At 37.9% G+C, this 144,179-nt stretch overlaps 2 protein-coding genes and 1 long non-coding RNA gene across 9 annotated transcripts; 1 reads left to right on the top strand and 2 right to left on the bottom strand.

Moving 5' to 3' along the window:
- Positions 1-25,155: 25,155 nt before the first annotated feature.
- On the bottom strand, positions 25,156-81,995 carry LOC149774582 (mitochondrial S-adenosylmethionine carrier protein-like). 7 transcript variants are annotated; one of them, XM_089945111.1, is made up of 10 exons: positions 80,862-81,995; positions 77,275-77,362; positions 74,582-74,738; positions 68,560-68,669; positions 54,001-54,105; positions 49,323-49,415; positions 38,881-38,950; positions 34,944-35,008; positions 33,211-33,284; positions 25,156-27,850 (listed from the first exon to the last, which is right to left on the bottom strand). In XM_089945111.1, the coding sequence occupies exons 2-10, from the start codon at positions 77,305-77,307 to the stop codon at positions 27,727-27,729; spliced, it is 831 nt and encodes a 276-aa protein (XP_089801237.1). In that variant the 5' UTR covers positions 77,308-77,362; positions 80,862-81,995; the 3' UTR covers positions 25,156-27,726. The 7 variants fall into 7 exon arrangements, with proteins under 7 accessions (XP_089801237.1, XP_089801232.1, XP_089801233.1 ...); XM_089945106.1 differs by lacking the exon at positions 80,862-81,995 and adding an exon at positions 80,694-80,823; XM_089945107.1 differs by lacking the exon at positions 80,862-81,995 and adding an exon at positions 80,742-80,801.
- On the bottom strand, positions 43,349-49,257 carry LOC149774583 (uncharacterized). Its single transcript, XR_016416801.1, has 2 exons — positions 47,601-49,257; positions 43,349-43,481 (listed from the first exon to the last, which is right to left on the bottom strand). It is a non-coding gene; the product is annotated as an uncharacterized LOC149774583 (long non-coding RNA).
- A 45,931-nt stretch (positions 81,996-127,926) lies between the features above and the next one.
- On the top strand, positions 127,927-128,250 carry LOC149774581 (uncharacterized). The gene has a single exon (XM_089945025.1). It carries the CDS (start codon positions 127,927-127,929, stop codon positions 128,248-128,250), a length of 324 nt encoding a protein of 107 aa, XP_089801151.1.
- The last annotated feature ends 15,929 nt before the right edge of the window (positions 128,251-144,179 follow it).

Below are 144,179 nucleotides of genomic sequence, written 5' to 3'. Positions count from 1 at the left end.
CCCATTTATTCGTTCATATATAAACATGAATTGCGTCTGCAATATTAACCTACACTTCTTTTTTCTCAGCTAAAGATACAATTAATCTTTCTTGCCAGGTACAGACACTCAATATACAGTCTACAAGAACAATGTATAATAGCTTTGAGGAAAAAATAAAAAGAAAATAAATAAACCCTAGAAACTGCAAATAATACAATTAAAGTTAATACGAGTGCAAAAACTGCTTAAAATATATCCTTTTGCAGATTTTCGACACGAAAAGACACACATTAATCCATGTATTGTAAATTGAAATTGAAATTTTATTAGCAAAAGTCGTTTTTGTAAGGCAATGGCCAGATGTTTATATTGTACTAAGAAATTGGCAGGTCGCGAGCCTTTTAGAGAAACGCAGTGGCTAAATAGAGTTATCATTCAACGTCGAGTTATCTCCCCGTAGAAAAAGTAAGTCATTTGGTTGGTTGGTTTTTTAGAGACTTACAAGAGATTATTGGTTATACCATACCGAGGAAATTTGATCCGAGTGTCGTACAAATTGGCACAAATGTGCAACAGGAGTCATACCATTATTCAGCATCAAATATAAATGATAAAGTTCGCACTCTTCGCTATTCAACATTTATTTTAAAATTATTTTGATTGAAGGAATAAATGAATGTATACACTATTGATATATAGTAAATGATGTGAGAAAGTAATGCTTGAGATATTAACAAACATAGAAAATAAATAATCCATCTAAGTCCTAGCTAGATCATAATTAAGAATATATGCTAAGTATATGTTAATTGCATTTATTTCTGATTAGCTGAATTGATAATAACGATCTTTTAATTTTTGTATCAAAGTTATTTCCTATTAACAACTCCAATTACTGACTGGCTATTCTCACCGAACCAGGAATCCTCAAGGACGTACATTCATGAACACAGTTACAAATTTTGATTTGTTCATTTCATCCTCTGTTGGCTGGCTTATGCAAAGATAATTTTTACTACGAGCTGTATTTATCAAACCTATGTCAGAAAATAGGTAAAAGTAATCACGTTTGTTCTATGCAACCCTGCAGATGGGAAGAAGTCATTTTTCTTGTGATTTTAAATTCCATTTACACCAATGTATGCGATAACATAATTATTTGAAATATAATTTGTAGTTTCAATAATTTTTACTGTCTTTTCCCCCATTTCGTTTCTTAAACTTTGAGCAACATCGCGAACACGGAGATATAAGCTGTATTTCCATGGGTATTTATCGCTAGTAAGAATATGTGTTAAAATGCAAGTTAATTTTTTTTTATTGAAATACAAAGTTCTAAGTGATTTCCTTATTTAACAGATTTACGTTACCATCTTAAGTCTTTGGAATTATTTTGCATCTAAATGCCTGTCAAATATGATCAAATTTTGTTGAGCGACCTTTTGTTATTTTTGTTGTTACCGTGTGGGCTTAACGATATTTATCAACGTAAGATAGACTATAAAGTTGGATCCGACATGTATATATAGTACAGACAGCAATGCACCATGAATCATTAAACGCCACAGTCCAGACATTTGATAATATGTATTGACAGTACACAGAGACAAAAGTTGTCAACTCGATCAAAATTTGTTTTTAATGTGCCAACAGTCTTGATGTATCACAATGATATCTTCCAAAATGTCCCTGAGTGAATTAACAATAGTTCGAATGAATTCGCTATAAATCAATGAGCACCTTGAAATTCCAGTGAATAATTTAAATGAATAAATCCTCTCAAATTAAAACTAAATACAAAAATAAGACTGATTTCATTTTGAACGTTAAAATAGGAATGAGAAACTTCAGGTGTAAACAACATTATGTACCTCTCCACTTGATGTATTTACCATTTTATAAATGCACTTTGTTATCTGAATGGAAAATTACTCCAAAATGTAATCAAAATTTGTTTCTGGAACCTTCTAAGCCCATACTCAAATTTGCATCTAGAACTCAAACTGAAGTAAACATGTTTACAATTAATACCTACCTTATCACATAATATACAACAATAGTCAGGCAATAGTTATGTAATGTGATGCTTAGAAAATAAATGACAATAGCCAGGTAGCCCCTTAGAATCAATAATCATGAACACAAAATTACACACACAATGCAAATTAAATATACATAACAATGTTATTATTGTCACTTTTCTACCAGCTATAAAAAGTTATAAAATTTCAGCTCCATATCATGGAGCTGAAATATGATTAAAATAATGAAACAACTGCGCAGTATAGATTGCTGTTGAGAAGTAGAAATAATACAAAACACTGTAGACAATACAGTTTTGAGTCGGTGAGCTGAACCAATCCAATTACTGAGAATGTGTTTTCTGGCCCACATCAATAACGATAAAAGTGACCAAATAAAAAAGTATCAGTTAAGTTCATATATATTCTAAGAATTGAATAAAAGGTGCATAGATAGTATATAGGCATTAAATCCAACATGTTTCCTTTAAAATATGTTCCATTTCCTCGTTAACAATATCAATTACCTTAAATGAAATTCTTTTTAAAGTTTGTAAATTAGGGAAGTCGTCATTACTGTATGTATGGACATGACATTAAAAGAATGGATCTTTGTAAATAAATAATGGAAGCCGTCCTTAAAGTATGTTTTCTTTCAACAAGTGAGCAAATAAATGATATTACATGTTACAAGTTTGCAGTATATGCATCTTAAATGTCTATTTGGTATTATCGCTATTGAAATAAGTATTTTCATTAATGAAAGAACAATGCGAACACCTGGAACTAATATATTTAGCTGATGAACCATGACGTTAAAATATTGAAGAACTTTAACCCATTTAGCTTTGAGGGTAAGACAGAAGCTCCCTTAGACAAAAGCCCCAGGACAGACCCCCCCCCACCGGATATGGATAGGACAGAAGCCCCAGGACAGACCCCCCCCCCCGCCGACATGGACAGGACAGAAGCCCCATAGGACAAAAACTACAATGGAGTACGACGAAAGCTCCCTGATCTTTGATATTTACAGTAGTTTCATTTTTATAGAACTGTTTTTGTATTTGACCGAGATTTTATTTATTTATTTATTGTAACCATATTTGCCATGTTAAACAATGGTCTCCCTTGTACCCTTTAGTAAATTTGTAGTGTAATTTATTGTTTATCTTGTGTAATGACTACAAAACAGTTTAATAAATGTATTTATATATATTTGTACATAGAATACAGGAATATTTTCATAAATATCAAACAAAATAATCAAATTTATATAACTCGTCTGTGAATCTCACACTCAGCTACAAATCTACACAGAATAATCCAACATGCATAATATATCTAAACACATTGGTCTGATCACTTTATTACTTAATTAAGACCACAAAATCCTAAAAAATATACACCGAATTATCCAACATGCATAACATATCTAAACACATTGGTCTGATCATTTTATTGCCTAATTAGGACCACAAAATCCTGCAACGTAACACTTGCAATTGCACAGTGTATGATATGATCGTGTCGCAATGAAATTAGTATTCCTACACAAACGAGTGGAAAACTCACTTCAGATTGGATAACGGCAATTGTCAACAGCTTTTTAAACATGCCTTAGGGTAGAATTATATTAATAGAAGTATCAAGTATGTAATAAAAGATTCTATTTTAACAATTATATTACGTTAAAAAAATTATAAATATTATTTATTTTAATCGAATACTCACAGTGATTATGTGTTAAAAATGATGTGACTCATAGTAAATAATCAAAACAATGAAAACCAAAATACAGTTATTTATTTCAAGAAGTGTAAATGGGATGGGGTAATTTTGTCCTCCACCTGAATGGCTTTTGTCCTATCCCTGTCAGGGGGCTTATGTCCGCTCCGGTGGCCTAGTGGTTAGAGTGTCCGCCTCGGATGCGGGTAGTCGAGGGTTAGAAACCCGGCCGAGTCATGCCAAAGACTTATAACAATGGTACTAATAGCTGCCTCTCTAGGCGCTCAGCAATAAGAGGTTAGTGTAAGGGCTGGTCGGCTTGTGGTCAGGATAATGTGACTGGGTGGGACATGATGCCACATGTTTGCGGCATGATGCCCCAGTGCTAGACATCACTATAAACTGCCATTCTGCAAATATCGTAGCGATATGATTGAAAAATTGTTAAAGCTACGTTAAAAATCCACATCACACACACACACACACACACACACACACACACACACACATCCCTGTTGGATTTTGTCCGTTCCCCACCAAAGAACATGTATACAATCTGGATCTATGTACGAAGAGTATAGAAAAAGATTAAAAAGATTAAATCTACTTTTGGATAATGCCTCCGAAGGACGGGGTCCCTGCTATTTGCTCTGCGTATAATTTTTACCGAAACAGTGTAGACCCCGATGTTGATTACATTTCTTAAATGCGCATGATAGTTACATTAATATAGATGGAAGTGGAAAGAAAGAAACAAAAAGAACAACACTTGCCATTTTGATTTCTGGTTTGGAGTAGTCCGCTACTAAAATTAAAATGAAAATTATGAGAAATATAAAGAACTGTAGAATAAATACTATTTTTTATTGGCAATTTTGTATAAAATGCTCATTTTGGAGACATACTTTGAAGATATTATTGATTTGTACTTATTTAAAATCTCTCTTTCGCTTTCAGTGCAGCTGATAATTTGTGTGTTGAAAGGTTGCGTCTTAGACGGACAAGAAAATAAATGGGGATAGTCACGCACGAAATAGACACACGCACATACACGCTTTAATGCAAACTTTGATGCACAGAGGAGTTCCATGCTAGACAGGGTAAAAGTCATCAATGCATACGAATTGTGATTGATAGAATGAGGAAGTTTGGTTATTTGTTTGCAATACTATTTTAATTTGCCATCATATAAGTAACAATAACTATCTTAAAATAAAAAATTGGAGACAAAGGTATCAATAAATTAGTAGTAATGATGCCAAATTGTGCAATTATACAGTGCTTTAGTGTGTATGTCTATTATTTTAAAGATAATATCACATTTGAACTAAGCTTGTGTATAAGCAATGTTTTGCTAATGAGACTGCCTATGACACAAGCCTGACATATCATGTTATGTAAAGTCGTTACCATGCTTGAAGAAGAACTAGGTTTTCACGTGGTTTCTGTCTCAGTGACCCGCACTAGAATTGTATTGTTACATCAGAGCGAGAAAAAAATCCTCTAATATGATGTAAAAACTCTGGAGACAAAGATATGTCGAGTGTCTAGACTGCTATCAAAAACAGTTCATGTGACACTCAAGAAGGTTCTAGAAGTCAGACACCAACCGCTTTTCATTTGTATGAAATGGAAAGCTTTCATGTCAAATTCTGCCGAGTGAAGAAACCAAGTTTAAGTTTTCTTTTATGTTAGTAACAAATCCATAATTTTTTAAAAGAAAAAAAATGAGTAGGCTTTTTATGCCAGTGTACTTCCTGTAAAATTTAGTCAAATTCTTTTGATTGTTTCTTGCGGAAAATCGTTTTTTTCTTCCTTTTTTTCTCTAAGAGTGGTCGATTTGATGGCGACTGGACATCTTTGGTATATAAACCTTTAATGTCCGTTACGCCAGGATACGTTGTGTCAAATTTAGTAAAGCAATATGAGGCTGTTTCTTTAAGAAGGACTGGTTTTAAGATTCTATATTAGGTAAAGACAGGCAAAATTTACAGCGGATCGTCAGTATTTGAAGAAAAAAAATTAGTCCTTAAGGCCAGGCAGCTTTGTATTAAATTTAGTGAAACACTTTGCGTAGCTTATAAGGTCATTTAAATTGTTTGATATTATTGGTAACTGCTATCATCATTTATATATATTTGAAAGGTCTATCTAAGATCAGATGCTTTCTGTCAAATTCGGTCTAATTAGGAAGCCAGTCGCAAGCCAAGGGCAACCATCCGCTTCGCAGCTCTGTTATCGCGATTGCCTTCATAAAATGTCCTCGTGTTCTATCATTAGGCATAAAAGACCCATTATCAACAAGACAATGTAACAATCTCCACAAATTCATTTACAACCTTGATGTAAATCATAGAATTTTCGCAAAGCATATAATTATATAAATACTTGCCATTCAGACCACTTCGGTTATTGACTAGCACTTTACAATGTATAAATCTGGAATTTTATGTTTTGACTTTTCATTTGCAAATTCTCAATTACACAGTCAATCCAGTCGTAGAAACAGTCCATGAGGTCCAAATAGATTGCGCTTACAAAAAAATATTTGGCGAACAAAACGTATGATTTTTCTGCAAATTACTACGCCGATATATATCTGAAGCATATTTCTGACTCGCGGAAATAGTGAGATGCTCATTAAGGTTCACGCAATGAACGTGCCCGTTTTAGCGATCGATAAGTAGCTGGTTTTGGAAGAAAAACTTTGTTTCACTGAATTAAATTGCGTGAAAGGTCATTATCGGTCACTATTGCAATAAAATTTAATCACGCTCGCAATGATTGGGTAAGGAGGTTAAAGAATGTTCATGAATAATGAATAACTAGAAAATCTCGACACAACAAGCCACGGGAGAAGAAGGAGCTTAATGGATTGTCGTTTGTCGCTTGAGACGATGTGGAGAGCCCTGTTCGAGAAACAATTGTTTAATGGTTTCTATATTTTATTAAGTGTGGTCATCTTTGATCGTGGACTGATATTATTGTATTAAATTGATAATCGTCTGTCAGACTGCCTTTTGTTAAATTTGATCAAATTCTGCTGAGTGATTTTTCTTCAGAAGTCGTCTATAAATTTGATACTCTCATTAACGGCGGCCATCGCTTACGTAGGATAGGCATTTGTTGTAAATTTTTTAAAGCCCTCTTTGTCATGATTCTTTATATAAAATTTAGTTACATACTGTCCAGCGGAAGTCTTTTAAAGGTTGTTCTATTTTTAGTTATGGAAACCACATTTGACAGTGGGTCGACATCATTTGTGTCTGTTTAAAAGTCGTTTATTTCAAAATGTATTCTGCCAAGCTTGTTTGAAATTGGTCAAAGTGGATTGTAAGAGGAAAATGAAGAAGCATAAGCTGACAGACGCACCACACACGACTCACACACGATGACGGACGCACCACACACGACTCACACAAGATGACGGACGCAAAACACACTAATCACACAAAATGACGGATGCAAAACACAAATTCATGCACGATGTAAGTCCTTCCAATCAGCAAAAACATGAAAATGTTGTGTTTTGTGGGTTGAACGCCATTTTTCAGCACACGAGGCCAGTATATCTGGTCCAGGAAGAACCCCGAAAACCCCGGGGAGAACCACCGACCCACAGGAGCTACTGGTACGCTTTCTCACATACCGACATTGGTCAAGCTCGAAACTCGAACCCACGAGATAAGTTAGTGATCGGTAAAGTTAAACTCCTTAGACCACTTAGCCAACCGGGAACACAAAAGACGTGAAGGAAAAACACCAATAGTCCCTCAACCTTTTTATTAACCTGTGTGTATACCATGTTCAGTTAGGAGAAAAGTCCTTCCTAATAAAAAAATTTCAGTTGGAGTGAAAAGGAAGAAATGGTAGGTTAATGACATTATTACAATTTGTTTGCTGAAAAAATGGATTTGTAATCATTTAAAACCACTTAAACATGTCTTAATTTAAAGTGTGTTATTAATTGAAAGTCTAAGAGATGACAATCATTAAAACAATTACAACCCTCGAGTTTATTAAAAGAAACATAGTTATTTTGATTTGGCCTTATGACAGTATTGTGTTAATGTAGCTTTCTCTTTTGTAATTCAAATTTTCTTGTAAACATATGAAGAAAAAGTGCATATATGTTTCACAAGTGTTCTGCACATCAATCTGGACATCTAATATATACACCCCAACTATAACCTCCGTATCCGTGCACTTGTAGGTCACAATAAGTGTAAAGAACTAGCTTTTTCATCGACTCCGTTAACCAAAAGGAATATAAATGGCTACATATTCAAGTAACATAAAGACATTTTCGAAATAATACATTTCTTCAATTGTTACGACTCGATGGTCTTAAACTAAGTAACAGAAAAGATCAAATACCAACAATTTTAGTCAAATTCAACAAATAATTTAGTTTCCTAAAATACAAAGTGAAAAAATAAAAGAACTTACAGTATAGTGAACTATATCATCAACAGTCAAAACAGTTATGCCACAAGTCCTAAAGTATAGAGTATTCTCAATGAATTCCAGTGTGTTTACGAATGAATTCCAATCTCGAATGTGTTGATTCACAACAGCATGTGATAGTGTTGACAAGCTAATAGTCTTCATGGATCACAATAGTATAATCCAAAATGTCTCTAAATGAGTTCATAATGATCCCGAAATAGCGATTTGGTAAGACAATAGTACTGAACACTTTGTAATTCCAATGAATAATTTAAATAATCAATTCTTTTAAATTAAAACTGAATAAAACTAAAAGAATAATTTAACTTCAGATATTAAGATATGAATAATTAATTCTGATATAAACAACTTTAATATAAAATCCTAAGACACATCAAGATGACCAGGATGAGGGTCAAATGTTCACTTGCAGAACATTCTGACTTGTAAACAGGATAAAATCTTTATCTAATTTTTATATATAATAAACCAAGATTAACATCAGGTAGACCAGGAATTCCTGAGGTGAAAACCAATGTCCTGAACTCAATCCAAGTAAACATGGCAACCTACAAATAATAATTATCTTAAAATACAGTCTACAAACATAAAAAAGTAAATACATAGGTCAATTATCCAATAAACTCATACACACAGTCATTTACATAGGCCAACTATACAATACAAATTAAATATACTAACAGTATTAATATGTGGTGATACCTCTATGTTTTCTTTTCTCTCTCTCTCTCTCTCTCTCTCTCTCTCTCTCTCTCTCTCTCTCTCTCTCTCTCTCTATATATATATATATATATATATATATATATATATATATATATATATATATATATATGTCTAAAATCTAAAATACAGACGTTGATCTGTCTGTATATGCATTTAGTTGATTGTCAGTTTAAATGAATCCAGAATTATTTGTTGCAATATCGGAGTAAAAAAGAAATATTATGCCTTTTATGTTGGCGATGAGATCTGCCCTATCTTCATTTAAAACCACTTAAACGGTTCAATGACAATTCTAGAGAAACAAAACATGTCCATGCCACCTTTCATAAAGAGGAGTATTGGTAACATCTTTTAGACGGCCAGTCTCATGCCATATTGGTAAGACAATAGTACTGAACACTTTGTAATTCCAATGAATAATTTAAATAATCAATGCCATATTGGAGCTCAGAAAGGCACAGTTTCATTCAGGTCCAGCTATATTTTACTATAATATTATTGTTCTAAGAAGAAGTAGTTGATATATAACCATTTTAAGTGTGGTCGCCAAGGCAGCCCAATATGGATGCTGGACCAGAATAATTTTAATACAAAACAACTGTTATACATTATAAATATATTGCAAGAATAAAGTCGGATGTTAGTTTGTATTTTATGCTTTCCTTTTTTATATAAATATCTTTGTAGCCATCCTTTGGGGACACTTTACTGTTACGGGTTATTCAATTATATAGACATTATGTTTATTCAGAATCAAGTAAGAAAACGTTCATTGAAAACTAATGTTAAATAAGAATAGCAATACCACGATTGTCAGGATGGTCGCCTTGTCCATCATGTTAGAGGTGTGAGCAGCACCATTGGTATGTAGACCGGACTAGAAAGTGTAATAAGACTTGAAGAGACACCCTATATGACAATCTGTTCAGAAGAAGTAGCTATTAAAAACTGAGTTCAATAAAAAAAACCTTTAGGTGAAATGTTGCAGAAACTATCCGTTCAGAAGAAGAACATACTTTTTTAAGATAGCCATATATTTGAAGTCTAATCAGCGCCACTTTGTTTCGGGACCAACTCTATACGAAAAGATGTCTACCTGTTTAGGAGAATTATTATATAACAAAATTTGTAAAGATCCTCACAATGGTGGAAACTTTAAAGGTCGAATCGTAACCATTTTAATTAAGGAACAACTGTACACCATAAGAAATCTTTTAGCGTAAAGCCCATATCGCTGCTTGTTTCGACTTTAAGGTAGTTATGATCAGATTGTACAAGGCAGCCGCCATGCCGGCTCGACTGTTCGTCAGGTAGGAACCATTTTCATTAGCCACAGTCAGACTAGATTATAAATTTGTCAGTGCTTTTTTATAAAAAAATATCTATGTTGCTAAATCGGACGTCCATGCTTTTGGTCAGATTGACACCATTGTCATTTTGTACCCATTAGCCATAACAAATCTTAAAGTGAAAATTCCATGGTTTAAGAACAATAGCAATTGCAAATGTTTCAATCCGGACACCTTGGCGGCCAAAAAAGACTTCACTGTTCAGTTAGGTTTTACTAGACCTCATGAAAAGTATTTTATTGTAAACCCCATACGAATTCAACCATATTTTCAGGAGGAGAGTAAAGAGAGCATGATGTTTACGATGATACCTGTAGAACCTAAATTGGATGTCCGACATGCACCATATTTATGTAGGACCAAATAGACATCATAAGAACTCTTTCGCTGACAACCCCGTTTCGACGCAAGCTGGAAGGGAGGGGGCATATTTTATGTCATTTCGGCATCACTTTTGGTCAAAACAAACTAGACATCGTAAGTTATTTTGGTGAAAAATGTCCATATGACCATTAGTGCAGGAAGATTAGCAATAGCAAACTTTCAAAGATCGCCTCCTTACCATATATCTGTGTGTATTCCTTCAATACATGAACTTTTAAAAGTGCCGTAGCTCAGCGATTAGACGCATGTGTGACATTCAGTGGATTGCGGATCTGAACCTGCCGAGTCAACGCGGCTCGTTGGTCACACGTCTGAATGAAATAAACTTCACCCATTACATTGGCGCCAAATAGTCTCGGAAAGGAACAACAAGTTGGAATATTTACAACTTTGGTAGAGAACCTTCCCCCTTGTTGTACGTACTCTGATTTTCTTTACTCAGAGATTGGTACCAATGCCTCTTAAATCTTCTCATCCCGTTGCGATTGTCTATGTCAAGAAGAAAAAAGAAACGATTCCCTTTATTGTCTTTAATACCACTAGAGTCGTAGAACGATTTCTTCGGGTACTTCACCTAAAGCATACTTATAAAACAGTTACCTCACGATTATCTTCTTGATTTACAGCTTCTCTTGTCTATTTTCCTGAGGACGACACAAGTAAGAATCACGAATCAGTCTTTATATACACTGGTACCACGTGACCTATCCCGCTACCCGATGAGTCTATTCGCATGCGAACCATCCCATTCTCAATACGGGGATAACCCACAATGGCTGGTTTAAAGTGCAGAGAAAACTTGATACACTACCCACGCCTCTGATAAATCCGTCTCGTATTTACAAAACCCAAAAACATAGCGAAACAACTTTTTTAATAATGGGAATAAATTGACATATCATTATCAATCTGAAAATCTTACCACAACACGATGCACTGATTCACAATGATTCAACACTTGATAGAGCAACCCTATTTACAACACTCTTGCAAGAACACAAACGAGAACATAATCATCTATCTAATATGGAACACACCGTTATAGGCGAGGTCGCGAAAATAACGCCTCTTTAAATTGACAATCCGTTTCATCGTCGTTAATTTCGTCCGCCACCGTATCGCCACATGGTTCAGACAAGTCTACAGTTCTGACGTACTGTGCATCGTCTGTGACACGTGGCAGATTCGATTCTCTAGTCAATAGGTGAGTACGGCAAAGGCGCATGCGGTCACAATGTACAATGCGTGGGACGTCTGTTTCCGCCCGATTTTAACTTGTACGTTACCTAATTCATTTAATCTAAAACCTAGTACGGTTCATGCCGGTGAGTCGAAAACTTGAGAGACAAACCAATCTTTCAGTGAGGAAAGAACACATATACTGTATCTCCTACTTTGACTCTTTCCTAAAACAAATGACTGTCACGATATCACTTTTGCTGATACATGAAACCTTTGATATCTTTCCTGGCTAGAGTAAGAGCATCTTCCATTCTCTATCAACTCTCATGCCCAACTACACTCAAGTGTAAGCTTCATACCAGTCAGGATTTGATACATTTGTCCAAAGGAGTATGTCTCATCATCATCATGTTTGGCGTGAAGTAGGTCCTTTTATGCTCAACATAATGGTATGTCATCATTACGTAGGTATGCACTTATCCCAGTATCGCTGGTGTGCGCTTACATAAGCATTTTTTTTCTAAAGTTTTGTTGAACCTCTGGACAATTGCATTTAATTGGAGATGAAAAAGAATTATTTTGGTCTTGTGGATATCAAGCGGTTTGTAGACGTCGGTAACAGGCGGTTTTCAATTGTAGCCTTTGGTCTGACTGAATTTCAAACGGTATGCCGAACTGAACAATAAACTCTTCAATCATGACTCTACTTACTGTCGGAGAAGCAATAGTATGTACTGAAAATGCTTCTGTGGCTATGTCCGTTTCTAAAAATAATCTCAAATGACAATAATATACTTGTTTTTATCATCGGTTTCAGGAAGAGGTCTACACCTAAGCTCTCAGTGGTAAAAGCTGAAGAATTTACTTACATCGTGGCTCTTTTACACTTTGGAGATCGTTTTCAACCTTGCACAAGTCTCGCAACTAGTTACATAACGTCTTACATCACTCTATAGACCAGGCAAATCACAGCTCCCTCGAACGTTGCTTAATGTTTTTCGAAAACACAACTGACCACCAAATTTTTCGTCGTGGCAGCAAATAAAAATATCTCTTCTCTCTGTGTATGGTATCACCGCCTGTAGCTTAGTGTCCAAATCTTCTCATCTTCTTTAGAGAGCTCCATCTTTGATGAGAAGTCTTTCACATTGTCTTCATAGAATTTTGACGACATATTCCATGCCAGGTATTTCCGAGTAGGTGGGCTTGTCTCCGTTTTTCACTCACCTTCTGACCAAACCAATACTTTTATCCTGTTTTAGAGATTCTCGTATGTCTGATTAACTTCGTCGCTGTTTTCATTCTCTTTCTGACAAAAGTGGCGAAGGGCATTTAGCCTTTTTAGACTAGATTCATACCAACACTGCCTACAAGGACGCCTACACAAAGCATCGGTATCTTCATGCGTTTCCCTGACCGATGTTCGATGTCACATTCGTAGGAGGATAGCGTTTCAATCCATTTGGCAACTTGACCGTCATGATCTTTGGATGAAATGCTGTGTCCAGTCGTATTCAAACACTTCTAACCATATAGATAGTGCCCGAAATATTTTAAAAAATGCTTCGCTGCTGCCAACTCTTCCCTTGCCACAAAGTATCATCGGCTGGCATTGCAATGCACTTTCTTCTGTCCCTCAGAGGTTTGCTATAACACAACACCAGTCGCCGTGTCAAGCATGAAAGGATTTGAGACAGTATAGGTACGCGAAATATTGCGAAGCCGCTTGAAAGACACTTAACACTCTGGCGTCCAAACAAACTTATTCCACTTCTTAATCAGCTTGTTGAGAGGTCGTCTTGTCCATATATTTTGGTATTATACGCCTGTAGTAGCTATGCAAACCCTGGAAGAATCTAATATTTGACTTGGCTATTTTTTTACGGAGCTAATCTTCTTTGGGCAAATCGAGATAGTATTCGCTGACATTACCGAGAAATTCAACTTGCGTGCCAAATAAACAACATTTCTGAGACTTGAGCATCAGCAATGCCTTTGACCATCTTTTTAACGCTTTATGTAAATCTCGTTCCTATTACAAAAATGTCATCCTGATATATGAGGCAAATACGCCACTGCGATCTAACCAGAACCCGTTTCCATAAGCCGTTCGAACATTGCTGGTGCATTGCACGATCTGCCGATCTGCTTCATCAACTTCTATCTGCCGATAATCTAGTATTGAAAACCAACCGGCACCTGCTAATTATCAAGAGATGAGTATATATTTTCGGAAGAGCATATGCAATTGTCATTATGATATCACTTTGCGACTGTCAGCATTGAACCTTAATGTTTTGTCCTTCTTTCTGACAAGGACGACTCCTGAAGACCATGGTTTACAAGAGGGTACCACAACACCCTTGTAGATCATGTAAAAATCTTGCTCGTCCAACTCTTTGTTTGCAAGTACTGTAAAACGAAGTCGTGGATGTTTGATGGGCTTAACATCTTCTGTGGTTATGGTATGTTTCACTTTAGCCACATGCCCAAAATCCTGGCTCGATGATACAGATACCCCCGGTGTGCTTACATAGCAACTGTTTTACTTTCGCTGCTTGCTCAGGCCATAGCTTAGATTTTTTTGATCAGTAAAGTTCGAGCAGACAGTCCATTAGCTTGTCTCTCTGAAGATTGCTTTCTGCTTTTGGACAGGAGACAATCTCAGCCTGGCAAAATTCGCCCACTAATGTTTCTGAATATATCATTTTGCGGTTCACTAGACGGATTCAATATCCACAAACAAACAGTATGTCCTTCTTTTACTAATGGTCTGGCTACCAATGTTTGGCCTTTCTTCAAAACCGATTTAGACGGATTCAACAGCCTCTCAAACTCGAAAGATTTTTTTCCCTTCAGTAACACAGCATATTGCAGGTGTGACAATCTCACCTCTGGGCGGCAAGTTTACCGGTGCTGCCAAAGCTATTCGGTAATCCCCAACGTTCCTTCGAATGAGACGGGCAGCGACTTGCCTCCAAAATTAAATATGCCTTTGCCAACAATAATTGACGCGCAATTGTTCTTCACAAAGTCCAAAATTATAATCACGGCGACATCAATCTTTGCCACCACTGCTTTACTGTGATACGCGTTGCGAAATGAAAGTGAAAGTTGTTGTCCTAAAATCGTCAACACCGTAACTCCTGCAGAAATTATATCCTACTTAGGTTTTGACGAGTGGATGCCTGTTTTGAAAAGGAATTTACCAATAGAATTTCTCCGATACCAGTGTGACCGTCGCTCCTGTATGAAACAAAAGCTTGGTATTGAGACCTTGTATGGTGGCTGTTACATACATTCCTTCCTCGGTACCTATAGATTGGACTCTAACCAAATACTGCCGGTCGTGTCTTTTTCTCAGTGTCGGTTTCGATTAATGTCACGGCGCTATCCCTATCGTGTGCGCAATCTTCACGCAGAGCCCGCTGTAGCTTGACCCTTGATATGTTTTATACCATCTTTTCAGGTTGATTTAATTACGGACAATGTTTCTTAATGTGTCCCCTCCGACCATTTTTGAAACATTTGATGCCAGTCAAGGATTTAGAGATAGAATGTTAAAAGAATGCGAGTTAATGTTAATAATTGAGAGTTAATGCGCTCATACGACTTTTTTCAGGATACTTGTATCGTCATGGAGCTCTCCAATAATCTGTTCAGCGGAACCAGCATATGCTCCATCGCCACTGATTCTGATATTTCCTTCCGTTCTTTTTCATCGGCTCTTAACTGACGATAGTAACTAAGTTCACCCTTGTGATGTTTTTGTGCCCGATCATAGGTGTGAAATTACACGGCTTGGTGTATGGCATAACTTAAACATGTTGGCCGCGTCCGGTGAATGCGAAGTCGTATATCCGAATCTACCAGTACGACAATACCATTTTCTTTGGCCAGAACTTCAGTTAAAACACCTGTCGCTGTTGGATAGGCCAAGTTCACAAATCTCCTAATATTTTGGGAATTGTTTCGCCAGATCTTTGTCTTCTTTCTTTCAGCTGAGCTCTATACAATGCCGTTCGATTGAGCGGTGAACATCGTGCTCAAGCGCCCATGTAAGACAGTCATAATTCTCACCAGTACCATGCTTCAGGTTTCCGAGGAAGCCGCTCGCTTGTCCGCGAAGAGAAACGGCGAGATACATGCCATTTTGCTCACTACTCCAACCATTAAAATGGGCACATGCCTCGAAATGGAACTTATAATCTAGCCAGGAACCATATCCATCAAATCTTGCTGGTTTGATACGACATAACTTCATCTGATTTGTCTGATTTTATATGTGGTAGACACGTGCGCTCGCAAACATGACTCATGACTTTTATCATATATACTACGAAGTCCACTTTCTCCACTAAGATTTCTTGAAAAGAATTCAATAATGGGCCCATTCTGTTTAATTTAATTTCAATAAGATCCTATTACTTTAAAAATTGCAAAATGTACAAAAGTATTTTGATGCAATATCAATTACCAGAAAAGACGCAGATGGTTAGTTGTGCTCAGTAAGGTTATATCAAGGCCATATGCACACGCGTGCAGAACACATGATGTATCTTATGAGCATACATTATAGATACTGTACATACTGGTATACTCATGACATACTGCATTATACATACATACCTGTATATTTATGACATAATGAATTATACATACATACCTGTATATTTATGACATAATGAATTATACATACATACCTATATATTCACGAGATATTGTATTAACATACATACTTGTATACTCATAACCTACTGCATTATATACATACATACTTGCGTAGTTATGACATACTGCATTACACATCCATACCTGTATACTCATAACATACTTCATTATACATACACTTTAATATTTATTAAATGCTGCATTATATATATATATATATATATATATATATATATATATATATATATATATATATATATATATATACATGCATACATACATACATGCATACTGTATTTTACATACATACTGCAAACATGCTTCGGGGCCCCGAGTGGGCGAGTGGTCTAAAACGCTCACCGTTACGGATCACTGCCATCTCACCTCTGCCTGCGTGGGTTCGAGTCCAAGGCTAGGCTAGCGTGGGTACGTGGGAAAGCCTGCCAGTAGCTTCTCGTGGGTCGGTGGTTCTTCCCTGGGTTCTCCCTCCACCAGTTATACTGGCCGCCATGTATAGCCTATCTTGTGCTGAAAAATGGCGTTAAACCCTAGAACAACAACAACAAAAAAGCAAACATGCTTCTACGTAAATTCAAGAATTGTTCATTTAATATCAAAATTAAAATATTCAAATCTTATTGCTGCACTATGTATTCTCCTCTGTGGACAAACTTTAGTGAATGTATGAAAAGAAAACTAGTTATTGGTTATAATAATAATCTTCGTTTTCTATTAGGTCTTCCTAGATGGAACAGTGCCTCCAGCATGTTTGTAAATTATAATGTACTCAGTACTGATGAAGCAATTAGAAAATATGTATTATCAATGATGACAAGAATATCTAGTAGTAAGAATTGTATATTGAAATCTCTTTGGAACATTGATATTCATTAAAGTTCTCATATTGTTAGCAGATGGAACTAATTTCTTCTTAAATGTGCCATTTAATTTCATTCTTAACAATGCAGGACGCAGTTAATTGTGTAGATGTATCTGCATACTTGTATGTATGATATATATGTTCTTTTATGTTTACAATGTTTTTACTTTATATCTATATTTTAATTTAGAAGTATGGATTATGTAGTCTGAAATAAAGAATTCTTGTCTCATTCTTCTCTTATCTCATAGTTATGACATACTGCAACATACATGAACATCTGTATACTCATGACGAACTGCATTATACATACACACTTGTATAACCACAATATACTGCAAAATACATACATACTAATATCATGGATGTTGATCAAGCAAGGAGTATCATGTCACGTTTCATCTATACTTTGAAAACATCTCATGAATGTATGTATGTATGTATGTACGTATGTATGTATGTATTTAGTAGGGGATCTCTGTAAATGAATTCATAACATTACACTTCGACAAGAAATACTGAGGATGATTCCTCAAAGATTAATTCACACGAAGGTTTATTAGGTCTGATTTCTCTTATTACAGTTGCCTACATGTAATGTGTAATTAGGAAATGTCAGGCTTATTGACGAATACCCCTCCCTCCAATAAACCCTGTGATTATGTGGTATCATACAATGCATATGTGCATGAATTCGTCGTGCATGATGCACTTTAAACCGTGTAGTGTGATTCAAGCGGTGATGAAGATCTGTACAACGGACTTCACCAATATATTACAACAATAACAACAACAACAACAACAATAAAAATATGAATAGTGTTTAGACCCACAGGACACTGGCCCATCATACATCACCATACTTCAAGAGGTGCAACCAGGTTTTTCATTGTGTAACAAAAGAAACCATATCCACTGGAAATGTTATGTATGCAATTAAAAATTAGTCTTTTGTTCTAATTTGATGAAGAGCAAATATACATTACACAGCAATCACACAACACAAATGAAAGAGAACCCTAAAATCTACGTTTGGAGTCTATGTAACAGATGACGATGATAACACAGTTTTTCCAGTCTTTGAGGTCTTTATAGTAAACAAAGCTAAATTAGCTATTGGAAGTTTTCTAGTATAGTTTTGTATTTAAAATTTTTTCCTGATGTTTGATTTTTATATAAGAATGAGGGTAAGTACCTTCACATAATTTTCTATATAGCGGGCGGACAAACAGCAAAAAATGAAATTCATTTTCGCAAATTATTATTACAAATTTGACAATCATTCTTCATAACAAACAAGCCTCTAGTACCTCAGCTTTGCCATGTGTCAGTTTAGTCAGTGCTAGGAGGACCTCCTCTTCAGAGATTAATATTGTTGTATTATCATGAACTATTTGAATAATTCCATTTTCCCGTAATAGGCCAACAGAGCAGGAAAAAATATAGAATTCTGAAGAATTTTTTTTTAACAACAAGCTGCAGATGGGATGATACTGATTTGTGCATGAAATTTTTTAGAATGCGCCATAAAGTTGTACATTTGTAAACTATAATCCAGATATTAAAAATACTTTTTGTTCCAATTCATAATGCTTTTGATACGTGATTCTAATGTGCCTTGCATTCTGAACTGTCTTTGATATAGCGCTGCAGGTTTTGCCTACATGGCAATACATGGCTGTCGAATCAAGACCGAGTGTGGGATACCCTGGTCAAACCAAGACCGACTATAATGATGAGTTGGATGATATTAATGATAACAAACTCTGAGTATCGCCATTTACACTGAGATTAGCCAATGACCATACAAACCAGCCCAAAGTGTCTGTCTGGTGTCGACCCAAGATAAACTCTGAGGTTAGTAGTTATACCACGCTGTCGAACCAAGACTGACTTCGAGATTTAGCGGCTAACCAATCGCTATCGAACCAAGACCGGCGATGAGGTTAGTAGTTATACAACCGAGACCAACTTTTGAGGCTTAGTGGCTATACAAGATTTTGCTTTATATTGATGTTTTCATTGGCGTTACTGCATCAGTGTAAATGGCGATACTCAATGAGTTTGTTATCATTAATATCATCCAAAATCTCATTTCATTTCGAGTTAATAGTTCCTTTATTTCATATGTAGTTACCCACTACTTTACCTCCTGGGTCGCGTACAGCTTTGTTTTAACCAGCACAGGTGATCAAGGGAAATACAATGGGCAGACGCATATATTCCCATCTATCATTTATGTCAGAGGATTATATAATTAAAATATATACATCAGCTATACAGGTGACAAAAAGTTAAGTCACAAATGTCGTTCGATTGCAAATGCTTGCCTTAGGTGATCAACTAACCAAGCGATATTTTATTAGATACTTGTTTCTCTAGATTTATTGAAATGCTGGAAGAGGAATTCACGAGCTAATACTTATATACATCATGAATTTCTCTAAATTTTTGTGATTTAGTTCTTACCTTATGAAAGTTTTTCTTATAACGGTTAATATGAAACTGGTCAATAATTTCTACAAAGCCCCGTATATAAAACTTTTTAAAACATTTACTAGAATCAGACGTATTATCTAATGAGTTTTCTATTTTATCCAGGTATATTTCATATATGCTAAATAACTTGACAATAAATGTGAAAAATTTTCATCATCCACATTTCGTAGGTATCAATCGGAGTCCTAGCTTTTGGCAAAAAGAACAGCAGCCTTTCTAACCTAATCAAAATACATTAAGTATTAACTGTCTATTTTTAACGTGTCATATTTCTTAAAAGCTTCATTTTCCTTGTTTTATATCTTTTTAAACATAAGGTAGACGTTGTCTCGGGGCTTTCTCACTCCGAATGGAAAATGTTCAACTCTACGTGCTTTAAGTGGTCTGTAAGCTCCAGCTATATTATCCGGGTCCCTGTCGATGACTTCACAAGCTTCTTTTTTAGACTCTCGATAGCGTCAACGCTTTCTCTTTGATCTTGTATGTGGAAAATGCAACCACCGTGGGTCTTGAATTTTCTTTTGAACTGAATCTATCAGCTCTTTTAACTTCTCCAATCCAAGAACATCCCTCATATAAAATTGACTGGATTTATCTGTATCCTTCCATTTCTCTTTCCCCGATACTCAGGCACACATAGAACACAAATTATCGTTATTTGAATCGGATTTCTGTTGTTATAGTTTTCTATATATAGCTTTTTTGTCTTCATCATGCAGTCATATTTACCATTCGTTGACTTTTTCAGCCAGACTCTCAACCTTGTTGCACAGAACCGTATTCTGTGTTTGTAGCTGATATTAGGAACATTAAAAACAAAAACAAAAAAAAAATCATTCATCAGGTTTCTTCACTTAATTTCGTGTTTTTTTTCCAACATAAAAGTTCTCATATTTAAATCCATTCTTTCGGTCGTCTAGGTAAAGGTGTCATGATTCATATATACTCCTTTTGTCATATCATGTACTGTGCAGGGTCAGTTTCATCATTCATATCTGCTCTTTTTGTCATATCATGTACTGTGCAGGGTCAGTTTCATCATTCGTATATACTCTTTTTGTCACATCATGTATTGTGCAGGCTCAGTTTCATCATTCATATCTACTCTTTTTGTCATATCATGTACTGTGCAGGGTCAGTTTCATCATTCATATATACTCTTTTTCTCATATCATGTACCTTGCAGGGTCAGTTTCATCATTCATATATGCTCTTTTTGTCATATCATGTACCGTGCAGGGTCCGTTTCATCATTCATATGTACTCTTTTTGTCATATCATGTACCGTGTAGGGTCCATTTCATCATTTATATGTGCTCTTTTTGTCATATCATGTACCGTGCAGGGTCAGTTTCATCATTCATATATACTCTTTTTCTCATATCATGTACCGTGCAAGGTCAGTTTCATCATTCATACATACTCTTTTTGTCATATCATGTACCGTGCAGGGTCAGTTTCATCATTCATATATACTCTTTCTCATATCATGTACCGTGCAGGGTCAGTTTCATCATATACACCTTCCATTAAATTGCAAAAGGAATACAGACGAAGACATATATTATCATTGCTATTTTCACACTTAAGAATGATAAAATAGAAACCTTCACATCCACCTGTGATGGATAGAAAATTTAACCTGAAGGCAGACACTTGCATCAGACACAAAACTCTGCCAGGTGTCTCACACGAAATTCGAAATGGAGATTGTGGATTATTTTTCTCATACTGTTAATGAAATACGTGTTGACGACATACTATAGAGTTGTGAATACGGATGCAAGTTTAAAACAGCAAAATGACCAATGAAAATGTGTTCAACTTAAACAAAAGTTTTATACAGTGACATGCAGAGTAAACTTTAAATAATGCTGAAACACATATTAGTGAAAGGAAAAATAATAGAGAGGACTTACGTTACTGTAAATACACCATCCACAACATGTGTGTGTGTGTGTGATTTGGACTTTTAACGTAGCTTTAACAACTTTTCAGTCATATCGCTACCATGTCTGTAGTGTGACAGTTTATAGTGATGTCTAGCACTGGGGCATCATGCCGCAGACATGTAGCACGATGTCCCACCCAGTCACATTACCCTGACACAAGGTGGACCAGTCCTAACACTAACCTCTTAATGCTGAGCGCCAAGCGAGGCAGCTGTTAGTACCTTTTTGTAAGTCTTTGATATGACTCGGCCGGGGATCGAACCCACGACCTCCCGCATCCGAGGTGCTCTCTAACCACTAGGCCACCGGAGTGGTTGCCCAATATGTACCGAATATATTTTGTGCAATCATACAGGTAACAAAAGTACATCATAAACAATATGTACTGAATATATTTTGTGCAGTCATACAGGTAACAAAAACAGTGTCCACATTTATCCCCATGATTAAATGAGACACACACAATATAACGAAACAGTGATCAATTCAACTTTGATCTAAAGTTGAGCTTTCTTGCGTTAAAAATAAAGAGAAGATGAATTTGTTTAAAATAATTACGAGATTGGCCTTTCCAACCCAAAACGTTACTACAGTATCTGTGCCTGTACATAGGTCAGTCTCTGCAAGATTTTAAGCACATGTTTTGGAATGAAAATGCATTGAAAATAGTTATTATCTTGATTACTGAGAAAGAATTTTCAAATGATGGTGGAATTAAGGTCGTTTTGACTACTTGACACGCATAGTGTCACAGTAGAAGGACATATGATGAAATATGACAGTCGTGCGATGAAAGAGATATTCTATTCTGTACTGTAAAACACACATAGGACATGTGACTGAAAGAAACAGTATTTTAAATGGGAATCACGTTTTGCATACATTATAAGGAAGTAATAAAATCTCATTAGTTGCCATCAGGGCAAGTTTTAATGTAGTTCCAAATTCCTCCTAACACCTACAGCAGATTGACGACAGAAGAGACGTACAAAAAGATTAAAGTTGTTGTTGGGTTTAACGCCATTTTGCAGCACACGATAGGCTATACATGGCGGCCAGTATTAATGGTGGAGGAAGAACCCGGGAAAATCCCGGAAAGAACCACCGACCCACGAGAAGCTACTGGCAAAACTTTCTTACATACCCACATTGGCCGAATCGGTAAGCGCTTTAGACCTCTCGACCACTCGGGGTCCCCTCAAATTGATTGAAGTAGTTCCAAATGAACATAGAAACAGGAAACTGACGTAGTAACTTATGGTTGTATTTGTGAATTGCATGTATGTATGACTGGTACAACACATTGCTACTATACTTCAGAGAGGCATTGAGCGGGATACCAATCTATTGTTCATATTACTGTATGTATCCATACAAAATCCATCACAGACCCAGATCGTTTGTTGAATAATCTGCTATCAGGTCAGGGTTGTTGATCTCGAGAAAATATTCAAGACTTTGATCTAAAAGTGCGTCACGCAGTGATAGATCTGGGTCTATAATGTTTGAAGCAAGGTAAGTGTCAGACATGGATAAACACAGGGATACAAAGTCTTATTCCATACTCTGATTTTGTCCCATAGTCTTAGCATGCAAGGTAATGGAAAAATATCTTTCTGTACATGTTGTCATCAAGCATTTTATGTCCTCGACATGCATTATTACATGATAATGATCCATCATTATCAATTATTGTGTCATCTAACATGCTTGATATATTCAAAGTACTTTTATCCCAAAAAATTCTTTTCCATCAAATATGAAGCCCTCACTTCAGAAGTATTATGCGAGAAAGATTGCCAGTAGCTTCTCGTGGGTTGGTAGTTCTTTCTGGGTTTTCACGGATTATATACTGGCCGCCATGCATACCCTTTCTTGTGCTGAAAAATGGCATTAAACCCTGTAAAAACAACAACAATCAGAAAGATGATATTGTCCAGCAAGCTGAAACAATTCAAACTTGTTCACGGGCTCTAACCATTCATGGGTAGGATTTAAAACAAAATTCATCAATTCTGATGACATTGTGAAAGCATGTTGGTTCCACATGAGATTTCTTAAATATTTAAAATGAAAATACCACGAACTCAAAATATAAATTCTCAAACAAAGTTAATTTAAATTTCAAAAACACTGAATTTTTCTTAAATATTTTAGAAAAATCCATGTCACAGATGACCCTCCAATTTTCAGTTATGACTCCATAGTCTTAAACTAACAGTAAGAGCAAAAACGAACAGAATTTTTTAAATTAAACAAATATTTTTTTCCGCTAGAATACAAAGTGAAAATTAAAAAGACCTCACAGTAATGCAAACTAAATCCCATATAGTTCTAAAAATTCTATCACAAGTCAAAAATTATAAATTATTCCCAATGAATTCCTGCAGTGTTCTGAGTGAATTCCAATTTTGAATGCACTGATAAGCCAACAGCCTGGAAGATGCTAATGTTCCAACAGTCTTCACGTATCATGATATAATCCGAAAATTCTTAAATGAATGATTTATTATCCCAAAATAGTAATTTAGTCCAAAAATTATTATTGAGCACTTGGTAATTCAAGTGAATAATTTAGAAAAATAAATCCTCTCAAATATTAACTGCAACACAACTTAATTGATTTCACTAATACCGATATTAAGATACGGGATGAGCATTTTTAATATAATCAACCTTAATATAAAAAATCCTAAAGCACAATTTGAGGACTAGGATGAGGGTAAACTTAAAGGAAATTTCCATCAAACTGTAAACAAATTAGTTTCTAGAAAATTCAAAGGTCAGAATCAAGGCTGTATCTAGAACTCAAACCTAAAAAACATTTTCACCCTGCACGACATCAGACATGTAAACCCAATCTTAACAAAAGAGTGATTACACAACAACCTCATCACACAACATTCTTAATAATTCCTTTATTTTTTAATCTTAAATTTGTTGTTGTTACTAACAAAATAGTGAATATTACACAAAACTTCAGTCAGCAAATCATAAAGGAACATTGTCCCTTTATAGATTGATTTGAGTCTAATTAGATCAGACACTGTTATGTACATAATGTACATGCAATACATATTATTGCCAAACTATAGCTTCTGACAGCTGCTGAGAAAGAATTGAAGAAAAGAGGATGAAAGAGGAGAAAGAATGGTGCATATATGTGAAGGTGCATAGGAAATTTGTGAGGTTTTAGTTATTGAGAAGAAAAAAAAAGAACTTTTAGAAGTGAAATAATTCAAATACATGAAGAAATGTTAGCATTACTGCAATAAGTTGATTTCAAGAAGAATTTTAGGAATAAATTTAACCTGACATTTCTTAGAAAATGTTTCTTTTAATAATTCACTGTATTTTGATATGGTATTATACAAGGCATCCCATAAATTAAGTTGCAGATGAAACATATTTTCTAACTAATTGCTTAATTTAGATTCAACTGGAACAAACACTGTGCTAGTTTTTCACAAACTTCGCAATATAACAGAAACAATTACAAGAAAGTACTACAGTTTTTTGAAGAACAACTTTGTGCACAATAACTATTTCTGTAGAATCCTGTACATTAATTAACATGTCATTATTAACTAAAGCTTCTCATACCCTGTATTTACCACCATATCAAGTAAATATAAAATTTTCAAGAATTTGATCTTTTGTGTATCATACACCAGCCTTCTCATTACCTTTTGAGGCAGCGGGCTCAAAGTTAAAAATTCAATGCAAAGTCAGTACAACAATATTAAGAAAGGTTAAGTACTGTAAAAGTAGAAATCTCAGCTGTAAAAGAAGGCAGTAATTTTGCCTATAACTGATTGATGATGAGAAGGATGAAACACTTCTAATTTAAGAAATGATAGGCTTTTATTTTTCATAACCAACAATGATAGATTTAATGGAAGTAGATTGATTGTACTTTTGGATAAACATTTTTTCAACCTCACAGTAGAAAATTTTCATTTCATCAAAGGATCTTTGTATATGTTAAGCTTTTAAGATTAAAGTATTTTATTTCCACTCATTGGTCAAACTGGGTGTTCTTGTGTGCAATGTCTATGAAATGTGTTGAGTTTTTTCCACTCATAGATCAAACTGGGTGTTCTTGTGTGTAATATCTATGAACTTTGTTGAGTTTTTTCCACACATAGGTTAATCTGGGTGTTCTTGTGTGTAATGTATATGAATGGTGTTGAGTTGTTTCCACTCATAGGTCAAACTGGGTGTTCTTGTGTGTAATTTCTATGAACTGTGTTGAGTTTTTTCCAGTCCTAGGTCAAACTGGGTGTTCATGGGTGTAATGTCTATGAACTGTGTTGAGTTTTTTCCACTCATAGGTCAAACTGGGTGTTCTTGGGTGCAATGTCTATGAACTGTGTTGAGTTTTTTCCACTCATAGGTCAAACTATGTGTTCTTGTGTGTAATGTCTATGAACCGTGATGTATTTAACACTGGTACTGATGTTGCTACTATTAAGTGAGGTCTATTTCTCACTACCTTCTTCCTCTTCATGGTCATCCTAAAAGTGACTCGTGTTTGTGTTATATCAAGATACCATATTGAGACAGTGTCATAATAATGTATATAGACACAAATGGATAACTCTCATACTGCATATAAGGCTTGTACAAAAGTGTATGCATTACTAAATATAAACACAAAAGGATATCTCATACTGCATATAAACACAAAAGGTATGTCAAACTGCATATAACACAAAAAGATATCTCATACTACATATAAACATAAAAGAATATCTCATACTACATATAAACATAAAAGGGTATGTCATATTGCATATCATTTTATAAAAAAAATTCATACAGATTACAAACACATAAGTGTATGTCTTACTGCATAAAACAACAAAAGGGTGTTTCTTACTGCATATAAACACAAAGTGTATGTCATACCGGATATAAACACAAAAGTATATCTCTTACTGCATATAAACATAAAACAGAATGTCATACTGCATATAAACATAAACATAATATATTTCATACGCATATAAACACAAAGAGTATGTGATAATGCATATAAACACAAAAAGCATATGTCATACTGTATATAAACACAATGGATTTTTAATAAATTGAAATCAGATTATAAATGGTTCTCATTAGCCAAGAATTAAAATGATGTGAAATCACATCATAATTTGTTCTCATTAGCCAAGATCTAAAATTATGTGAAATAACACAGCAATGATAAATCAAATTAAACTGAATTTTATGAGATCCATGAGCATTCTCATTTTAAGAGAGAAAAAACAGAATGCTGTGGGGCTTTATAAGTGGAACAACTGAATACTGTCAGGATTTATAAGAGGGGCAACCGAATACTCTCAGGATTTATGGGGGGGGTGGGGCAAAAGAATGTTGTCAGGTTTTGTAAAAGGGGCAACATAATACTGTGGGGCTTTTCAATGAGGGGCAACATAATACTGTGGGACTTTTTAATGAGGGCAACAGAATACTGTGGGGCTTTTTAATGAGGGGCAAAAGAATACTTGGGGCTTTTCAATGAGAGACCATAACATACTAGTGGGAGGTAATCATTTACAACCATCTGTATGTACTTTATAAGATAAAAGAGTCTTGATTTTATCTAATAATTTATAACCATCTATATGTACTTATGAGATAAAACAGCCTTGACTTTAATCATTTATAACCATCCAAATATACTTCATGAAATAAATAGTCTATACTTAATCTAATCATTTATAAACCATCTGAATATACTTCATGAGATAAAATAGCCTTTACTTTATCTAATCATTGATAACCATCTGTGGGTACTTTATGAGATAAAAGAGCCTTGAATTTAATCATTTATAACCATCCGAATATACTTCATGAGATAAAATAGTCTTTACTTTATCTAATCATTGATAACCATCTGTGGGTACTTTATGAGATAAAACCGCCTTGACTTTATCATACAACCCCAGGAATATGGCTCCACCCACAGATATCCAGGCCATCCGTGGCAGAACACCTGCAAATAAGCTGAAAAATAACAGCATTGTAAATATTATGTGTTATGTTAAGCATGAAGTGTGCAAGACACATGAAATGTACACATACACAAGACACAATAAATATATACATACACAATAAATCTACACATACACAAGACACAAAAAATGCACACATACATAAAACATAAAAAATGCACACATACACAAGACACAAAAAATCTACACATACACAAGACACAAAAAAATGCACACATACACACGACACAAAAAATGCACACATACACAAGACACAATAAATCTATGCATACATAAGACACAAAAAATGCAAACATAAACAAGACAATAAATCTACACATACACATACACAATAAATCTACACATACACAAGACACAAAAATGCACACATACACAAGACACAAAAATGCACACATACACAAGACACAAAAATTGCACACATACACAAGACACAAGAAATACAAATAAAATTCTCATAGACACTTACACATACAGAGCTCCTTTTTCAGACCTGCCAACCCTGACGAGTCCGTCTAAGTAAGGGGGTTGACTTTTTTCCTTAAGTTTGACGAATTTTCAGTAAGGTGTAACAAAATACCATAAACTGTTATTGTAAAGCTGGAAAATGTAATTAAAAGTTTGGTATTTGGAACGTGCAGCGATGATAAACATTATGTCCAACTGAAAAGTTTGTCAAGTATGCCTAGACTTTATTTACCACTAGTACAGTTGCACAAATTTTTGTTCCAAACCCTATGGAGCTCACTGACTTGTTGCTATCTCTCAGCTTGATGTAATTCTTGTTTCCATTTCACATGACGACAGCAATCGTATTTCCCGCCATGAGAGTCATACTCAAATTGGCACGTGATGTCCGTTAAACATAATTGTGTCCCTTCCAGCTTATATTCATAAGAATCTAAATATTTATTTTTAAATTTCTGTGTTGACTCTTAACACTTTTCAAGAGGCTTAATTTCCCTTTTGTCTTAAATATGCATCACCTGCTGGATGCCATTTAAAAAAAACAGTTTGATCATGCAGACTCTTCACATGAACAAATATGCGCAGTTTAAATCGTCTAATGTGATGCTGTAAAGTAAGTCTGGTTCCTTGATCAATTTCACTACTTCTAATATGAAACCCGAATCCAAATCAAACACAGATGAACAAATTTTCCAGATTTTGCGGCAATGATCATTTTTTATGTAGGTTTTGCTTGTATGCTGTAAATTCGTATTTTAAGGGTAAATTTCCTAAGACTTACGGAAAAATCGTTAAGAGTTGGCAGGTCTGACAGTGTTTGAAATATTTGAGATTGGAGGGAAACAAGTCAGTTGACCATTATATTAAGATGTACAACAGTTTTTATTATTTCACATTATGATGTTCTGCAACATTTTCTTAAATAGTAGGTTCATTTGCACCAAAAATGAACTGATAAAGCTCTTTAAAGGAGATTTTAGTAGAATTTTAAATCATTATAATTTGATACTCACAAATGAAGTGTTAAATATAATTTGTAAGCTCTTCATGGAAGCCTTTTAAAAAATCATCATTCTATCAATATGAAATAGTCCTAGGGTCTTGCAGGATATGGACAACTTTGGGATAAATTGAAGTAACCTGTTCTTTTTTAATTCCACATGACAGCAGCAGTTATCTCTCTGAATGTGTGTAATACTCAGATCAAAACAAGATGACGTCCAATAAATGTAATTGTTACCTTTCCTGTTCTTTTGTGTGTGTGTGTGTCTGTGTCTGTGTGATTTGGATTTTTAAAGTAGCTTTAAAAAAATCTGAAACAGCCAAAGTGTAAAGTTTAGCACATCTGTATTAAGTGAAGGGTCTCAGTGACTCTGACCTTGATCTTTGAACCCAACATGCAGTAGGTTATTTCCTTACTTTTATGAATTTATGATTTATGGTGCAGAAAAACATTAACTTTATTTGAGCCATTGTGACCTTTACCTTAAAGCTATTCAACATCTTTATTACATTCAATATCAGCAAGCCATCTTTAAACTTTGGAACCAATATGTCACGTGTAATTAAAATTATTTTGTAGAAGCCTTCTGTATTGTTTGTGTGATTGGCCATGACCTTCAAACTTCTGACTCATAAATCGATAGATTTCTTACTTAACAATATGAAGAAGCCATCAACGTGGGATGGTCAAGGTATTATCATACACGTCAACTCTCATGCTGGGAGAAAAAAACTACAGAGTTTCGGGGTTGTTCCATGCCTACCTCCTGATTTCATAATATCTCCCAATTTTTGCAGAGAACTCCGGATTATTAGATTATGTATGTTGATTTTTATTTCTAATTAAACAAATCCTACATGAATAGATATCTTGTGTAATCTACAAAAGAGCCATGTTCTGTTTTATCACCTGTAAATATTGTTGTGAAGAAATAACTACCACTCTACAAAGTTTTTTTTTCTACAGTAAACATAATGTTAAGTTCATGCATTAATCACATGCTGGTGGGAAATATGCACAGAGGGCACATGCTGGTGGGAAATATGCACAAAGGGCACATGCTGGTGGGAAATATGCACAGAGGGCACATGCTGGTGGAAAATATGCACAGAGGGCACATGCTGGTGGAAAATAAGGCATCTCACAGGGAGAAATGGCATGTCCTATGAGAATTTAATGCATATTGGACAAAGAAGAATGGTTAATATTTATGAAGCTTAAAAATGCAGCGAAAAACCTCCTGATTTTAGGTCCCTTTCTCCCAACTTTTTTTATTCAATCTCCGTTCATGGTTTTTGAAAAGTTGACAGGCATGGTTTATAGTGTTTAGAATGAAACCTGACATGTGGAAACCATTATTATCTTAAAACAATAGTTATCAGGGAACATAGACTAGAACTAAAGCTATACTGCAGAGAAACCACATTTCTTCTTTTCCATCAACCTTTGATCTTTAGACCACATATATGCCATCTTGACTTCCAATACAACTCATCCACAAAGTTTGCTCATGGTACCTGACCTAAAACCTATAGTTTGTGTACAAAATATTGTCTTCATTCCATCAGTGAAATTAACATTTGACCTTTTCACCAAAACAATGACATGCTACTTTCTAACCTGAATGTGCAAGCCATCCACAAAGTTTAGTAACGGTACAAGGTTGGGAAGTACAGTTATTGCACAGAAGCCAGTTTTCTTCCATTGACCTTTGACCAGTTGATTGTACAATGAGAATCAATAGGCTTTTTCCTTAATCTGTGTGAAAGCCATCCATAAAATATGTTTAAACTTGAAATCTAGAACTAAATGTATTGTCCAGAAACCAAAATAAACAGATGGATCAATTGAATGACAGTCCCCATTGCAGTATATGCTGTCCCCAGATATGGCTGTATAAAAAGTAGATATGCAATTCAAACCATACAGGAACTTTATTTATTATCTTGTGAGGCAGATTGCAAATCTCAACAGGGACATCCTAGTGAAGATTAATACCTGACTGACAGTCTACTACCAGTACATGCAAAGCTGCTCAAATGTTTGGCATCCAAACAGACATTTAATTCAGTAATATGCTGCCAACCATGAGTCAAAACTAAAATAGCAAATCAAATGTTTCCACATAATACAGTGTATAATAGGCTCATCCACAATATCTGACAGGCTCATCCACAATATCTGACAGGCTCATCCACAATACAGACCTGCCAACTCTGATGAGAATGTCTCAGACAACTGATTTTTTTACCTTAAATTTGACCATTGTCAGTAAGGTGTAACAAAATATCATATACTGCTAACTGTAGGACTGGAAAACATATTTAAAAGTTCTGAACTCGAAACATGCAGTGAGAGTAAACATTATGTTCAACTGGAACGTTTGTAAAGAACATGTAGACCTTAATTACCATTTGAACAGTTGCACCAACTTCAGTTCCAGACCTTATGCAGCTCAACAGATTGTTGCTATCTCTCAACTTGACATAACTCTTGGAGTTTTTTTTTCATTTCACATGATGAAGACAATCATATCTCCCCCATAAAACATACTCAAACTGGCATGTGATGTCCAAAAAACGTAACTATGCCCCTTCCTGCTTTTATTCACAAGAATCTGAATGCTCCTTTTTATCCGTCTGTTCTGATTATTAACACCTTTTAAGAGGCTTATTTTCTCTTTCATCTTCAACATGCATTGCTTGCTGGATGTCAGTTTTAATAAATTCTATGATCAATAGTTTGATCATGCAGATGCTTTGCATGAAAAATATGTGCAGTTTAAATCATCTGTGGTACTGCTGTAAAATTAGTCTGGTTCCCTGACAAACTCCACTAATTCTAATATAAAAATCCAATCCAAATCGAACACGGATGAACCAATTATCTCGATTTTCAGCACAAGAATTTTTCGATAGTTACTGCTTTTTATTCCACAAGCCCATATTTTAAGGGTCATTTTAGTAAGACTTACAGCAAAATCGTAAGGGTTGGCAGGTCTGACAATGTATGAGAGGCTCATCCACAATATCTAACAGACTCATCCACAATGTCTGATAGACTCATATAATAATATTGTAAATCTGATTTTCAAACATATTCCCAGAGAGTCTTGAATGTTCCCACAGAATCTGATTGTTCCCACAGAATCTAAATGTTCCCATAGAATCTGAATGCTCCACAAAATCAAAGTTTCCACAGAATCTGAATGCTCCCACAAAATCCATATGTTCCCACAGAATCTGAATATTCCCACATAATCTGAATTTTTCCAAGAAATCCAAATGTTCCCACAGAATCTTAACTCTCACAAAATCCATATGTTCCCACAGAATCTGAATGTTGACCATAATTGCCAGGAAAAAAAGGTATATTTACACTTATGTCTCAACAACTGTGACAGGCACAAAATACCCATCGTAGCTTATTGAGATATCAAATGCTTCTGAGATGGAATATTTAGCAAAAAATGAAAACATTTGGTTAGCTTATCAGTTGGTTGGACCACAACTCTCTTACATAACAATGGAAACTAAAACTTGACATTAATCTATATGTGAGCCTAAGTTGGTCTAATTCAACCAAAAGTTCTAAACGTAATATGCTGAAAAAGACTAAAGTTTCCCCTGGTAAGGTGTATGAAAATTAATCTTTAAATACCAAAATGAACAAAAATTACAATGTATTTACATATAGACTGACAGATAAGTGTTGTCATTCTTGATGCCAGCCACTCCATAGAAAATGATCGCAAATAAACATCTGAACCATGTTTCCATACATATTACAACAAAACTGAATACCATCATCTAAAAGACATCTTTTGTTTACAAACTATATTTTTTTCTTTTTAAGCAACTATGATTTCTTTTTAAAAAACTTACCCCTGAATTCCCTGCTGTCGAAATACATCCCTGAGAGCAAATATAATATTCCCTGATGAAAGTGGGCTTCCAGCCTAGAAAGGAAAAATCCATTTGTGTAGTTTATGAAGTCTTATGAAGATCTGATTATACAAATGGCAGAAGTGGCTGTTAAATAAAACTTCTGCAAAACTGACATGGCTGCAGATGCTGCCTCCAATACCAATGCAGCCTGGGACATAACACACTATTTCCTGTACTTTTAAAATTAAGTTTCAGGCTTCTCTAGGCTCCTGAAGATAGACTACAAGATGCTTGTCCTGACAGACTGGTACATCTGGAACACTTAGTCAAAATATTTGGAATTTTCATCTGAAAACATTTATCAGTCAATTCGTCTTCATAAAAGATTTATGCAAAAAGTAATTTAAGTGTGGCAAGAACATAGTCATTTTTTCAATCAGATTTATTAAGTACTGCAAATTAAAATAAGGTTGAGAATATTTGTCATGGAGCTCACTAATACATATTTTTTGTTTCCATCTTGTCTGGTGGAAAGTTGGTTCTTGTTTCCATCTGGTCTGGTGGAAAGTTGGTTCTTGTTTACAATTTGATTTGGTCGAAAGTTGGTAAACATTTTGTAAACATATGTCTTCATAAATAATAGATGAAATATCAGCTTATCAGACACATTCTTCAATAAAAGCAGATTGTTTTGAAAAGGAGAGAAGTTGCAAATATAAAGTGGATGATAAAATTTGTTTATGCTCTGTCATATTTATATTATTTAATTGTTTAAAAAGAAAGTATGCAATTTCATTTCTACAGCCATTACAGTTAAAAGAAATAAAAATTCAGCAAAGTTTTCTACAGGATAATTTCATTGTTGTGCTAGCCATGTATTAATTTGGGTCTTAAGGCTTCTCAAAAATATTTGCAAGGGGAAGTAACCTTATGTACTATGTGGACTGCATTAAAATGAAGTAAATGACTATGCAGTTATTTAACTGTGATTCCGTATCACCAGTAATGTTTTGTTTTAAAAATGTGACAATATCTAAAATGTTTTTTTCTTCTGCCTAACTAAAATATTCATGAAACCTTGCTTTAAGAGAAACAGCCAGGTAACTTGGGTCAGCATTGCAACAGAGGTGTCCTTTATTATAACCAAATTATCTATAGATGCGTTTGCCTTTACTAATTTATGACAAAGACTGAAAGAGGTTTGTGAGGATGGGCTTTAGACTGCCAAAAGTAATCAACACCAAAAGTAATCAATATCTTCAGAGCACTTATGACTGCCAAAAGTAATCAACATCTTTGGAGGGTTTTAGATTGCCAAAAGTAATCAATATCTTCTGACTGCTACTGATTGCCAAAAGTAAGTAATATCTTTGGAGTGTATTTCATTGCCAAAATTAATCAATATCTCTGTGGGTCAGTAGCTGTTCATTATAAGGACTCTAGCTTTCCACATGCACTATTTGGAGATACAGTTTTTATGAAAAATGCATATTTTTGGAGGCATAAATATAAGGGAATTTATCCAAATAAATATTACATTAGGAATCTTGAGTAGAATCTGGCATTTTCCTGGTAGAGAACCATAACATAAATGCAAAGCCTCCATGTTTATTTCACCTATTCATTTCCAAGAAACAATGGTGACCCTGTTTTTCTGTTCTATCAAAGATGATCAATTCTTGTTCTGTCTAGCTTACAAATAAACAAATCCTTCAAATCAACATACAGACCTCTGCTAACATGATCCTAGTCTTAGCAACATCCAGTGGTGTGGTCAAACCCGCAGCAAAACACCCTATAATACACAATAAAAGGTATTATAATAAAAGATATTATAACAAATGACAGATCACTTTCAAGCTGTCCTAAAAAAAGAATCACAGTCAGTAAAACCTGTTCATGAAAAGCCATGGTGGATTGAGGAGTTCTTTACCAGCACAATTTTTTTTCAGAACAAGAATAGATATCAAGAATAGATGGAGTTAGGTACAAACCTCTGAATAAGTTATCTCTCAAAACTTATCGAATGTACAGAATACATAATGAACTTTAATCGTTTTCATGGAACAAGACTTTCCCATTACGCTGCCTGAAAAAATGGCATGCAAAACCTAACCAAGCTGCACCAGATGGATACATAAGAAAAAGAGTAACACAATATACCACTGCCATCGTCATGGTGGGGCAAACAAAAATAAATATATAGTTGTCTATTGACAATTTTCCACACATATCTATAATGTATTCTGCTGATCATTTTCCACATATGTCTACATAACTACCACTAGTTAGCAACACAACTGCAAAATGACCCCTCTATAACTGGCTTTCACTAAAAACTGGCCACATATTTTAGTTCCAAAAGGTGATTCAAATTGTAAGCGAACTTCATTATACCAGTCCCATATAAAAAATGGCCAAAACACTTTGCCCCCCACAGTGTACTGTACAGGAAAGTGTATTTGCATTATGCCAGGGCTGGTGAAAAAGCTTTAGAAAAAAGACAATATCTTTTATTAAAAAAGCAACTCAGTGTCAATACAAATCGCCCATCTATAACTGAAAATGTGACAATTTATGCCACCAAATTTTTAAGATAATGACATCGCAGGCTAAGAACTCTTCCATTCAAAGGTATGTTATACCCAGGGAAGGCAGTGTTTAAAAAAGTATATACCAAGGCGTTTTGATTATTCAAAGTGTCAATATGAAAATGATATAAAATTTTGAATTGATGCAATCTTCATGATATAATTTTGCATGAGACAATATTTTCCTGAGACAACTCCACATTAAGATGCATTTTCTGGGTCCCAAGGATATTTTACTGGAAAGGTCTCACTGGATAATTTCGTATTTTGACACCTCTCTAATTTTTAATGTAGAAGGCATGGACCTAATTGTCATAACATTTATAAATTCACACAGAAACTAAATCTGTAATATGGTTTGGATTAACTTTTGAGTTAGGTTTGAAAATGGGTTGGCTTGTTTGGTGACTGCCTGTTACAGTTAGACTAGCATTGGAGATCAAATGCGTAACGTGGGCTGCAAATGAACAGCCAACTTGGCACATGTAATTATATTTCTGCTACAGAGATAAATATCTAAAAATCTAGATGGTTGAGGGGTGATGAAAAGTATGCTAATTTGTTATAGTACTAGTGAACTTTATTCATGCATAAGACACATACTGATTCTTTTAGCTGCCTTGTCACATGAAAATATTCAAAATAGCTCTTTGTTGTCAAAAATGAATGTAAAAAAGGGGTTGGTGGCAGTGTTGATTGAATGTAAAAGCCACCAGCTATAAAAGGAATTAACCTGATTGCAGCAGTCAAAATCTCACATGCATGCTTTTACAAAAATCATTAGTTTGCTTTTATTTGCATCTTCAGTCTAAAATTTTTATCATTTTTCTGCAATAGGTCATTGTCAGATGAAAATTCACCAGATAAACTGTCCAGTGAGACCAAACGGTCCTCAATGATGTCATTTTTTGTACTTCCTATAAGTAGATCTGATCGACAATGGACAATTAGTCTGTTTTTGAAGTGAAAGGATACTATAAAATTTATGCAAAATTATGAAACTCCTTCTACACAAATAAAATCTGACCTGGATGCTGTTTATAAACCTATAGCACTTCACTATATCTAGAATCAGTACACGGATGAAATGTTTTAATGATGGCAGAGAGACTGTTAATGATGATTTAAAAAAGGTAGAACATGGATAACTCTTTTAAAAGAAATGGTAGATTCATTGAAAGTATTCCAGGGACGGACCTGTCAATACATGTAGTAACATACATGCCAGAAAGTGTCAAACGTGCTTCAAGAACTGTGGTCCAGTTTTAAGCACTAACTCAATGGAAACAAATGATGAACTTTGACCTAGTTTTGAAAACAATGTTCTTAGAGCAAAATCTATATTCTGCACATAATTAAACAAGCAAATAAATTCTCATTCTTAGATAAATGTATTTAGCTGTTCAATAAAGAAGCTAAACTGCATTATTAGTAAATTATCACTGAATATTTTTCCTTTCAGACCTCAACAATTCACTCCTATTTAAAAGCTACAGAACAAGTCACATGGGTTACGTATGCACATTTACTCATTTTAAATTAAATATAAATGGTTCTTTTAAGATTTAACACTAACTTTCTTTAACCAAAGTCTTTTTAAGCCTGATTACTGAATGATATGCACCTTAACTGTCACCAAGAAACTTTCAGATGAAAATTATCAATCGCTATGCACTTTTACAATGGTGGCCATGTACTAAACTTGGGTCAAAATAAGAGCGCATAGAGTGTCATCGTCACAATCGAGGGTAGTCCAAATTTGTTTATTAATATGCATAGCTTTCATTGTGACATCACAGTGTGCGACATTCAATCCAGATTGTACTGGATCACACCATTAGGCTCATTTTGTCCAATAATGTCTATGTACTTTAACATTGATTTTGCTGCATGCACCTCTCAGGGTGTTTAAATAATGACTTTCAAAGGAATACGGATGTATATGAAGCCATGCCACTCATTACTGAACTAGCCGATGCTGAATGCCCCTTTTGACTTGTACCATAGCTGTATAAATTTATTATTTTAAATTATTATCAACTCATTGTTACATGCTAAATTGCTATTTTTACATTTTTCTTTAAATTACAAAAAAATTCATTACAATTACTACTTCTTTTATTTTGTTATTTTTAACATCCTGTTTATTTAAAAGTATGCATACTGTATTGTAAATTCAGTTTTTTAAAATCAGTTTTGAATATTTTCTGCAAGGGGAAGAACTCTGCAAACCTCAAACCATTGATTTAAAATACTCTTCATCATAGGCTATTTCCCTTGCTTTCTAAATACAACTGGCAAGTAATTGCATGCACTGTTTTTTTTGTGTGTGAATACATGGTTTCAGCATGAAATTACCAGAAATGAAGCTCTGGACATCCTATAAATGTTATACAAAGTAGGCCAACATACCAAATCTCATAAAATCTATTTTAAAAAAGCTACAAGAGTGGTCACATGCTCAGCCAATCAGATCCAATTCATCAAATTTCAAAGTTTCATGAAATATGGGCAAATGGTTCTGGAGATATTAAGTAAACAAATGTGTGAAGGATTGATGGACAAGCTGACTCCAGAATAAACCCTCCAAACTTTGTCTAAAAATAAATATTAAAATGAGGGGTTTACCCCTTTCTCTCAGTCTGAATCTGGCAGTTGTCAAGAAAACTTGCTCCATATCCTGATCTTATTGACTGTTAGACATTGAAACTACCTGACACAACTTAATATCAACCTGTCAATGTTAAATAGCTATAATGGAAGGCTAATTAACTTGCTATTAAGGATGCCAATAGGTTTGTTTCTTATCACACCTTAATGTATATAAGTAATGTTCAATCTACTTAACCAATCACAATTAATATAGAGCATAACCTCCTTAACCATTAATAACGACCTACTGGTTTGTAACTTTCGTCTTTGTGCAGGATGACTCATCTCTCAAACTGTAGTATAAGAAGTGTCAGAAGTACAGAAGCAAATAGAAATATGCCACAAAACCTCACCAACTAAATACACAAGAACAAGTACAGAATTACCCATATATATAAAAAATGTCATATAGGAAGACTTTTACCTGATATGGCTCCACACACAGAAGACTGCCAGGGCTTGACAGGTGTTTTCTGATACCTGTACCATAACACCTGCCCAAAAATAAAAATAAATAAACCAAGAAATTAAGCTGCTTGAAGACAGCCAAGTGTACTGCACATATTTATTCAGACAACACAGTTTCTTATTTGTGCATGCTGATCCATAAGATCAGAATGACAATGAAGATAAATCATGTGGTTGATGTAGGAAGCAGTAACTGGTTTTGATACGGTGATTTTCAGTATTTATGCTCATATCCAGTTTGATGACTGTAAAAAGGTTCAAAATAAACCCTGATGATCGAACCTGTACCGTCACTGATGTGCAAAAGGTGGGTCTCAATGACCTACTTTTTATAACAAGGTGTAGCACTCATCAAGATATATATATATATATATATATATATATATATATATATATATATATATATATATACACACACACACATAAACACATACATACATACATACATATATATATCTGCCATTGGATTTGTTTTGTTTAAGCTCGCAATAATTCAAATAAATGAGAAATCCATTATAATGGGTAAAATTTGTGTGTGTGTTTATGGATTTTTAACATAGCTTTAGCAATTTGAGTCATATCGCTACAATGTCTGAAGTGTGGCAGTTTATAGTGATGTCTAGCAATGGGGCATAATGCTGCAGACATTTGGCATCATGTCCCACCCAGTCACAAGATCCTGACACCAGGTCAATCAGTGATATCACAAACATCTTAATGCTGAAAACCAAGCGAGGCACCTGCTAGTACCATTTTTATAAGTCTTTGGTATGACTTAACTGGGGTTCAAACCTGCAATCTGAGACCTCCTGTAAAATTTACAATAATTTAACTGTCATGTATAAATGCTTGCTTCCTATGTGTACATGACAGTCAAATGACAAATCCATGGATGCTGCAATTAAGTCATATGACCAAGCAACCATAATTCTGAAAGGAACACCCAAGTCAATGCCAAGTCTGATTAGCTGCTTAATTTGATGGAAAAGCCAGATCTTGTCATGAAATTCAAAATGGTGACAGGATGTAGTGTTGTGTTTTTGTACAGTATGTTGAATGTACAAACAATAGTTTCTATGAAACTTACCTAACATTAATAGTGTACATGGTCAATGGAGTATGAAAAATTAGTCAACATTATTTACTTTTGGTACGGTAGTCAAGTACTAGTCAGGATCTTTTACCAGATCTGTTTTCCTGATTGTTCAGCAATAGCATCCAAAAACACTGACCTAAAAGGTTTACATGGTCAAGGGAGCAAAATGAGTTTGTCAGTGACCAACATTGGTATGGGGAAATAGTACTTTACATTATACATGCAGATATCTATTTCCATGACTGTACAAGCAGCAGTGTCAAAGAAACTTACCAAAATGTAAAAAAAGTACAGAATCCCAGGAAAATTAACAGTAGGTTATTTTGCCCTACTTTAATATGGTGGTGTACTAATCCTCTGACTTCATGCACAAATCAACTTTCAAGACTGAAGAAGAAACAATGAGATAATGACTTAAACATGTGAACATTTGCTAAGCTGATGTCAACTACATCACCAGGGGTATAGTACTAAGCTCTCCTGCACTGCAAATTTGCAAGCTAAAGATGAGTTCTTTTGGACTCCCTTGAATCTTTGTTACATGTGACAAGATTTTTAGGCTGTGCTTGATTCAATATATTTGAGGAAAACTCAAATAAATAAACTGCTGAAAGTACAAAGACCACAAGACAATACCCTTCAGTGTTATCCTTTTAAGAGTTTACTCTGATGTTGTTGTTGTTGTAATGTTTAATGCCATTTTTCAGCACAAGATAGGATATACATGGCAGCCCATATTAATGGTAGAGGAAGAACCTGGGAAAACCCTGCAAAGAACCACAGACCCAGAAGAAGTTACTGGCAAGCTTTCTCACATACCAACATTGGCTAAATGTGAGACTCAAACCCACTAAGACAGGTGAGATGGCAGTGATCCAGAATGGTGAGTGCTTTAGACCACTCAGCCACTTGGGGCAACAGTTTCTTTTGTACAAACCTAATTAGTTAAACAAAAATAGATCTAAAAAGAAATGTTAGTCATAACTTACACTTTTCATTGAAATGGCTTGAGGGGTTATGTCCTCTTTCCCAGGTTTAACTGGAAGAAAGAGGCATCTTTGAGCTACACAACTGTATCAGTCCACTTCAGGTAAAAGTACCAGGTGATGTTTGAAAGTCTCTTCAGTTGTGTTGATACATGAGAGAGGTCATATGATGCCCACTAACAGCAAACAATTAATGGCAATGAAACAATGCCAAGCCATCTAATGGAAACTGAAGGTAGGCTGGGTCAAAAAAGAAGGTGTGATGTGATGTGATTTTGATTTTTAATGTAGCTTTAACAATTTTTCAGTCATACTGCTACAATGTCTGCAATGCGGCAGTTTATAGTGATGTCTAGCACTGGGGCATCATGCCGCAGACATGTAGCATGATGTCCCACCCAGTCACATTATCCTGACACCGGGTCGACCAGTCCTAACACTAACCTTTTAATGCTGAGGCAAGCGAGGCAGCTGTTAGTACCATTTTTGTAAGTCTTTGGTATGACTCGGCCGGGGATCGAACCCACGACCTCCCGCATCCGAGGCAGCAAAAAAGAAGGCATGTAATTCACTGACTCTGCAAGCCAAAGCAACCAACACCATCAGAAAACAGGTTTTGTCTGAAAGGTTGTGAGATCCTGACTAAAAGTTTGAAATTGTTTGAATTCAGCTAAGTCAGAACCCAGGAAAGATTCCACTTAGGAAAACTATGTGAGTGATTTAGGCCTTATTTAGTATAGCTGGACAACAAGTCAAAGAGATCTTTGTTATGACCAAGGTCCTTCCTAAAATGATGAAGGGATGTGCCCTTAATAGTAATCTCCTACAACAGGCATTAAAAAGTAAGCTACTTGTGAGATAGAACCATTCAAAGGGTTGATATTTTTGACTTTTGCATCTGTCCTGGAAACATGCCACTTCCAATCAGGGCCAATTTAAGTACATATACATGTAGCATATAAACAACTATACAGACACGTACTACTAGGATAATAAATATCAGAGTGAATTGTTTTGGGGAACATGTTTGTCGACAATGGGATATAGATCAAACATGGACTACCATTTTTTATATATACATTTTAGTTGTGTTTTCTAATGGGATTTGGCTGATATGTGAATTTTCTTACATATAATCGAATACTCGAAATCATGGATTTTTCATATTCATGTATATCATTTAACACATTGTGGAGTGTACTACACAAATGATAATTGTCAATATACAAGTGTATCTAAGGCTAGTTGTCCTCATTTAATCAAAATTTCCATTTTTTTTTCTTCTCTGTGTTAATCCTATTCACTGACGACAGGTCATCTCTTTAAAATGTCACTTGTACGCAAAATTTCAATTTATTTTCTGGCCCCCCCCCCCCTTATTTAAACATTTGTTTATGTCGAGAACATTACATTGGTTCTGAGGATGCTGAAATAAATGTACAGTACTGTATTATGAAAATGGTGACTTTTTTCTTCAATTAGCAACGAAATATTGAGGTTGGTGATTTTGTGGTGACAACTTTTATGAAGCTAGCGCCAACCCTGGACAAGGTCACCATATACTGATCTACATTATATGCAATATTTCTATGAATTTATGCATGGCTCTGTATGCCTTATTATTTATAGCTGGGAAGGGGACTACATAATACTTAAAAACAGCATTCAATTTAACATCTTTATTTCAAAATATATTACCAAAATGATTTATTACATCAGTGTTAACATGTTGTGTCCCAATCTTTAACAGGATAAAGACAATAAATTGTCCAAACTTGACTTAAGAAATCCAAGTCTGTCAAGAATGTGCATGACCATGTGTAATCTGAGATCCAGTAAAGTTAACCAAAAAACTTGGAACTCAATATATTGTTTGTGACAACTCCATCTGAAACAAAGTTAACACAATCAGTGTTGACCCTAACCCTTGTATCTACATCCACATTTGTCATCTTACAGATCACAAATACATGGACATGTACCTAGATCTTACAGATCACAAATACACGGACATGTACCTAGATGTTACAGATCACAAATACAAGGACATGTACCTAGATCTTACAGATCACAAATACAAGAACATGTACTTAAATCATAACAACAGTCTCATGGCAGCAAATGTGATTTTAAAAAATTGAATGCTCAGGATATATGACATGTTGGGACTTCAGTTACATGTATGGCATTAACATGTATGACAATGACCAATGCTCAATCTGAAATTCCATAAACATCAATAAATGCCATCCATAAATGGCAATCTTTCAATTCTGAACATGTTCTCTGGTAATTTAAACTGCTAAAACGAAGTTAACAGAAATAACAATAGAAGCAATAAATCTTTCTTCTTTCAACATTTTATATGTTGCCAATTTTAAGGGATTCATTTCTAAATTCAAAGCAAGATATTTTAAAATATTTCAGGAACTCTCTTTGTGCATCGTAATGCCTTGGGCACACAGAGGTAGATACCTGTAAAATAAGAAAAGAACTGATAAGCACTATTAAAAATCGGAACTACCGGTATATGAGATAATCCCTAACATAAACAAACTTAAATCCTGAACATTATCAGTCAGTGTTACCAGTGTTGTAACTAGGTTTCATGTTGTGACACCAAAATGTGACCCCACATTTCAGCAGAAATCTAAAAAAACCAATAAAATATCACCTAGGCTATGACAGAAGGAGCAGCTATAACTTTAAACTTTTAAAATGCTGAAACTATTAGATTATTTACTAATTTAGTATTAGGGCATTCAAATAAACTGCCTCGCCCATGTTGGCATTGATTGGATGGGTGGGGTAAAGGTCTTTTAACTTAAGCTCAAGTAAAATATATATATATATATATATATACACACACACACACACACACACAAAGTGGAGCCTTGTTAATCCGTACACATTCATTCCCAATGAATATGTCTGGATTAACGAGTTTTCTGGATAATTGAACCTTGCACATTTTTATTTTACGATGTCATCATACCGTGTACATGTATATGCTAGCTGTAAATGTACTGTATATTCAATAATGATTGAAATAAATTAATGATTACATCTACTGATTTGTGTTTATTTTACATTATTATAACATGTGCTTCTACATACATGTACAGTTAATATAAGTTTAGACAATTAACATAACGAACACATCACACTATGTACATGTATGTACTGTACATAAATTTATTATGTCAATTTCCTGAAGAAATCTGTAACCTTTGTTTGCCTGGACTCTTTGGCAGATCTATCTGCAATGATTATTGATAGTAGCCATAGATTCTCGAGGGCTTCACTATTGTTTTATGTCATTACTGGTGAATGAATATTGCTGATGTCTGCTCAAAATATGAAATTAATGCTGCTATGCTAATAAGATGCAGTAATTTTTATAAGTTGTATTTTACAGCTGTTATAGCTGCTAATGAGCTGATAACTGATGTCCCTATTTTATTCTGAAATGAAGCCCTATACTGTCCACAGCTTAAATCAATCAACTGTATATGTACAGCCATCAATAAACATTGATTGTTACATACAATTGGTAAACAAAAAAGACTTAATGACACAATTTATTTACCATATGTTATGTCAAAAAGCATGGACAATTTGATTCCAGTGTGTTTATTTAATTATTAACACCTCCATCGGCGACTAGCTAAAACAGACATTGTTTATACAATCACTGGTTGCAATATGGTCACACTACTTAAGTTTTTCCAAACACATGATCACATGATCAATTGATAACTTTAATATACCACTAGAATTTGACCAATCAAAGATTGATACATTGACACACCTCCAAATTTGCGTAGGTGAATTTGTATTATCCGACTGACTGTATTTTCATATACAATTTTTCGAATTTTCTTCTTTTTGAATAGACTACTTCCGGATTATCGATACAAGTTTTAAAGTAATTTTACACTTTGGTCCCCGATTTCGATTTCCGGATCTGGAACGTGGATTTCTTGATTAATGGAGCAAATTAAAGTTTATGAATTCTGTTCCCATTGAATTATGTCCGGATAACAAGGTTTCCTGATAAACGGAGTCCGGATTAACGAGGATCCACTGTATATATATATATATATATATGTGTGTGTGTCTGTGTGTGTATGTGTGTACCAGAGATAAGTCAAATTAAAAAAATTACATAATAAAATTGTGTAAAAATAATTTAAATTTCATGCAGTCATTCCAATCTTTCAATTAAAAGAAAAAAACACAAAAGACTAAAACTATTTTGTCTTATCATCATTGCTAGCCTAATGAGAGTTATTATTCCAGGTGATAATAAGGGGCTGTCCATTCAGTACATATGCAAACAGTCATTCTGCCCACCCCCCCATTGCAGGGTTTAGTTATTTCTACCCCCTCCCCAGAGCATGCATATGAATTTGCTTATTACCCCCCCCCTTCAAAACCGCTCTGGTGGCCTAGGGGTTAGAGCATCTGCCTCGGATGCAGGAGGTTGTGGGTTCGATCCCTGGTTGAGTCATACCAAAGATCTGGAAAAGGACACCGGGGCTCATCTTACTTATCAGTTATACATGTGCTATAAAAAGGGAGGTCACTTCTCTCCCTTTTCACTGACCTGTATGGCCATGATCACACCTGCTTAATATGCAAGTACAGTATGCTGAATGGTTGACTGCCCTCTCATTGACCAATCGAAAATGATGTACTGCACAAATTTACAACTTCTTTCCTTGATGCTTTTCATTTTTAAAATTGGTAAGGGAGTACAAACAAATTGGAAGGTGTGAAAATACTAAAGGTTGTTTGTTGTTGTCTATGTCAAATGGGTTTTATTGTAGCTTAATAAAGTTATGGTCATTAGATGTGTATGTATTACTTGGTCTTATCCCCACCCCTATACATGAATATTCAAACTTCAACCCCCCTCATAAACATACAAAACTGACAGTTCCTAACAAAACAAAGTTTAATGCAAAGTCAACATAAGATTCAAGCTGAAACTAACACATGTGAATTCAAAAAGACTCTTAGTGCATTCATTATGTAAATGATTCAAGTGAATAAAAAAAAGGCATGGAATGCAAATCAGCGATTATGTTATATGCTATGTATATTCTGGAGATGACGAACTGTCCAAAAGTTTAGCAACTCGACATGCACATAGACAAAATCTAAACATAAAGTCAACAATGTTTAATTTAACCTGCTACTATGGTATCATTGTACTTAAATTTTGTGGAGAAAATGAGATGTCAGGATACTAAGCAGAAAGTTGCAATAATCATCTAATTGTTAACGAGCCACAACAAAATACATTGTTACTAAATACCTGCATGGTTATGAACACCACTAACAAAAATAACTGTTACCTGTTAAGAATCTGAAGCATCAGTGAAAAAACCCCAACATGATCTGACTTATACAAAATTACTTTTTAATTTGGTAAGCATAGTATCATTTCTATGCAGAAACAACTGGAAGATTGGGTGAACAATGATCTGTTATTCACTAAATCATTGGTTTCAAGACAAATTTCTTAATTTTGTTCTATAACTTTAACTTCCTTTCCATATACTGACATTTATTACAACAGTTCCATTATTTCTTTTAAACTATCAGTTACATTAATGAAAATTAATCAAACTAGTTCATTTAAAGTGTCACATAAGATATTTCCTACACGCATACAATGGTAATGTGTCACATAAGATATTTCATACACACATACAATGGTAATGTGTCACATAAGATACTTCATACACACATACAATGGTAATGTGTCACATAAGATACTTCATACACACATACAATGGTAATGTGTCACATAAGATATTTCATACACACATACAATGGTAATGTGTCACATAAGATACTTCATACACACATACAATGGTAATGTGTCACATAAGATACTTCATACACACATACAATGGTAATGTGTCACATAAGATATTTCATACACACATACAATGGTAATGTGTCACATAAGATACTTCATACACACATACAATGGTAATGTGTCACATAAGATACTTCATACACACATACAATGGTAATGTGTCACATAAGATACTTCATACACACATACAATGGTAATGCCAATGTTATAACGCTCTGCACTGCTTCCAATCCAACTTTAAAGCGTCATCAATCCCATTTTTCCTCTGATAACCGTTAAATAGTCAAACTTTGTGAAGCTGTATTCCAAAACATTGGAATTATCTACTGGAACTGGACTTGGAATGATTGCATGATGGAATTAAAATCTCAAATAGAGACTCCATTACACACAAGCATTTGTTTATTGTAGGCCAAAAAACAACAAGAAAAAAGAGAGAAAAAAAACAAACTATTGGTAAACACTCCTTCATCCAATTAACACAAGGTAACTAACGCAAAATCTTCCCCACCCCCCTTGTCGATTACGTGCATATTGGTCATCTTGAATTAATTAGATGAAGAGAAGTTCATGTTGTAATGGTTTTTGACCTAAAGAAACAAGTGTCTATTACAACAATGTTTGTAATGATTGAATAAACGGATTTTCACTAGTCTTTTACCACCTTTTGATTACCTTGCTGAAAAAATAACAGAACTTACCTCTAAGGTGTTCAGTTATTTCTCTAGCCTGTGGTTTCTCAACCAAATACCGATTTCTTCCACGGTCAAAAACATGTCTCACTGCCATTACTGTCACAATCTGGTTACATTCTCTTCTTTCTGCAGCACACATTGTATCAGATCCAAATTATGCAACCCAAGTCTCACGAGATTAAAATTAATGTGGCCGCAGAATTTATACTTTCATTTTGCAAGGAGATTTATTAAAAAATCTGCTAGTTTTCATTATGGTTAAGAAAATAAGACAGATTTTCACTTTGTTTATGATTAGTTAAACTATAAGTGCAGCGTCACATGGTAGGCTTTCCCCGACCTATTTATAGCTGACCAATGAGAATGTATTATAGCTATATAAACATGGCTTACATAATATAATTTACGAAATGTACCTGGTTGAATGGCTGCATACTTCTTAAATTTAAGATCAGATAAATTACGATTTTGATGAAAGGATATCTAAAGTAGAATCATTTGATTATGTTTAGCTTGCACTTTTAGACAGACCTCCAGAGCCAATTATTTCAACCACCTATAGAAACGATTTTAATAAATAAACAACCAGGGACAGAGGAAATTTTGAAACTAAACTACTCTGGCACATGTTTTTAAAAGTGCCTTTCCCAGGTCTCATGTATATTTTAATGGAACAGCCATTAAGATCTGAGTATCTATGTATGAATTTTTTAATAAATACTTTTGTAAATAATTAAAGTGTTTCAGTCACATTTATTATCGTGTTCAGACATTTTCAGAATACTGCAATTTAATGTTAAAGAAATTATTTTTAGTTGACTGGGAGTTCCTGTTGATTTTCTGCATAAAATTAGTTATCTTTGAATTGGAGGAACAGTTGATTTTCTGCATAAAATTATTTTTCAATGAATGGGAGGAACAGTTGATTTTCTGCATGACCAGCTGATTTCCATGTCAGCTGGCCCTGCTGGTCAATGAAAACTATGTGTGTTAAGTTGAATGCTGGCCCTGCTGGCTAATAAAAACTAAGTGTGTTAAGTTGAATGCTGGCCCTGCTGGCTAATAAAAACTAAGTGTGTTAAGTTGAATGCTGGCCCTGCTGGCTAATAAAAACTAAATGTGTTAAGTTGAATGCTGGCCCTGCTGGCTAATAAAAACTAAGTGTGTTAAGTTGAATGCTGGCCCTGCTGGCTAATAAAAACTATGTGTGTTAAGTTGAATGCTGGCCCTGCTGGCTAATAAAAACTAAGTGTGTTAAGTTTAATGCTGATGAGTGATGGGACCTTAGTTTATAACATCATCTGTGCGCATTTATTCTGATCAGATTTAACTTCATGGAATTCACTCATTTAATAATTTTCCATACACCGAGTAGTGGCATTAGATCAAAAAATATTAATTAAATATTATCAATTTACCCTAAAGCATACATTATTATCTCACTTTTGATTTTCACACATAGCAACATCATTTCATCATGCTACATACAACACCTGAGGGAACCAAAGATAATTCAAGTCTTATAATAAAACTTGTTTCAAGCATTTTTTCAACCAAAACATCAGCAGATTTGTTATTCTGATAAACTATACCAATAGCTATGCTCATTTCATTCAAGGAAACTGTGGAATAAAATGTTTTGCTTACAAAAGCTAAAACTCCTAAAAATTATTCAAATTATATCATTCATTAACCTTTATTAAATAAGTATAGAGGTAACACACCTACCTTGAGAAACTCCCATACAGGCATCTGTATAAAAGAGAATGGAATCTCTCGCATCACTGTGCTAAAGTAACCTCTGAACAACCCAATGAAGCCCTGAAACAGAAAGCACATCTCTTCTGGATAACATGAACAACCCACTGAAGCCCTGAAACAGAAAGCACATCTCTTCTTGATAACATGAACAACCCACTGAAGCCCTGAAACAGAAAGCACATCGCTTCTTGATAATATGAACAACCCACTGAATCCCTGTGTATCCACCAGGGGTGTAAAACTGGGAGTAAAAAGAAGACCTTGGTGTCAGAACTGGGGGTCAAATAAAAAATGTGGGGGTCAAAAAATGTACTGACAAATTTTCATCTGACCCGTACTTTTCAGCATGAAATAGGATATTGCAACTTGCACAACATATTCTCTCTCTCTCACTCTAAACATACAAATAAACCAACATGCACAATTAACAAACGAATGCATTGTCCATTCAAAGAATAATTTTATTAGTTCATTTTTCCTTTAGTTTAAAGTCGTACTTTTAACAGTCTCCTTATAATCTTTTTGAAGCAATATTATAGACCAACACATTACATATAAGCCAATACAAAAAGCCAAATAAATCTTTTTAACCAAATGGCAGTTAATTTACTGCCTGTCATAAAATGTGTACTATCATCGGTTTCATTGTACTTCATCCTAGAACACATTTATCCAAAAATCAAGGAGGCTAATGATTCATCTTCTTTTTAATAACTTACACTTGAACTTTAAGATCTTTCTTTTATTGCAGCAAAGTTTAAAAAAAAAACAAAAAAAAATCTGCAATGACCCCCTGACTTTGTAATCCAAATAACGCATTGTCTCGGCAAGTTTACTGATTTCTTTGTTGTGAAAGAATGTCTTGGGTTACAATGTGTTATCCAGATATCTTGTAGCAAACGAGGGCAGATTTTTAAAAAATTCTTAAACCCTGTCACAAAAGGATTATTCACTTTTGCAGTCTTCGCAATCAAGCAATCAGAAGTCACACCAGTAATCCTAATGGATGTGCGACATTACAGTCAAGGGAATTATTTCCTCCATTTGTCATTAAGGTTATACCCACAGTTACTCTTTTGTGTTCTGCTTCTTTAACTTTCATTGCTAAAGATTATAAGTGCAAGACATTTTAATCTGGAGATCACTTTCTAGTGCAACAACATAGCTGCCAACCTTCCAGGCTCACAATTAGTGAAAATAGGGATAAAAAGTCGTGAATTTGGACATGAATTAGTGAAAAATACCATGACAATAACTCCATCCACTCTGATTGTCAATACTACACTATATCAAGATCGCAATATAAAACTAAAACACTACATATATGCAGAAATATTTATTTATCAAGACATGATACTGTGGCAGACTTGAACTTCCTCAACTGATTGATCGTAAATTTGTTTTCTAAACAGTTCAGACTTCTTGCCTGCTGGTTGATCTTGATGACTAAAATTGCTGACAAATTTTCTGCAGCTAAGGAGGCCCTAAAGTCTGTCTTATTTTTCCTCACTAGAGAAAATACTCTTTCGCTGTCACTGTTGCTGTGAGGAATGCACAAATGCTGCAGCACTTTTGGTTCTTCCATAGGAAAATTTGGAAGCGATTTTCGAGTTCGGGAACATTTGTCAGAACAAATGTTTAGCATGGTCTCCTGCTGATAAAGGTAGATTGTGTTCGACAAGAAAACTCACAAATAATGCTTCAGTGTTGGTAGCTTGCAGGTCTTCCGCCGATGGCTTGAATTATTCCAGAGCTGAAATCTGCGAATTCTTAATTTTCCCAACTTCTACGTGTTTTTTTGCAACCGATGTGCTTCCTCACATCATCTCTGCGATGACACACTTAGTGAAATTAGGGGAAGTTACTCAGTCATAACACTGCCTATGCTAGTCTGGTTCAATTTTCTCCAGCGTGCTTTCCTGACGCACAAATGTGCGTAAAGGGAAACAATGAAGCCCCTAAACAGAAAGCACATCACTTCTTGATAATATGAACAACCCAATGAAGCCCCTAAACCGAAAGCACATTGCTTTCTGACAATATGAAAATAAATGCATTTAGTATTATGACTAAAACTAGATCTTTGCCAGTTCCATAAAGCATTTATCACCAAACAATTCTAAATTTTAAATGTAACACTTAATTATTAAAATGTGATATATTTCCAATGAAAATCCTTTAACTCTTAATATGTAAAAGATGACAAAATCCCACATTTGCTGCTCACAGAAAAACTTGGATGTGACAACCACCTTTCTCTGATCCTGATGTAAAACTGGATGACTAAATTGGTGAAAATTATACCAATCTTTTAAGCACAGATGTACTTTATATCTAATATTATTCTGAAATGATTTTTTTGCTAAACATCAAAATAAGGACATATCTGCATTTTCTGATTCTGAATCACAGAAATCTCAATCTTGTCAGGGATGGTCTTGTTGCACAGACTTTTCATCAGTCAATTACTCCAATGTTTCCATGGATGGTCTTGTTGCACAGACTTTTCATCAGTCAATTACTCCAATGTTTCCATGGATGGTCTTGTTGCACAGACTTTTCATCAGTCAATTACTCCAATGTTTCCATGGATGGTCTTGTTGCACAGACTTTTCATCAGTCAATTACTCCAATGTTTCCATGGATGGTCTTAATGCATAGACTTTTCAGCTGCCAATTACTCTAAATGTTTTCAATCCTCTCCACAGTTGAGGAGCACAATATGTGCAAAGAAATTATGGTCATATGTGTATGGTACAAACTTACCCCTCCACCACTGCATGTCAGTGTGGAGCAAACATGGTGGGGTTTAACTGTTCTACCATAATGGTGGGGTTTAACTGTTCTACCATAATGGTGGGGTTTAACTGTTCTACCATAATGGTGGGGTTTAACTGTTCTACCATAATGGTGGGGTTTAAATGTTCTACCATAATGGTGGGGTTTAACTGTTCTACCATAATGGTGGGGTTTAAATGTTCTACCATAATGGTGGGGTTTAACTGTTCTACCATAATGGGGGGTTTAACTGTTCTACCATAATGGGTGGGAAATGAAAAAAGCTGGACTGTATATGGACTATCTGGGTTATATTATTTCTGGCCATGAAAGGACTGGCTGGGACATTTCTTACAAAAAGCTATTTTGCAAGCAAAACCCATAATATCAGCAAAAAGCAAATCAGCCTATGTTTACAATCCCTTTTGTAGGCACATAACACTAAAACACAAGCACGCAAATCATTATTTTGCTATCGGGACTTAAAATTACTGTGATATCTGACCTTCAGACCTTAGAGTCTTTTGGCTTTCTTTTATTACCTGAAGTACAACCAGCAGCAATGTTTTATCAAGGTAACTGCTGTAGAATAAACATTACTCCACAAAACCCATTTTTCTGATCATGACCTTTGATCTTGACCCCTTCCATACCTAAAGTGCAAGGGCCCCACCAACTCTGGTCACGGTCATGTCTCAAAGTGAAGTTCAATTTTATTTCAGTCACAGTGACCTCGTCTATTGACATTATAACACCAGAACTGATAGGGTTCTTCCATACTCTGAATGCAAGCCATCCATAAAGTATGGCAAATGTTGATGGTGGATGACCGGTGTTACTGTGTGCGAATGAAAAATTGGTAACAGATGGATGGACATGTGGATGACATCAAACCATAATACACTCCGTCTCATATCAGGCATAACACACATACAAAATCCCACTAATTTCATCCTGTTTTATTAAGAAATATGGATCATCCGTTACTATTGAAAATTTGTCATGGAATCATGATTACAGTAACTTCAGTTATTTTCACTTGATGAATTACAAAACATCCTCTTCAAGGTTTATGTTCCTCACTGAGTACTGTATATACTCATATGACGAGTCCAACAGCAAACTGCATAGACCCAGATCTGCTGTCGCACAAAGTGATGGCAGATCGTGGTCGGTGCAGTTTTTTAGGAGTAATCGATAGAACAAACAACATAACCCTGATGTGCAGGCACACTGTGCAATGGCAAATCAGGATATTTGTTTCTTGCATATAATGAGTACATATGGTATTTATTTTAAGCTAGGCAGTGAATTACTTGATTTTCTAATTAAAATAATATTGATATTTGACTGTAGTGAAAAAATAACAATATTTTTCACTACAGAAACTACTTTCATTCACTCACTGTTATCACCAATTAGAATGTAAAAAAATGGCATCTCGTCAATTTCACTTTGGTTTAACTTTCTTAATATTTTCTTGTGCGCTAATAAAAAAAAACAATTATACATTGATGAATTACTTGTGGTTGTTTTCTTATTAATAATCCCTGTCTGTTATCCTTGAACCTTGTAGTTTGTTATTCTGGAAATATCAGTTAATTATGTGGAACTAATTTTGTACGCAGGTTTCATCTCGTGGGTGAAAAACTCGATGAAACATATCCATTATTCACTCTTTTCAAGCAAATATCCTCTATACATTTCTCATTTTAATTAGGGTCCATCAGTTTCTTTACCCTATTAATTATCAAATGGTGATGTAATAATCATTAAACTACACATATCTGATTACTTCAATACAAATATTATCATCAAATAAGTACACAATTTTGACAGCTCAAGGACCACAGTCATGAGTTCTGACCTCTCTAGCCAGTGTGCTTCGTAACAATGTGAGTGAAGAAAGCTCTGGAGTAGACTGGGCTCTCTGTTTTATCACTTCAACTGGGACTCTAATTATACAGGCAACCTGCAATAGAACACAAACTAAAAGCCAGAGTATCCTTAAAACTCCACTAGAAATGTATACATGAAACACAAATGTTCCACTATAGTATATAACAAACTTATGTAAGCTGATGACAAGACAATTTATGGATGGACAATACTAACACAATATGCCACACCAATGTGTCCAGCAAACTTATGTGGGCAGATGGGTGACAATTTAGAGCTGGCTAATGCTAATAATGTATGCCACATCACAATTTCCAACAAACTTGCATAGACAGATGTGTGATAATGTACAGATACACAATGCTATCACCATATGCCACACTATAGTGTCCAACAAACTTATTTGGACAGATGTGTGATAATGTACAGACTGACAATGCTAACACTATATGCCACACCACAACACAAACTTTTGTAGACAGATGGATGGCAAATGTATGGATGCACAATGCTAATATAATATGTCTCATCATAGTATCCAACAAACTTACATGGACAGGTGAAGGACAAAATCTAGATGAAAAATGCTAACACTATTTGCCACAACCACACTGTCCAAAAACCTTAAGTAGTCTGATAGACAACACTGTAAGGATGGACAGTGCTAACACAATATCTTCATCATGATGTCCAACAAATTTATGTGGATAGCCAAATGACAACATATGGATGGACAATGATAACACATGGATAATAATGTGGATAATACTAATATAATATGCCTTACTGCAGTGTCTAACGAATTTCTGTGGACAGACCAAGGATGGTATATGGGTGGACAATGCTACACTATATGCTACAACCAGTGTCCAACAAACTTATGTGGACTGACCAAGGATGGTATATGGATGGACACTGCTACACTATATGCTATAACCAGTGTCCAGACCAAAGATGGTATATGGATGGACAGTGCTAACACTATATGCTACAATGACAGTGTCCAACAAATTTATGTAGACAGATCAAGGATGGTATATGGATGGAAAATGCTAATGATATATGCTAAAACCAGTGTCCAAAAAACTTATGTGGACAGACCAAGGATGGTATATGGATGGACAGTGCTAACACTATAAGCTACAACCACAGTGTCCAACAAATTTGTGTGGACAGATGGATGATAATATACTGGTGGACAATACTAAAATTATGTGGCACAACCACATTTATGATGGTGGTATAAAAATAAAATATTGGCTTTACTGTCGTTACAACTTAAACTTGGGTAATCAAAGGCAATAGTAGATGGGTAGAATACTCTGTAAAACAAAAAGGCACTAGTAGATGGGTAGAATACTCTGTAAAACAAAAAGGCACTAGTAGATGGGTAGAATACTCTGTAAAACAAAAAGGCACTAGTAGATGGGTAGAATACTCTGTAAAACAAAAAGGCACTAGTAGATGGGTAGAATACTCTGTAAAACAAAAAGGCACTAGTAGATGGGTAGAATACTCTGTAAAACGAAAAGGCACTAGTAGATGGGTAGAATACTCTGTAAAATGAAAAGGCACTTGTAAATGGGTAGAATACTCTGTAAAATGAAAAGGCACTAGCAGATGGGTAGAAAACTATGTAAAACGAAAAGGCACTAGTAGATGGGTAGAATACTCTGTAAAACAAAAAGGCACTAGTAGATGGGTAGAATACTCTGTAAAACGAAAATGAGACACTCAAGGTTTAAACTTTTTATACCTGTACTTCAAATCAATCATGCAAGAAGTTTTAACAAACTTTACCACATACTGAAAGAGACTACAAAATTTGGCAAGGGATGGTATTCATGGTGGTAAAAGCTGCCAATACTTGAAAAGACAACCGTTAAGTCTTGCATTTGTCACAGGAACCAAACACTTGACCACAGTCAATGGTACAAGTAAGTACATCAAAACCTGTCCTGGTGGACACTCAAAACTTGTGGACATTGTCAAATACAGGAAAGTAACATAGTCCCAAATATTTTCTATATATTCTAATTATTATAAGATTGAAAACACTTGCCAGTTAAGCAATGAGAACAAAATTCAGTCCCAAATATGAAAACAATGTTGCATTGCATAACACCTATAAACAATGGACATCCCACACAAAGTAGATGAATTGGATTTTTCATCTAGTAATTCAAGCATTCAGTGCAAAATTTAAGTTCAGATAGGCTCATAAAAACAAGTAAAGTTGTATGTGTTAATAACGCTTAATCATTTCAATGCATTCCTTCAGGCAAGTAAAGCCTGCTGGCCATGTACTGCCCACTGAGTAATGATGATCAGTATTCCTGTTGATGCTATAAAGTCACATGGAAACAGTTTGTGCTAACTTACAGAAAAACACAGAGCTTCCTCCATCTTAAAAAGTACTGTCATTTATTTCCTTGTGAAATTTTAAGAGAAATTCCTTATACAAAGGAAACTCAGTTTATTGCAGAAATATGATTATTAATTACTGATGGTGGGACTGTATCTGAAATACATGCCTGTTCATTTAGAGTTATCTTAAGCCTCAGATCTCTGCTTGGGAATTATATTTTTGACAAATAATAAACATAATAATGAACTCTAAAGGTTCAACAGAGTATGCATTTATCACATCACTACTGGGTCCATGCTATCACATCATTACTGGGTCCATGCTATCAAATCATTACTGGGTCCATGCTATCACAACATTACTGGGTCCATACTATCACATCATTACTGGGCCCATGCTATCACATCATTACCGGGTCCATGCTATCACATCATTACTGGGTCCATGCTATCACATCATTACTGGGTCCATGCTATCACATCATTACTGGGTCCATGCTATCACATCATTACTGGGTCCATGCTATCACTCATTACTGGGTCCATGCTATAACATCATTACTGGGTCCATACTATCACAACATTACTGGGTCCATGCTATCATATCATTACTGGGTTCATGCTATCACATCATTACTGGGTCCATGCTATCACATCATTACTGGGTCCATGCTATTACATCATTACTGGGCCCATGCTATCACATCATTACCGGGTCCATGCTATCACATCATTACGGGTCCATGCTATCACATCATTACGGTGTCCATGCTATCACATCATTACTGGGTCCATGCTATCACATCATTACTGGGTCCATGCTATCACATCATTACTGGGTCCAAGCTATCACATCATTACTGGGTCCAAGCTATCACTCATTACTGGGTCAATGCTATCACATCATTACTGGGTCCATACTATCACAACATTACTGGGTCCATGCTATCACATCATTACTGGGTCCATGCTATCACATCATTACTGGGTCCATGCTATCACTCATTACTGGGTCAATGCTATCACATCATTACTGGGTCCATACTATCACATCATTACTGGGTCCACGCTATCACATCATTACTGGGTCCAAGCTATCACATCATTACTGGGTCCATGCTATCACATCATTACTGGGTCAATGCTATCACATCATTACTGGGTCCATACTATCACAACATTACTGGGTTCATGCTATCACATCATTACTGGGTCCATGCTATCACAACATTACTGGGTCCATGCTATCACATCATTACTGGGCCCATGCTATCACATCATTACCGGGTCCATGCTTATCACATCATTATGGGTCCATGCTATCACATCATTACTGGGTCCATGCTATCACATCATTACTGGGTCCAAGCTATCACATCATTACTGGGTCCAAGCTATCACTCATTACTGGGTCAATGCTATCACATCATTACTGGGTCCATACTATCACAACATTACTGGGTCCATGCTATCACATCATTACTGGGTCCATGCTATCACATCATTACTGGGTCCATGCTATCACTCATTACTGGGTCAATGCTATCACATCATTACTGGGTCCATACTATCACATCATTACTGGGTCCATGCTATCACATCATTACTGGGTCCAAGCTATCACATCATTACTGGGTCCATGCTATCACTCATTACTGGGTCAATGCTATCACATCATTACTGGGTCCATACTATCACAACATTACTGGGTCCATGCTATCACATCATTACTGGGTCCATGCTATCACATCATTACTGGGTCCATACTATCACAACATTACTGGGTCCATGCTATCACATCATTACTGGGTCCAAGCTATCACATCATTACTGGGTCCATGCTATCACTCATTACTGGGTCAATGCTATCACATCATTACTGGGTCCATACTATCACAACATTACTGGGTCCATGCTATCACATCATTACTGGGTCCAAGCTATCACATCATTACTGGGTCCATGCTATCACTCATAACTGGGTCAATGCTATCACATCATTACTTGGTCCATACTATCACAACATTACTGGGTCCATGCTATCACATCATTACTGGGTCCATGCTATCACATCATTACTGGGTCCATGCTATCACTCATTACTGGGTCCATACTATCACAACATTACTGGGTCCATGCTATCACATCATTACTGGGTTCATGCTATCACATCATTACTGGGTCCATGCTATCACATCATTACTGGGTCCATGCTATCACATCATTACTGGGTCCATGCTATCACTCATTACTGGGCCCATGCTATCACATCATTACCGGGTCCATGCTATCACACCATTACCGGGTCCATGCTATCACATCATTACTGGGTCCATGCTATCACATCATTACTGGGTCCATGCTATCACATCATTACTGGGTCCATGCTATCACTCATTACTGGGTCCATGCTATCACTCATTACTGGGTCAATGCTATCACATCATTACTGGGTCCAAGCTATCACATCATTACTGGGTCCATGCTATCACTCATTACTGGGTCAATGCTATCACATCATTACTGGGTCCATGCTATCACATCATTACTGGGTCCATGCTATCACATCATTACTGGGTCCATGCTATCACATCATTACTGGGTCCATACTATCACATCATTACTGGGTCCATGCTATCACATCATTACTGGGTCCATGCTGGACTGAATATTTTGAAGGATGTGGGGTAAAATAGGGAGAAGTGAGTGAGAAAAGGGAGTAAGCAATCACATAATACGTGTAACTGTTTACATAGAATTTAAACAACAAAATCAGTAATAACTGATTACCTTACTATTTTCCCCAAACATCATTTATCAAATTAAGCTTGTTTCTGTTTATGTATATTTTCAGTTAAATGGTACAGGAAGGGGCATATGACATAAAGCACAAGTTCTCATTCAAGACAGGGCACAGATTATTAAGTACTATTAATCATACAGCCTCCTGGACTTAATATTCTTCCACATTATAAGAGTTCTTTCATAGCCTAAAATTAATTTTAATTCTGATTGGATTGGAAAACCACATTCACAAGCTGCATTTGAAATAGGCATCCTTGTGCAACATTTTAGTAACCTTGTCATGTTGGGAAGTATCACCATGTACAGTGTATCTATTATTTGTAATCTACACAATTTTATCAAGCTATGTACAGTGTATATAGCATTTGTAATCTACACAATTTTATCAGGCTATGTATAGTGTATATATCATTTGTAATATACACAATTTTATCAAGCTATGTTCTGATTGGTTGCCTAGAACAGGATTCACAACAGCTACAATCAAAACCATGACTTACAAAACTGACACTTAATTCCTCTACCTCAACATTTTTCTATATTACTACAAACTGTTTTTCTGATTAACAATATTTTCATGTTCATGAACTTTGATTTTTCTTCTATGAAATGCACATTATGAAACTTGTCATTCAGATTGCTGATTATATTATCAAATTGCACAGCCATCAAAGTTGGAACCACATCTTTTTGTTTATCATTCATTTTCAAAAACAATGACCAGTATTTTGGTGTCTACTGCCTCAGTCTAGTACTGGCTATCCTGGGAAAAATTGCTGAAGCCAGTACAAGAAAAAAATGTCTCACAGTATTCATGTACCAAGAAACTGCACACCTGTTTTAAATCATGAAACTGTCTCACAGTATTCATGTACCAAGAAAATGCACACCTGTCTTAAATCATTAAACTGTCTCACAGTATTCATGTACCAACAAACTGCACACCTGTTTTAAATCACTAAACTGTCTCACAGTATTCATGTACCAACAAACTGCATACCTGTTTTAAATCATGAAACTGTCTCACAGTATTCATGTGCCAACAAACTGCACACCTGTTTTAAATCATTAAACTGTATCACAGTATTCATGTATCAACAAACTGCACACCTGTTTTAAATCATTAAGCTGTCTCACAGTATTCATGTACCAACAAACTGCACACCTGTTTTAAATCACTAAACTGTCTCACAGTATTCATGTACCAACAAACTGCACACCTGTTTTAAACCATGAAACTGTCTCACAGTATTGATGTACCAACAAACTGCACACCTGTTTTAAATCATGAAACTGTCTCACAGTATTGATGTACCAACAAACTGCACACTTGTTTTAAATCATGAAACTGTCTCAGTATTCATGTGCCAACAAACTGCACACCTGTTTTAAATCACTAAACTGTCTCACAGTATTCATGTACCAACAAACTGCATACCTGTTTTAAATCACTAAACTGTCTCACAGTATTCATGCACCAACAAACTTCACACCTGTTTTAAATCATGAAACTGTCTCACAGTATTCATGTACCAACAAACTGCACACCTGTTTTAAATCATGAAACTGTATCACAGTATTCATGTACCAACAAACTGCACACCTGTTTTAAATCATGAAACTGTCTCAGTATTCATGTATCAACAAACTTCACACCTGTTTTAAATCATTAAGCTGTCTCACAGTATTCATGTACCAACAAACTGCACACCTGTTTTAAATCATGAAACTGTCTCACAGTATTCATGTACCAACAAACTGCACACCTGTTTTAAATCACGAAACTGTCTCAGTATGAAAGTAATCAGGAAACTGACTTTTTCTATCTTATTCAACACTACAACAGTTACTGTAGTAATATCCCTGCTGACTTTGATCTGGGGCACATATTGTTGCATACAATTTACCCATACATTATATATGTACTGTATAAAATAAAAATAAAAACACAAGAGGACACTTCTCCCAGTCTCAGACTACACTTTGCACATAGTAATAGCTTTGGCACCAATGTTTAACTCAGAGATTCATCCTTTTAGGAAAACATCAAATATGACCCCCACTATAACACCTTAAAGAATGCCAGCCTGCCTTTCAATGTTACCGCTGAATACAGCCATGATCACACCTGCATAAGATGCAAGTGCTACTGAGCATGACACGCTATTTGCAAATTTTTTTTCAGAATATTTTTGGGTTCTATTGGATATTAAGCAGGAACAATCATAGCCATGTTGAAGCTATAACATCAATGTTGATTCTTAAACAAGATACAATAGAAGAAGCATAAGTGAATCAACACAAATATAAAGAAGCAGAAAGATGGGTAATTAAATTTTCAATTGTTTTGTCCACCAGCAATTAGCCAGTCACATGCAACCAATTAGTGATTGATTAGCACAAGAAGGAGTCAGCTTATGTCCTTCAGTGCTTCAGGTAGTTAAAACACTGCCTGAAGCCATCAAAGATATGACACCTCTCCTTCTGGTTGTGATTCCTTCAGTGCTTCAGGTAGTTAAAACACTGCCCGAAGCCATCAAAGATATGACACCTCTCCTTCTGGTTGTGATCAACTAATTGCAGGTTGTCAAAATAATACAACTGAAGCACCTGTTTTGCAAATTCTGGCTTTTGCATTGAATAATATATAATTAGTTATTTCATTTGTATGCCATTTGTACTATTATTTCCTCTTGTTCAAAACAGATTATTAATCACAAGATTGTTCCCCAAGGAACCAGCTTGATTTGGATTATGCAGCTTTCTAATTTTAGATCAACCTAAGTCATGTGCTATGTCAGCAATGCTCAAGTTGAAGATTTTCACTTGTGCCAAGCCACCAAAACTAAACTGTTTATGCAGTGCATGTAAACACCTGTAACTAATTACTTTATATGTGAACTCTGAACCATGATTGCTATTCTATATTAATTAATTTGGTGACTGAGAGTGATAAGAATGGAATAGGATTTTGTATTAATTAATTTGGTGACTGAGAGTGATAAGAATGGAATAGGATTCTGTATTAATTAATTTGGTGACTGAGAGTGATAAGAATGGAATAGAATTACACTACTGTCATAGTGTGGACATGCCTCATTAGCAGCTATCAATGCAGCTTTTGTATCGATTGGAAACACATTTACTTCAATTTCTTTTTCTAATGTATGGTTTACAAGATAACTTCTCTAGTAACTTTATGGTAACAGATAAACAATGTTGGATGTTTATTAGCATTTGTATCAGTACAATTTAGACATGTACTGACTATTCCTATCCTTGCTGGAACAAGGTACTGGTTGGTCTAAATTGCTCACCTTTTCCAATCATTACCATCCCACCTCTGTGTCTTGGGCATGGCCAGAGTAATCACGTGAGAAAGCTTGCTGGTAGCTTCCTGTGGGTCAGTAGTTCTGACCAGGCTTTTCCCTGGTTCATCCTACCTGGTTCATCCTACCAAATATAATAGCCACCAGATATAGCTATAATGGAGTTAAGCCCAACATAATTACAGCTGCATCAGTTGGTAAATGTAGGAAAGATTTCCAACGGTTAGAACATAACTATGTGATCATACCCAATTGCATTTATTTCTGTATAAACTGTATGGAGAACTACTTTACTAACTTCTATAAATAGGACAGTGCTGAGCAAATCCCATAGCCCGATGTCCCAGACTAGTAATTTTTGAAGTAGGACAAGTAAAATTTTCCAAGTCACTAGTCCGGGACAAGTGCTTTGTAAAAAAGGTCAGGCTAGTCCTTATTTTCGAAACTGTATCACTATATCTATCTTTATTTGGTTAATCATGCCCTCCGGGTGTACTGAATACTTGATTCTAACCCTCTTTGTGTATACATACATTTACATCTGTTACCGCTTGACTGCATATTAAGCGACCAAATTATCGGCAAATCAAAACATGTGAAACAAAAGAAAGCCAGTATGATCAATTAGCAGTGTTATAAGCGGTTTTGTTGCAATGAGTTTACTCAATCTAGATCATAACAAGCAGCTCACTATGATTTTAATCCAGCGAGTCAGTGTAATTAATTTAATGAAAGGTACTTTACCGACATCAGTGTTGGTTTCCTTTATGAACTGATTAAATGACAGTAATAATTCTTTAATTTATAATTGATTATACAGATGATTAACTTCCACATGCGATATTGTGTTTGAAGCGAAACAATTACGCTAATTAATGAGCTGTTTCAGTTCATATTTAAGAGAAAATTGATGTTCTGACCACTTTATAAGTAGTTGTCAAGCAAGCTGATAGTTACTCTGTGGATAAAATGAGTTTGCTAAATTATTTTCGCAAGGAAGGTAATAACAGCAATTCGGTGAAGGTAAATTTGTTTGAAAATGGAGGGATAAAACATAAGAAGGATACTGAGTGCCGTAGCTATTTCTGAGTGTGAACGAGGATTTAGTTCAATGAACTTAATCAAGACTTCTTTAAGGAATTCCTTAAACCAAAAGAGTTTAAAAATGCTAATGAACATTTCTGCAAATGGACCAGAGCTTGAGGACTTTAACCCAGACACAGCTATCAACTGCTGGCTTAGTGCTGGTGAAGGTGGCAGACATATACATGGACATTTTTTCAAATCCATCAGCTAAAACATATATACATGAACCTGAAGAAGCCAAATGTATAACAACCAATGTTTTTGAAAAATTAAATTCTTTTAAGAAATAATTATGTTGTATTTTTTTCTTTCTTCTTCTTCTTTTATTGGATTAAGTACATACGTCTTATCAAATCTCAGCAAGTGATTACCATTTTGGTACCAGTGAAAAGTAAGGTGGGACTAGTGAAGAGAAAGGTGGGACTAGTGAAGAGTAAGGTGGGACTAGTGAAAATAAGGTGGGACTAGTGAAGAGTAAGATGGGACCAGTGAAGAGTAAGGTGGGACTAGTGAAGAGTAAGGTGGGACTAGTGAAGAGTAAGGTGGGACTAGTGAAGAGTAAGGTGGTACCAGTGAAAAGTAAGGTGGGACTAGTGAAGAGTCAGGTGGGACTAGTGAAGAGAAAGGTGGGACTAGTGAATTTTCTGAAACCACTTGTCCTGGACTAGTGGCTATAAAAAAAATTTGCTCAGCCCTGTAGGGTCATATGCAAAGTAATCAAAGCAAGCACTGAACTGTAAGACAATGCATGCCTTTAAAATAAAATAGAAATGGTGGGTTAATATAATATTTAGAAAACTGAATAATCTGATTTGACAGAATCAAATAACACATCTCTGTAGTTTTTCTGAATATAAATAATTCTTTCTTTTACTACATTTTGAAGGAAAAAAATGCTGGGAAACTCAAAATCTGCCAAGAACATTGGGGCTACAGCACTTTCACTGCCTATTATTACAAATGAATTTTAAACTATAGGTAAAAGGATATAAGGATTGGGAGAAGGGGGAGGTTGAATGACTAACATTATAACAATTGGACTCACAGTCCTACAATGTAAGATGCCAACCCTGCTAGTGACAATGAGAGGGTGGGTGGGAGATAGATCCTGCTACTCCCAAAGCGTAACTGTCAGGGTCAATGTCTTGAACTGTCTGACCCCCATCATTGTAACCATTACTGATAGTCTTAATTTCATTTGTAAGTAGTCCATGTAGATAGCCTAAACTGTAAATTAACATCAAAATAGTTTTAAAGAAATGAAAATCAGTTATGTGTCTGGACAATATCAATATGGCTAAGTCAAAAGGAATGCATGAAAGCATCAAATCCAAGAGTGATTTGTATGTCAAACAAAACAATAAATCCTTTGCCTTGAATATTAAACTTCTACTCAGATCACATATGCCAATTTTTAGAAAATATTTAGACCATGATATGCAATGTTCAAAATCTCAGATCGCCCGCCACTGGTAAAATTTATTTAATGCTTAGATATTATGTTACAGATGGAAAATCCCCTGTTCTATAAATAGCTACTAAAACTGATAGGAAATATCCTTAAAAAATAAAAGAATAAATGAAATTATAAAAAACTGCAATTATAAGAGTTTAATATTATCATTTCATGAGTTTATCATGGTAAAAACTGTCAGTTGCTGCCTCACACAGCCTACATAATGCCCTTCAGGTATTATTCACTGTATTATTCGGCAGCTGACAGTTTATACCACAGTAAACTCTGGAAAGAAAACATTTAACTCTTAAACAATAATAAGGTACTGGTAATTGTGCAACCCCAGCAAAATCTCTGTAGTGCCAAGAAATTTTTATGCAAGTATGAGGTGATAGCAGGACAGGTACTTGCACAAGAAGTTTGTCATTGTGATGACTGTATCTGCATCCTTAATTGTGTACTTTATAACTCTCTCATTCATCTGAGTTAGTTGCTTGGTAGTGATGGTCTATTGTATCTACAGATATGTGAAATGCATGTCACATGTATGGCATTAATTACATCCCATATATTTACACAGGTAAATAACTGTCCCCAGCAAGCTCTAAGTATGTCCATCCCACAAACTTAATCCTGCCCACTGTGCTGACACCTGTCACAAACAGAACAGAAAATGCAAACCAGTCAAGTGCCACACATAGCTTACTATGAAGGGGATGCTATGAACAGTGAAAACACCATGACAGGAAATTACATGACTGACTTTACATCATTAATACTAGAAAAATTACCTGACAGAATTCATAAACAAGGTTGAGTATTGAGTGGAATTAAAAGTACTGCATACCAGTTGACAGAAAATCAATATGGCAGCAATAAGCTTATCGTAACAAAAAACTAATTAATCATTTAATTGCAAGTTCTCTATGATGAATACAAAGTGGGAAATATAACAAGAAACAATGAAATGACACATCCTTTAGGTGAAAAATATTCTTCAAATACTCAGTCAACTGATGGAAATAGCAAATGAATTCATCATATTTGCAGGACCTCAGAATGAGAATGCTTTCAAGCAAGATGTTGTTGCTGTTGTTGTGGGGTTTAATGCCATTTTTTCAGCACAAGATAGGCTATACATGGCAGCCAGTACAAACAGTGGAGGAAGAACCTGGGAAAACCCCAGAAAGAACCACCAACCCATGAGAAGCTCTTGGCAAACTTTCTCACACACCCACATTGGCCAGATCTGAGACTCGAACCCACGCAGACAGAGGTGAGATGGCAGCAATCCCTAACAGTGAGTGCTTTAGACCACTCGGCCACTCGGGGCCCCCTCAAGCATGATTGGTAACTAGAGATTGATAGAACACTTCAGTTGCTGAAACAGGCCACATGACAAGGCAAATGTCTTGCTTTGCTTGGGTGGGTTGGATATGAGAGTGGAATGTATTCTTTAGTATTAAAAGGAATCACTCAGAAAAAACTCCTGGTACAAAAAACAAATGACTTCAAATACCACAACATTGAAAATAAAAAGTGTTGATTCAGAGGCTTCCATCAGTAATTGACAAAACCACCTTATATAGAGACAAATGGTCCTTCCACCAGGCTGTACTTCAAGGCAGTATACCATGTTCAGAGATAACTAGTCCTTCTACCTGGCAATACACCATGTACAGAGATAACTAGTCCTTCTACCTGACAGTACATCATGTACAGAGATAACTAGTCCTTCCACCAGACAAAACACCATGTACAGAGATAACTAGTCCTTCCACCAGGCAGTACTCCAAGGCAGTATACCATGTACAGAGATAACTAGTCCTTCTACCAGGCAGTACATCAAGTACAGAGAAAACTAGTCCTTCTACCAGGCAGTATATCAAGTACAGAGATAACTAGTCCTTCTAACAGGCAATACACCATGTACAGAGATAACTAGTCCTCTCAGCAGGCAGTACTCAAAGGCAGTATACCAAGTAGAGATAACTAGTTCTTCCACCTGGCAATACACCATGTACACAGATAACTAGTCCTTCCACCAGGCAGGACACCACGTAAAGAGATAACTAGTCCTCTCAGCAGGCAATACACCATGTACTGAGATAACTAGTCCTTCCAACAGTCAGTACACCATGTACAGAGATAAGTAGTCCTTCCATCTTGGCAATACACCATGTACGAAGGTAACTAGTCATTCCACCAGACATGACCCATGTACAGAGAAAACTAGTCCTTCCACCAGGCAGTACACCATGCACAGAGATAACTAGTCCTTCCACCAGGTAGTATACCATGTACAGAGATAACTAGCCTTTCCACTTGGCAATACACCATGTACAGAGGTAACTAGTCCTTCCACCAGGCAGTACACCATGTACAGAGATAACTAGTCCTTCCACCAGGCAGTACACTATGTAGAGATAAATAGTTATTCCATCTGATCAAACACAACCTTACATGGAGATAACTAGTCCTTCCACCACACAGTACACCACCATCAAAAGAGAAAACTAGTCATTCCACCTGACATAAAACCACCATACACAGAGATAACAAGTCCTTCAACCAAAACCGGAACACAACCTTGTATAGAGATAACTAGTCCTTCCACAAGACAGAACACAACCTTGTATAGAAATAACTAGTTATTCCACAACACAGTATATCCATGATGTGGTCACCTAGGTTTGATTGGGGACAATGGAATGTCACATACTGCTAGATATTCCTGCAAGTAGTTCATGAACCCACAATGAATAGGAAGGGTAGGTGGCTCAGTGTGCATAAAGCACTAAATAAATTATCAATGAACTAACAAAATGAACTTTCTGTTAAATAAGGACTAAGGGATACTGTTTTTTGCTAACAAAGAAATATGAATATCAAGCCCTGATACAGCATGACCACACTGAATTTTTTAAGCAAGCATATATTTCATGCCTGACATACTGTGCATTAGCCATTATGGAAAGTCAGACTGGATCAGTGAACATGTTCTAAGGATTTCTAAAACATGAGGATGGTGCATCTAGCATGGATGAGGAGTTTTCCCCATTGTGGAAAAAGTAAGCTCAACAATATTGACTGGCACTATTTTACTGATATTAAGCTTCAGTCGCTGGATATGGACTCTAACTTCTAAAAATGGAATCATTTTACAGTTTTCTACTTAACGGGTTCCTACAAGTTTGAGAAATATAGCCCTGGAATTCAAATTCTACATCTGAAACCAAAACCTGCACAACTACCACTGATATATGCTGCTGATTAAGATAAAAAAGACAATGAGTTGAAGAAGATAAAATAGTCAATGATGAAGAAAAAAAAACGTAAGCATATAAAAGGAGAGTAACATCCATTATGACACGGAAGTGATCTTTTCATTTTCAACTTAATCACTAAAGCCAGATAATATTTGGAAATGTACAAATGACTGAAGTATTTTGAAACAAAATGCTGCTTTCTAGTGACTACTGACCACTTCTCCAGCAGATGCTGCTCCCATCTGAACAACTGGTGCCCAGTGTTGATCTACTCTTTTCAGTGCCTCTGACTTCATCGCTTCATATGTGCAGAAAAACAAGGCAGCTGTACAGATAAAACCGATGTTTAATGACATTGTTTAAATGAAGACATTCATGAAATGCTTTTGGAGCATATATCATTCTTCATTGACTATTTGTATGCCAAAGTTGTAGGAGATCCATAACACTTGTTCATTTAGCACTAGATTATTAACAAATATTGCATCAATTTTTAATTTTCTAGTCTCAGAATAATAGTTTGTAATGTATTTGTATCAACAATCAACATGAAAGAAACTGAATTCCGTTTTTTTCACCTACCATGTGAAGTTCTCTGGTATAACTTGTCTCTCAAGAAACAAAGGAAGGAAATAAAGAACAAAGGCTGACAGCTGCCCCCTCTAACATGACCAGCGGCCAGCATATTAGTGCAAAAATGTCAAATTTACCCCTCACAAGCTACCACATTTTATTTTAATATGTGTCAAGAACCAATATTTAATTCACATGATATGGCAAATAATCCAATTATCTTTACTGATGTCTGTTTCCCAGGTTTTTGTTGCATATACCACTAAGGTTAATATTATATCATCAATGCCAACATTTACAGGAAATGGGGTCAACAATGTTGTGATGCAGTTTTTGGCTTCCAACAGTGGCTGAGTTTTTTTCTTTGATGATCACAACCGAACGTAACTATCAAAATCATAACATTGTCAGCATAGGCTAAATACAGATTTTGAGGATTAACACACAGAGAGAAATTAATCTTGAATGAAACAGGGTACCAGACAAAGACTGAAAAATCATGTAACAATACATGCTTCAATTCCTTTATAAACACTGCATTTTGTTGTCTCTACAAAAGTTTCATCTGCAAAATTAAGTTGCAGTACAATTAGCAACATAGGAATAAATAGTTACAAAACTTGAACATGTCACCACATAAATGGAGAATTAATACTTTAGAAATAAAACTAAATATTTGACTAGATGAAATGGTAGAGTTCAAGAGTTCTTGCCGAAAGATTTTATGATGGGAAGCTCAAATATACAACATCATAAAAGATAATGAGAATATTCTGTGACAGTGGCAAAATGGAACGAATGGAAAGATAATTATTTTAAATGCCAAGCAATGTATGTACCAAGATCTAAATTAGGTTTTTAAATGGTTTTGACCATCTTCGCAAGCCAAGGTTCAAATAAGCCAATTTCTCATCCATGTGACACAGAAATGTAGCTGTTTTGCTAACGTTACTTTTCTTATCTCAGTCTAGTAATCTCAGACCAGTCGTCTCAGTCAAGGTGTCCATGCACTCAGAACTACTTTTAAAAAAAAGAAACCAATGTTGTCTTCTGCTGTGCCTGATGTAGTTGTTCTAAAACCAAACAACAACAACAACAACAAATATATAACAAAAACATAGTAACTTAAGGTAAATCCATCTTTGAGAACACACCATACAAAAACATTTTGAGAGAGACAAAGTCATACAAACATACAATGTCGAGCTTTTTGGTATTATGCTAGTTCATTCCACACAGCATGGTCAATTTATCCTATATGCAGGCCTAACTCAATACATTTTCAGTTCAGCATCATTAAATATGTCTAAAGCTAGCTACCTAACTAGTTTTAAGTATTTAGTGTGAAACAAATTATATACTGTTAGCTACATTTAATGATGCTGGCCCGAAAATGTCCTGTGCTACATATAGGATAAAATTCTTAAAGCTGTGTGAAATGAACTATGACAGAAAACACACAGACTATAGACCTATACACTTCATAGCCTCCCTGCTCTCTTAACAGCTACAGTTGTTGTTGTTGTTGTGGGGATTAATGCCATTTTTCAGCACACGATAGGCTATACACGGCGGCCAGTATTAATGGTAAAGGAAGAACCTGGGAAACCCCTGGAAAGAACCACCGACCCACGAGAAGTTACTGGCAAACTTTCTCACATACCCACACTGGCCGGATCCAAGACTCCAATCCACGCAGACAGAGGTGAGATGGCAGTGATCCGTAACGGAGAACGCTTTAGACCACTCGGGGCCCCCTTAACAACTACAGAAAACTTAGTAACAGCCAGAAATGTGCTATGTCAAACATGCTTTATTCTAACTTTGTTAAGCATCTCCACTGTGCCCCAGCTGAATCAAAAATATACCTATAATATTTAATGATAAATAATGCACTTACCAGCCAGAAGGAATCATTTATCCATCAACACATAAATCCATAAGCAAATTTCATGGTAATACTTGCCATAATTCCAAGACAGAAAAATAGATTTTCAAAGAATTCGTGAACTTGAAAGTTTAGCACATGGTTATCTGCCAGGGTCCGTATCTGGAGGGTCCTTTTCTACATGGGGGTAATTTTATAATCAATATTGAGGACAACACAAGTATGTCAAAAACAGTTTCACCTCCTCCAAAGAAAAGGAGTTATATACGAAAGTGACAAAGATCACTAATTACCCGTGAATAACCCAAGCAGACAATCATGCAACATGTAACTTTTTGTTATAATAATATCCTATATACTACAGCATAGGTATGGGCCCCATATCATTTCATTATTTACAATATAATTTTCTAAATTGGAACTGTAATAAATATTAACTATTTATTGTTAATTTCATATAACATCCATATATTAAATGTGATAATACCTCAATACAATGCGTTGTTTCATGTTGTTACTTTGTTTGGCTCACGCATAAAAACTGTACTTCGGATGACATGGTCACGCCACAGTCCTCATTAACTTATTTGTATTAATGCACTATAATGCATGTAAACATTGGCACGTGAACTATATTGCACAAGTGGGAAGTTCTTTTTTACTTTAAAGGAAATTATTGGGTGAGAAAAAGAATCTACGTTGGGGTTTGGACCGAGACAAGGAAATCCCAGTAGCGAGGTTACATTATATGTCTCCCCCACATCAGCAAGCCTCATGGGGAGACAAATAATGTAACCCCTTGACTGGGATTTCCTTGTCTCTGTCCAAACCCCAACATAGATTCTATATCTACACCTTGGCATATCGAGCCGATATTTCTGTGCTTCGGGTCTGTGAATTTCATTGGATGCAGCAGCAAGCCACCGCATCCAATCAAAATTAAGTTGTTCAAATTTTAACACTGTTCCTACATGACTGAGACAAGGGGAGTACACAACTTTAATGGACTCATAATGGATAAGTACTTTTCCAGTACAGGTCCATGTTTGCACAAATACCTTTCACTCAAATACACCTGTAATGGCTTCCCTCTGGTACATAGTCATACTTTTGATGTTAAACTTACAAAGTATCCTTTGTAGGTCAATTACCACTACTGTTTCAGCCAATGTACAATGCACCATGCTATTGGTCAGTTCACATTACATACTAAGAGAGGCAACACATGAAATCCAAAAGACGTCACTAGAACAAAGCACCGATATAGCTGCTTGATCAGCCAAGGTGTAGATAGGGTTATCAGAACCTTAGGGGTAGGTTATGGGAACCTTAGCTAGCGAAGATGGGTTTTATCATGTGCATGTCAACAATACCCTACTCACATTTCATGCTTAAGAGTAAGAGCTATACATGTATCTTGAGTAAGTCAGTTCTTAAGGTAAGAAGAACCTTTTAATAATTAATACTACTTTTAAATGAAGATATTAAATGCCTTGAAGTTATTTATAGCTTTCTAACTTCATACATATACTTTTCAAAAATATAGTCCCTCTCTGGTAAGATCACCCATCTTATATGGATACTTTCCTGGTATAGATAGGGTGGCCATATATGAGGGGGACCACTGTACTATCTTTCCTTGCATGTCCCCAAAATTTGGAAGACCTGTGATTCAGAGTTTTCAGTTTATATCATACAGTAAAGGGACAGCAACTATTGCAAAACTTGGTGACACCAGTATGAAGCTGAGTGAACTTCCAATGAGGATGCAAAGTAGGATGGAAGGGACGGTCTTCAAGTAATGTGATTGGTACATAAGTCTCGCTAGAAACAGATTTCACTATAAAAAATTTTGCTTTCTCCTTTGAATACATCCTCAAATCACATTAATATTAGGAATAGGTAATAGGTGGTTGTAATGCTGAGCATCCTAACTAAACATTATATTATCCTTCTAGGGAAGCCCCTCTAAATGACTTGGATCACCCATGTGTTTTGTTGAAATAGGTTGACCCAATGTGATTGGAATTGCAGGAGTCTGGCACCTGCCAGCAGGATCTCTATGGGTGGAAGGGGTGTTAAGTCAACAATGGGAAGCGGGAAGCTTGGGGGTAAAGAAACTATGCTTCCTACCTCCCCTGTAAGATTGCCTCTTAAACTGATTCGGATGCGGTCTGCTGGCAAAAGGTTGGGATCTGAATGACCCTTGGAGCATAAAAGATCCCTTTTACCATGTTCACCTGCTGTCTGTCTATTGTGGCAGGGTAGGTGGTTCCTAAATGAGAATACAGATGAAGTGGCCAGTTAGAAAGGTAGTTCATGAGCTGCAAGCCTCTGAACTTCTTCAATCTTGCCCGCAAACTACATTGATAAGCCAAACTGAGCCAAGCTTAAAGCCATGACATCATGCAGTTTAGTGCATATCATGATGTATCAAGTTCAGATAGGTGGAGGCAGTCCATGCTTAGCCATTGTCTGGTAAGCTGCTGTTAGAGACCTGATCAATTCATATGTTGACTCTTTGGTGTGTTGGTATGCTGATTTTTCTGCAGGTCACAGATACATTCCGACAGCTGATCATTAATTTCCTCAAGTTTGCTGAGTGCAAAGCAGACAGAGCGCAAAAGATTCTTCCTCATTGTCAGTGTTGACCAATGCTTCAACTTTATAGTAATGCATAGTGGTGGAAGCATTCTAAAGCTGGCAACACCTGGTATATCTCTTCGAAGGCAATCTTAAAACCAAACTCCACCCTCTCCATGATCGGATTGGAGAAGGGCTGTTGCTGAGAAGTATCTTCTGTGTAAATATTCTTCGTCTTTGATTGCTTCAGATTCAGAATGGTGTTTTGCATGGAAGTAAAGCTTAAAAACTGTCAACATCAAGTGGTGTCAAGGGGAGGCAATGGGCAAGAGTTACTGCTCCTTGTCTATGTAATCCAGACAAAGAAAAACCAATGAATTGTCATCGTCATCTTTCAGTGGGGCTGGATTCTGGAGGTATCAGGCTTTAATTCCTAATGTCAATGTGACTGGGGAATGTATTCGAAGAAGAAACACCATTCTGGACCAATCTATTCTGGTCTAAAGTTAACAACATTCATTGCAGATCATCAGGCTGTTTATGATAACAGAATTTAAATGCTCTGAAAACCCCCCAGTAAAAAAAGACTTATGATTATCTGATGCTATAATTTGGCTGAACATGATATAAACAGGTTTCTCCACAAACTCTTTACACATACTGGCAAATTCTGATACCTAACAAAATTCTTCATCAACAATACTTACTATACTGGCTATTTATTAATAAAAGCAGTTTTTGGGTCAGCTGAATGATTTTGTGTGATAATTATAGAAGGTAAATAAACAGAACTTATGGTTATGGACTTAAGTTTTCCTACTTGACAACCAAAATTATATCCATGTATTTTATATTCATGAATACCTTTTTATGTTGTGCAAAATATAAAACTGATAAGATTCATAGTGACACTTTGAAAAATTAGAAATGAAGTCCAAATTCTGTTTGAAATCGCTATTTTAAAATCGTGCATTTCATATCATAGTGAACACTTTTGGAAACACTAATTATTGTCATTTTCATTTTTTTCTGGTGATGGTCATTTGCTACTACTATGGCATGCAAAGTTAAAGGTGCTTTTGAAAATGTGCACAATTGTGGACCATACAACTTTGAAATTTGAATTATTCAGAAACTAAATTTAAACTGATCCTGATCCAAATATGCCAATGAATGATAACAACTAAAATCACCAGTTGGAGCAGATCCTAGGGTTACTGAGGCAAGCCCTGAATAAATTCCGCGGAAACCTCCAGCTTGCCAGAATCCCTTGGAACTCTGCAGCCGTGTTTTGATGGTATCCAGTGGGTAAAGAGACACATCCACAGCCATCCCTGCTGCAGCCCCTGCCTGAAACAAAAATGGCCCTTAGCTGAATGCCTTACTTGCAATAAATGCTGTGACCTTCACTTTGTCCAATCACTCGAAATATTCAATGTCACCTGAAGAACCTTTTAATAACTCAAATGTATTATGTTTGGTTTGGAAAATGCTTTGGAAATATATGTAACAATAATATGGTGATATACTGTTTTGATGTAACTTGCAAAACAAAAACAAATTCTTATGATTTCATTCATGTAACATTTTGTAAGAATTTACAGGACATTATGTTGGGTGATTTATTCTATACTTTGGAATCACTCAAGATGGAATAATGAGATGAATAAATTTGCTACATTAGCTATACTTATAGACTGTTTAATCACAATGGCTTAAATTAGTGTATTTTTTTCCCATCTCTGTCTCAGGAATGACCTGCCAAGGATGATCATTTCGAACATCATACTCTAAAGACACAGAAAGTAACAAGTCTGAGAAGGTAAATAAATCTCCTATAGTTGTGAGAAAATTTAATGTAGAGCGAGACATTGAATTTCCATTGGTTAAAAACATTGTCAAAGATGGAAACACAGTGATATGTGACTGGTGTATGGACATTGGACAATGAACACTTTTTGCCACTGAGGGTAGTTCCAGTCTTCTAAAATGTGACCTAAATCATCAATTAAAAAGAAAACCCAGTTACAATCTGATTGCTGGTGAAGCTTGAAGGGCAAAGACAAAACACAAGACTGTAGCTCATGTGATAGAAAAGCAGACTGACAAATCTATTTTCAGAACTCAAACTAGAATTTGTTGAGAAGTTAAAAAATATAAAAAAAGTAAAAATATTGCTTTATCTAATATACCAGAAACACGCATAATTAAAACAACAAACACTTATTAAAAAAATAGTAATGGCCATGTTTGTCTCACTCTCTGCTTGTCTGTTTTTACACAATAATGTACAAGTATTTCCAATTATTCAACATGAGACCAAAAACAATCTTAAACTGTCAGCTTGCTGGATGAATAATGAATCCCAGCCATGAGCTCACAGCTGTCAAAAAAACTAAACAATACTGAGAGTTCATTGTTGATTCTTGAGATTTTCAATCTGGTTTCTGAGGTTACCAGATCAAGGTCAAACGACTTCAGTTTACATAGTTACTGAGAACCCTGATCAATTTAATGAAAATAGGATCAGTAAAAATATTGTCTCTAGGGTGGTGATCGGATTAGCTAATTAGATGCAAGACCAACCTTTTAATATGAAAGGGTCTTCTTCCTTATCAAACTCATCTGAGACTTTGATAATACAAAACCATATTCCATGTTTGCTTGAAATCAGGTCAGAAATATGAACTTCTGAATGGTAACAAGCAAGTTCTGACACATTTCACACCACAGATACAGGACCTGATTTCACACAACAGTTACAAAACAGATTTCACACAACAGATAGCAGACAAATTGCACACAAAAGATACAGGACAGATTTCACAAACAGATATAGGACAAATTTCACACAACAGATACAGGATAGATTTCACACAAGAGATATAGGATATATTTCACATAAACGATACAGGACAAATTTCACACAACAGATACAGGACAATTTCCGACAACAGATACAGGACACATATTTCACACAACAGATACAGGACACAGATCTCCCACAACAGATACAGGACAGATTTCCCACAACAGATACAGGACACAAATTTCACACAACAGATACTGGACACAGATTTCCCACAACAGATACAGGGCAGATTTCCCACAACAGATACAGGACACAAATTTCACACAACAGATACAGTACAGATTTCACACAACAGATACAGTACAGATTTCACACAAAAGATATAAGACAAATTTCACACAACAAATACAGTACAGATTTCACACAACAGATACAGAACAGATTTCACACAATAGATACAGTACAGATTTCACACAACAGATACAGGACACAGATTTCCCACAACAGATACAGGACAGATTTCACACAACAGATACAGATCAGATTTCACACAACAGGTACACGACACTGATTTCACACAAAAGATACAGGACATAGATTTCACACAACAGATACAGTACAGGTTTCACACAACAGATATAAGATAAATTTCACACAACAGATATAGATTTCGCACAACAGATACAGGACAGATTTCACACAACAAATACAGGACAGATTTCACAACAGATACAGGACAGACTTCACACAACAGATATATGAGATTTTGCACAATATATATAAGACAGATTTCACACAACAGATACAGGACATAGATTTCACACAACAGATATAGGACAAATGTCAAACAACAGATACAGGACAGATTTCACACAACAAGCACAGGGCCATAACATACTCATTTGACTTTACAATACTGGGACATTTAACACTAAACCTAAGATTTTTGAAAGTTTTGCTGGAGATTATTTTCTTTCTTTTGGGCATCAAAAATGGAAATTGTGATATCCAAAAATAAAGGGGTTAATACTGTAATAAAAAAAAAACAAAAAAATTATACAATTGTAAACTCACCACAAGGGAAATTAGGAAGTCATTCTGAACCATCACTTGTTTCAAGGCACAGAATCCATCACAATTAGGTCTTCATGAATACAAATCACTGGGCATGAAAAGATACAGGTGACAAAAAATTAAATCTAAAAGAATACTGAAAAAAAGTCATTAGGAAAAAATACTCCCCACCTTTTTCCTGGTTTTAAGTACAGGGTTCAAACAGCTTTGGCATTGTAAAATTGACGGGCACTTTAAATACTTTCAAAGACAATAATTTCCAATGACAGATTATGAGGTGGAATAAATTTTTTTTTTTTCTTTCATATACTTCTAAAACAAGAAAACAGAGATCAATTATGTACCCATTTTCTCTGACAGTATTCCAATTAAAACACATTTAATATAGAATTTGTATCACTCCTGTTTCAATCAATACCAATAATCAACATGACTATTTCAGATAATTATGCTAGTGGTATATGAAAATGCAAGGACATGCAATCTCCATTATCTAGCATTCTAATTCTCAAAAGCATCAAAACATTCAAGCACTTTCAATGCCTTGATTTTAACATCCAAACATTCAAGCACTTTCAAGGCCTTGATTTTAACATCCTAAAATTCATGTACTTTCAAGGCCTTGATTTTAACATCTTAACATTCAAGCACTTTCAAGGCCTTGATTTTAACATCCAAACATTCAAGCACTTTCAAGGCCTTGATTTTAACATCTTAACATTCAAGTACTTTCAATGCCTTGATTTTAACATCCAAACATTCAAGCACTTTCAAGGCCTTGATTTTAACATCCAAACATTCAAGCACTTTCAAGGCCTAACATTCAAGCACTTTCAATGCCTTGATTTTAACATCCAAACATTCAAGCACTTTCAAGGCCTTGGTTTTAACATCTTAACATTCAAGCACTTTCAAGGCCTTGATTTTAACAGCCAAACATTTAAGCACCTTCTAAGGCCTTGACATTAGCACTGAAAAACTCTTTGAGAGTGAACACAAAAAATAAATTTAATATAAGTAGGGTCATACTGTAACCAAACTGATCCACCCATAAATGCCACTGAAGCTCTATGGCTATCTCTAGTAAACCTATTTAGGGTGATCACCCTTGAAATGTACTCTAACAATGTTCGGTCATTTGTTTTCAGGTGTCACCATATAAAATGAAATTAGAAAATATGTATTTAATTAGTAAAATGTGGTTCTACAAAGGATTTTGAAAGTTTGGGACTCCTATTTTTAAACAATCCGTTGCTCCAGCCCTAAAAATAGTAGTCCCAAAATTGGGACCCTTGTTTTGTTGCCATTATTACATGAACAAGGCAGGTATTGTTTTGCCAAAAATATAAATGTCATCAAATTGCTAATGTTCATTCATTGTAAAATATTTACTATTATAATTCAAGAATACAAATCTAAGGCAACTGTGAAAAGTTATAAATGTGATTGTCATGTGATTTTTATTTTTAACGTAGCTTTAACAAAATTTCTGTCATATCGCTACGATGTCTGCAGTTTGGCAGTTTATAGTGATGTCTAGCACTGGGGCATCATGCCGGAGACATGTAGCATGATGTCCCACCCAGTCACATTATCCTGACACCAGTCTGACCAGTCCTAACACTAACCTCTTAATGCTGAGCGCCAAGCGAGGCAGCTGTTAGTACCATTTTTGTAAGTCTTTGGTATGACTTGGCCATGAATCAAACCCATGACCTCCCGCATCCAAGGCGGACGATCTAACCACTAAGCAACCGGAGCGGTCATGATTGTGATGTTACAGTCATAAGACTTCTAAGCGGCTTTTCCTTGCCTTCTTTACTTGTGTGTGCAGCTAGAAGGAATCAAAAGTAATTATTAATTTTGTTATCGTTTCACTATATTAATCTTTTATAATTAGCTTCATTCCATTTTAACCAAAATTAATTTGCCAAGATAACTGAAGAAATAAATGAGCATATACCATTCACTTGTTTCTGTTTCAACATGAAACAATACTACATAAAAAATTCACTTTTTCTTTAACAAACTTTAACTTCTCCTTTCAGGTTTAGGTCAAAATCATTGGGTTCAGGGCCTTCCTGCATCACTCCCATCAACTTGCACAGTACTTCTTTTGAAATGATGTGATATAGCAGCTAACAAATGATCCATTCATTGCATGCAGCTTACAATGTTCAATTACTTTTGTCCCATGCGAATATATGAATCTATATGAGTCCAAGCTCATGTGACAATAAGTATAATCTTTTGAGCCAATCATATTTTGGCGTTGATGTGTGTGCCGCATAGTTTACCTATTTTGAAAGTTGAGTCGCATGTGTATGAATGTATGTGAAGTGAAGAAGACAATGTCTAATTCTTGCATGGAACAGAATTGCTAAAGTTGAATCTAGTTAATGTTAAGTAAAAACTTACTGTTGCATCTACTACTGTTCTATAATTAATGAAGGGATGTATCGTAGTGTTGCAAACATGGTACATATAGCTCTTTCAACTGGTTGTCACATGTGCTTGTACTTGTCCCATGAGACAAAATTTGCGAAAATCTCAAGTTTTGGAGCCCGTAACTTCAGTTTGGTACAACACAGAAAAGTCAATATGGCTTGATGAGTAGAAAAATATCTAAGGAGTAAAACAAGCCATATAGTATGGTCGTGTGCGTTTAAAGACGGAAAAAGCAGAAGGAAATCAAGGGTCATGGGTGAAACGATGTATTTGGAAGTTACATACCTTCTCTCTTATATAATAAGATAGAGAGGGTCCTATGTCAGAACGGGTCATGGGGGTAATGTAAGGTATTTTTGTCACTCTGTATGATTTTTTCCTTCAGATTATTGTTTTTTTTAATCTCAACTTCATGCTCGCGTCGAGCACCTTGCCTGGGCTGTGGCTGTGACTCAGACTGAACATTACAATTTTTACCTTCAGATAACAAAGCAAATAAAATATCAAACATCATTCCCAAAATTTATTACATTTGATATATGTTTGCGAAGATATTTTTTTAAAATATTCTTTAAAGGAAATAAACATATTAAACGTTAGATTAGAAGCCTGTCACCAATGGAACAAGGGGAGGTAATCAGGAACACGAGTTTTACAATTGCGTTTCGATTGATTATTCGTGTCTGGTTATCCGATATGCAAACGTATTCTCCCTCTGTATCGTATTTTCTACATTTGTACCGAATTTTTCACAACAGCGAAAGTAGTCTTAAAAATTAGTATACGATTCGTTTACTAATTTGTAGACGTACCCAACAATTTAGACTTTCCCCACACTGACATAGTAATTTCAACATTCATTCGTGTCTATCGAGACTAACTAAAATCAATGCACACACTGGTATCCATACTTTTCACCCTAAGTTTGCAAATTAAGTTTGCAAATTACAGACTCATACTTAGTTATGTACGTTTTAAAATCAAATCACAAAGTTCACAAAAGACGTGCTGCTTGTTACAATGATGGTATAAGAGGTATTCCGATTAAATATTGGACCAGTCGCTGGCTGCCGTACACCTCAACCACAGGCACTTGATTCTGCGATAAACTAATCTGTACACTACACAAGGTAACTTACTCTCGCGGTCAAAATCTGACCGCCCTCGATGACTCCGATCTAATTTTCCGATACTATCTGCGCATTCAGTCACTCATAACCTACTGTTCTGGATCTCATTCACTCCTCTAGTGATTCGATCCGTTGTGGAAATATATTAAATATCTTGTTTATTAAATTCCCGAACTCCCGTTTTACCGTTTAAATAAATTTCATTAGTTTCCGGATTTGACTCCGTATTCCGCTTCCGCTATTTTACTTACACCTGGATTTCCTGAAAATCGTTCAACATACGACACGTTTTAAATCGACAGGACAGGACAAACTACTGTCAAGTAAGACTATATATCTATTCCTTTGTGCTCAGGAACATTATTTCGGACTGTTCAATGTACTAATTATTAGTTTACAACCGTCAGATGTGTAGTTTCAATGTTTTAAATTTTCGTTTTCGTATGAACTGGACATTTCGTCACATATATTTCGTCATGTAATTATAATTTTCCCTCATTTTTTGATCATAATGTAATAGACCCTTACCTTATTTTTCAGTTTACCATTCTACTGTACATCCATTGGCAATTTGAATAAATACAAGCCTCTACACTGAGTTGTCTTTGTTTTCACCTTCGCCAAGTGTGTCCATATGTACTAGGTTGCACTGTCTGGTCCGGCCAGAACACCTACAGTCTTGGTCACTACATTCAGCAGGCATGTCTTCGTCAACTTCTAAAATTTCTCAATCAGAAAAGTCAGAGTTATCAGAATCAGGACCAGTTTCATAATCAAATTCAACACGGAGGTTCTCTAAAAAGAAACAGAATGTCTACAGCATTCCTAACTTCAATCCAACTGTACAAAACTTGTATGGTAGAATTCATACATGCAAGGTCTATTTGGATCGAAGAGTTGGAATTGAAAGAAATAACTCCTATTCCCTTTTCATTTCTGGTTCTCCCCATTGCCACACCTAACTGACCTGGTGCAAAACTATTTGATGCATCAACTTCAACGCTATGTAAAGTAATTCGTTGTGCCTTGTCAGTGGTAATGCTGAAAGACAATGAGTGAACTTCGATGCCATGTGGCTGCAATATGTTTATCAATGGTACTGTAAACAGTCACAGAGTCTTCCTTAATTGCCACAACCTTTCCCTGTAAACCATTTACTAGTGCTGAGCTTAAGTTTTTGACCAGCATAACTGGACAGCCAATTTTCAAGTGTAACATTTTGGGAATACACATCTTATTGTACTGATAATTGTCAACCTCGTCTATTGACTGATAACACTTTGATACACCATCCATTTCTATAAGTTTGCATGCACTGTATATTTCACAATCAAAGTTCCGTTCACAAAGTCTTAATGGGCCATCTCCGGTGGGGGTGGAGGTCTCTGCAGCCTTAAGATCAAGTTTTTGGTATCTTCAGGGATTTCTCCCTTTGAAACATCATTGATAGCCTTTATGCAATCTAATTCATCTTGTCTTATGACCTCATCAAGGACATTTTATGCCCAAATACCATAGCAAAAATGGTGGATTTGAAACAGTATTCACCCAAATCAGATGTCAATAGGTCAGGTACAGGCGGAAGCTGAGAAAAGTCCCCACTTCATTAACTTGTATACCTCCAAAATATACATCTGAATGTTTAATCATTCTACATACATTCAATTTGTTCAAAACATTTCAATGAAAGCACAGAAATTTCATCAATTATCAAACAGTCTACTTTCAGAATATTTTGTTTATATGAATCAAAATGTTCATCGGTGAGAAGTTTTGTACATAGTTCATGACCATCATAATCATATCTACCATCACCAATCCCATAATGCACTGTACATCCTTTCACATTCAGTGCTGCAGTGCCTGTTGTTGCCAGTTACGCTGACATTTTTACCTGCTGCTAATAATTTCTTTTGTATTTCATTAACCACAAAACTATTGCCTGTCACACTTTGGCCTAACAAAATGATATTGTGGCCTTCTACGGCCTTTTCAACAGTAAATAGTTGTTTTATTCAGTTTTCATCCAAAACATACATACAGTGCTTAAACAAGTGAAGTTTACCAAAATAAAATACTTTCATTTACTAAGAGTAAATTGTTACATAACCAAATCAAATCACGTACCTCACATAGTTGGTTAAGTGCCGGTAGCTCTACAGGTCATAAAATGTATACATTTTGAATAAAATGTTGTGCATGGATATGTAAACTAGTAAAATATAATTACATAAGAATTAACCAAGTTAATCCTTTTGTTTTTTTGACAATGTAAATCATGTAAGAGATTCAGTTTTGTGTTTGGGTATGCAGATTAGTGACATGTAACTACACAAGAACTAACAAAGTTAATTCTTTTGTTTTTATGACAGGGTAAATCCTATATGAGATTCAATTTTGAGTTTTCTTGACAGTGTAAATCCTATATGAGATTGATAGTATTTAACAGCGAGAGAAATGTTTACAAAGCAATCTAACATTATGTAGATAACATGTCAGCTGAAATTTGGGTAATTACTTAACTATTAATTAAATAAGTCTACAATTTTAACCAAAACATTCAAAAAATGTACAAACAAATATTTCTTACGATATTGTGGCCCTCTACAGCATTTTCAACAGCAAATATTTGTGTTGTATTCATTGTACATCCAAAACACACATACAGTGCTTAAACCAGTGAAGTTTACCAAAATAAAAAAGCTTTCAATTACAAAGAGTAAATTGTTACATAACCAAATCAAATCACCTACCTCACATGGTTGGTTAAGTGCCGTTAGCTCTACAGGTCATAATATGTATACATTTTGAATACAATATATGTATGGAAATGTAAACTAGTCAAATATAATTACACAAGAAGTAACCAAGTTAATCCTTTTGTTTTCTTGATAATGTAAATCCTATACGAGATTCAATTTTGTGATAAGTATACAAATTAGTGACATGTAACTACACAAGAACTAACCAAGTTAATCCTTTTGTTTACTTGACAGAGTAAATCCTATATGAGATTCAATTTTGTGTTTGGGTATGCAAATTAGTGACAAAAAACTACATGAGAACTAACCAAGTTAAACCTTGAGTTTTCTTGACAGTGTAAATCCTATATGAGATTGATAGTATTTAACAGCGAGAGAAATGTTTACAAAGCAATCTATAACATTATTTAGATAACATGTCAGCTGAAATTCGGGTTATTATTTAACTTTTAATTAAATAAGTCTACAATGTAAAAACAAAAAATTACAAAACAGTTACAATTTTTTCTTCACGCACAACCAGAGATCAAATATATAGCTATTCAGAAAGCGCTATGAAAAAATAAAATGTAAAAATAAAATGTAATTAAGATGTCAAGAAGTGTTGTTAAATATTTTACCGGAAAATGTCATATAGTCTTGAGCACATGTAACGATTGGAACAGCTAAACGGCTAGACAGAAAATACCGTGGATATTCCAATTGCATATTTGCCGGGTTAAGCCGAGGTGTAGCGATTGAAAGCGATGTTTGAAAAGACTCATTTAATGAAAGAACCAATAACTGAAGCAATCACGATCATATCTCATTCACTCCGAAGTAGACCGGAAAGTTGATATATGGAATTATCGTGTGTGTGTGTGTGGAAGACATGAAGCAACAGATAAACTTTTCGCAAAATTGGCCCTTCAGAATCAGTAAGGTTACTTAAAAGGAAATGGATGAAAGGTGTGGAGTGTCTTCTTTACAGTGGACGTTATGAGTGACTGAATGAACAGATCGTATCGGAAAGTTTGATCGGAGTTGATCATGATACTCCTCTTGAGAAGTAAAGTCTGTTTTGTTATTGGCATTGGCACGTACAAAGCAGACAACAAGAAAGTACACCGGTTTCTGAACAAGTGATCATACAAACAACTTTCAAATAAACTTCATACTTCATAAGATGAGATAGCAATCATTATTTCATAAAATCTACAATATTACGAAGAAAATTGCAAGACGACATGGAAAACCACTAATAAGCTATACAGGACGCACGTGAGAAAATGGAGGCCGTCAGGGCAAACAGAGAAGTTAGAGAACTAGAAAAATATTTTCACACAAGACGAATTGAAACAAATGAGGGATCCTTTCTGGAATGCACTTTATAAAAAAAGGAACTCAAGAGCTCGATATGTCTGAGATAGCCAGGGACAAAATACCAGGAATAACAGCGGTGATGATAGCAATTAAAGTCCAAGCAGCAGGGGGGGCGAATCGGACATTTTGTCCAATCGTTATTTTGCTTAATTATTACTTTCTGCACTCAACGGATCCGGTGTAATTAGCGCTGGTAAAAAAAAAAACGACGTCGGTCCATCTTACACGATGGTGACGTCATTTGGTTTAATTAACACCTTCTGCGCGCCGATCCCCAGCGTCGTCAGCGTCCGGTAAACACATCGACGACCGCGTCGATGTCATCGCCCCCTCTGCTGCTATGATCTTACAAACAGAGTGATCACCAACTCCTCCTCTTGTAGGTCAATTAGGTTATTTGACTGATCGGTAATTCTAAAATTAATTCTCGTTAAAAACCGATTATGGCATCTCATATAGACCGGATTAATTGGACTCTCAACGATTAAAAATCCCGGAGGGGCTGTTGGTGAAAACGAATAAAGGATATATCCCTGTTGAGCCTGATTTGATTGCTTGGTATCCACCTGGTAACTCCCTTCGATAACATCACACACTAGATTAATCGCTATCACCGATGCAATATTTACGTTGTATGGAGCAATATGCCTACCACCATCTCCGTTATCGTGTTTGAGGATATAAGTTGATGGACCGAGAAAATCATTAAGAGACTTTCTTAGTTCTGGCGCGTTGTATCCTGGAAACTTGAAATCGGGTAAATCAGCTTCTATGATATTATACTCGGTTAGGAATCGTTGTTTATTATCATCGCTGTTATCGGATATTGTTTTAACGATTAGTTCATTGATATATTCCATGTCTGATATAAGTTGATTTAACACCTCAACGTGTTTTCGTGCTTTTGTCTCCCGTAGCTGTTCTAGTTGTGATTGGTAAATACGATTAATCTCGGCAAACGCATCAGTGATATCATTTAAATTAACTGTGACTACGGCGGATAATTCAGGAGTTTTCTTATACTGAAAATACCATTGCATGGTATTCCTGTCTCGAAATGTAAACCAACTGAATAATAACGCGCTCCTTATAACAGACCAATCATCTCGATACCAGGGATTAATCTCATGATACGATTGCGCATTCGTGTGCAAGTCCGCGGGGATTTCCTTAGGCCATCCTAGTATGGTTCTTATTGAACTGTTATAAATATCAACCATATACCCCGGTGTGCTTATTTCAATCGTCAACGATAACGTCGGTTCATGAACCGTAATAGCGATTTTTGATTCCTTTCCTGTGATCGATTTTATCCTGCGTTGAAATTCCTTATTGATTTGTTCTATTTGGTATGACCCAGTTGGTATTGTAACCTCATTCCAGTCTGGGGTCCCATCGGGCTTATTTGTCCATGCAAAAACCAGCGAGTTATTAGGTTGTTGTCCGTTAAATGCGTCCGCTCGGATATTAGGCCAACTGTGATATACTCGCAATTTTGCCAGCGCTATTTCCTTTACTGGAACCGGCGATGGGAAGTTCACACTGAATTCTGGCTTCGTTGACGTTATCGATATCATATTTGTTTGTACCGGAGTGGTATTCTCCGCGATCCGCTGAAGTAATTGAGACCCTTCGGGGTTCAGCGACATTATTATTATTTGTTGTCTTTAGTGTTTAATATTAATAACCGGAGCCCATTGAGGTGGTTCCGGCTTCCAGTTGAAAATCCTCGATTTTTGACATCGCGGAGCTATACAACTGGACCATCGTGGAGAATTCAACATCGGATACGAACAAATTATCAATCGATAACGAGATCAACCCGGATAATTTCGAGTACGCGTCGGATACTATTTGATGTTTTACTGTGTACTCGTCGAGTTTTTTCTGAAAACACGATGATATCTTCCTAGTGATTGCGTTGGCGACTCCAGCAATTGTTGTCATCGCGGAGACAGCGATTGGAACAGCGATCGGGGCTATCGTGGTTACCGTGGATAAAATAACACCGGCGCCAGCTACTATGCCCGACACCGAGTACACGACCGCGTCGATGGCGGTTATTTTACGACGGTATTTTTTTATTTTTGCACGGTATTGTTCGGAAAGCGTTTTCAAGTTCGCAGAAAATTCTTTTGCGGTATCGAATCGATATTGATGTGACGTCGGTGATACCTCTGATTCAATTTCCTTGGTGGTCATTTTTATTTTAAAAGAGCTAGTGTTTTTAATTACTTAGATTCGCTACAAATTCCACATACCATGTAATGTTTGCCACGGCTAGATTTCTATCAACGGCATAAATTGTAAACAGTTCAGTTGCGTTCTTGTCTATAATTGTTGATATTGTATTGTTAAACCCGGATGAACTCGACGATAATATATTAAACTGCATCATTGAAACCAGTGTCAGTCGATAAATGCCCTTAACAGTTGCGGTGATATTTACTGTATTCTGTGTAGGAGTCCAATCGAATGATCCATACCGAATTGTGTATACTGTGTTGATGATGTTCTCATGAGGGGTTTTTATTTTTTCGAATTGCTCTGCTACTCTCGGTAGCCCGTCTTTAATCGCTTCAACATCAGTTCTGATTATTCCTACTTCCTGCCAATGCGCGTCTATATTATTCTTGTTTGCTGCAACATTAGTTTTGATTGTTTCTATTTCCCGTGTATTCTCGGTCATACTTTTTTTGTTTGCTGCAACATCAAGTTTGATTGTTCCTATTTCATATGTATGCACGTCTATACCCTTTTTGTTCGCTGCAACATCAGTTTTGATTAATCCTATTCCCCGCCAATACGCGTCTATATTTTTTATGTTCGCTTCAATATCAGTTTTGATTGTTCCTATTTCCTGTGTATGCGTGTCCGTATTATTTATGATCGTTGTAACATCAGTTTTGATTGTTTCTATTTTCCGTCCATGCGAGTCTACATTATTTATGATCGTTGCAACATTAGCGCCGATTATTCCTATTTCCCGTTCATGCACGTCTACACTCCTTTTGTTCGTTGCAACATCAGTTTTGATTGTTTCTATTTCCTGTCTATACGCAGTGATATCATTTATAGTTATTGTAATCTCATCCGGTTTGACATTTTTTTTACCAAGGAATTTATCAACGGCGCTATCAACCCTGTTAAAATTTTTTCGTAACGTGTAAAATTGGCCCGACAGCGTTGTAAACTCCGAAATAGTATTTTTTATTGTTGCAAGATTTGGTTCGATTACCGTCAGGTCCTCCCCAAAAAAATTACCGATAGTTTTTCTCATATGTATGTTGAGTTCGATCATAAATTCATCCAACCTTGTAAGATCGTCTTGGAATAAGTCTATCATTCTCTCTATCTCCAATATATGTTTACCCGGTCTGAGTCGTCCGTCGCCGGTATACAACGCGATAGTGCCCTCGGCGGCATCACGCCGTCGTATTAAAACGTCATTCAGTGACACATTACCGGATTTCAATTTACCCTGGCGGTCTTGAAATACAACTATTTCGTCCGGGTCAACACTTGTTAGATTCAACGTATCAGCGATTTCATCCTCGATTAGTTTTTTTATGTCATCGGTGGCGGGCGTTTCCATGGGCTTTTTCAGCGCCGAAACCGGTCGTCCCCAGATATCAATCATTATTATTGTAAATGTTATTCTCTAAAATCCGTTGAGCTTCTACGACCCCACTAGTGTATTCGTTTACAACCACATGAGGTGGTTTTCGCGATGATGAAATCGTCGCGAGTACGTTCAATACCTCACGGCCACATATCGGTGGGTCACTTAACTGCTGTGTTGGCAGCGTGGAATAAAAAACCCGGGCTGAACACGCCGGGGCTGAACACGCCCGGACATACCGCATGAACTCTTTCGGCGGAGCTAACCCGTATGAATCAAAATAGACGATCGCACGCGGATCAATCGCGTATGCAACCCAATGAGTTCCCGCTCCGGAGGACCCATCGAGGTTAATTATGCCTGTTTCAGTATTCCTTGGGGCCGCCGGTAATTGATCCCTCATAAAAACACCCCTGAAGTTTTTTATCGCTAGCGCGTTTGCGGCGTCTATTAAATCAAAATTAGACATTGGAGTCATAGACTCAGGAGTCATTGACTCCCGAGTCAATAAACGGTTCCCGGTAGTCTTAGACCCTTTCCCGAGTACCATGAATACGGGGTTCCCGGTAGTCTTAGACCCTTTCCGGCCACGGGTCGTTTTTTTTTGTAGCCTTTCCCGGTTGCCTTCTTTAATGCCATTCCCGCCGCGGTACCAACGGCCCCCAACGCCGCCGCCTTAGCCACTGCTGGGGCCGCCGCGGCAATCAATGCCGGAATCGCAGCTAACAGCGGAAATATCCCACCGGTCTTTTCCATGTTTTTAATTGCTGCGGCGGAAAAATCTATTTGAACACCCTTTTTATTCTTCATCGCATCATTGAAATGTTTTATTTGACGCGCCGTCAACGATATCTTATGATTACCACCCGCCATCTGTGACGGCTTCAGCGTTATTGTGGTCCCGCATTGTTTAGCCGACTTTGATCGTAATTTCTTGACTTGACCATCAGTCAACTCTACACTGACGACACTATACGACATTTTATTGTAAACGCGTTTATGCTTTCAATTACATGTTTTCCACTGGCGCATCAACGATTCTCATTCGTCCACCAACGCCTTCCAACAGCATTGATTTATCGCTGAGAATGACAGCAATAGCTCTATAATTAGCAATAACGCCGCGAGTTACATTAGCTCGGAAGTGTATATCAACGACGGATTGTCTTGTTAAATCAAGATGTTCCAGCGAAAAGTAATAGATCGGATATAGTTCTTTGAAATCATGTTGTGATATTTGCAAACCAGTGTCGACGTTTTGATCACGACTCATATATGACAGCAACCGATGGTACACACGTGCGATATGGTTTTGACCGTAATTAAGTTGTATATCCTCAGATGGTTCCTGCTGGCCGTTTATTCTCAGCGAGACGTCAGTAACGCCTAATCGATCAAATATCATATGGCTGGATAGTTGATTATCAACTCTCGTCATATCCTGCAACGCAACAAATATATGACGCGGAGCCGAAATGCCTTGTTGTGATGCCAGGTTCCATGTGAATATACCATTGATATTTGATTGCTTAGTATCTGTTGTTGTTGTTAGCCAACTTAGTAATGATTTTCCTCCTTGCTCCATAAAGGATAGCAATCGTGCCTCTGTGGTAATGGATGGAGTCATTACTGGCATCCACAATGACATTTTAGTTAAAACGACTTTACCAGGGTCATTATTTGGATTCGCAAGATCCGCTGGAATCCTCCAAATTGCATTTCTATCATCACCTTTTCGCACAAGCACCACGGTATGCTTTGCTCCGTAGATAACTTTTCGCACGTTCCTACAAAATCCAAATATATGATGCAGTGGAATCGCGCATGAGAAAGATCTACCCGGCCCTGTTAACATTGATATGCGTGTTGCAGCTCCGATGTTAAAATTAGGATCGCTGTTTATAATCATATTCTCAACATCAGCGTTAGCGTTATCAGCATTATTTCTTGGTCGTCTTACCACAAATTGCGAGTTTCCAGCAGTGTTTCTAGTATCGTTTGCAAACATCATAGATGGACCCGCTGATCTTGTATAATCGTCGGAATATCTTGCTAGCCCGATTATTGTTGTAGCCACATCAACATCGCGTTCTATAGACTCGATCTCTCTTCCATCAATGAGATATTTTGCGCTCTCAAATAGCGCCATTACGCCGTTATTGACTAAGCCAACTTTGGTATCATCTGGATACGGTGCTGGTACAGCAGGAGTATCGGCCTCTGTTACAAGTTCTCCTTCGATTTCAATAAACGCTTCACACGGTAAAAAATATTTACTGGTATCATGGACTTGAAGTTCAATTCGCGATCGTATGTCGGGTTGTACTGCATGATAGGAATAAAATTGATAATTACGGACAGAATCATCCTTGTGCACTGGTGCGTCCATATCAAACGCCGGGTCAGCTGTTCGTTTAAACATTTTATTTAATAATACGCTGATGCATCTAAATCATCGTCGTGGTTTTAAACCACTTCCCGCTATTATGTTTGCGATGTCATCTTGATTATTGTTTACCAACGACGCTAGTTTTTCTTCCACGGCGTTATTTATTACTTTACTGACATTCGCAGGCATCACTGTCGTTGATGGCATCTGTTTTTTTCTTGAAAATCTCTTGGATTTCACCAACGACATTAGTTTGTCCCGCGCGGCTGAAAGCGCCTTTCCGGCAACATCTCCAATGGCACTAATACCCTTATCACGAATAACATCAATAGCCTTCATTCCTAATTGTTTGGCTAACGGCGCTACTTTTGGAGCCATTCTTGTAAATAACCCCGCAATGGTGCTACCGAGACCATCTCCATAGTACGCGCGGTAAACAGGCAATCGCGAGTTTACCACGTAGACGAGTACTGGTTTATCATGGTTGTAGTGTATGATCATCCTTATTAAAAACACCAGTTTTCCAATTAATCATCCACGAGTTCGTCTATGAGCGTTCGATATGCATTAATGTCCATAATACCGCCTGCAAATAAACGCTTGCAAATATCAGCGGCCTCATTGATTATTTCCGTAGAGTTATTTCCGGCTCGTTTTCCTCCAATTAGTACCTCTAGCCGTGATATATCACTGAGAACACTACCAGGACAGGTAACGCCGTAGGATTCTTTAACAACAGGGTATCCTTTTCCTTTTTTTGGTTTTATACTTTTTACTTTATTGTGGAATATTATATATTTATTATCACGCAGTGGTAATGCATCTTTATGTTTACTCGCTAAATACACCATTCTTGTCCAGTCCTTTAACGACTTTATATTTTTCTCGTAACCGCTATTGATATGCTTCTTATCTCGTATGCTCTTAGCAAAATTGTTGGCAGCAAAATTAATTAATTCTTCATGGCTGAAGCCTCTAATTTCATCTATTGTGTTCTTCTTGAGTACAATACGGGGTATATTCTCCTCTTTTTCTTCCGGTATTTCTTCTTCCGGTATTTCTTCTTCTGGTATTTCTTCTTCTGGTTCTCTTGCGGTGGCGCCTAGTTCTTCCTCGTCGGCCATTGTAACATAGGGTTCTTGTGGTTCCGTTATAGCGAGTGGTGGTGGCCTCCGTGTTGTAGCAGCCGCTATTTTCGCAGGGAGTGTTTCTAAAGACCTTTTTGTTTGTTTTGTCTCTGCCGCTATCTTTTCAAGCGCATCGAGGACGGGCACAGTTGCCGCCGTAACATCTTTGGTCGCTTTAGTTACCGGGGCAAAGAGTTGTTCGCTTCCAACAGTAAAATCGGTTTGTAGTTGCTGCCGCGTTTGAAGTTGTTCTCGGACCCTGTCTCGTAACGGTATGAACTTTCTAAGCGCTGCTAGCCGCTCTCTGGCTAGCCGAGTAGTGAGTGATTCGCCTACCATTATTGCAATTGCAAAGCAATTTCTAATTTCTCGCCGGAGTTTTCGTCTATAATCCTTCTAATGTTTTTGATCTTGCTAGAAATCTCCCGGCGTCGTTCATAAACACGTCCGAGTTTTTTTCGTATTATTTCAACGGCAGTGAATAGTCCAATGAATGCATTTGCGTCATTGTGGTACAAGTTTTCATTGATCGTATGTTGTAATCGTTTTATAAAAAAATACTCGCGGGCCAGGGTAAAACGCCCCCGTTTCGACTGTTCGTTAATAATCTCATAATCGGATAATATTTTTTCACTGTCGAGACCATCAGATAATTCAATTCCTTGATTTTTTAATTTTGAAATCTCGGCTAATATATTATTGATGTCTTCGATATTCATTATTCTTATAAAACATCTTGTTTTTAAATAAAAAAAAAATGAAACCCTGTGTATCAATTCCGAGGTGTTTAATAATTCGTTTTCTTCCGGAACAGACAATAACGTTTCACACTGTCATGGTGGCCTTGTCACGGTGACTTCGTCACTCGCTAATTTCTGTTATATATGAAAATCGAATTCTGTGGCCCGTCTTTTTTGAGATCGCTGTTTTAGTTATATTCTCTGCAACATCTCGAACTGAGGTTCTACAAATATCGAAATATTTTCCTGCCTCATTCATCGACTGAAATGTTTTTTCTTCGTGAGTTGTTGTATCAAATGACTTTACGGGTTTTGCTTTCTTTGGGTATTTACCGGTTTGGCCTTTTTTATTGTTTTCACTCTGAGAGATGGCTTGCAAGTTTATAAGAGAATTATCAGTCTTATTATTATTAATATGATCAATCACAAGCCCATTCTCGATTAATCCGTTAAATGCTTCAAATACCACCCTGTGAACAAGATAAATTTTTCCCCCGGCACCAAACATTAAATATCCGTGATTATTTACGGTACCAACCGGCTTCTTCAGTCTACGATTTCTAACAATGCCGTCGCGAGACGCCTCGTAATTGACGAGCACAGGATGCGGCTGAAATTCTTGGTCCATTTGTATAATAATACTACTTGTCTAATTTATTATTTGGTTTAATTATGAATCTTTCAACGTAGTCTTGGGGGGTTTTGATGACGAAGTCTGCGGTGGGGTCAATGACGGCGTTTTTAATTCGCTTGTCATAATAGCGTTTTAGTTCCCTGTATCGCTTTCCGCCACAATTGATACACAACTGCGATTTTCCTCTTACACCGACGTGACAAACCAAGCACGGGAGGGGGCCAAGAGAACCATTACGAACGCTTTGTAAATGGTACCCGCAGAATTCACCTCTACATGATTTATTGCACGGGGTTGTCGACCCAATCATCAACCATTTGCATTTATTCATTATACTATATTCTTTCATTTAAATACTTGTTTTAATTATATGGATGAGTTCGAGAGATTAGCAGCAATTAAGCCCCGGAAAAATATTAAGTTCAATCTCGATAGAGTCCTCAAGGACACACCAAAAGCGTTAATAAACGATAGAACCCTGTTGAATAAAATACGCGATTGTATCAATGAATTCAAGCGTGATGGTGCATCTCATAGTTGGTCAACATTTCGAATTGATGGTGTTGTTGATGCTACCATGAACGACAACCGCGCAGCAATGATAATATCACAACTTGACGGTAAAAGGTATTTCTTTAGAGTAAAATTCATTGTCCGGGTGGAATCAGGTGATTGGATCATACGTGATAAATTTGAACCAGTTCTCAGCGACAAGAAAACAGTCATTGTCAGCCGCGACTCCAAGCCGGGGTTGTTAACCGGAATTGACAGACCATACTATGAACGAGCGTATCCTGAAACAGCAGTTGTTTATGGAATATACCCGCTAAATAAGAAACCTGATATCGGAAAACTGAAACCGATGAAACAGTCAACTGGGATAAATTGTGTAGCAGAACGAATAATAGAGCATTTTACAAATGCATGTCGAGGAAACAAATTGACTGATTTACGACGTAGCAAAATCAACCAGTGGGAACTAACCGTAAAAGAGCGTGGAGCGACCATCAGCGACATAGCGAGATTAGAAACGTCGCTGAGATTTCCAATAACCGTTACAACGATAACCGGTGAAGTATTATACGAATCGAAGTATAAATCGAAGGGAGCCCCAATCAAAATTATTGATCATAACGAACACGCATGGACGCCCGCGATCACAATATTTCCACGGGATAGAACAGTAAAGTATATCCCCGAAGAATTTTTAGGAGAAGAATTCTCCCGGGATGGTTTTCTCGCGGAGAGGAAACTATTTGATGCTATTGCCTACTTGTGTAAAAACGACCCTGTATCAGTGTGGTTACTTCGCAGCGCTGAAAACGATGCGGATACCTTTGATCAGTTTGTAAGACCAAACGGTGAATTATATCGCACTGAAGCATTTCACAACAGGATGAAAAAAACCGCCATGGAATTTGAAGAGCATGATGAACAACTGCTAACAAATTGTTTTACGATTCCATCGGTTGCGGCTCATGTTGCAGCAAGGAAAAATGCGTGGAGACCAACGCGCAAGGAATTTCTACCGGATGTACAATCCAGTTGTTTGGAATATTATCACGGTGGACTATGGAACACTGAATACAACCGCGACGCTATGATTTCCGTTGATATGGTTGCCTGTTATCCAGCGAGTTTTCTCGGGTATGGATCCGCCGCTGAGTATTTTAAACGATTTGGACACCCCAGACATGAAATGACTCGTGTTGCTATTAATGGACCACTGCCTGATTTTGATTTAACCGGATTCACTCGCATAGTATCATTTGAATTCGCGGCAGGACTCCATCGCTGTTGCTATATTTGGATCGGTAGACACATGTCTGAAAAGAAGTGGCTGCCAATAGCGCTGCTACGGTATATGATTGATTGTAGCATGCTTGTATCGTTGATTGTCAGTGACGCGATTATATCATACCGGGCGCAGACTGAAGTCTGGTTACCAGAACCAGAGCGTCTAGATAGCATAATTGACGAGTCCAGAAAAAACATTGATGCCGACGAGGAATATATCATCGAATGGTCCAGGAGGATATTCAACCAACGAAACCACGAGGCAAAAGATCTCGGTAGAAGAATAATTGGTAAGTTTACACAAGGTGGAAAAAACTGCGATTACAAACGATATTACTCACGGCTGATTATAGATGACGCAGAATATGATTTCGTAATCAAGGACGCAGTGGCGAAAAATAGATACGTGAACTGCAAAACAGCGCTGCTGTCCAATGGAACAAAGTTGGGTACAGTTGTTACCTACAGCGATGGAGACAGCCCGGCGTATCCACATTTGAGGGCGTCTATGCTGGGTTACGCCGCTATCAATTTATTCTCGATGATAAATAGATTCCCCGACACCGCGGTTAGAGTAGCCGTTGATTCATTTTATATAGACGCGAAGTATAAGAAAAACGTAACCGAGTTTACTAGTCCGGACGAGAGTTGGGGTACATGGAGAATTAAAAATGAAATACGACGCGATTATTCCCCGTCAGCAGATGTCACCGTTGAGAACAACTACTTACGCGGTGATAAATTGTCAGAATGGTCTAATGCACCATCGTGTTCTGATCCAATTTGTAGACACAAGACGGTTTATTTAAGCGGCTGTGGCGGGTCAGGAAAGACGACTCGGGCAATTGAATTATTTCGAACGCGGGCAAGTATAATCGTGCTTACACCGACCCATAGACTAGCGCGAGAGATAAAACAACGAAATGTTGACGCCGTTACTTATCACAGCTTTTTTCGATACAGCGGCGGTGAGTGGACTCCTGATCGAATGGGTGAAAAATTTATTCCTGAAGTTATCATCTGGGATGAGATATGTACTGTTTCGTTAGATACTTTACAAATGTTTCTTGAGTGGTTGCTGCGCGCGAATACAGCGGTAATTATGTGTGGGGACCATGGCCAACCACCACCATTTGTCGGCGAGGGTCCACATGATTGGTTGAGCGGGTTCGTAGACTATTATGAAGAAACCGATACTGATTACCGAGCACTTGATGAACAACTGCGCGAGGTTAAAAAACTAATCAGATTACAGCCGGATAAAATTCAATGTGAAATAATTCGCGAGGTGATTCCGGAAACGCCGTTAAATGAATTCTGGGAAACATGGAGACCAAACGATTTGATTGTAGCGAGTAGAAAGATAGTCAGAGACACACTTCAGCAGAAGTTGTTTGCGTTGCATAAGGAAAAGTTTCCAACGCGTCCAGTGCCGTTATGTTATAGACCCGCGGATACACGGCGGCAGAACATTGAAGTTGAAATCCCGGGCCGGACAGAAAAACAAATTCTCGTGCTGAATGATATCGTGCTCGTTGATATCAGCGTCGTCGAGGACGCGTTACGTGCTGATAAATCCCCGTGGACGCTAGGATAGGCAACAACAATACATTCCTCGCAGGGACTAACCATCACGGACACAATTGTTTGGATGGTTGATAATCGCATCGAATGGTCGAATCTAGTCTATCTTGCAGTGTCCCGAGTACGAAGGATAAATCAGCTTCGAAGAATTGTTGTTGACGGAGTCAGTGACGAAGTCACCAACGACAACGACATTATCGATGCAAGCGTCATTGATAGAAAACTCTCGGGTTACCGCCAACAGGATAAAAAAAAAAACAGCGGCGTTTTGATATTGATGCCGAATTAATAATTGCGTTACGACAACAACAGAATAATCACTGCGCGAGTTGTAATTGTGTAATGCGCTGGCGTTATTCGGATAAAGACGCTCGCCAATTTACCGTGGACAGGATCGATAACAGTCTCGGTCATGTTAAAAACAATGTGAGGTTGACATGTCTTGAGTGCAATAGACGCAACGGCGCTAGTTAAGGCCACGTGGGGGTAATTGAGTATCATCAGGTATCACTTGTAGTTGCTCGCGTGTAAATCCGCGCTGAGGAGCAGTTGAATCCAGTCTATAGATCGATGGTCTACCAGTTGATCGTGTTATCGTTGATATGTTATGTGTGGTAACACTCCAAATAGGATCAGTAGCTCTTTTTTTACCGCCTTCAAGCTCTCCTGGTTCATATAGATATCTCACGGTAACATCGCCGAGAATCGGCTTGGAAACGCTATCTATTTTTGATCTTCCGGGTATATACTCGTATTTAATCGCGTCGCTGGGCTTCATGTTGATTGCTCGGGTAATCTCGTTATTTAACGCTGCAATTACGCCTGGCAACCTTTTGACCCATTCACGAGATCGTTTTTCTTGGATGAATTCCTTCGCGTATTGATATCCAAATAACCGTTCAGCGACAGTCCGATTGAATCGTTCAACAATTGCCTGATCACGATGTAGCGCAGTATGACCTCGTCGTATCGCGACGCTATGATGTTTCAGCGTTGATAAAACAGCGCCGCGAAATTCATTGCCAGGATCAACTTGTAATAGATTTGGCCAGCGCAGAGGGCCTCTTCGATAAATTCTTTCAAACGCAGCGGCTACTTCAGTTGCCGACTTTGTTTTTAACGGCTCCGCTTGTTTGTATCGACTCGCAACATCAACTACGGTTAGTGCGTATTTGTAACCGTTGTCATGCGGCAAAAATAGTATATCAGCCTGATGAACTTCATTAGGTACGCTGACATCAAAGCGCGAGAAGTTGATTTGTTTAGGCGGTGGTAGATAGATTTGCCATATAGCCTGTTTGGATAACCAATTAGCCGCAGTGGTCTTTGTTACCTTTGCAGCGCTTGCAAGTTTACCAATTGCGGCCTTCCCCTTCCAGTATCCTCTCGGAGAATAATAGATGGATTCCATGTTGTTATTATAAACGCTAGCGTTTTCAATTACCAGCGCGAGAAGCTCCGCTTCCAATCATTAATTTACCTTTCATAGCCGATTTTACCAACCATGAAGCCAATTTTTCTTTGACGGATTTATCAGGAATAGCATTTAACGCGTGAATTAATTTTACGTCCGCGATATGACGCTGTTGCAGATCGCTACTTTTGTAAGCAACATCATGAGCATGACACGCCTTATCGATAGCGTTTATTGGATACTCACCGGGTTTGGGCTGATTTTGATCATCGAGTCTGATATCTAATCGCGTTCCGGGGCCACAGTAGCTATATCCTGGGAGGTGTTTTTCTCCTGGATACTTTGCCCACGGTGTTCCGGGGAGTTTTGATAACCTGGCTGCAATATCACCTCCTCGCTTTTTTTTAAAACATCCCCGGGTTTAATAGAAATAAATCTAAATTTCTTTGTACCGCATTGTGCACACTTACCAGTAAGGGCCGATCTGTTATTTCTTGTTGTAGCGGTTGTCATATCATTTGTGCCAGTACGTACTCTACACTTCACACAATATAGATCCATAATTTATGTATAGAGATATGAATATAATTGATTTTTCGGCGACTAAAACAAGAGAACCAGTTAAGCATGTTGCAGCGTTACCAAACTCGATCCGGATGATTATCATCGGACCATCTGGATCCGGCAAGACGCAATTGTTACTCAATTTAATAATGAGATGGATGAAGTGGGATAAGTTGTATTTGGTTGCTCCTAGCGTAGATGATCAACGATGCTACGAGGTGTTGAAAGATTTCAACGAGAATGCATCAGCGATCGCTAAAAAAAATGTCATCGAGTTTATTACAGATATCAATGATGCACCAGGTATTGATGATATTGATGGCGACGTTAACAATCTAGTCGTGTACGATGATGTTATGTTAGACAATCAAAAAAACCCAGCTAGGATATTTTCCAGAGGCAGGCATAAAAACACTGACGTGATATATGTCACTCAACGATACACTCAGATTCCAAAAGTAATCAGAGATAACTGTAATATTCTTGCTGTATTCAACGGCGTTGATACACACACGCTACGAAATATTTGGCAGACATGGTGCGGCGGTGACATGGACTTTAATGGTTTTCGAAACTTTTTTAGTCATGCTCAGTCGACCCCACATGGATTCGTAACGATAAATTTACATGATCCTCGGACACGATATCGTATCGGACTTGACCAAATATTCGGTTAAATTGTAAATAATTTTCATTGTAAATAGCCGCTTAGCAGCAGGGGGGGCGATGACATCGACGCGGTCGTCGATGTGTTTACCGGACGCTGACGACGCTGGGGATCGGCGCGCAGAAGGTGTTAATTAAACCAAATGACGTCACCATCGTGTAGGATGGACCGACGTCGTTTTTTTTTTACCAGCGCTAATTACACCGGATCCGTTGAGTGCAGAAAGTAATAATTAAGCAAAATAACGATTGGACAAAATGTCCGATTCGCCCCCCCTGCTGCTGTCCAAACCCCGGACTACCTGCACAATTTCTTTGCAGTGAACCCAAAAGGATACCAAGGATATATTGTACGCCCAAAAGGAAGACAACCAGTACTGCTATTTGGAGAAATGAATATCTCGTGGGGGGGGGGAGTAAGAGTCAAGGAACCGACACCAATCTTGAGTAAAATAATAAAGCAAACTGGAGAACTACACATGTCTGATATACTGATGGAGATACCCGTGGAAGCTACAGTAGACAAAATTGAGGCAAAATTGAAAATAAAAGCAATTTCATCAAGATTAGCAACAATCCCTCTGACATCAATATACAATGGGACTATAATATTGGAGAATGAAAAAAATTAAACTAGCAGAAGTTAAAAGAGCATTCTTTCTACACTGATTTTTGGCCAAATCGTGGTACAAAGGGTGTATATACCACAGGAAATGCAGTAGACATCAACAGATTGGGCACACAACGCACAAATGTCCAAATATCCAAGAGACGTTAACATAAAACAATGCACACAATATACCGAGAGGGAGACAACAACAACAATAAACAGTGAACAGGCAACCAGAGGAAAAATAGCAAAAGCCCAAACAACAGCAAGATAAGCAAACACAAAGGCAAAAAATTCCAACAAGAAGAAGAAGAAGAATAACAGCAACAGCAAAAAGAACCAATACAGGGACAAACGAAAGAAAAACCTCAACAAGAGCAAATAAACAAGAAACAAGAAGTACTACAAATACCACTAATAACAACCGGAATAACAGAACAAACAACTAAAACCATCAACATCAATCCAAGCAGGGAAAAATCAGGAACAAACACAACCAGTGAATCCACCAGCTAAAACAAGAACAACAGAACTAACAAAAACGGAGAACAGAGAAGTAACAAGTAATCCTAGGCAAACGAAAATACAAGAGAGAACTTCAAAGGCGAACAAAATACAGAAAAACAGATACCCAAATCTTGAACAACAACAAAAGCTAATACAGAAACATTAGACTGAAATAGAGAAAGGGACAGAATCAGGAGAAGAGAAAACAGAAGACGGCAGAAAGAAGTAATGAGGATGGCAGAAGAATAATTTCTAGAAAATGATGAATGTTTAGATTAATAATAATAATAATAATATATATATATATATATATATATATATATATATATATATATATATATATATATATATATATAACTTAAAATTTAACAAAAATCGTACAATATACCAACACATACAATATAGCAAACACAAGTAGGGCCTCCCTAACTGGTATGAAAAGATCAACAGGAGAGAGACCACCCACCACCCTCCCAAAAATAAAAAAAAAGCAGCGCATAAACTTTTTGCAAAGTTGGCCCTTAAGAATCAGTAAGATTACTTAGATGGTAATGGATGAAAAGTGGAGTGTCTTCTTTACAGTGGTGTACGTTATGAGTGACTGAATGAGCAGATATCGGAAAATTAGATTGCACTCATCGAGGGGTCAGATTGTGACCGGCGCGAGTTAGTTACCTTGTGCTAATTGGCGAGTGTACACATTAGTGCCTGTGACCTCAGCTGAAAAGGACTATTAACACGCCGCTGTTTACTTCGTCTAAAAAGACTATTCACGCGATCGCTAGTTATAACTCCGTTTTGATCAACATAATAATCCGCATAATTCTGGGTAAAGAGAAAATGGAAACAACAATGTCCTCACAGTCCACTCGATATTGATGAAATGCGTTGTATTATGTTTCATGGAAGCACGAATTATCAAAATGACTGCTTGATGATCCCTTCTTAATGACACCATGTTTGCCCCTCTTTAAAACCTTTTATGCAGTTTAAACATTCTTCACAATTAAAAATGTCCTAACTGTAATGATATGTTATCTTGTAAAAAGCATGGAGACTGATTAGTCCTACACGTTGGACCTCGACACTGATAGACACCCAAAACAAAAATGTTAGTGTCGAGGTCTTCATATAGGACAAGGAGATTATTATATTTTATTAACAACATGAATGATGGGACCCCGAGTGGTAAAATGGTCTAAAGCACTCACCGTTACGGATCACTGTCATCTCACCACTGTCTGCGTGGGTTCAAGTCTCGGGTTTGGCCAGTGTGGGTATGTGGGTATGTGAGAAAGTCTGCTGGTAGCTTCTCGTGGGTCGGCGGTTCTTTCCGGGGGTTTCCCGGGTTCTTCCTCCACCATTAATACTGGCCGTCATGTATAGCCTATCGTGTGCTGAAAAATGGCGTTAAACCCTAGAACAACAACAGCAACAACAACAACAATAGAATGTATGATTGGAATAATTGCAATATTATGTGTTTAGGATCGAATAAACAGTAACACAAGAAAGGGTGAAAACAACTAGCTTTGAAAAATTTAACAAAGTATTTATTTCCCTGGAAAAATACTGTAAAAATGAAAGAAAAAAATTACTTAGGGTTTTAAGAATCAAACCCAAAAATAATCCAAGAATAATCCATGAATAAAATTTTAGAGGTCCTACTACTGAAATGTTCAAATGAAATCAAGTTCGAGTCCCGATGAAGAATCCAACATGGAAGGCAATGACGTATGCTGTATCCTGTATTATGTTGTCTACAGTTCCTTGTAGAAACTTGTAGTAATCCGGTGTTTGAAATCCGAATAACATTTTTAAGAAATTTCTTTGTTCAAGAATTCTCTGTGAGCACTCAAATTATTTCCAGAAAAACGAGTTAATCCTTTTGAATCCAAATAATTTGAATAAACATTAAAATGTAATTCCAAAAATGACACAACAAAAGAAATACATTTAAGTCACAGTGTTTAGAAGCCCAATTCCGATTATTTCTTTCAAATGTTATTTAAAACTCGAATTTTACGCAAAACAGATGCCCAGATAAGGTTCACGTGATCATGTTTACATCTTAAAAAAATCACTTATCCCCTGTAAGTAGTTGATAAGAACCGATTGTTTTACTCCGTGAATAAAATTTGTTTATTTCAATAAAAACTATTTACAAGTCGACAGTCACGTTTGCAACACAGCCTCAATCTGAACCTTATTATTCCCACAATAAAAACAAATTAAAAAACTAGTTGACGTGACTGTTACTAATTTTGAATTGAAGTCGGTAACCAGGTCAGCCTTATATATTTACTAAAATGAACAGTCAAAGTCAAACTATTTTCTGGACAAAGTATGAGTTGCAAGTCAACAGAACTACATTATTTTGACATATAATGAAACTTAAAAAAAATTAAAGCTTACAGCCAATTAAATCAGAAATAAATTAAATCAAATCTTTATAACACTTCCCCAATAAAGCAAAAGAAAGATTTATATGATAAAACTTTCTTTTTTTTTACCACAGATTAATTATAAATGAGGTTAAAAAGAACTCCTATAAATTACACACAGTGTTCATGAAATAATACATTGTTATACACGGGAAAATGAATCTGCTATTAAATTATAGTTTCCCTTGATGTGCTTGATGTCAAGATTATATTCCTGTAACAACAAACTCCACCTTAGTGTTTGATTTTTATTTTTCATCTTGCCGATGAAAGTAAAGGATGTTGTGGTAACTAAGCACAATAATCGAAGTAGGAGCTGAACTAAGGTAAACTTCAAAGTGTTGTAATGTCAATATCAAAGCCAAACATTCCTTTTCGATTGTTGAATAATTTCTTTGGTGCTTATTTAATTTCTTAGAAAAATAGCACACTGGATGATCAATACCATTTTCATCTTCTTGAATCAAAACTGCTCCGACTCCAACATCACTTGCATCAACAGACTATTTAAATAATTGAATGAAATTTGGAGCTGTAAGAACTGGCTCACTTTTAAGTATGGCTTTTAACTTGTCAAAAGTCTCCTGGCATCTTTCAGTCCAAATGAACTTGTTTTTCTTACTCAATAAATTTGTCGGGTTCAGCAGTTATAGAAAAATTGGAACAACATTTTCCATAGTATTCAGCAGTACCTAAACATCGCATCAGTTGCTTTTTATTAACAGGGACGGGAAATTCAGAGATAGCATTGACCTTAAAATATATAGGCATAACTTGTCCATGTCCCACAGTATGTCCTAGAAACGTTACACTAGCACGACAGAGCTAACTTTTAGATCAATGTCAAACATGCGTCAGTGAGTCTGTCAAAGAATTTCCGGATTATTATTAAATGTTCTTTCCAGGTGTCATTGTAGATGATGACATCATCGATGTAAGTATCACAATTGTCTAGACTATAGGTAATCATATTCATGAGACGTTGAAATGTACTTGGCGATCATTTCATCCCAAACGGCATTACTTTATATTGGTAAAGTCCATCTGGATTCATCAATGCCAACATTTCCTTTTCTCTTTCCGTTCGTAGAATTTGCCAAAATCCTTTCAGATGGTCAAATTTGGTAGCGTACTTGGTATTCCCGATTTTATCAATACTGACGTCGATTCTTGGTAATGGGAATGAATCTGTTTTTGTCACACTATTCACCTTCATATAATACGTACACATACGGAAAGTCGTTTCTGGTTTTGAAATAAGTTTGCATGGTGAACTCTAGTCACTTTTACTGGGCTATGTAAAACCATTCTAGAGCAAATACTGAATTTCTTTTTTCAAGTGTTCCTGTTTGAGAGGGCTCATGCTGTACTGGTGTTGTTTGACGTGTTTAGAATTTACAATTTTAACGTCATGATAAACGTGTTCTTGTAAGAACAACTGGAGAAAAGTGATCACATTCAAATAATAACTATTTAAGTTCATTTCTTCCTTGCTCTTTGCAAATGTGAAATTTTCTGTTCCAGATCTTTCATGATTGCTGAATTCCGAAGATTTGTCACACCAATATCAGTAGAATCCGATGATATTCCTTCATATAAATCTTCAATGAGGGGGACATAACCAACTAAGTTAATTGCATGTTATTCCTGGCTATCTCTTTCAATATATTCGTACTCCTATAACTTATTTAGACCCCAGGTGTACTAGTATCATAATTTAACTCATTCATTTTCTTCTTAATTTTGTAAGGGCCGTACTATCTAATCTGAAAAAACTTTAAAGAATGAGCAAGAGAGACAGAACTCCATTATCACCAAACTCAAAAGTTCTCTCCATTAAAGCTCTGTACTAGTGTAATTTCCTCTTTTGACTTGAATTGCTGAATGCCAAATTCAAGCATAATACGCTGGAATGTTCCAGACCTCAAATTTGACCCTTGATCCGATTGGATAGATTTGGAAGGGCCAACTTGATTCAAAGACTTTATCAAAGCTTTTAATATTATTTTAGATTTAATATTCCTAAAAGGAATTGCCTCTGGAAACCTTGCTGACGCAACATAATGGTCAACAGGTATTAGTTACCTGACTTGGTCTTAAGTAAGGGACCAACACAATCTACCATAATTCTACTAAATGGTTTTCAAAGTCAGGAATAGGTTGTAGATGAGCCTTAGGTATCTTCTGATTGGATTTAACTACCATTTGACAGGTATGACACGATCTACAGTATTTACCAACATCACCTTGGAATTTTGGCCAATAGAAGTAGAAGAGAGTCAAAATCTTGAGATAAGTCTTATTATTCCCTAAATGACCAGTCCAAGGAGTTTCATGGGCCAGACTAAGTATTTCCTGTCTGAAAGGTTTTGAAACTACAATTTACTAGTTCACCGATCACTCATCATCAGTAGGTACCTCGGGAGGTCTCCATTTTCTCATAAGAATTCAGGTTTTAATGAAATAGACAGGAACTTTAGTAGCTTCAGTTTCACTAATGACCCTTTGAAACAAACAGGAGATCTCATGATCTTTTTCCTGTTCGACGACAAGTGATTGTCGTTTATCCCCATGATTAGAATAAAGAAAATGAGTCGTTAAAAGATGATCACTGTGATCAATACCTTCTGATTGATCCAAGCAAGGAGTGAAAGTGACCTCATCAAAAGCCTGACCAATACATGTGTCAGCTTAAGAAATACTTCCCTTATCAACATATTCTCAAGGGCTTTCTTTGTCACATCTCTGGTAACTACATAAGCTGAAAATAAATCAAGGGATTCTTTTTCAATTGGATCAAATGTATTATCCAATGAAGGCTTGTCAGGTACAAGTTGATTAAGCACAGCCTTGTTTCCAGCTAGGTCGTTGCCTAGTAATAAATGATTGCCCTCAACGGGTAAAACATGCACTGTGCCGACTGCAACGGGTCCTAACACCAAGTCTGATGACAAATCTACACAATGGAGAGGGATATTAACAAAGCCGCACTCTACTCCCTGAATAAGAACATTCTTACAGTGACAGTCCTTTGGAAACGAAGGATCTATGTGGAGAGACAAGGCTGTCTGGAGAGAGTCTTAATCTATGGTCCAGAGGTCAGACGAAGTTTGAGGAAGAGAAGATCTCTGCGATGCCCTCTAAGTTAAATGAATGGTGTTAACAAAAAATACACCCAAAAGACCATTTTCAGGGCTAACCCGTTGCCTCAAACATATAACTATTCTCTCTTGCATAAAATATTTTTAGTCTTTTTCTGGGTGATAGATTTATGTTAGTAGTGAAAGGGGTGAGATTAGCGACAATGGGAATTAGCATTAAAAACACCCCCTGGGTAAGATTAGCGACAATGGAAATTTAACATTAGCTACCCTGGGTAAGATTAGCGACAATGGAAATTTAACATGGGCAAAAAACCCTGGGTAAGATTAGCAACAATGGAATTTAACATTGGAGAAAGGAAAAAAAAAAGGAAATATCCATTTTAGCGACAAAGGCATTCGAACAATGGAAAAAAAATATCGATTCTAGGGACAAAGGCAGTTGAACATGGGGAATAGAGTTTGGGTCTGTCTAGGGACAAGGGGAATTGAACATGGGAATAGAGTTTGGGTTTGTCTAGGGACAAAGGGGAATTGAACATGTTAGAAAAGAAAAACTACTTTAGGGACAAGGGGAATTGAACATGGGATTTTTAAAAAAAAGATTAAAAAAAGGGGTAGGCAATCGAAAGGCTATCTCTTTTCGAGAAATGTGGGTGGCCCTGAAAAGGGCCTTTGGGTTTCTTCTTCTTCTTCTTCTAACTTCTCCACTTCTTCCACCAAGTCCTCACTTTTTCCATTATTCCTTTCTTCTTCTTTTTCTCCTCTGGCATCCAGTCTGGATGGCCCAAGGCTCTAAACTTTTCCTGGACTTTGATCCAATTCTGATTTAGCCTTTCAAAATCAGCCTGTTTCTTTTTGTTTTCCTGATCTTTTCTTTCTTTATTCCATCTCTCTTTAATCTTCTTTACCTCTACCTCCATCACTTTTCTCATCAACTCCTCTCCTTTCCTCAGTCTTTCCTGACCTCTCTCCACAAAAGAGCACTCTGTCCCATGTGACATATTTTCAAGAAAGCACCTGACTTTGCTTGCATTGTCAAGTGCTTCCTTTAGGCTTCCCACTCTGACATAGGTGGGATTTATCATACCTCTCAATCTCTTTTCCTCCTTTTCTATCATTTCTGCTATCACTTCTTTTGCTACGTTTAGGCATTTAGCGTAGTCCAGATACTCTGCTATCTTCCATTCTTTTTCTAGTCTCTCCACTACATAGATACCATCCATTATCGAATTGTATATATGTACCAAATTGTTGAACAACCCACTTGCAACCACCATCTTCGTTTTTATTATTCCGTAGAATGGTTCGAACATCAAACCTTGTGGGTTCTTATAGTTAAAGTACGGACGTCAAGGAAAACATCCCCTAAAAACATAAAATTGATCTAACCTAGATCATGACCAAACAACGCACGGACGTGAAGGAAAACATCCCCCTACTTTTCTCAATTCATATAATATACTATCCACATAAGTGAAGCAACAATAAACTAACCCCAAATCTACTATTTACACACGCAAATCATTAAAGCAAAATCCATAATCTACTATCCACACAATCGTACGTGAGCGGTTACAAAACCCAAACTATACTCTCCACATACGCTAAGAAACAATAAACAAAATCCCTAATCTACTATCCACACAATTGTACGTGAGCGGTTACAAAACCCAAACTTTACTCTCCACATACGCTAAGAAACAATAAACAAACCCATAATCTACTATTCACACAAACTTACGGGAGCGGTTACAAACACAAACACACAAACACATACACTCGCACTATGAAAAAGGAGTCAGTGTTTATATTCACACTACTCTACCTACACACATTGGCAAATTGATGGTTATTTCTTTTCTAGAGTATCTTGTTCTCCAGTTGCTTTTTACTTTTTTTGGGGAGAGAGCAGAGGGAGGATAAATAGCTTCAGAATCCCAATTTTCTGTCTCTGGGATTCTGAAATGTCTTCTCTCCTTTTCCTCCTCTTCTTTGTTTCTTCTCTTCTCCTCCACTTCTTTGTATCTTCTCTCCGCCTCTTCTTTGTATCTTCTCTCCTCCTCTTCTTTGTTTCTTCTCTCCTCCTCTTTCATCCTTCCCTCTTCCACAATGGCTTCCGCGGCCAGTTCGTTCAACAGGCGCCTGGCATAATCCAGATGCACATGAAGTTCCAACAGTTTCGCTAGTCTGGTGTTCATTCTGGTGTTGATCAATCAACAAGGGTAGCTGGACTGCCGAACGAGTTTCAATTTATACTAAAAGTGCGGACGTGAAGGAAAACATCCCCCTAAAAACATAAAATTGATCTTACCTAGATCATGACCAAACAACGCGCGGACCTAAAAGAAACACTCACTCACTTTTTTATACTACCCATTCCTATTCTAAAATTTTTTTTCATTAATCACTTCAATATACTATTCACATACGCAAAGCAATCCAATCAACCCCCCACCCCCCAAATCTACTCTCCCCACACCTCAAACAGCAAAAAAAAAAAACATGATCTTAATCTACTATCCACACCAACGTACGTGAGATGTTACAAACACAAACACACAAACACATACACTCGCACTATTAGAAAAAGAGTTAGTGTTTATATTCACACTACTCTACCTACACACATTGGCAAATTGATGGTTATTTCTTTTCTAGAGTATTGGGTAGCCCTGAAAAGGGCTGTTTTTGGGGGGTTTTTTGTTTGCTATGGCAATCTTTTAGTTTCTAAGAATGCGATGTCCTCTGAGGATAGACTTTCTGGCGATAGTTCTGCTTCTTCGGAAAGAGAAGAACTCTTTGGTGTCGATACGACAATCGACAAAGCCTCTGTCAGGTTCAGGTTGCTGCTGCTGCTGCTGTTGCTGTTGTTGTTGCTGTTGCTGCTACTGTCTCTGAAGTCTGTACTTCTCTGTCCATTCTTCTTTCTCCCTGTTCACTTCTTCTCTGAAGAGCTCTTCTATCAGGTCTTCAGTAACTTTTAACATTCTCACATTCTCTATCTCTTCTGGCTTCGGTATCAGACTGTGTCTGACCCTATGCAAATTCACATAGGCTTCGTTTAGCTTAGCTAGTTTGGAGCACATTTTCGTAGGAGGATGAGTCGACAATGGATGGTTAGACTGGAAACAACCCGGTTCTTAAAGTCAAAGCGCGGACGTGAAGGAAAACATCCCTCTACGGTTTTCGAGCCGCAACGTTCAATGAGTGTCATGAGAGGGATAGTAAGAAGTCAAAGAGCATAAATCAACATTCTTTTAGCCAAACAAACCACAAAGGCATTTTTTTCAAAACATAACATTTTTTATTCAAAATCACTTAACATTAACCAACAACTCTAACATTTTTTAACAATAATCCAACAATATAACATCAAACATTTTTTTGAAATGACAAACATTTTTTTTCAATTTACACTCTACTTTAAACAGGGTTGGCAAAGTTGTGAATGAAATTGTGATTTCCACTGTTGCAAGTCATTGAGTCATGGATGGACACTACGTTTCCTAGCTGAAGACAACAAAATAAGCATACTAGTCACAAAATCAACGATTTACTTTCTCATCGTTTCTAGAAAAATCACGATCAAAATAAGTCACTAAATGTTCTTTTGCTGATAATAAGTGATCAATTTCGATCTCGACTTTCTCTTTGAATTTGTCAAAGAGGGCTTTGATGTAATGGATGTCTCGAGTCGTTAATGGAGGACAGAAATGTTCACGCAAGTCTTTATACCACCAACGTAACGCGTCTTTTTTAAACAGACTCCAAGCTTCGTCCAGATATTCGTTGAATTTTTCTTCTTGACTGATGTTTTGACATTCATAGTAATCATGCTTCATCCATATCGTAATTGTGTCTGCCAGGTATGTAGCACAGTAGGAGACCAATTGCTGTTCTTGTTCTGGACATCTCGACTTGATCACGATGTCCTTTTCGTCTTTGTGTTGGGATTCTCCTTCCACGGTCTCCTCACATTCCATCTTCAAAGCTTCTCCACTAGGTAAAGAGGGAGAACAGTCTTCCATGGCTTCTAATAATCTAGAATGACTACTCTCAAACTGTTGATTTCTATCGTATTATCGAATTCTGCATACAGGATGACGTTCACTGTCTTGTCCAGTGGTTCTGCAAACTGAAGTTCCACACGAATCTGGCCGGATTTTATAGGGTGGAAATGTCCCTCGTCGCTGCCCTGGTCTGGAGTGAAATCGAAAGCCCACAAAGCATAGCCTCCTGCGTAATCTTCGTACGTAATGCCGTGACTGGTGTTGGTTCCTAACTGTCCGGTGGCTTCGTACAAGGACAAGTACGATCTCAAGTAATTCATTTTATTGGGAGAAAAGTTAGGTTCGAAAGGTCGGGTACACAAGGTCTTGCCATCGCGACTGACTTCGATTTTCTTCACGTTGAAGTGTTGAAAGTTGAAATGATTTTGATGGAAGGCTCCGTTGAAGGCTGAATTCAGGACCATACCAAGGATTAAACGCTTGGGTAACTGTCCTTGAAACAGATGATCTTCGATCATGGAATGATGGCTAGCAGGAATGGTGAACGTTTTCACTTCCACGCGTCGTATGGGATACTTGGCGGTCGTTCTGCTCAACGTTTGACTGATGTCATTTCCCACTTTGGGTAACACTTCCACGCGTCGTACGTAGAGTTGACGTCCTCGATTTGGCTTTTAGGATTGCCAGCAGCAGTATCAGCCAACAAATGGAAAGCGGTACCAATGCGATTCAGTCTCAAGCGAACATTTACCCCGTTCAGCAAATATTTCTCTTGCAACCACATGTCCAAATGCAAACGATCCATCAGTTCTAAACTCTTCTTATTTAAGATTTTGCTTCGTCTTTCCTCAAAGCCGTCATTGTCTTTATCTATTTCGTCAAACTTGCCCGCTTCGTCAGGTTCCCATAGCACACAAGCATTGAGATGAGTGTTCTTGGCATCTATTCCGTACGTCAAGAGATTTTCCAGGTAGGCACGGTAAGGGTAAGTATCCATGCTACTGCTAACCAGTTTGTTATTCAAGTACAAGTCCACTGAGCTGAACAAGGAATGCATGAAATTGTTGACGGGAGCTATATTCTCAGTGTCTTCTACTGCACCATCATCCTTATCTAGAACTTTGATTTTCAAGTACAAGTAACTGCTATTCAGATCGAAGTAATCTTCGGGCTGTCCTTTGATTTCAAACTCGATGGGCGCGGAATCGGTCAGTGAGGAGACGGGATGAAATTCCACCCATTGGGATTCTTGCATGGTCATCATGGTGGGCGGCATGGCAAACAGTTCCAGTTCCGACTTGGAACAGGCGCATGACTCTCGGTGCATCATTTTTTTGTTGCTGTGTCTCAATAATCGAAAACGTCTAAGTCTCGAACGGTTCTTCTTTTCTTGGCCTTTCTAGTTTTAGAAGTGTGAAGTCTGGTGAAAGGGTGTTTTCTTCGTCGTCTCTTTCTGCCTTGTCCTTGCTGAATGCTTGACTCGGTAGCGTGCAGGGCATTTATAGGTGTGTCTCGTTGGCCCAAAAGGTCTTTACCCGTTTGCAGGAAGACATTTTTGCCTGCCCTCATGAAAGCTTCTTTAGGGTTTTGTTTGTCGATGATGACATTTTGGAGAAATTCTTTGCCTTGCGTCAGTGCCGCATCTTTCAAGGCGTGCAATCCGCGTGTCACCATCGGTTTCAACACCGGAGCCACCGAACGAAAGGCCGATTTTAACATATCTCCTAAACCGTGTCCTCGCTGTCGAGCAACCCCTCGGTACACTGGATACATGACTTACGAATCGTGAGAGAACCGTTTTCGAAAATGGAGTTTTACCGTGACTTTTCCTTTGGTGAATGGAATATTTTGTCCCAAATCTCCTTTTATAGCAATGTTGACCGTGTCCAAATACGACATGCTGACAGGTAAATAGTGAGGATGAACAAATTCGCGGTGGACGTGATAAGTGTTTCCACCTTCCTCGTCAGTGGCCGTGGCAGAATTTACTTTGAAAGGAATGACACGCAGTAACGGCACGGAGGTGTGTCCCACCACGTTGTACTCCACCACATCGGAGTACACGAAGATCAAATTCAGTCCCTGGTTCAGTTCTACCGGGAAACGAAAATACCTCGCAAAATGCCCGTTGTTGTCAATGTCTGCTATGTGAATCTTTTTGTTCTGCTTATCCGTGACCATATTGAGGTCTCCACCCAAAATGTCATACAATTCAGGGCAAAATTTAATACGTATACTTTTTTCCTCACTTTCAAATCTGATGAGTAGACGGTGAGACAGTTTGTGGTACTCCATGGTGACACGTTTATTTAGTTTGCTCAGAACTTTGTCAAATGCTGCATAGAATTTGTCAGCGATGGCCTCCACCAGATGTTGACCACTAAAATAATGGCCTGAGTTAATTTTAAAGTGATAAACGTAAAAAGGAGGAGAAGTGTCACTGTTGAGTATTGGGGTCCTTACGAAGTGATTTATGTTGAGAAGTGGTCGTCATGGTTTGCTGCACTGTTGGGTCCAGAATTTCGACGTCAAAAGTGTTTTGAATTTCAGTGATGTTTTTGATTTGTGTTGGGTGAATCATTTCTACCAAAGCCACTTCCCAATGGGCTTCGTGATCTAAGGGGATGGCCTGAGGTAATTTGGCCGTGTAACAGCACAACGTGTTGTGGGGAAACACCTCCATGGAACTGTCACTGGGTAAGGTTAAGTAAAATTGGTTTTGGTGACTCATAATTCCAGAGTTCTGTGGCTGTCCAAGGGGTTACTGGACGTCAGAGGCGTGTCTCCGCTCAAAATGGGGTTCTGGTTGTGGTTGGAGTGGTGACTGGCACTGGTACTGGACACAAGGTTCCCGTGGTTCCCGTTGGAAGAGAATTTCAGGGAGGGATTGGGAAGCAGGTAACCGATGCAACTGCTCAATAAAATGGTCCACAATTGTTTGTCTCCTTGTTGGAAACTCAAATTGGCAATGGCTGCCCCGATGACACAATACACCACGAAGATTTGGCAGAAAAAGACGATTTGCGTTTTAGGCACACGTTCTCCGCACCACACCCACAAGGGTTGTTTTTGTAAATCTTGCACAGAAGAACTAGGTGAAGGAGTAGCTGCGTCTGTGTGAAAGGGCACGATGGTCACTTCTTTTTATAGTCGATGACTTGCGAAGCGTCGATCCAAGAATCAAAACTGGGTGAATATCCTTTCCAACGTACTTTGACTTCTTTGACACGTCGTTTGCCCACTTTACGGGTTCTGCGTTCGAGAATGCTTTCGATGTCGTACACGTCGTCTTCTTTTTTGGTGACACGTTGTAACTCGGGCAAATAAAACGTTCCTTTGAGCACTTCTCCGTTCATGTCTTCCAATTTATAGACGGCAGGATGACGGCCATGCACTCGTCCAGTGACACGAAACAATTCGGTCGTCCAGTTAGGTAAGTAACCTTTGTCGAAAGTGCGTTTGGTTTTGCCAATGCGCACCCAATCTCCTACGGCCAACTCTCCACTTTTCTTGGGGACAGCCCTCGTCGGGGACGTACCAAACAGGCGCTCAAACACCAACACTTCGTTCTCGGGAGTCACTTCTTGCGGGGCACGTCCGATGCTTCGATGGTAAGATTGGTTGTACGCTTGCACCAGGTGCGGTAAGATGTCGATGTACTTCAGAGTGTGGTGATGCGTAAAATATTTTCACATGCGTTCTTTCAAAGTGCGTTGAAAACGTTCCACGATGCTGGCTTTGGTTTCGGGATTCTCGGTGGTAAAAAAATGAATGTCACGTTTCTTTAATTCTTTTTGGAAAGCTGGGTTCAGAAATTCGGTGCCTTTGTCCGTTTGCCATCGAAGAGGGTGACGGCCACTTTGTTTCAACACTCGTTGCAGGGCTCGCACTAACTCGCTGCTCGATTTGGAAGTCAAGGGCACGACCCAGGCAAATTTGGAAAAGACGTCGATGACACAAAACAAATATTTGTAGCCACGATTGTAGCTGGCCAAATGAGAGACATCGTCTAAATCGGCTTGCCATTGATGATCGATGCCTTCCACTCGGGTGCGACTTCTGGCAAACTGGCGTCGAATGGGTTTGTGTAAAGTGTAGGTAGCTTGTTCTTGTAACCATCGTTGCACTTGAGGTAAACGGAGACTTTTCAGTCGCGTTTTGGCAACACGATACAATTTTTGAACTCCTGCGTAACCTGCAGGATGCGAGGGATCGTAGTAAATGCTGGCTAAGACTTTTTCCATTTTTTGTGTTGTTTGGTGTGTTTGTAAGACACCCACTCTTGGAGGATGCTACTCTTTTTCTCTTGGGGTATTTTCTTGGATTGCAATGCTTTGCGTGTGCGACCGGCAATAGGTGTTGAAGAGGAGGATGTCTGAGCGGGGGATATCGGTTCTTGTTTCACTTCTGTCTTCACTTCTGTCTTCACTTTCTTTTTTTCTTGTGATGAAGAAGGGGTGGCCATCATCTTTTTAATCCATCCAATTCTGGAGGTAGGTGGTGTTGTTAACTTGCGTACTTTTTCTGGTGGAGTTTGAAACCCTTCTTCTTCTTCTTCTTCTCCTTTTTCTGTCTTGGTCACTGGTAGTGGTGGTACTGGTACTGGTACTGGTACTGGTGATGGTGCTGGACTTTTCATCAAGGTCTTAAAATCTTTCAGAGTGGGTAGAGCTGTTTCGTCTAAAGCTTTCTTGTGAAAGAGTTGCAGTCGTTGCAAGAGTTGACCGTACTTTTGCGATTTTTCTGTTTCGGACAAATCTTGGCGATCCATCAAGGACTGCAATTCGTGTTGTAACTGGGACATCTCGCTCAAATGGGGATTGGGAGGTAAATGCGGGGTGCCTTGTTCTTGCCACCGATGGTATTCCATCCATCGTTTGTAAGGCACTAAAGCTAGTTTTCGTCCTTTCATGGGGTTGTCAGAGGTCGATTCTGAAATCTTGGGACTTCCGAGGGTCTTTTTATCTTGCTCCCACCAGTCCTCCCAACATGGTTCCCAAGACTCCTTTCAGTATGGGGCCTAACAAGAGAGGTAACATGCCTCCACGTTGGACCAACATCTTCTTTTTTTGACGAATCGGAATTTTCTTTTGAACCATTTGGCGAAGAACGTGACGATGTTTGCTTAAGCATTGTTTCTGGTGTTTGGACAAAGGGATCGTGCCTTTCAAGACGTTGAAAGAACATTCGCACACGGTATCGATGACCTCTTTGGAGGCCGATTGAATGGGTTTTTTTCGTAGAGGTGGAGAAGCTTTGGACAGGACAGATAACATGTCCCCATGTTTGACTAAACGTGGTGGTAGTCCTTTCCTTTTCTTTCCTTGGGGTTTTCTGGAGGGTGACATCTTTGTGTCTTCAGGAGCACCAAAAAAACACTGATACCCTACTTGGTCACACACCTTTTTTATACTGGAACGCGTCGGCACTGATTGTCTTTACGTCGTATCAATTTGAGGACAGGCATGACACGTCGTGCAGGGGTACGTAACGGTCTAAATCGAGCCAGTTCTTGCTTGGACAAATCCAGTAAACTTTGTAACATGCCCGATCTTTCTTGAACTTTGATTTTGGGAGAAGGTACTTTGTGAGCAGCAGCCACTGCCACTAAATTGGAGGGTCCTGCCACTGGGGAAGTAATTTTTGGGGTCATCAACGGAGAAGTTCTTGGTGTGATCAACGTCTCCAAGTACTCTTCAGTTCTTGGTGTCATCAACGGAGAAGTGGATGAACGTGAGGCTGCCGGAGATGCGGTCACCGCCGTGGCAGGTCGTGGTTTGCGAGTGTAAAGTTGCGTCCTGGAAGAAGTGCCTCTCTTGCGACTAGTTTTCTTCTGTGGACTTTTCTTTTTCTGGGGACTTTTTCTCTGTTTCTTTTTCTGGGGGCTTCTTTTCTTTTTCTGGGGTGGTGTCTGGTAAGAGGAGGGTCCCGCCACTGGAGAAGTTCTTCTTGGGGACCTGGCCTTTTTCTTCTTCTTGGGGCTTCGTTGGACTTTTTTCTTGGGGAGAAGTTTGGGGGCATTAGGATCCCATCTTAAGAGAGAGCGAATGATGACCCCTCCTAGAGTACCGCTCCCTCCAGGTTTCAAAATGATTTGTTTTTTGATTTGAGTGTCGATGCTGGGATCGGCCAGTTGGACCAAAGCGACTTTGTTTCGATCGAAAAAGCGTTTGGTTTGATGAGGAATCTGAATGATTCCTTGGAGTAATTGACGTACCGTCACCGTGAACCATCGTAAGACTTCTTTGAGACTAGCTTCTAAGACACGAGCTCGTATTTGTGGATTATTTTCTCGACTGATGCCATACAAGGCACGAATCAATTTGACGGGAAGATGCCACTGAAGGGACGTCATGTTGACGCTGTGTGAGACAGACGAAAAGGGTCTGAGGTTTTTATAGATTCTTTTGTTGAGTGAAATTAAGTCGAGGACGGAGACGTGTACAGGACAGGCCCTCCGTCTTGGCACCAGTGGTGAAACAAGTGGGTACGAAATCGCAGATCCTCGGGGGTCGTAGGTTTCAAATCGACGAGTAAATAGGCGTGTGGAGTTTGAGTGGCATCGTCGTACGCCTGAGTCAGCCAAGGCGTTCCTAACTGTTTGGCTAAGACTTGCACTTGCGATTTATCTCGAGGGCTTTTAAACAAGACCACGTAATGCGCATTGAGACTGATGGTGCGATGGGCTTTACTTTGTTGAAACAAATTTTGGGTGATGTAAACGACACTGGCATTACGGTGATGCCCTTTGCGCGTGAACCACAGTTTAATTTCTTCTTCGTCTTCTCCTAACATGTCGTCAAAAATGACCAAATGGGATAGACGGGAGTCAGAGACGATGCCGTCGTCTTCTTTAGGAATGCCTTCCACAAACACGATGGAATCGCCTTGACTTTCTCGCAAGAGGCTGTACGCCGATTGCCACTCTTTGTAACACCACACGATCCGTTGAGGTGGCCGATCGATCAAATGTTGTTTATGTTCGATCAAACGTTTGACGAATTCGGTTTTGCCTGAACCGCTAGGTCCAGCAATGAGCATGTTAAAGGGATGGCGAAGATACAAAGCCTCCCAACTGGCACGATCTAAGTGTTCGTCGATGACTTTGACAGTAGAGGAAGAGGGAGCAGAGACAGCAGAGGTAGCCATAGTGTGAGAAATGTCACTTGTGACACGAAAACAAACAAGACAAGAGTTTATATACTTTTTTTCGGAACACGTTTATTGAATGTTTCAAACATGAATACGAAAGACAAAAATACATAAAAGCCAAAGGCTTAAGTATAAGGATAAAAGGCACATGATAACCATTAACGTGGAATAAACACAAGTGTCTGTACAACATGTTTTGGGTAATGTTCTAACCAGTTCTATAGTAGGGGGTAAGGTCACACAAGTGTCCTCCCGAAGAGGTCTTTCAGGCCTGTCCACGACAGTCCCGTCCTGGGTGACGGGTTCTTCTGGCACCGTCACTAACACAGGTTGAAAAGTCGCAAGGCTCACAATCGCATTCCACTTCAGAAGCCCCACACTTGAATTGTGCCTGTCTAAACTTGTTTTGTGTTTCTCTGAAAGTATTCATCTTGTTCGCTCGGTCTTGTTTGTCACAATGAACTATCGATCTTGCCTAGGGTTCCTTTTTATATACAGACCAATACCGACGTGTCCATACGGTAAGGTGAAATGATTGGGAAGTCGCACTCGCTTCTGGTACACGATTTGATAGACTTTTTCCAAGGGTCGACTGACGATGTGGTGAGTGGGTAAACGTACAATTTTGTTCGGTTGATAGGTGGTCACTTTAAAGTTTGCATCCTCTCCCGATTGCAAGGCTTCTTTCAATACCCCAAAGCTCACCACACGACTGGTACGATAATTCAGAGTCAATCCTTTCACTTTACACATCGTGTGCAATTCTCCTTGTGGGTCCCGGTATTCGTAGCCGTAATTTTTGGGACCACCACTGACGAAACTTAGAATCTTGTCGTCGGGATGTTCGTCTGTCCAGGCTCCTAAACGGTCTCCTTCGATGTCAGGGTGCTGTTGACTCGGGCGATGAATGTAAATGCAACTGTCCGTGTCAAAATACAGGACACGTTCCCCTAACAGTTCTAAGCTTCGTACAATTTTAAGCGAGCATGAGCTGTCACGTAAGCCGCAATGATGACATTTCCAAAGGGGTCGTCTTGTACAAAGTCCAGATCTTCTTCGTAATTGACCAAGATCAATTCCTCGCGAACGACGTCCACGTGTTTCATGAATTTGGTTTTGTCGTGAATCATCTGAAAGTAGCGGGAAGGTTCTGTCAAATATTCCGTCTTGGGTAAACACGGTCGTTGTGCCATTTTACCCCACAAGCAATTTAACAGCACTTTGGCAAACGACCGCCTGCCTTCGTTTTTCTCGATGTGGTCTAAAGAGATGCCTTCTTGTTCATAGTATTTCTCTTTGAATGTCTTTTCGTCTTCGGAAGTGTGACACCAGGAAGGATAGCCGCTGGCTTCTTGCTTCAGTTTCAAAAAGGCATCCACGTAGTCGGCGAAAATGCCTTTCTGACTGGGGTCACCCTTGTGGTATTGTTGTGTCTTGGGAAAGTGGCAAATTTCGTACACTTCTAACAGTTGGTATCCCATGTCCAGATCTTTGAACAATTCTACGCTGACCCAGGTTCCCGTCAAGGCCCGTTCTTCCTGGGTGTGCTGACAAGGTTGGTCTTGGTTGCACGTTTCGGCACAAGTACGGCACAAGGGAAACATCAGTTTGCCTTGACAATGGTGAGGTAAGACGGGATGGTATAGGTTCGTGGGAGGCAAAACTTTACACTTGATCAAGCCTTCGTATTGTCGAATGTTTTTCAGGTCGATGTGTTCCGTGAACAATTGTGGGTGCCCTGCAGGAAATGGACAATATTTGCACACGTAAGGATACAGCGAACACACGTCCAAGTATTTGATTTCTTCTCCTTTCTCTTCGTCGGCTTGGTACAGCAAACAGGTGGCATTGGTCCTTCCTCCGTACAAACTATCCCTCGGGTTTAGGGGGTCCATCAGCTTGTAACTTTCCACGGCACGTTTAAACTCGGGATCGGTTTTCATACGGTGATCGTACTCGTGTTCCCACATTTCCACCACTTGGTATCCTTCCTGTTCTAACTTTAGGCGCCGCTGACAAGTGTCCTGGTACAAGTCTTCCATGGTTCGTTGCAAAAACTGATTTTTAGTGCCACGGTCAGGGTAACAGACGGGACATCCGTGAAATAAGCAACCGTTAAACTCGTACACGATTTTGGGGTTTTCTAAGTCCCAGCCATCAACCGAATACGTTCCGATGGTCTTTTCGCCTCCTCCGTTGCGGGCATGCTGAATCCATTTGTCTTCCTTGTCGCACATGTAATGTAACCAACGTAGGGCTTTGACCGAGTATTGACGTTTGACATAGTGGGTCGTTTGAGGACTGATGACAGCCACGGTGTTTTCAAGCATGAATCGTTGTCGATACACTAAGGAACACGCTTTGGCAATGGTGCAAGCTTCTTTCAAAGGATCGACCCCTCCGTGTTCCATGAACAGTTCTCGAAATTTTCCACAGCAACGCCGTAAAATGTCCACGTCAGAACGACAATACTTTAGCATTTCTTCCTGAAAGTCGAAAGGGTCCGAGGCGTAAGTCTGGTACCAAGCGTAGAAAGCATCTCGTTGTTCGGTACGCATGTTGTCGGGGTCGTAATAGTGAGCCTCAGGCAAATGGGGTAGACCGACGTGTTGATTGGCTTCCGTATTGAAAAAGTGTGGAAAGTACCCTTTAGCCATTTCTGTCATTCCAAACGTTTTAGGCATTCGACTCAAAGGCATGGCCAAGTAACTCATCGAATCTTTAAACTGCACTTGTCCCACTTGCATGAAAATGATTTTGGCTCCGTTCAAAGTGACTTTAGGACGTTCGGTGCCTTGTTCCGTATAGTATCTGAGAAGAAACTGTCCATCGTATCCGGAGAAATTGTGAGCCATCACTGTGGCATGACGATGACAATCTCCGTAACGTTCGATGTCCTCTTGGCTCCACGTCTTGTCGATGGGATCTAAGACCCATTGGGCAAAATCGGCTAACGTGTTCGGTCCTCGAAAGATTTTTTCACGCCCTCCGGGAATCTTGCTGTAGTGAGGGCAATGACTGAAGATAGGTTCTTGAATGCACTTCTCCCACGCTCGATGAGCCACGCAGAAATTAGGAATGTGAATGCCAGTCTCTTGCATGCATTCGAAATCGAAAAAGATGAAATTGCCTTTCTTCTTGTGACCGTCCTCTTTCTCTGGTGGGGGTTGGTATTTTTGCACGTAGCATTCGTGTTCCAAGTCCACGATGTGGTGACAAATGTGACATTTTTTCTTTCCTGAACATACGTGTGCCTTGGCATTATTGGTACGTAGGCCTTGTCGACACGTAGGGTACAATCTCAGCAGTTGACAAGCACATTTCTGCTGTGAACCTTGCGTCTTCAGATGTTGTTGGTAACAGGCAGGGCTGACAAACGTGCGCAGACAAGCAGGACAAAGTACTCTTTGTTGTCCTTCGCTCAGACAGGGTGGAGAGGCCAAACATCCTGGGCATTTCCATCCGCAATGTTTGTGTTGCTCTCGATTGTTATAGCCATAGTCACATTTCTCACAGTAATAACTGTATCCCAGGAATCCAGTGATAGTGGTAATGGTATCGAAATGGTCATCGTGATAATAGACATGAATGTATTTTCCGTCCTTAAAGTCTTTCCCTCGAAACAACAGAGGTCCGCGCATTTCTTGAGGGTGCACTTTCAAGGTGTAGAGTGGAGCTAGGACATCTTGCAATTTCTGCATCTCAGGAATGCCACAGGGTGTGTCCTTGGACAGTCCGGCTTGTTGTAACAGGAGTTCTGCTTCGTTTCGTTGTTTGGCTCGGTCGGATCGTTGAATAGTTTTCCAGGTTCTTTTCCATTCTACCGTGTCGTTCTTTTTGGCATAGGTTCGTCCCACCACGATGGCTCGGGCTAAACACATCTGGTCTTGAGAATTGTGAATTTGGACGAGACTCTTTTTTGGTGCTGCGAAGGTCGTTCACCAATAACACCTTATTGCGTTGTCCGGTCCCTTGAGGAGGAGAGACGTGGGCCATTTTAAGTGTGGCTTTACCATCGGTGATGTCAAACTGGTCATTAGATTGTTGTACGTGTTGAATCTTGTCCATGACTTTGGAAGGGGTTAGTTCTGCGGGTCTGCTAAACTCGATCCAAACAGGGGTTTTCAAGCTGTCGTGATCTATGGATAGTGTCAAGCGATCGTCTTCTTTGGGTTGACATTGTCGCTTGAGTGCGGTGAGCAAAGAATCCCACATCTCGGTGATAAACCCTTCTGCTTTCTCCAATGGTACGTCGGACTTGAAATCTTTAAACTTCACTGTGTAGGTGTAAGCCGTGGTTCTAAATTTTCTAGAGGAGCGCTTTTCCGTCTGTCGAATGGAATAGTACTTTTCAGGGTTGACTAAGGGTGGTGAACTTGGTTTAGAGGGTTCGGATTCTGGTTCACTCATGTCCTCTTCAAAATCACTGGCATGAATTTGTACCAAGACTTCAGCTCTGGTACGAGGCGATAGATCACGTTTCTGCCTCTTACTTTCTTCTTCTTCTTTCTTCTCGAATGAATAGGATCGTTTCATCTTGAGTGAAAAACGTCAAATGACTCAAGTTTAAACACCATAGACTAATTTATAGTCATGGCAAACCAGCGTATATAAAAGGGGTGTGTGTCTTGTCCTTTCACTATTCATTTCACTCTCAAACCGAGCACAACGATGGAAGAGACTACCCAGATGGAACGTTTCATCAGAGCTTTGCGAGGGGTCATTAGACGGACTACTCTCCTTCCTTTCGAGATAAAAGTCAAGATACTTGCTATATCTGTCAGAAGAAAGGGCATTGGTCTTCAGAGTGTCCAGACCGTCAAAAAAGAACAAAAACAGGGGCTAGAAAAGACAAAAGTCAAGATACCTGTTATTATTGTCAAGAAAAAGGACATTGGTCTCCAGATTGCTCAAAAAAGAAACAAGAGGAGTCGGAAGAAAAGAGGGATTCTTCAGAAGAAGAGAGAGATTCTTCAGAGGAAGAAAGCAGCCAGGTGAAGAAAAAAAAAACAGGAGAAGAAAAGAAGAAGGGAAGAAAGTGAGGAGGAAGAGGAGGAAAAGACTGTGACGGTGAAGAAATTAAAAATAAAAGAGAGAGTAAAAAAAGAAACAGAAGAAGTGAATGTAATTTATAAAGTGTTCTGTTGTGAATTGTGAATTGGATTGTAACTATGGAGAAAAGAATACATTAATTATATAAGGTAAGTGTCTTTGAGTTTTGATTTTAAAATAAGAAGCTACACTCACGCACTCATACACAGACATGTACTATAAGGGTAAAATGTTTTTTTTTTTTGTGTTGATTTTTGAGTTATTGGCAAATTGAAAGGCTATCTCTTTTCGAGAGAAGTGGGTGGCCCTGAAAAGGGCCTTTTTTGGTGTAGGGGTGAGTTTAAGCAATCAACTTTAAGGCCTTAAGCCTTTGCCACGGCCGAGGCCTACTTCTGATGATGATGATTGGGTTGAAATCACTAAGGGTGGTACGATAGGATTAGTACCAGGGTTGGCGTGTTTAGCTCGGGAAGGTCGTATTCTCTTCGGTCGTGATAAAGAAGTCTGATACATTTGTTTCAGACTTCTTAACTCCGCTAAAATGTCCAACAGTACCGTAGCCGTTTGATTTTCACCCTCTTGTTTCTTTGCTGCTACTTCTTCTTGTTGTTGTTTTTTTCTTACCTCTTCTTGTTGCTGTTGCTGTTGCTGTAGGAGAAAAGCTTGTTCCGCTTCCTTTTGTCGTTGCATAAATTTCTCCAATTCTTCTTTCTGTCTCTGTCTAAAATTCTCCACTTGCGGTAATGAAGAATGAGGCGAAGGTTCCGGAACAAATTCTTGCGAGGTAAGAAAATCCACAAAATCCCAATGTACCTCTTCTGAAAGTAAGTCCGGGTTCCCTTGGGCGGTCTCCACTGCTGGTGCACCCCAATGGATCGTTTTCTGAGTTTCCGTCATGTTGAATCACTGTCGCATAGACTGACAGCACACAGGCGCTAGCGAATCTATATAGACAACATGACGTCACAGACTGCTCTCTTCGGATTGGATGCGGACTGACTGAATTTTGTAACGCGTGTTCGGATTGGTGAATGAACTCAATCCGTTTCAATCCTTCCTCTACCTATAAATAAGCGCAGTTCACTGCATTGATTCACCTGTTCTCGTCGCCTCACGATGTGGACCACAGTTGAATCATCCACCCTTGTGTCTTCAATGATGTTTAGGACGGACATGCTCATGTATGTCAGGTCCAAGTGGACTGTTGTTGATAGGACGGATACTAGTCTATGGATGAGAAGAGTTTACATAGAAAGACAAGGATGCCTCAAGAGGGTACTTGTGTATGGACCTGCAGTTAGAAGGAGTTTAAGAAGAAGAATATGTGACAGATGCCGTCTATGTTAATATTGATATTAACATAAACCCAAAGGCCCTTTTCAGGGCCACCCACATTTCTCGAAAAGAGATAGCCTTTCGATTGCCTACCCCTTTTTTTAATTTTTTTTTTTAAAAATCCCATGTTCAATTCCCCTTGTCCCTAAAGTAGTTTTTTTTTCCTAACATGTTCAATTCCCCTTTGTCCCTAGACAAACCCAAACTCTATTCCCATGTTCAATTCCCCTTGTCCCTAGACAGACCCAAACTCTATTCCCCATGTTCAATTGCCTTTGTCCCTAGAATCGATATTTTTTTTTCCATTGTTCGAATGCCTTTGTCGCTAAAATGGATATTTCCTTTTTTTTTTCCTTTCTCCAATGTTAAATTCCATTGTCGCTAATCTTACCCAGGGTTTTTTGCCCATGTTAAATTTCCATTGTCGCTAATCTTACCCAGGGTGGTTAATGTTAAATTTCCATTGTCGCTAATCTTACCCAGGGGGTGTTTTTAATGCTAATTCCCATTGTTGCTAATCTCACCCCTTTCACTACTTATGTTAATAAATATATGCATGTGTGATATGTCTATGTCTCGATGTTTCTAACCCTGTCTCTAACTACGTCTCTATGTCCTTGTTTCTATTTGTCCCTACAGTAACGCGTATTCAGGTCAACCCCTTGCCACACTGTTTAGCCTCATTGAGGTCAGCCACTTGCAACATTGTTGTCAGTGTCCAGTATCATGACGTCACCTCTGTTTAATTTCCCCTTGTTCCTAAACAATCCCAAACTATCTTAAACTTTTCCTTGTCCCGCTATTGTCCGACCCATGTCAAATTTCCTCATGTTAAATTCCTATTATCCCCAAAGGGCAAACACCCAAATTTACATAGAAGTCCCATTATCCCTCAATCGTCCCTCCTGACTACTCACGTATGATATATCCGTTCAGCATAAAAGTTGTTTATGTGATTTTTTAAAATAAATGTAGTGACTGCCAAATTTAATTGTCCACTTTATAATGTGGTGATGAACCTTCTGCTCATTTAGGTATAATGTTCAAAATAACTCCATAATGATACTAGCATGTATCGTTAATTTGTTCCCGGCCTGGTGCATGCACTTAAAATACAGATCTTCCGAACCAGAATCCTCAAGAAAAACCTTGACAAACTACTTTACAGTATTTAACAATTACATATTTACCCACACAGAATGCAGGTTAATGAATATATTTTTAAATACCTTCATTCTCAGTGATCTCATTTTCCACATTTTTGTCTGTCTTCTCAATCACATTCTCACCTGTCTTGCAATATTCCATCTTTCATTACCTATATAACTATCCGAAATCCTATTGTCCTTTTTATCCCCCTTCATCTTTTCTTCATCTGTTTACTCTCTTCCATCGGTTCACCAGCCCTCTTGCTTTTCTCCATTTGTTCTTTAACTACCTTAACCTCTTATATCTTTGTTTCAAGTATGTTACTACCCATTATACGGTAAGCTTTACAAACTACATTATCGGCACGACATTACAAGGCAAAAATGGGTTTAGAAGTGAACCTACCTGTGTCCGATAAGAATCATGTGGTACTAAACGTTTCTTAATAAAATGTAATTTTATATTCCTGACATAAATATCTTGCTAAGTCACAAACAAGAATAGAAAATATCTGCATTATACTACTTAAACCAAAGCTACACAGAAAATTATACCAAAAAGTGGTAGTACAATAGATATAACTTATGCACAAGAAGTTAATAAATAACTCACATGCCTCTACAGCTGAAGATGTGCAAGTCCTTTAAGTATCATCGCTGTGTTGGTTTGATTCTCTCTAGCTAGTATATTTCAATATCTCATCATTAAATATATAGTATCAGCTGTGATTTACATGAACAGTTTAGACAAGCATGTAAACTTCCAGTCGCAGTGTGTGACAGGCGTGTGCATGTGTTTTATCATATAAGTGCACTGTGTCTTCCTTGAATGTGAAAGTGACTGTACCTACCCTCAACTAATGACAATCCAATAATTTATATGAATCTTTCTTTTTTTTTTAAATTCATTTTCCATGTCAGAATTTGTTACTCAACCATTTAGTTGATCGTGTATCTTGCTATCTGTCGTCCCGTGTACGTAGATTACTAATTTACTTTAAAGGATCGGAAGGATTTATTGTTTGGCTTTGTTGATAGTCGCTTTTAAAGCCGTACTGCTACTGTTAATTTGTTTCTATTTGCAGACAACGTTGTGATGTATCGTAATAATTAACAGAGGATTAAAAGGTCTGTTAGCTGATTATCAGTCGCTACATCATTCGTTAGAAACTGGTTAAAGGAAAGAACTTCCAAATAAATTAGTCATGCTCTATTGTTGAAGAGTTCCCAAAAATCTAAACTCTAAAAAAAGTTAAAGAATTGTCAGATCGTCTTCGTAACAAAAGTTGTATCCGGAAGCCAACGCATTTCACAGGTAAATACCCTTATCAACACTTCTCGAAGCAAACCAAAATGAATCTCTAATATCATCGAACTGTGCTCAGTAAGCATGTTTGGTAGCAGTGGGACAGTTATAATATAGTTGCTTTCTCAGCTGTTTGTACATTTGGTATCCTCTCCAGGCGTCGGCACAACACGGGAAGCAGCCGTTACTATTTCTAAGTGAAAGCTCGATTGGCGTAGAGCTCAGCTCCAGGGCTTGCTTCTAACTGTGGGAGAGATCACCATGTCTCATTGGAGAGCTACGGCCCGCCTCAAGCTGGGAAGCCCCTAATCAGTTAAGTGCTGCCCCGCCATGGATTGCCTGCTTCACTGGGTGCGTGTAGCTTAGAGAACCATCTCGACAACTGGGCTACAAATCCCGCACCAGGCAAGACTCAAAGAAGAAATAAGAAGACTCCCCAGCTCTTCGATTCGCAAGCTGAAACATCAGAACCATGTGTCCTGGATTCACCGCTGACCTTTAGCAGATCGATGACGCACGGAAGACTGCGGTCATTGAGAAACAACATTCCTGGCTAAACGTCGGCATTTTCTGCCTTCAGTAGACCCGTCTGGCCGACAGCGACATAATCAGATAGCCAACTATACCTTCTTTCGGCAAGGGAAGACCTCGGATGAACCTAGGCAGCACGGTGTCGGCTTCGCTGTAAAGAACACTCTAGTAGCCTTCATTGAGCCTCCATCATCAGGCACCGAGAAGATCCTTGCCCTTCGGTTGTCAACATCGTCAGGCCCAGGTAACATCTTCACCGTCTACGCCCCAACCTCTGCTCCACCCATGTAGGGAAAGACAATTTATGTGACGCTCTGGATCAAGTAATATCCAGTATCCCCAATAATGAAGACCTCTACCTAATTCGCGACTTCAATTCTAGAGTGGGGACTGACTACGAGACCTGGTCCACCTGTCTCAGCTCTCACGGAAGGAGTAAGATCAGCAACTGCTAGAGATGTGCTGTTCCCACACCCTATGTGTGACCAACACTTTCTTCAAATGAAAGTAGATCCTCAAAGTGTCATGGCAACACCCACGTACCCACTACTGCCACCATCTAGAACTCGTCACCACCAGGCGTGTGAAATAGGCCCGTGTCCTCCTCACCCACAGCTACCATAGTGCCGGCTGTGACACGGACCATTCCCTCGTGGCCAGCAAGGTGCGAATAATATCCAAGAAGTTACACTACACCATGTAAAAGTGTCGCCCAGGCATCAACACCTGCTGTGCAAGCGACCCAGACAAGACACACCAGTTCATCAGCAATCTGCAGGAGATTCTCATCAAAGAGACAACTGATGACCCCATCGATTCCAAGTGGTCCCACCTCCGTGATGCTGTGTACAATTTAGCTATCGCTGTCTACGGGAAGAAGGAGAGCAACAAATGCTGACTGGTATGTGGTCAACTGGGAGGAGATGGAGCCTGTGACTGAGGTGAAGAGGAAAGATCTCCTGCCATTTAAGGCTTCACCTAGCCCCAGTACACTACAAGCCCTCAGGACTGCGATGAACAACGCCCAGCAGACAGCCCGCCGCTGCGCCAACAACTACTGGCTGAACCTCTGCACCAGTATAAAGACAGCAGCCGACACCGGGGATGCAAGAGGCATGTACGAGGGCGTCAAGAAGGCGACATCCCCCATCCAAGATTGCCCAGTCTACCCAGAGTCCCAGTGTGGCTGACGAGCCAGCCTGTCAACTGTATACATGATCTTCTCACTGCGCCAGTTGCAGGAGAAGTGTAGTGAGCAGCAGATGACCCTCTACATTGCCTTCATAGACCTGATGAAGGTGTTTTACTTGGTCAGTCGGAGCGGACTCTTCAGGTTTCTGCCGAAGATTGGCTGCCTCCCACGACTGCTTGCTGTAGTCACGTCGTTCCACGAGAAAATGTACATCACAGTGTGCTTCAATACCGCAACATCTAAGGTCTTACCAGCCAGCAGCGGAGTGAAGCGAGGCTGTGTCCTTGCACCGACGCTCTTTGTCATCCTTTTCTCCATGCTCCTCCAGTACGCCTTCAAGAACTGAAGCGAAGGAGTGTACATCCATACCAGGGCTGACAGCAAGGTGTTCAACATCGCCCTTCTTCATGCTAAGGCTAAAGTCATAGAGGTTCTCATCCGTGAATCGCTCTTCGCCTACGGTTCAGCCTTGACATCACACACCGAAGATGGACTTCATCAGCTGGTATGCCGCATATCCCACGCTTGTAACGAGTTTGGACTGACCATCAGTCTGACGAAAACGAACGTCATGTCGCAGGACACAGACTCCCCTCCCACCATCTCCATCTTTCTCACCATTTATTCTGAGATAAACGGCAGCAATGCCAAGGCATCAGCAGTTATCGCAAGACTGAACCAGAGGGTCTGGAACTACCCCAACCTCACTGAGAAGACGAAACTTTGCGTCTACCGGGCATGCCTGCCGCGCATTCTGCACATCCAGTGGCAGGACAAAGTATTCAATACAGTGGTTCCAGAACGCGCCAAAATGAACAAGATGTTCTCCATTCTCAGCGAGAACCGCCTTCGTTGGCTCGGCCACATCAAGGGAAAGGACCCATGCCGCATTCCCAAGCATCTGCTATATGGCTAGCTAGCAGAAGGTGCACTGTATGGACGGCTACATCTGCGTTATAAAGATGTCTGCAAGAAGGACATGTAAACGGCCAACCTCAACGTCAACGACTGAGAGAGCTGTGCTGACGAACGCTCCTCCTGACGCCAAGCTGTCAGACAGGGCGTTCAGAAAGCAGAGGAAACAAGAAACACAAACCTCACTGCAATGAGAGCCAGGAGGAATTCGAAACAACAACAACCTCAATAAGCATCGACTTTCACCTGCAACAAGTGCTTTAGAGACTCTACAACCATTTCCGAAGGTACAGATAGGACATTCAACCGGAAGCTACATCATCGTCTCCCGCAGACGGACGGATGCCGAGAGAGAGAGAGAGAGAGAGAGAGAGAGAGAAAGAGACAGAGACAGAGATACAGAGACAGAGAGAGACAGAGAGGGGATAGACATTTGGTAAGAAGTTTTGATGTCCATTCATAAAAAGAGTTATATTTTTAGGGCATTCTATTGAATAAAAACCGTTTAACGGAGTCATATGAGGAGTATACCGTAAACCACGGAACCCAGAATTTCAAAGATGTGATGAAGAGGGATGAAGCACCTATAGTGAAAGTATTACTTAGCATTTGGTACCACTCCCCAAATCCTATTGTGAAGGCATTACTTAACATCACGTACCACTCCCAGCACCTATTGTAAAGGTATTACTTAACATTAGGAACCACTCCCCAACATCTATAGTAAAGGTATTACTTAACATTAGGTACCACTTCCTAATACAAATAGTAAAGATATTACTTAACATTAGGTACCGCTCCCCAACATCTATAGTAAAGATATTACTTAACATTAGGTACCGCTCCCCAACATCTATAGTAAAGGTATTACTTAACATTAGGTACCGCTCCCCAAAATCTATAGTAAAGGTATTACTTAACATTAGGTACCACTTCCTAATACAAATAGTAAAGATATTACTTAACATTAGGTACCGCTCCCCAAAATCTATAGTAAAGGTATTACTTAACATTAGGTACCACTTCCTAATACAAATAGTAAAGGTATTACTTAACATTAGGTACCGCTCCCCAACATCTATAGTAAAGATATTACTTAACATTAGGTACCAGTCCCCAACATCTATAGTAAAGGTATTACTTAACATTAGGTACCACTCCCGACCACATCTAGTGAAGGTATGACTTAACGTTAGATGCCAATCCCCAACACGTGCAGTAAAGGTATTACTTAACACTAGGTACCAGTCCTCAACACGTATAGTGCCGAGGGGTCTCAAGCGCTCTCCGTCACGGATCACTGCCTTCTCAACGCTGTCTGCGTAGGTTCGAGTCTCGGGCTCGGCCAGTGTGGATATGTGAGAAAGCTTGCCGGTAGCTTCTCGTGGGTCGGTGATTCTTTCCGGGGTGTTCCTGGGTTCTTCATCCACCATTAACACTGGCCGCCAGGTATAACCTATCTTGTGTTGAAAAATTACATTTAACCCTATAACAAAAGCAACAAAAATCAACACGTATAGTAAAAGGTATTACTTAACATTAGGTACCACTCCCCAACACCTTTTGCAAAGGCATTACTTGACATCAGGCACCACTAACCAACACCAATTTGTAATGATATTAGATAATATTAGGTACCACACCCCAACACCATTAGTAAAGGTTTTACTTAACATTAGGTCAGGGCCGGATTAAAGCCTCTGGGGGCCTTAGGCACAGCCAACATAGTGTCCATAGTTTTCACGCTTTGATCATATATATGGTTACAGTACTATTAACAGCACTGCCTGTGAAATCAGACGATAACAAACGGGACCACTCCCAAACAACAATAGTAAAGGTATTGCCTAATATTACCTGCCACTCCCAAATACCAATAGTAAAGATATTACGTAACATTGGGTACTACTCCTCAACACTTATAATGGAAGTATTACTTAACATTAGGAATCACTCAGCAACACCTATACCGAAAGTATTACTTGACATAAGGTACCACTTCCCATCACCTATAGTGGAAGTATTATTTATTAGTTACCACTCTCCAACAGACCTATATCGAAAGTGTTACTTAACATTAATTACCACTCAACCGTACACATAACGAAATCATTACTTAACATAAATTACCACTCAACAGCACAAACAGCGAAAACAGTACTTATCATTAACACCCCACAACACATATAGCAAGACATTATTTAACAATCATGCCACCACACAATGCATATAGCGACAAATTTACTTAATATTAACTAATACGCCACTTTTGAATAGCGAAAACGTTACATACAATAATTACCACACAATAACAACGCTTCAGTTTCTGGTGACTTCTTGTCAAATAACTCTTGGAAACAATGTAGACCATACAAGTAGTAAGATTAAAATTCGGCGTATCCAATGTAGACCATACAAGCATTAAGATTAAAATTCGACGTATCCAGTGTAGACGATACAATAAGTAAGATTTCAGTTCGGCGTATCCAGTGTAGATGATACAAGCAGTAAGATTAAAATTCGGCGTATCCAACGTAGACGATTCAAGTAGTAAGATTAAAATTCGGCGTATCCAAAGTAGATGATACAAGAAGTAATATTAAAATTAGGCGTATCCAAATTACATGATACAAGCAGTAAGATTAAAATTTGGCGTATCCAATGTAGACTATACATGCAGTAAGATTCAAATTCGGTGTCTCTTTCGGGGGAAAATATATGGTAATTAACACAGTGGTTTATGATTTGGTATTCTTTAACAAAATAGATCGCAAATTCCATTTTAGGTATTTTGAGGTTAAGCGCAGATAGATTCTCAGAAAAAATCAATTCGAGTAAGATGCATATATATTTTATTCAAGCACCATCATTTTCTTAAACAATCTGTGTATAATATTGTATTGCATTCTCAAACGAAATTCACAAATTAGTATTCCTTAAAAAGTTGAGATCATTGTTCCCTGAAAATAAATATAAATATTCTGTATATAAATGTGTAAATTAACAAACGGTTGAAAATTCCGTTTGCAAAGCCATAATATTCCTGCTTATTGACCTTCAAACCCTCATACCTACAGTTAACTGCACAAATATTCTAGTCATTTTGACCAATATGATGTATGAGATCCATGACGTTTCTTCAGTTATTTTGCCCTACCCACCCGTTCCTATTCCCCATACATTCACATGCTGACATCAGAAAGTGCAATACAATTTGAAATCTTGGTTTACATATGTAGATCTCTATTATATTCCAAAGTCTGATATCTACTCTTCTCTATGAATTATTCGAATGTTGGTAAAGACACAAACGCACGCACTGCATGTGCCACATTGTTGTAAAAAACACATGTACAATGTTCAGGAAATAATAGACAAAAGTGCAGGTATAGTAACAATGTATTAAATCATTAGTTGTAAATGGCTTTAACACAATAAGACAAAAATACAGAAATTAATAACAAAATGTTCTTTCATTAATTGTAATGAATATAGCACAATCTTAAAATGACACGTAATATATACCAATAATTATGGAATATTTCTTAGAGAACGTTTATATTGTGTCTTGCATGTTGGACAGTATTTCAGTAAGTGTCAACAGCTTCTTTTCCATGTGGTGTAGAAGTATGTACCCAGCATCCTTCACATCTGCACAGTCCTCCAGAGTAAGGGCTAGCCTTTGATGACATGTTGCTCCATGATGAAATGGATTTCTCAACAGCTTGGTATACGATATAGCTGATTGTACCTTTCGGTATAACTGTCTGGACAGCGTCACGGTGCAGCACTCAAAATGTTTATTGTCGAAAACCTTCATCAACATGGCTACAATGGAAAGTTCCCGGAATATCTTCAGTGTACTGTCTTCTTCATCAGTCTGCATTTTGAAAACAGTAGTGTTGATTTAAGTTCGTTGGCAATAAATAATATTAAATTATTAGGTAAGACCCACGTGATCACCCCCCTTTTGGTTTCAAAAGTACACAGCAAACAGAAATGTAGATTGTTTGTTAATGGCTTGGTAAATGGGTATCTTTGTTACGTTTTACTTATGTACAAAAGTATATGTGTATGTTTCTTTATTAATGATACCACTACTGATAAACGACATAATAATAATAATGATGATAATAATAATAATGATAATAATAATAATAATAATAAAAAGAAGAAGAAGAGAAGAAGAAGAATTGAAACAAAGATATTCCTTTACACTTACGGAATGTTCCCAGACAAAGGACATATTTACTAATTCGTCCAGAGGTATTCTATGCAATATATCTCGTCTATGTTTTGAATCCGTGCTTTTCATGCAGTGATGAAAGGTGTCCGCTTCTAAACGATGTTGATTGACCTAGAATCACAAAACAATATATTTTATTGTTGTTGTTGTTCTGGGGTTTAACGCCATTTTTCAGCACACGATAGGCTATGCATGGTGGCCAGTATTAATGGTGGATGAAGAACCCGGGAAAGGCCCGGGGAAGAACCACCGACCCACGATAAGCTACTGGCAAGCTTTCTCACATATCCACATTGGCCGAATCCTAGACTCGAACCCACGCAGACAGAGGTGAGATGGCAGTGATCCGTAATGAAGAGTTATTGGAATATGCATATCTCATAAAATCAAAGCTAATTTATATCTTATAATACTTTTAAAACAGTATATTTTGTGTTACTTGTTAACTTTTCCAGTCATTTTTAAATATAGAAATACAGAAAGTGTATCAAAATACTGAATTCCGAAATAGATTGTAGTTTGAAATGTTAGCTAAAAATAACCACTTAAAATCATTCTGTTTCGATTGAATTTGCCAGTCTGATAAAGAGGTTTTGAAATTGAACGCTCTTATAAAATGGGACATGCTTTTCACTGAACGAGGGAACCAGTACAAGGACGCCTCTAATGAATTCAAATGGACAAGCTTGATCACTAAAATCATTCGTTTCAAAAATCACTTTTCCTTATATATATATATATATATATATATATATATATATATATATATATATATATATATATATATATATATATATGCAAGAGTGCTCAATTACAACAATGCAAAGACTGACGATTAAAAATATACAATGACTGGTTTCATCTCTGTATTATCGTGCTGATACGAAAATCAATTGCAGATGATAGATTTGTTTGTCTTTTTGTGAAAATGTATATCGTGAATATTACATATTGCGTCATTGACATCTATTTTGATATAACTTACCTGAATAGAAAACGGCATATGGTAGACTGCAAAGAAAAACATGTTGTTATACAATATTAAGCACAATTTTCTATATTTAAATATGGGAAAATAGCAGCAGAGGGGGCGAATCCGACATTTTGTCCAATCGTTATTTTGCTTAATTATTACTTTCTGCACTCAGCGGATCCGGTGTAGTCAGCGCTGGTAAAAAAAAAAACGACGTCGGTCCATCCTACACGATGGTGACGTCATTTGGTTTAATTAACACCTTCTGCGCGTCGATCCCCAGCGTCGTCAGCGTCCGGTAAGCACATCGACGACCGCGTCGATGTCATCGCCCCCTCTGCTGCTAAGTGGTTATTTACAATGAAAATTATTTACAACTAACCGAATATTTGGTCAAGTCCGATACGATATCGTGTCCGAGGATCATGTAAATTTATCGTTACGAATCCATGTGGGGTCGACTGAGCATGACTAAAAAAGTTTCGAAAACCATTAAAGTCCATGTCACCGCCGCACCATGTCTGCCAAATATTTCGTAGCGTGTGTGTATCAACGCCGTTGAATACAGCAAGAATATTACAGTTGTCTCTGATTACTTTTGGAATCTGAGTGTATCGTTGAGTGACATATATCACGTCGGTGTTTTTATGCCTGCCTCTGGAAAATATCCTAGCTGGGTTTTTTTGATTGTCTAACATAACATCATCGTACACGACTAGATTGTTAACGTCGCCATCAATATCATCAATACCTGGTGCATCATTGATATCCGTAATAAACTCAATAACATTTTTTTTAGCGATCGCTGATGCATTCTCGTTAAAATCTTTCAACACCTCGTAGCATCGTTGATCATCTACGCTAGGAGCAACCAAATACAACTTATCCCACTTCATCCATCTCATTATTAAATTGAGTAACAATTGCGTCTTGCCGGATCCAGATGGTCCGATGATAATCATCCGGATCGAGTTTGGTAACGCTGCAACATGCTTAACTGGTTCTCTTGTTTTAGTCGCCGAAAAATCAATTATATCCATATCTCTATACATAAATTATGGATCTATATTGTGTGAAGTGTAGAGTGCGTACTGGCACAAATGATATGACAACCGCTACAACAAGAAATAACAGATCGGCGCTTACTGGTAAGTGTGTACAATGCGGTACAAAGAAATTTAGATTTATTTCTATTAAACCCGGGGACGCTTTAAAAAAAAGCGAGGAGGTGATATTGCAGCCAAATTGGCAAAACTCCCCGGAACACCGTGGGCAAAGTATCCAGGAGAAAAACACCTCCCAGGATATAGCTACTGTGGCCCCGGAACACGATTAGATATCAGACTCGATGATCAAAATCAGCCCAAACCCGGTGAGTATCCAATAAACGCTATCGATAAGGCGTGTCATGTTCATGATGTTGCTTACAAAAGTAGCGATCTGCAACAGCGTCATATCGCGGATGTAAAATTAATTCACGCATTAAATGCTATTCCTGATAAATCCGTCAAAGAAAAATTAGCCTCATGGTTGGTAAAATCGGCTATGAAAGGTAAATTAATGATTGGAAGCGGAGCTTCTCGCGCTGGTAATTGAAAACGCTAGCGTTTATAATAACAACATGGAATCCATCTATTATTCTCCGAGAGGATACTGGAAGGGGAAGGCCGCAATTGGTAAACTCGCAAGCGCTGCAAAGGTAACAAAGGCCACTGCGGCTAATTGGTTATCCAAACAGGCTATATGGCAAATTTATCTACCACCGCCTAAACAAATCAACTTTTCGCGCTTTGATGTCAGCGTACCTAATGAAGTTCATCAGGCTGATATACTATTTTTGCCGCATGACAACGGTTACAAATACGCGCTAACCGTAGTTGATGTTGCGAGTCGATACAAACAAGCGGAACCGTTAAAAACAAAGTCGGCAACTGAAGTAGCCGCTGCGTTTGAAAGAATTTATCGAAGAGGCCCTCTGCGCTGGCCAAATCTATTACAAGTTGATCCCGGTAGTGAATTTCGCGGCGCTGTTTTATCAACGCTGAAACATCATAGCGTCGCGGTACGACGAGGTCATACTGCGCTACATCGTGATCAGGCAATTGTTGAACGATTCAATCGGACTCTCGCTGAACGGTTATTTGGATATCAATACGCGAAGGAATTCATTCAGGAAAAACGATCTCGTGAATGGGTTAAAAGGTTGCCAGGTGTAATTGCAGCGTTAAATAACGAGATTACCCGAGCAATTAACATTAAGCCCAGCGACGCGATTAAATACGAGTATATACCCGGAAAATCAAAAATAAATAGCGTTTCCAAGCCGATTCTCGGCAATGTCACCGTGAGATATCTATATGAACCAGGAGAGCTTGAAGGCGGTAAAAAAAGAGCTACTGATCCTATTTGGAGTGTTACCACACATAACATATCAACGATAACACGATCAACTGGTAGACCACCGATCTACAGACTGGATTCAACTGCTCCTCAGCGCGGATTTACACGCGAGCAACTACAAGTGATACCTGACGATACTCAATTACCCCCGCGTGGTCTTAACTAGCGCCGTTGCGTCTATTGCACTCAAGACAGGTCAACCTCACATTGTTTTTGACATGACCGAGACTGTTATCGATCCTGTCCACGGTAAATTGGCGAGCGTCTTTATCCGAATAACGCCAGCGCATTACACAATTACAACTCGCGCAGTGATTATTCTGTTGTTGTCGTAACGCAATTATTAATTCGGCATCAATATCAAAACGCCGCTGTTTTTTTTTATCCTGTTGGCGGTAACCCGAGAGTTTTCTATCAATGACGCTTGCATCGATGACTCCGTCACTGGCTTCGTCACTGACTCCGTCAATAACAATTCTTCGAAGCTGATTTATCCTTCGTACTCGGGACACTGCAAGATAGACTAGATTCGACCATTCGATGCGATTATCAACCATCCAAACAATTGTGTCCGTGATGGTTAGTCCCTGCGAGGAATGTATTGTTGTTGCGTATCCTAGCGTCCACGGGGATTTATTAGCACGTAGCGCGTCCTCGACGACGCTGATATCAACGAGCACGATATCATTCAGCACGAGAATTTGTTTTTTTGTCCCTGACGCTGTCGGGTCCGGGATTTCAACTTCAATGTTCTGCTGCCGTGTGTCCGCGGGTCTATAACATAACGGCACTGGACGCGTTGGAAACTTTTCCTTATGCAACGCAAACAACTTCCGCTGAAGTGTGTCTCTGACTATCTTTCTACTCGCTACAATCAAATCGTTTGGTCTCCATGTTTCCCAGAATTCATTTAACGGCGTTTCCGGAATTACCTCGCGGATTATTTCACATTGAATTTTATCCGGCTGTAATCTGATTAGTTTTTTAACCTCGCGCAGTTGTTCATCAAGTGCTCGATAATCAGTATCGGTTTCTTCATAATAGTCCACAAAACCCTTTAACCAATCATGTGGACCCTCGCCGACAAATGGTGGTGGTTGGCCATGGTCCCCACACATGATTACCGCTGTATTCGCGCGCAGCAACCACTCAAGAAACATTTGTAAAGTATCTAACGAAACAGTACATATCTCATCCCAGATGATAATGTCGGGAATAAATTTTTCACCCATTCGATCAGGAGTCCACTCACCGCCGCTGTATCGAAAAAAGCTGTGATAAGTAACGGCGTCAACATTTCGTTGTTTTATCTCTCGCGCTAGTCTATGAGTCGGTGTAAGCACGATTATACTTGCCCGCGTTCGAAATAATTCAATTGCCCGAGTCGTCTTTCCTGACCCGCCACAGCCGCTTAAATAAACTGTTTTGTGTCTACAAATTGGATCAGAACACGATGGTGCATTAGACCATTCTGACAATTTATCACCGCGTAAGTAGTTGTTCTCAACGGTGACATCTGCTGACGGGGAATAATCGCGTCGTATTTCATTTTTAATTCTCCATGTACCCCAACTCTCGTCCGGACTAGTAAACCCGGCTACGTTTTCCTTATACGCTACGTCAACATAAAACGAATCAACGGCTACTCTAACCGCGGTATCGGGGAATCTATTTATCATCGAGAATAAATTGATAGCGGCATAACCCAGCATAGACGCCCTCAAATGCGGATACGCGGGGCTGTCTCCATCGCTGTAGGTAACAACTGTACCCAACCTCGTTCCATTGGACAAGAAAGCTGTTTTGCAGTTCACGTATCTATTTTTTGCCACTGCGTCCTTGATTACGAAATCATATTCTGCGTCATCTATAATCAGCCGTGAGCAATATCGTTTGTAATCGCAGTTTTTTCCACCTTGTGTGAACTTACCAATTATTCTTCTACCGAGATCTTTTGCCTCGTGGTTTCGTTGGTTAAATATCCTCCTGGACCATTCGATGATATATTCCTCGTCGGCATCAATGTTTTTTCTGGACTCGTCAATTATGCTATCTAGACGCTCCGGTTCTGGTAACCAGACTTCAGTCTGCGCCCGGTATGATATAATCGCGTCACTGACAATCAACGAAACTAGCATGCTACAATCAATCATATACCGTAGCAGCGCTATTGGCAACCACTTCTTTTCAGCCATGTGTCTACCGATCCAAATATAGCAACAGCGATGGAGTCCTGCCGCGAATTCAAATGATACTATGCGAGCGAATCCGGTTAAATCAAAATCAGGCAGTGGTCCATTAATAGCAACACGAGTCATTTCATGACTGGGGTGTCCAAATCGTTTGAAATATTCAGCGGCGGATCCATACCCGAGAAAACTCGCTGGATAACAGGCAACCATATCAACCGAGATCATAGCGTCGCGGTTGTATTCAGTGTTCCATAGTCCACCGTGATAGTATTCCAAACAACTGGATTGTACATCCGGTAGAAATTCCTTGCGTGTTGGTCTCCACGCATTTTTCCTTGCTGCAACATGAGCTACAACCGATGGAATCGTAAAACAATTTGTTAGCAGTTGTTCATCATGCTCTTCAAATTCCATGGCGGTTTTTTTCATCCTGTTGTGAAATGCTTCAGTGCGATATAATTCGCCGTTTGGTCTTACAAACTGATCAAAGGTATCCATGTCGTTTTCAGCGCTGCGAAGTAACCACACTGATACAGGGTCGTTTTTACACAAGTAGGCAATAGCATCAAATAGTTTCCTCTCCGCGAGAAAACCGTCCTCTCCTAAAAATTCCCCCGGGATATACTTTACTGTTCTATCCCGTGGAAATATTGTGATCGCGGGCGTCCATGCGTGTTCGTTATGATCAATAATTTTGATTGGGGCCCCATTTGATTTGTACTTTGATTCGTATAATACTTCACCGGTTATCGTTGTAACGGTTATTGGAAATCTCAACGACGTTTCTAATCTCGCTATGTCGCTGATGGTTGCTCCACGCTCTTTTACGGTTAGTTCCCACTGGTTGATTTTGCTACGTCGTAAATCAGTCAATTTGTTTCCTCGACATGCATTTGTAAAATGTTCTATTATTCGTTCTGCTACACAATTTATCCCCGTTGACTGTTTCATCGGTTTCAGTTTTCCGATATCAGGTTTCTTATTTAACGGGTATATTCCATAAACAACTGATGTTTCAGGATACGCTCGTTCATAGTATGGTCTGTCAATTCCGGTTAACAACCCCGGCTTGGAGTCGCGGCTGACAATGACTGTTTTCTTGTCGCTGAGAACTGGTTCAAATTTATCACGTATGATCCAATCGCCTGATTTCACCCGGACAATGAATTTTACTCTGAAGAAATATCTTTTACCGTCAAGTTGTGATATTATCGTTGCTGCGCGGTTGTCGTTCATGGTAGCATCAACAACGCCATCAATTCGAAATGTTGACCAACTATGAGATGCACCATCACGTTTGAATTCATTGATACAATCGCGTATTTTATTTAACAGGGTTCTATCGTTTATTAACGCTTTTGGTGTGTCCTTGAGGACTCTATCGAGATTGAACTTAATATTTTTCCGGGGCTTAATTGCTGCTAATCTCTCGAACTCATCCATATAATTAAAGCAAGTATTTAAATGAAAGAATATAGTATAATGAATAAATGCAAATGGTTGATGATTGGGTCGACAACCCCGTGCAATAAATCATGTAGAGGTGAATTCTGCGGATATCATTTACAAAGCGTTCGTAATGGCTCTCTTGGCCCTCTCCCGTGCTTGGTTTGCCACGTCGGTGTAAGAGGAAAATCGCAGTTGTGTATTAATTGTGGCGGAAAGCGATACAGGGAACTAAAACGCTATTATGACAAGCGAATTAAAAACGCCGTCATCGACCCCACCGCCGACTTCGTCATTAAAACCCCCCAAGACTACGTTGAAAGATTCATAATTAAACCAAATAATAAATTAGACAAGTAGTATTGTTATACAAATGGACCAAGAATTTCAGCCGCACCCCCTGCTCGTCAATTACGAGGCATCTCGCGACGGTATTGTTAGAAACCGCAGACTGAAGAAGCCGGTTGGATGGAAAAACAATCACGGGTATTTAATGTTTACTGCTGGAGGGAAAAAATATCTCTGTCACAGAATCATCTATGAATGTTTCCACGGATTAATCAAAGATAGTCTCGTTATTGATCACATTGATTCTAAGTATCAAAATAACAGACTGTGTAATCTGCAAGCCATCTCTCAGAGTGAAAATAGTAAAAAAGGCCAAACTGGTAAATACTCAAAGAAAGCAAAACCCGTAAAGTCATTTGATACAACAACTCACGAGGAAAAAATATTTCACTCCATGAATGAGGCAGGAAAATATTTTGACATTTGTATTGCCTCAATACAATTTGTTGCAGAACGAATATATCAAACAGCGATCTCAAAAAAGACGGGTCACAGAATTCGATTTTCATATATAACATCAAAGGGAGATAACTCGTTTTGTGATAGCGTCGCATGACAAGAGTTATGTCCCTTGAAGTCCAATTAATGTTGCGATTAATTAATCATTTTACGATGAAAACTAATGAAATACACGCTATTATCTAACAGCTGTATTCTTTTTTTTTAATGTTTTATTTGAGTATTTGGTTTCATTTAAATGCCGTGAAACACCATTAATAAGTATTTAAGGGTTTAACGATTCAAGGGAATTCAAATTAACACACACCTTGTGACTGACGCCGCTGTATTAGTCACTTTATATACAAGATGACTCGTTATAAGCCTGGGGCTTTCGAAAGCCAATTCAACTAATCAAAACTAACCCACGCTCTTGACCCGGGCGTGTGGTTGTCTTTTGTTCACAATCATGCAACCGGGTTAATTTAATTGGGTTGCTTTTGATTGGTTGAATTGGCCGTAGAGTTCCGCCCCGCCGTTTTATGTTTGTGCTGTCTTGTGCCGTCCCATCATCCATCAATCATTTCATTGTAAATATATTCATCCATGTAGTGATGTCCCTAAGCATATCTTCTGGGAGGTCTACGATGACGTTTGTCACCCTAGGCCTCCCCTCCCGGAGATGTATGTTTAGGGTTCCAAGATGTGAATGTCCTTAATTAAGTATATGTGTATGTCTGTAATCTGCCACAACACTCGAGTGGAGATTTACGGCATTGTACTGTTCATGTATGCCTGTAATCTGCCACAACACTCGAGTGGAGATTTACGGCATTGTACTGTCCATGCAAAAAACGGGGTCAAAAATGACCCCCAATAATTTTATTAAATTTTATTAAAATTTTTGATATTAGAAATAAGATGTTTTATAAGAATAATGAATATCGAAGACATCAATAATATATTAACTGAGATTTCAAAATTAAAAAATCAAGGAATTGAATTATCTGATGGTCTCGACAGTGAAAAAATATTATCCGATTATGAGATTATTAACGAACAGTCGAAACGGGGGCGTTTTACCCTGGCCCGCGAGTACTTTTTTATAAAACGATTACAACATACGATTAATGAGAACCTGTACCACAATGACGCAAATGCATTCATTGGACTATTCACTGCCGTTGAAATAATACGAAAAAAACTCGGACGTGTTTATGAACGACGCCGGGAGATTTCTAGTAAGATCAAAAACATTAGAAGGATTATAGACGAAAACTCCGTGGAGCCCCCGATGGTACACTCGGCGGAAAATTAGAAAATTGCGGATCAATTTACAATAATGGTAGGTGAATCACTTACTACTCGGCTAGCCAGAGAGCGGCTAGCAGCGCTTAAAAAGTTTATACCGTTACGAGACAGGGTGAGAGAGAAACTTCAAACGCGACAACAAATGCAAACCGATTTTACTGTTGGAAGCGAACAACTCTTTGCCCCGGTAACTAAAGCGACTAAGGATGTTACAGCGGCAACTGTACCCGTTCTTGGTGCGCTTGAAAAGATAGCGGCAGAGACAAAACAAACAAAAAGGTCTTTAGAAACACTCCCTGCAAAAATAGCGGCTGCTACAACACGGAGGCCACCACCACTCGCTATAACCGAACCACAAGAACCTTATGTTACAATGGCCGACGAGGAAGAATTAGGTGCTACTGCGAAAGAACCAGAAGAAGAAATACCCGAAGAAACACCCGAAGAAACATCGAAAGAAAAAAAGAAAGAGGGAAATATACCCCGTAATGTTCTTAAAAAGTCCGCAATAGATCAAATTAGAGACATCGACGACGATGAAGAATTAGTTAATTTTGTTGCTACAACATCAACTAAGAGCATTCGAGATGAGTATATCAATGAAGGTTACAAGAAAAAAATAACCTCGACGGAGAACTGGGCAAGAATAGTGTATTTAGCGAGTAAACATAGAGAAGCATTACCACATCGTGGTGATCCCGATTACGATAAATTCCTCGAGAAAGTTAAGAGTAGAACACCAAAAAAAGGAAAAGGATACCCTGTTGTAAAGAATCCTACGGCGTTACCTGCCCTAATAGTGTTCTCAGTGATATATCACGGCTGGAAGTACTAATTGGAGGAAAACGAGCCGGAAATAACTCTACGGAAATAATCAATGAGGCCGCTGATATTTGCAAGCGGTTATTTGCAGGCGGTATTATGGACATTAATGCATATCGAACGCTCATAGACGAACTCGTGGATGATTAATTGGAAAACTGGTGTTTTTAATAAGGATGATCATACACTACAACCATGATAAACCAGTACTCGTCTACGTGGTAAACTCGCGATTGCCTGTTTACCGCGCGTACTATGGAGATGGTCTCGGTAGCACCATTGCGGGGTTATTTACAAGAATGGCTCCAAAAGTAGCGCCGTTAGCCAAACAATTAGGAATGAAGGCTATTGATGTTATTCGTGATAAGGGTATTAGTGCCATTGGAGATGTTGCCGGAAGGGCGTTTTCAGCCGCGCGGGACAAACTAATGTCATTGGTGAAATTCAGGAGAAAAAAACAGAAACCACCGGTAATGCCATCAACGACAGTGATGCCTGCAAATGTCAGTAAAGTAATAAATAACGCCGTGGAAGAAAAATTAGAGTCGTTGACGACGACTTCGCCATCCGCCGATGCGGCAACCAACGCGCTCATGAACGCGATAGCGGGGAGTGGTTTAAATTCAAAGAATTTACGACGAAAAAATCGCAATTGAAAACATCAACATGATAAATAATAGAATGTTTGCGCGTACCGCTGATCCCGCGTTTGATATGGACGCCCCAGTACGCAGGGATGATTCTGTCCGTGATTATCAATATTATTCTTATTATGCAGCGCAACCTGACCTACGATCGCGAATTGAACTTCAAGTCCAAGATACCAGTAAATATTTTTTGCCGTGTGAAGCGTTTATCGAAATCGAGGGAGAACTCGTGACAAATGCCGCCGATAATGCACCATACGCAGATGACCATCGTGTTCGAGTTGGCTTCGTCAACAACGGTATCATGGCGTTATTTGAGAGCGCCAGATATCTTATTGACGGGCGAGAAATTGAATCAATAGAACGCGAGGTTGATGTTGCAACGACGATAATTGGGTTGGCGAGATACTCGGATGATTATACAAGATCGGCGGGCCCATCTATAATGTTCGCAAAGGACTCCACCGATAACGCTGATCATATTCAGTACATTAACGTGCTGGTGGAAAGAGATACTTCAGTTCCTAATCAAGCTGA

The sequence above is a fragment of the Sinohyriopsis cumingii genome, unplaced genomic scaffold (assembly GCF_028554795.1).
Source record: "Sinohyriopsis cumingii isolate HCF-2022 unplaced genomic scaffold, ASM2855479v2 utg000198l, whole genome shotgun sequence".
Taxonomy (NCBI): Eukaryota; Metazoa; Mollusca; class Bivalvia; order Unionida; family Unionidae; genus Sinohyriopsis; species Sinohyriopsis cumingii.
This window is presented reverse-complemented; position numbering and strand designations above follow the sequence as displayed.

What these genes read in the sequence shown, in the direction of transcription:
- LOC149774582 (XM_089945111.1), bottom strand. Translation starts at nt 77,307, where the DNA reads ATGGTTCAGAATGACTTCCTAATTTCCCTTGTG. An exon ending in CTAGGATCATGTTAGCAGAG is followed by an intron (nt 33,285 to 34,943) that starts GTCTGTATGTTG and finishes TTTCCTTTCTAG; the next exon opens with GCTGGAAGCCCACTTTCATC. An exon ending in CGACAGCAGGGAATTCAGGG is followed by an intron (nt 27,851 to 33,210) that starts GTAAGTTTTTTA and finishes GTTATTTTTCAG; the next exon opens with CTTATTTGCAGGTGTTCTGC.
- LOC149774581 (XM_089945025.1), top strand. Translation starts at nt 127,927, where the DNA reads ATGATCTTCTCACTGCGCCAGTTGCAGGAGAAGTGTAGTGAGCAGCAG.